This window comes from Brassica napus, chromosome A7 (assembly GCF_020379485.1).
Source record: "Brassica napus cultivar Da-Ae chromosome A7, Da-Ae, whole genome shotgun sequence".
Taxonomy (NCBI): domain Eukaryota; kingdom Viridiplantae; phylum Streptophyta; class Magnoliopsida; order Brassicales; family Brassicaceae; genus Brassica; species Brassica napus.
Window position 1 is genome coordinate 8,635,380 of NC_063440.1, and position 115,232 is coordinate 8,750,611.

The 115,232-nt window shown below is 32.1% G+C and overlaps 12 protein-coding genes, 1 long non-coding RNA gene and 1 pseudogene across 18 annotated transcripts; 8 read left to right on the plus strand and 6 right to left on the minus strand.

The window, feature by feature from the left end:
* Nucleotides 1-22,414: 22,414 nt before the first annotated feature.
* On the plus strand, nt 22,415-24,183 carry LOC106357852 (40S ribosomal protein S19, mitochondrial). Its single transcript, XM_013797561.3, has 5 exons — nt 22,415-22,583; nt 22,826-22,930; nt 23,075-23,143; nt 23,433-23,539; nt 23,649-24,183. The coding sequence occupies exons 2-5, from the start codon at nt 22,837-22,839 to the stop codon at nt 23,997-23,999; spliced, it is 621 nt and encodes a 206-aa protein (XP_013653015.1). The 5' UTR covers nt 22,415-22,583; nt 22,826-22,836; the 3' UTR covers nt 24,000-24,183.
* Nucleotides 24,184-27,082: 2,899 nt separating this feature from the next.
* Nucleotides 27,083-29,588, plus strand: LOC106355089 (adenosylhomocysteinase 2-like). Its single transcript, XM_048736555.1, has 2 exons — nt 27,083-27,866; nt 28,623-29,588. The coding sequence occupies exons 1-2, from the start codon at nt 27,156-27,158 to the stop codon at nt 29,367-29,369; spliced, it is 1,458 nt and encodes a 485-aa protein (XP_048592512.1). The 5' UTR covers nt 27,083-27,155; the 3' UTR covers nt 29,370-29,588.
* A 638-nt stretch (nt 29,589-30,226) lies between these two features.
* LOC106357853 (protein RALF-like 24) lies at nt 30,227-31,072 on the minus strand. Its single transcript, XM_022688647.2, has one exon. The coding sequence runs from the start codon at nt 30,809-30,811 to the stop codon at nt 30,458-30,460; it is 354 nt and encodes a 117-aa protein (XP_022544368.2). The 5' UTR covers nt 30,812-31,072; the 3' UTR covers nt 30,227-30,457.
* Nucleotides 31,073-34,599: 3,527 nt separating this feature from the next.
* LOC111199432 lies at nt 34,600-35,151 on the plus strand. Of its 2 annotated transcripts, none has more exons than XM_022689506.2 (2): nt 34,600-34,897; nt 34,997-35,151. In XM_022689506.2, exons 1-2 carry the CDS (start codon nt 34,683-34,685, stop codon nt 35,010-35,012), a joined length of 231 nt encoding a protein of 76 aa, XP_022545227.1. In that variant the 5' UTR covers nt 34,600-34,682; the 3' UTR covers nt 35,013-35,151. The 2 variants fall into 2 exon arrangements, with proteins under 2 accessions (XP_022545227.1, XP_022545226.1); XM_022689505.2 differs by having other exon boundaries at nt 35,001-35,151.
* Nucleotides 35,152-43,297: 8,146 nt separating this feature from the next.
* On the minus strand, nt 43,298-45,509 carry LOC106357854 (selenium-binding protein 3). The gene is made up of 7 exons (XM_013797564.3): nt 45,289-45,509; nt 44,974-45,169; nt 44,659-44,886; nt 44,311-44,542; nt 44,122-44,229; nt 43,775-44,047; nt 43,298-43,691 (listed from the first exon to the last, which is right to left on the minus strand). Exons 1-7 carry the CDS (start codon nt 45,404-45,406, stop codon nt 43,410-43,412), a joined length of 1,437 nt encoding a protein of 478 aa, XP_013653018.2. The 5' UTR covers nt 45,407-45,509; the 3' UTR covers nt 43,298-43,409.
* A 14,600-nt stretch (nt 45,510-60,109) lies between these two features.
* LOC106356233 (probable glucan endo-1,3-beta-glucosidase A6) lies at nt 60,110-62,093 on the minus strand. The gene is made up of 3 exons (XM_013796023.3): nt 61,851-62,093; nt 60,429-61,769; nt 60,110-60,315 (listed from the first exon to the last, which is right to left on the minus strand). The coding sequence occupies exons 1-3, from the start codon at nt 61,906-61,908 to the stop codon at nt 60,278-60,280; spliced, it is 1,437 nt and encodes a 478-aa protein (XP_013651477.2). The 5' UTR covers nt 61,909-62,093; the 3' UTR covers nt 60,110-60,277.
* Nucleotides 62,094-62,627: 534 nt separating this feature from the next.
* Nucleotides 62,628-64,845, plus strand: LOC106357857 (uncharacterized protein At4g14100-like). 2 transcript variants are annotated; one of them, XM_013797566.3, is made up of 4 exons: nt 62,659-63,074; nt 63,681-63,837; nt 63,977-64,075; nt 64,642-64,845. In XM_013797566.3, exons 1-4 carry the CDS (start codon nt 62,757-62,759, stop codon nt 64,662-64,664), a joined length of 597 nt encoding a protein of 198 aa, XP_013653020.1. In that variant the 5' UTR covers nt 62,659-62,756; the 3' UTR covers nt 64,665-64,845. The 2 variants fall into 2 exon arrangements, with proteins under 2 accessions (XP_022544373.1, XP_013653020.1); XM_022688652.2 differs by lacking the exon at nt 64,642-64,845 and having other exon boundaries at nt 62,628-63,074; nt 63,977-64,249.
* Nucleotides 64,846-66,012: 1,167 nt separating this feature from the next.
* On the minus strand, nt 66,013-69,141 carry LOC106357859 (annotated as a pseudogene).
* On the plus strand, nt 69,076-73,332 carry LOC106405231. Of its 3 annotated transcripts, none has more exons than XR_007314796.1 (4): nt 69,076-71,193; nt 71,279-71,429; nt 71,539-71,607; nt 71,673-73,332. It is a non-coding gene; the product is annotated as an uncharacterized LOC106405231 (long non-coding RNA). The 3 variants fall into 3 exon arrangements; XR_007314797.1 differs by having other exon boundaries at nt 69,076-70,048; nt 70,120-71,193; nt 71,539-73,332; XR_007314795.1 differs by having other exon boundaries at nt 71,539-73,332.
* Nucleotides 73,333-75,309: 1,977 nt separating this feature from the next.
* On the plus strand, nt 75,310-81,471 carry LOC125574920. Its single transcript, XM_048736556.1, has 3 exons — nt 75,310-76,951; nt 77,184-77,234; nt 77,919-81,471. Exon 3 carries the CDS (start codon nt 78,363-78,365, stop codon nt 79,674-79,676), a length of 1,314 nt encoding a protein of 437 aa, XP_048592513.1. The 5' UTR covers nt 75,310-76,951; nt 77,184-77,234; nt 77,919-78,362; the 3' UTR covers nt 79,677-81,471.
* Nucleotides 81,472-81,680: 209 nt separating this feature from the next.
* Nucleotides 81,681-84,684, plus strand: LOC106357860. 2 transcript variants are annotated; one of them, XM_013797569.3, is made up of 7 exons: nt 81,681-82,066; nt 82,394-82,554; nt 82,656-82,994; nt 83,116-83,212; nt 83,326-84,053; nt 84,222-84,320; nt 84,419-84,684. In XM_013797569.3, the coding sequence occupies exons 1-7, from the start codon at nt 81,760-81,762 to the stop codon at nt 84,497-84,499; spliced, it is 1,812 nt and encodes a 603-aa protein (XP_013653023.1). In that variant the 5' UTR covers nt 81,681-81,759; the 3' UTR covers nt 84,500-84,684. The 2 variants fall into 2 exon arrangements, with proteins under 2 accessions (XP_013653023.1, XP_013653024.1); XM_013797570.3 differs by having other exon boundaries at nt 81,682-82,066; nt 83,119-83,212.
* A 616-nt stretch (nt 84,685-85,300) lies between these two features.
* On the minus strand, nt 85,301-86,566 carry LOC106357861 (probable xyloglucan endotransglucosylase/hydrolase protein 16). Its single transcript, XM_013797571.3, has 3 exons — nt 86,169-86,566; nt 85,894-86,087; nt 85,301-85,802 (listed from the first exon to the last, which is right to left on the minus strand). The coding sequence occupies exons 1-3, from the start codon at nt 86,439-86,441 to the stop codon at nt 85,394-85,396; spliced, it is 876 nt and encodes a 291-aa protein (XP_013653025.2). The 5' UTR covers nt 86,442-86,566; the 3' UTR covers nt 85,301-85,393.
* A 5,211-nt stretch (nt 86,567-91,777) lies between these two features.
* On the plus strand, nt 91,778-92,796 carry LOC125576110. The gene is made up of 2 exons (XM_048735480.1): nt 91,778-92,720; nt 92,768-92,796. The coding sequence occupies exons 1-2, from the start codon at nt 91,778-91,780 to the stop codon at nt 92,794-92,796; spliced, it is 972 nt and encodes a 323-aa protein (XP_048591437.1).
* LOC106357862 lies at nt 92,736-96,821 on the minus strand. Its single transcript, XM_048736557.1, has 6 exons — nt 95,167-96,821; nt 94,391-95,095; nt 93,800-94,185; nt 93,640-93,721; nt 93,418-93,557; nt 92,736-93,047 (listed from the first exon to the last, which is right to left on the minus strand). Exons 1-6 carry the CDS (start codon nt 96,043-96,045, stop codon nt 92,801-92,803), a joined length of 2,439 nt encoding a protein of 812 aa, XP_048592514.1. The 5' UTR covers nt 96,046-96,821; the 3' UTR covers nt 92,736-92,800.
* Nucleotides 96,822-115,232: the final 18,411 nt, after the last annotated feature.

Genomic DNA, 115,232 nt, shown 5'->3' on the forward strand with positions numbered 1-115,232 from the left:
CCTGCTGTTATCATAAAAGTTTTTGCTCCAATTGCAGATAGCCCGCCTGCAAAGGGATAACTTTTCTTCAACATGTAGGTGAGGGAACCTTTCCCAAATATTTTTTATTAGCTGTTTTGCTTCCTTGTTATCCCTTAGCCTTCTATCAAATCTAAAAATCTTTTGACCTTTTGTTCTGGATGTCTCAAGGAAGGATAACAGGGGTCCATGGCCAGAGCCTTCAAACTTCATATATTGGCTTCTGCAAGATGGGAAGAGGTCTGACCAGTTACTGTTGTACAAAAATCGATTTAGTCGCATTGGACCACTTGTAAGTTTCTAACCCCTCTCCATGATAAGAAATTTCCGTGGTGTTTAATGTCAAACAAATCATTGTGGGACAGGAATGATCTGAATGCACAGAAAGGGCCTTCAGCTTTCACCGTTCCTCCACTTTTTTCTCTGTTGTCGATGATCTCGTTAAAATCACCAGTAAGGAACCACGCTCCATCTTCTGTTGAGTGAAGTGCTGATATCTCATTCCACACCTGGAATCTCTTTGAATGGTCGGGTTTTCCGTATACAAAGGTACCTTGGAAAGAAATTCCTTTGTGAGATATCATTGTGTCTATGAAGTTTTGTGTAGACATTGTTACAGTGACTTCAATATTTTTTTTTCAGATGAGAAGTAAACCTCTGCCACCTGGACTTTCCAAATTCAGCTATCCCAAAGTCTTCGAGATCATCTCCTAGTTGTTCTTATTCTCCATGAGAAAGTAAATCAAGGGAATTCCGTTTTTGGATTTCCCTTAGACGTTAGACTGTTGTGGGGTTCTCCAACCCGCAACAGTTCCAGCTCAATATGACTAAGGAGCCCGGTGAGGAAGAGACCAAAAATATGGTTTCTTCCTTGAGATAGCTGGGATTAACTGAATGGGTGGGTTCTTTGATTTGTGGGACGGGACAACATCCCCAGCTTCTTCTCAAGTTCTCTGTGGGTCTCTTGGTATGTTCCTGTCTGAGGATCCAGTACCCCTTGCCGGTGAGTTCTGAATATGAGACATCTTTCTCTTTTTTTAACTTGATCCTCTTCGAATGTTAGGACTGTATCGAATTTGTCTTCTTTTTGTGTTTTTGGTAGTTCTTCTACGGATTTTGTTTTGAAGTTCCATTAGTGTCTCCTCTTCCGCTGGTTGCTCCTGAGCATTTTGAGCTTCTACTATTGTGTTCTCTCATTCCGTTAGTGGACTGATTATGACCGATCTGATTCTTGCAGGTCTGTTTTTCTCAGCAACATCGCTGTAGTAAGGATCCAACCCAATGTTCTCTTCTGGTCTTACTGGAGGGGTATAGCATACTGAAGGATCAGGAAAGAGAAGAGCATTGAGAGGTAATTCTTGTCTGTGAGGAGTGATAGGGTTACTATCAACTGTTGTCATTGGGCTTAATTTACTACATGGATTTGGGATGCTGCCATGATGGCCGCTGCTGTTTCTTCCATGGGGCCATTAGCATCGCTATAGAGAATCCTCTGTCTCCGAGCAGCTGCTTCCACAGGATCGGAGCAACTCAGGTATTGTCTGGTGACTTTGTGTAATTCATCCACAAGTCAATAATCCTTGCGCCAATGAAAACCATATTTCCCAGGTTTTCGTCTCTCCTAGCAAATTTAACCTTTTAATGGTACATGTAAATTTAAATTACTTCCTGAATACACAAATCATATTTCCTAACTTCTTTCCAATCAGCTAAGCGAAAACTAATACTTTTCTTTATCCAACTATATTCTACCGCAAGATAAAATACATGTAGTACATAATCACTAGTAGAAATCTAGACTACAGATAAATTATCTCTGCAACAAAAGTTGAATAATTTGATTGTTGTGTTTTGAGTTCTATGACTGTTCTTCATAAACCTTTGACATTGGTTGATCTACAATTCTGATTTCCTGCGAATTTCTTTGAGTCTAGCATATTTTTCTATAATTTACTACCTCATTTACTTTCTATTATTTATTGCATTATAATTATTGTTTTATAGCGTAATTTAAAATTATTATGTGAATCGATTCTATGTGAACTAGATTCCTAAGTATTACTTCGCACCTCTAAAATTGTAGAATTGCTCATTAAGGTAAATTTAAGCATATCATGTAGCGCTTTTCCGGCGAGAACGTGGACATCTAAAGCGAGTTTTAGAACATGAATTATAATCATTTTATTGATTTAGAATGTCTAATTTGAAGCTTCTTTCTGTTGAATTCGAAATATTGTATAGGTCCTTCATTAATACTATTGGGTAGAATGTTAATATTCTCTTAGTTACGACAAATTATACTATGTTGAAATTTTATAAACTAATATTCTATAAATTAATAAACATGATAAATTAATAAATTTACTAGTTCCAATTTGAAAAAAATGTAAATTATGATATGATTTGATAAGATAGTAAGATAATAAAATTTTGCAAAACATTATGTAAATATATATAAACATAAATGAATAACTAATGTATATTAAATTCATACTAATAGAAACAAAATATCATATTGTTTGTATTTTATTCGCTGTGAATTCTATCTTTAATTTTTCTAAACACTTCAAAATATGTTGATGCTATTTTTTCATTTTACATCTAAAATATATCTACATTTATTATGCACCAAATAATAAATAGAACAACACAGAATTTGTATCTATAAATTTTAATTAAGTATATACTGTAAAATCAATTATTGTTACTATTTACCTAAAATATATTTCAAAATATATAATCTTTAAATAAATTGTATAATAATAATAATTTGATAAATTAATTAAATATCACAATCTCAACATTGTTAATTTATATAGTTTTTTTACTGTGCTTGAATAAATTAAATAGCAAGTCTATGTAAATAACATAATTGTAAACCGTCAAATTTAAAAAATCCGAGGAAATATGTATTATTTCTCGAGATTCTAAAGTTATTGTTTTTTTTTTTGAACATAGATTCTAAAGTTATTGTTAAGTAAGTATATTTTAATTTAAAGAGTGACTTCGATTTGCATTGGTCTCTAAAAATGAGCCCAAAACCTCGTTCGTTGCCTTCGTAGAAGATTCACACCATGTTCTTCATTTATTGCTGAAGCTCGTGCGAGGCTGGACTCGTAACAATAAAATATTTTTGTCAAACAATTTTGTTTACGTTAAAGATCGGTATGTATTTTACTACTTAATAATTAGTGGATTTAAGGGCATGTCACCGACAAAACCTTCCAGAATTGTATATTCTCCGAGATCAGCTTCCCTAAATCTAATTTCTTTTAAGCTATATGTGTTGATAGAAGCTATGTTTTTTTAGGATGTCTCACAGAACATGAAATCTAACTCTCTTGAAAATGAAATCTAAATTTCGCTTAGTTACTACTCCACTTACCAGACTATACTTATAACGAACACCGATCTAGGCATGGATGTCAAGTTGAGATGGGAGAATTAGATGTCAAGTTGAGATGGGAGAATTATTCCAAGTACCAGACTAAGGCTGGACGACTTATTACGCATTAACAAGATTTGTAGACGAACAATGAGTTCCAACTTCCAAGTTCCGAAGTCCACGTGACCAGGGGGGAATCTAGACTTAGACTTTTTAAGTACTGGGTGCACTATTGCAATTAAAAGATAAAAAATGCATTTGGCAAGCATCGAACTTAAGAAAGCTGGGGTGCATATGCGCCCTTTTACCATAGTGGCTACCCAAACTTAACTGTTTTTACATGTAAAAGTTTGGATTTTCATATAATTGCGGGTGCACTTGCACCTAGACCCTATAACATGGCTTCGTCACTGCACGTGACTGAAAGAAAATATTTCTGAGTATTTATAAATTGTGAGAAAACGGAGACCAGAAGAAAAAACTATATTGAAAATCTTAGATATACTTCGGTTCTTTTTCTAGAATTTTATGAAGATTTGTTACTAATTTTATGTCAAAAATAAAAATGGAGATAACTTTTGTTTCGAAAATGGTCAAGCCCTTTGTCAAAAAAGAAAACAAAATGGTCATAAAAAAAAGTGTCGGTGGACTCAGGCCACATTTCAAGAATTAAAATTGAAATTAATTACCAATGATTTGAAAGCGACTTGGGAAAGCCGTAGATATCTTGAAATTAATTACCGGATCGAAGTATCGAACATATCTAACCAATGTATTAAAATTTCTATCCATTTTATCATCCGCGGTTCACAGAATTATAACTTAAAGATAATATTATAAATATCTGTCATAAAAATATCATTCCGAAAATGTAATTATGCAAATACGATGGAGCTGACAAAGCAGTAAATGATAATGCTTTGTCAGGAAGAAAAGCTGCAAGGTTTTGGAAACTCAGCGTCCAATCATAGTTTCATAAAGAAGATAACGTATTCCTCCTTTTTACCAGCTGCGGGCAATAGCCAAAAAGTTAATTATCCAATTGTGTGTAATATGCTCATATGACCTTTATGCTCATCGATTATTTAAAATTTAGTAATACCATCGTAGCAAAGGTGGATTCTTCCAGGTCCACATGAGCCGCGCAGAGATATGAGAAACAAATTATCATCAGTCTGGACGAGTATAGAGAGTGAAAAAAAGAAGCTAAGTAAGGGTAATAAGTAGTTATTAGTTAATAGAAGCTGGATAATTATAAAAATGGTACTTGCGTTCACCTGAATCAAATTTACATCACTCATCTTCGAATTAATAAAAATGATATTAAATTGTTTTAAAAAATAGCTGAAAAAAAGATAACAACGCGTAATGCCGACATTAGGGTTTAGAGTTTATAGGGTTTAAAGTTTTAGGTTTAAGATTTAGAGTTTATGATTTAGTGTTTATGATTTTACTAACCGTGTTAACATCCGCATTAACATCCATTAATATTCGCATTAACATCGTTAACGTTGATGTTGTTCATTTTTTTCTACCTATTTTACTTTTTCATTTTAATTTTATTTTTTTATTAATCATACATGACACTTTGATTGATGATAAGAAGTGATGTGCATTTGACTCACCACATGGGGTCAGCTCAAGTTTTGTTCGATAATTATCGTCACTCGTTGGGTTATATATATACTCCCTCCGTTTCTTAAAAATACATATTCTAGAGAAAAAAATTGTTTCAAAAAGATTCATTTTTTTATATTTTTAATGCATGTTTTATCAACTAATTACAAACTTCAAAAAAATTAATTGCATTAGTTAAATTTTTATTGGCCTAAAATTATGGAAAAAAGATAAACACAAAAAACTATGCAAATTTAATGTGTTTTACTAAAATATGTGAAAAATCTAGAATATACTCCCTTCGTTTTTTAATATAATTCGTTTTAGAAGAAAAATTTATGTTCCAAATTATATGACGTTTTAGGTTTTTTATGTAAAATTTATAAACATTTAATGTTATATGACCAATGATAATATATCTTCTATTTTATTATTGGTTGATTTGTGGTTTGGTAATAATTAAAGATGTTTTTGTTTAGAAAATGTAAGAAATTAATGATTTTCTTAATTTGTGTACACAATTCTAAAATGACTTATAGGAGTATTAAAAAACGGAGGGAGTATAACTTTAAGGAACATAGGGAGTATTTTCTTTGGTTGATATTTGGACTGGATGGTCGCTGTTCCAGCCAGCAGCTGCGTTGATGCCTCCCTTTCTCACGCAGTAAGGTGCGGGGGCACAGCTTTACAGTGGCTAATTCGGTGGAGCTTTGGCTAAGCTCCACAACGTTGTAGTTAAGGCTATACACATTGAGCATTGAATGTGGCAATAGATTCTTCACTCGTTACTTGTATTTTCTTTTTTCCCTTGCTTACAAAATCTTAAAATCTTAGGGTTTAAGGTTTGGGATTTTAAGTTTAAAGTTTAGGGTTTAAACCTATATATATTAAAATTTATTAACTTATCTATCTTCAATTTTGTAGACTATTTATGAGATGATAAGAAGATATATAAAAAAATATAATTTTATGATTTGATCAAGTTAATTTTTTTTTAAAAATTTAAATATTCATCAATTCAAGTGTAATGCATATGTAAAAAAATTTAAAATTATTTTTTTTATAAGTTTTCATATAATAGTGTATAGTCAAATTTAGATGATAATTGGTTCTTGACGTTTTGTTATCTTTTATCTTCTCTGAGATATTCAGTATTGTATTCATGATGTTATTAAAAATATTCTTCTCTATATTCATCACATCCAGATTGTGGCGTAAAAGAAGATCCTTCCAGTAAGGCATCTTCCAAAATATACTCTTCTTATGTCAATTTTGAGTGACTCCATACCCATCATGCATGTTTCTAGAAACATGCTAGTTTCCTCCAACCTTAACAGTTTTCTAAGCTCCGTAATAATTAATTTTCGATTCGATCTGTTGGCCAGTGAAATACGAAGGAGGACTGTCTCTGACAACTTTTTTGTACCTAAACAATATATTTTTTCTTCTGTATGGATGGGAAAGAGGAAGAAATCGACGATGACAATCAAACCAACAACTCTTCCTACCATTCTTCAGTTGAAAAGCATTCGTCGATCTATGGACAAAATAACCTTCCATGTATTGTTGAGCCAGATAGCATCCCTTAGCAGGAAAGTCACTTATCGTCCACAGTAGAACTACTCGCATCGTAAAATTGTTTTTCATGGAACAATCATACGTCCTCACCCCTTCTGATCACAAGTATTTTAGCTCTTGTGTCAATGGTTGAAGAAAAACATCCAGCGACAGTTTTGGATGCTTCGGCCAATGGATTAATATGGTCAAGAATAGAAATTCTTGTTCCATGGACATTTTCGGCGGCATGTTGTACGGCGTAAGAATGACTGGCCGCAAAGAATATTGACTCCCCGACATTCCAAATAGACTAATTCATATGTGCATAACCCAAGATAGACATTCTGAATATTTCTAGCGAAATCTGGGTGTACCGTGTTGAAATGTTTTTACGCTCTTGCATCTAACGGATGAGCTATCTCGCCATCCCTTTAAACATGTTCAGCATGCCACCTCATCGCTGCAGCAGTCCTCTCAGATTGATATAATCTTTTCAATATGTCTGTAATTGGTAGGTACCACATCCTTTGGTATGATACCATATTCCTCCCACGTCCTTGTGGTTTGAATAGTGGTTTCTTGCAGAATCGACACTCTTCTAGCTTCTCATCGTCCTTCCAGTAGATCATGCAGTTGTCGATGCAAACATCTATTATCTCCGAAGGCAACCCAAGACTATAAGCCAATTACTGAATCTCATAATAAGATTCAGCTGACACGTTGTCTTCTGGCAAATAATCATTAAACAACTCCGCCATCCGTTTTAATATTCATCATCCTAGCTGATAGAGATAATTTAGAGAGTCCTTCTCTACAACCAGTGTAGATTGGTTGATTTGCAGCATCTAACATTTCATAAAACTTTTTTGCATCCAAATTAAGTTCTTTTACATTTCCAGTTCCATCAGTCATTGTTGTAGTTGTTTCTAAAAATGCATCAGTAATCATGTCGTGAACTCTATCATGATCTACCATATGCTCCTCTTGATGGTAACTATATTGATTATGTAAATGATTTGGTTCTTCATTATTACCAGCATCTTCAAAATTATTATTACTACTACTAGCTTCATTTCTACCATAACCCTCTCCATGTTGATACAAAATATAGTATTGTGGTGTAAATTATATGTTTACTAAGTGCTTTCATACAGTTTCACTACGTGCAAATTTTGAATTCTTGCATTTCTGACAAGGGTATAACATCTTACCGTTTTCCTGTGTGATCGGTGTAGAGCCCGCCTAGTACATGAATGTTTCTAGCCCGCTCAGAAATGCATCTGTCACTCTACCGGCAGAATCTTTATGCGAATACATCCAACCCTGTAACTCGTAAATATTACTGCCTTCGGTCATTTTTTCCAAGATTTTGTTTTTTTGATATTTTTTTCCAAGATATGTTTTTTATATTTTTTTTTTATCTCGTTTGTGTCTTCTTAGCATTGACAAATGACATAATGAAATCTTTTAAATTTGGTAGGTGAAGGTTGTTATACGATTTTACAAGGAAATATTTTACTAGGTTCTTACATATGATTTACAACATTTTTACAACGGATTTAGTTAGGTTAAAGCGCACTGAATACAAGTTTTTAAGTAAATAACGATAACATGATTCCTCGTAAAATATTCATAAATTTACGAGGACTTTACGACTAATCTTCTCTTTCCACGTACTTTCGTCGTAATGGTACAAAACATTATGACGAAAGTCCTTTTTAATTTTACAACAACATTACGAAATCGCTTTTACTCATACTGTCTTCGTAAGAGACTCGTAATTTTACGAGGAAATATTTTCATTGTAATCTTTCGTCGTTATGGACATGGTTTGATGGCCTTGCTGAAGGTGTTTGATCACGCGTACTCAGCTTCCCCTATGTAAATGGTTCTGCACCAAGATGGCTAATACCTACTACTGGCCTTATAGGTGCAAACTAGAGTGTTATGAATTCTTTTCGATGTCAAGAAAAGAGACTTCCATGGCTAAATATCGTTCTATGAATGCGACTGGATGTCACAAATAATGTTAATATTTAGCTATTGATTCATTACTCTAGTTTCAGACGAAGAGTAGCCAAATAAAAAGTACTTTTAAATTTTTTTTACTATGGTTACCATCAAAGTGAAGATAAAATATCTTACTTAGAAAGAAATCTGCGACACTATTTTTTTTACCTTTTCTATAAAATGCGGGTATTGATTCTTACATTTTTATACATTGATATTTATTTTCCATAATTAGTGTTATATATATTATAGATGGATCAAAATATAACTAATTGTATTCAAAAGACCTGGACCGAATCAGGTAATATGGTATTTTTGGTACAAATATCCGAATCCATTTTAGTTACATTTGTTATTTAGATATTTTTAAGTTCATATACATCAAAATCGAACTCATCCTGACCCAAAATAACCCAACTCAGAAAAAATAACGATTCCAGAAAAAATAACCCGTACCTAAATGGATAGCCAAGATTCATGCTTAACTGATTTTACAAACTAATAAAAATTATTTTTCTATGTGTTTGGCTAAATTAAGTGAAATACAAAGAGTTTTTTTTTTTTTAGTAAAATAATTATGTTGAGTGAAAAATTATGTGACAATAAATGTAATACATTTCATTTTTATTATTTTGATTTAAGTTATTATTTGATTCAAAAAAACATGTCTTTGAATTATGTTTTTGGCTATGTATTTTTCCACCGATTAAAACTAAAATTAAAAAAAAAAGGTTTTAGTAAAAAAACTAAACCGAACGTTTAACCATATGCAGAACCCAGTTATTTTACATTTTTGATTTTATAATTTCACAAAGTTAATATTTATTAACTAATAAATAAAAAAATTCACTATTATTATGATAATATAATTAATGATATGATGTATTGTTAAGGTAATATAATTAATGAAATTGTTAAACTGGGTGAAATATGGAAAGATAATTAATGTAATTGTATTATTGAAATTACTAAAATAACATTACACTTCTTTTTTTATACTGCTATCTATGTTCAAAACAATTCTCATTTATACTGTTATCCATGTTCTTAAACAGTACCAAAAGATATTTAAATTTTAATAATATAGATATTTATTTATAGTTTTTCTTCAAATTTAAACTTTAGTTACTTTCATTTACTCTAGTATTTATATTTTAAACAATTTCAACCCATGTATTTAGTTTGGTTTCCTAAATTAACATTGAATTCAAACATATCACAAATTTAAATTCATTAAGAGTTAATAAAACATATAAACTGTGTTAAAAATATCTCCTTATCTTATATATTATTTGAGGATAATTGTAACATATGAGTCTTGCTGATGTTTCATTACTAGAATAATTCTTAAAATCATTATAGAAATAACTTTAAACTATTAGAATAATTAGAATTCATGTTATTCATTATTTGGTTTAAATTTATATTTTTTCATATATGTTATGTTTGGTTTTAAAAATAATTATGAATTATTGAAACTCCTAAAACTCATACATTGAATTTTTTTGATAAAATTTTGTTATAAGAAGATATACATTGTTATAAAATGATATGAGTAAGAAGCTTTATTGAATAGAAATCTCAACTAGAAATATATATATATATATTTTAATATCGCTTAAATTAAACTATATTTCATATAAATTCATAAATATTTTAATTTCAGTATTTTAGAAATATGTATTATCCTTGCATTAATAACTTTTAATTTAATAAAATCATGAAAAGCTATTTATATATCTTTTGTTATTTATAAAAATATTAAAGAAAAAATTATTTTGAAAATAAATATTTTATAAATATCTCATTGCAGCACATATTGTATTACCTATTACTTATTTATTTTGGCACCCCAAACGAAAATTAGTAGAAAAGTAAAAGTAAGAGATTGATGTAAGTTTATAATATAAACTCTTGGGATTCGTCAAAAACTTTGTCTGGATTGGTTGATGAAAATCAAACAAGATCAATTAGCTTAATAATACAACAAGTCAAATTAAGAAAACAAATATTATTTCAATTGTTTGTGCAATTTGATAATATTTGAAAATATTACTAATAGGTTTATGAAAATTGGTGAGAAACCCTGTTCCATCTAGATTAATATAATAGACTCTCTTTATATATGAAGAGCCCATATGTTCCCTTCTTTCTACACCATGCCAATTGTAAGATTCCGAGAGAGGTTTTAATCTTGTTCAAAGATTATAAATGATTGGAGAGACTGTAAGATTATATCAATCTGAGAGGACTACTGCAGCGATAAGGTGACATGCAACAATTGTTTGTATCTATTTTCTTTTCTTAGTTCATCTTCTAATATTCTAAAATCTACAAACTCATATTTTTTGTATCTACATCAACAAGTTCGTCAAACAGAATATGAACAAGTCTGTGAGTTTGATTCTTATTCTATGTCAAGTTATTTTGCTATAGAATAACAATCATAAAATATTAAAAGAAATAACCAGAATATTGCCAAAAAGATGGAGATTTACCTTACCCAAAAGTCCGGTTCCCAATTCAGTAGCTCTGAAAGGGACAGTAGACAACTCACCACACCATTTCCTTCTTCACTTCACAAATCTCTTATCTTTATCTATTTTTTCGGCAGAAGTTTTTCTTTCTCCTTTGTTGAGAAAACACTTATATCCTCTTTTAGGTTTTTTCCCATCATCTCCTCAATTATTGTTGCATGAAATTTTTTGTAACTATCTTCATGCAAATCATATATGTGAATAGTGTGTCATATGTTTATTGGGTTTATCCGGTTGCTCGATAAGGAAGATCAAATCCCAGTTGATCGTTCCATAATGTGTTGACGGCTGAACTTATATATGTAGTTATATTTTGATCTCTTTTACATTTTCATCAAGATAATCCAACTTCATATTTCGATCTCCTTTACATTTTCAGTTAATTATCTCAGATACTATAAATAGTATGATATATGATTAATAGAATATTGATTTCAAATAATTCAAGAGATATTGCATGGACACGAAATGTGTTGACGGTCGGTCAGCCTTAAGCCTATGTAGTTATATTTTGTATAAAAGTAGAAAGGTTGGAGAGTACGCTAAACAACATTAATTCTGAGCATGAAGTAACTAACACATATTATCTATATGAATTACATCTAGATACGATGCTGGATCAATCGAAGTCTTTACAGAGCAATTTTTTTATTTTGATTTGTAAAATGCGATCGTTGTCACATGATCTCTCAGAGAAGCAAACATTATCTTCCTTTTCTTAGAATTTGGGGGGTCTTGATTAGTTTTATATCTTAAATTGTTTATATCCATGCTTCACACGGTTATATGTCGGCAACATGAATATTATGATGAGAAAATGACATGTGGACTATTCAATACTTCGTTTTATTTGTCAGATGATCAGTACTCAAAATTCTATGATAAGAAAGAAATATATAACAAAATGTACATTCATCGCGAATTTATGAGTAATTTTGATTTTGAAGAACCTTACAAGTTAATGGACGATAGATAAAAATGGATAGAGTGCTGCGTATATGGACCAACATATGCTTCTTCTGGCAGTTCTGGATGTATGATATAAATATACATGCTTTTCGTAACAAATATATATATATATATATATATATATACTTTTTTACCAATTTAATCAATTCACAGAATAATCTAGACGTACTGGTCGACAAAAAAAAAATCTAGACGTACTGATATCGTGATCCAGTTCATATGTAATATTATATTGTATAATTAAATGTATTCTCTCAGCGGCATCCAATTTTTTTTAGGATTTCTTTTTTGAGCAACTCAAATTTTTTTAGGATTTGTTTCTGAAAAAATGATAAATTAGATGGCCTGATTTGATACATTAGAGCATTTCCAACTCTACTTCACATTTTATTCTAAAATTGAAAAAAATAGAGTGAGAAATTGAGTGATGAACAAACAATAAAAACATTACTCTATTTCTAGAGTAATGTTTTTAGTTTTTGTTCATTACTCAATTTCTCACTCTATTTTCTCAATTTTAGAGTAAAATATGGAATATGATTAGAAATGTCCTTAATCGTATTTAAAGATGGACAAACTATATGAATCTTAGAGCATGATTAATGGGAGATATCATAATTAGAATCTTAGAGCATGATAAGACATGTGTCTTATAAACTATTTCTTATTTAGAATACGTTCTTTAGTTAAAAACTATTTTTTAACGCATAATTACACTAACAACCCTTTTAAAAGACTGTGTTAATCATGGTCTTAAAAACCTAACCATATATAACTTAAACATTTGTACTGAATCCAAACTGAAACTTGTTAGATATCCAAACCATTTAAACCCAAACCCAACCTGAACTAAAATATTTTGGTAATCACAATTATATTATTTAATATAGTAATTATTTTTAGATCTAATATCTGAAGAAATATCAAAATTCTTTTGCCAAAAAAACTAAAATACTCCAAATTATACTTAATTAGCTAAAACAAATATCCAAAAAATCTAAAAATATTCAAAACACCAAAAATATACTAAATACCTATCAGTTCTCTATTCAAATATCCAAACTGAACTTATTTTCTTAATTTTAAATCTTTAGCGTAGAATATTAATATATATATGTTGTCTATTGTTTTATTTTTGGATTTTAAAATTTAAAAAGTACTCTAAGATTTTGAATTTTTTTTACATAATTCAAATGGACATTTGAATTCGAATTGATTAACACACAAAGATTCGAATAAAATCCAAAATGAAATTTATAAATACATGAATTTATAAATTTTTAATCTGATAACTTAAAATTTGAATAGACCAGAACCGAACCTGAATATATACATGTTTATGAAATTATATATATGTGTGTGTGTATCTAATCTATTAATTTAGGGTCCTAAATTTTATCTACTTAAAAAGTTGTCATTTAAATTTGGACTCTTTTATTTTTGTTACTAAAGTGTACCCTTTCAAGTTGATAGATTTAATATGCTACATAGTTAATACAATGGGACAACTTAAATTAAACCAACATCCTCTATTAAATCTAAACCGATCTCATGAACCAAAATAAAATATAATCCATTACACCGATGGTTATCTACTGTTAGGTTAACAATACAAATATTCTAATTGGACCTCCTGATCATTTTTTCTTCTTTTTTAGTTCATAAATTGCAACATAACAAAATATTTTTATTTCATATCTTTACCCATCTTTCATCAACGTTAACATTCTAACAAATATATGTCCACATGAATATAAAGATTGAAATGAATGAATTAATTTTCTGTTACACTTATAGGAACCTGTCTTTATGAACACAATATTTGACAGTATATAAGCTTCAATCATATTGAGATTATGTTATATATGTCCACCATTTAAGTTTTGTTTTTTCGTTTATTATAGCCTAACTGCAACATGCCATTCCTACACGTTTATGTATACTAAATAATATTCATTTGTACATATTAAATAGATTATATGTATTTTGAATTTTAAATAATATTAATATCTAATTTTTTTACAAACCTCCGACCGTTATTATAAAGATAAGATTCTAACCATTATCAGTATATAAGCTTCAGTCATATCATATTCTCTATTTACGTTACAAAAGTTCTTTTTTTCATAGCACATTATACAATTTATACACGTATCTTTTCAATACAATTAGATATTAGATAAAATAGCTGTATTTTCTAATTTAAATTTAATAAATTAATTTTGAATCGTATATTTTATCTATTCTTGACAAGTCATATTAGAACCATTAAATTAACTACATAATATGATATATTTGATTATTTAACTTAAATCTTAATAATAAATAATGATATTAATAATAAATAAATTGTAATTAAAAATTTGATTTTGAATTTTAGTTATAAGTAAATCTGTTGAGAAAAATCTTACAGAATAGTACTACTAAAAGTTTTAATATTTATTTTTATAAAATAATACATTATAATTTCGTAATTGGTAATGTAATCTTATTATAAATTGATAACAATTAAAATTTAATCTTAAAAAAAAGGAAATAAAAATTATATACTATTTTATAAATCTTATAATTATAATCTATATTATATTAATAGACGTGCTCTAAAGCTATAGTAAAGGAGATTATATGTTGATTATTTCAGATTATAATTTATGTATCAAACTAAAAATATATATTAATTAATAATAACAATCAATAAAAAATGAAAAAAAATAAAAAATCACAATATGACAAAAACAACAAATCACTATATATTAATAATCATAAATACGAAATTTAAAAATAAGATTATAAAGTTACATAATATATAGCGCTAGACGTAAATTATACATTTAAAATTTGATGTCATTAAAGTTATATATTTATAAAATAAAAAATATCCGCACGAAAGTGCGGGTCAAAATCTAGTGTGTTTTTAAATGAGATATACTGAAAATTATATTATGGGATGTGGGTCTGCGGCTCTGCCCATGTGTCAAGGCAAAGACAATGACTCTTCATTAGTTATAAAAATTACAATATTTATCAATATAATGTTTATAAAGTCTATGAAGAATCATCAGAGCATCACATTCTTCCAACTAAAATTCCACTTTACTTTACAGAAAATCATCCTTTCTCTAGAAAAGAAAAAAGAAAAGGGAATGAATAAAATTGATTCTCAATTCAAAAGGTCAAAATCCTAACAAATAAATTTTACGTTTCTACTCAAAACGATAATGTTTAGAACATTATTAGACAGCAGTCACCGAAAGTCACTTGGTCAAAAGGAGTATGGTTTTCTTTCTGGAGCTACTCCAAAGTTTTCGTTTCTCATTTGGATTGCTATTCATAACAGATTAGCAACGGGGGACAGGATACTTCGATGGAATCCTCAAGCTATAACTACTTGTTGGCTGTGCAAATGGCTACTGAAACCAGAGATCATTTGTTCTTTGAGTGTGTTTACTCAAAAGAAGTGTGGTTGGAAACTATAAAAAACCTAGCAGGTAACCGGAGGTTATATGAGTGGTCTAGTGTGGTTAGGGTTGTGGTGAATGGCCTTCATGGAAGGACATTGGAATTTCTACTTCGCTACTGCTTCCAAGCTGTTGTATATGCACTATGGCGTGAAAGAAATGTGAGAAGAGTTGGTGATCCCTCTCAGCCGGTCTCTTGTCTAATTGCTAGATTGGATAAGTTGATCAGAAACAGGATCACTTCATTGAGAAGAAAGAAGGGTGAAAAATACGAAAAGGCAATGGAGGTTTGGTTTGATAGAAACTAATGGAGGCGCTTGTTGTGTTTTTTGTGTAGAATTCTAAAGAATTTTCCTTTGTATAGAGAGGAGGCAGTGAAAAAGCTGTAACATGTTTTTTTTTATTGGAATAAAATTTAAAATTCTTTCAAAAAAAAGATAATGTTTATTTCTCTAGTTTTTTTTTTTTTTGAAGATGTGCGATCAGGGATATTGAAAACCCATTTTTGTGTTCTTGTAACTCTTACATGGACTCTAGGTCAGAGGTGAAGGCGTGAACCCCAAGTCCCAACCAATACAAGGGCATTGTTTCTAAAGACCATAACAAAGCCTAGTTTGTTACGGCTGATGCTAATTGATTTTTTTCTAAAGTAACCTAAACTCTTATAATATTTACCTTTACTGTCTAACCTAATATTTACCAAAAATAAAACACATAGATCCACTTGTGAAGAAGAATGTAATTTAACTTTATAATATTCGTGTCACAAGTTAGGTAAAGAATTCTCTTAATGTGTGCCTTGTCAAGTGAACAAGATCGCGAGGCTTCACAAATCACAACATTGTTACTTTGACATTAAGGCTTTGAATGGTGTCAGTGTGGGACGAGATGAGCGGATTACATTTTGCGGTATGAAATCTAAGTAGCATGGAAACTTCATTAGACGTGCGCGTTCCGCTTTGGAACCGGAATCAGAAGCTTCTGGAAGCTCCCAAAATCTAGCTTACAATATGTTTCCAAAATTACCTCTTAAAACAGTTTGCAAACTTGCGACTCTGTTTATGAATCACATTTCTATTTTAAAAACAAAGTGTATAAATAAGTAAAAAATATAAAATTATGTTTTTATTTATATAACATCCAAAATTAATGGTATTAAAATAGATAGAATACACAATAAGCAAATATCAAAATTAATACTATAAAATATCTTTGCGCATAATAACTTTTTCTATAAGAGATCTTGCATATATTCAAAATATTGTGACAGATATTTGTGAACTATTAAAAATAATAATTTGATAATATTTCTTATAAGCTTAACCTACTATTATTTTATAATTAAAAAATGAAGTCAACTGAATGGAATAAAATTATTAAATATGAATAAGTGATTTTTATTTTGAATCATATATTTTTAGTCATAATTTTATAAACTCAATTTTATGTTATGTATTTATATATTTGGATATACGCTTCCAACACGTATCCGCTTCCTACTTTTTTAAATCCCGCTTCTACGCTTCCTTGCGATTCTACTTCCGCATACCCGCTTCCGTTTCCATGCAACATAGGGTATATTGCGGGATAACTACGATTTATCTAAAAATAAAGGGTTCAAAATAATATCTGAACAGTAATATATATAATAGAAAGTGCAGAACAAATGTTCGAATAGTGATATGTATCAAAAATACTATGGATATATAATACATTATTTTACAAATTTAAAATCAATGATACTAATAAAATTTAAAGTATTTGATTTAATTTATAAAAATATATGTCTGAAATTTTCTACAAATATTCATTTGTTTCCTCATTCAATACACAAAATTGGAAAATATTAGGATAGATAAATTTGAGAAAATATATGACTTTGGAAAATATATAAATGAATTTTTGATAAACTTATGTAAATTAGTATAATTTAGAAATATTATGAGTTATGCATTAAAACTGTTAGTTTGTTAATATGTATTTTTATCAATTTTATATATGTCATTGATTAAACCATAATTAAAGAAATTTTTAATAAAACTTATGTAAATTAGTATAATTGAAAATATATTTTAATATTTATAATTAAAGATAATAATAATATAAAATGTATTTGTTGTTGAACCACACCTTATATGACGCATATGTAGTGCCGGTCCAGATATATATGGTGCCTAAAGCGCAATAAAAAATGTTGCTCCAAACTATAAATAAGTTTTTATATATTAATTATGTAATATAATGATACAAATATAATTAAAATTTAGTTATTTCTCAAAGAAAAAAAACGTTAGTACATTATTCCTAAAAGATACTCCTTTTATCTTTCTTATGTGTAAGCATATCAACTTTGAATAATAAGTATTTTTACTAATTCGTACTTTATTGATATCATAAACAATCTATATAATGGTTCATGTCTAGATAAACATTTTTAAATTATAAATTAGAAACACAACAATACAATCCATATGATAAAAGAATATAAGAAGTAGACAACAATTATTATTTAATAAAATTTCAATAACATCAATCAGTTTGCAGATATTTATTGAGTTTATCTTAGAACTAGGTGTTTTGCCGCGATGCGGACTTAAACATTTTCATAACTTTTGAAAAATTCTTTGTACACTATATTCATTATACTAAAATAAATTTTAAAATAACTTAATATTATATTTTTAATTATATAATTAAAAAAAATTATTTTATTAATATTTAATTATATAACTTATGTTTAAAATTTTTACTTAAATATTTTTTCAGATAACAATACAATATATATATAGAAATTATTTTTTTTAATTATATTTTTAGATTTTGGATAATTCAATATTCTATTTTAATTATATAATTGGATAATTCAATATTTTTAGAGTCTTTGAATATCTTGCTGTCAAAAAAATATATAATTAAGAATTTTATTTGATTAATATTTAGTTATTTAGTTATATAATTCATGTTTTTAACCTTTTATATATAATTCATGTTTTTAACTTTTTACTAAAAGACTTTTTTCAGATAACAATACAATATATACATAAATTATCTCTTTTTAAAATTATATTTTCAGATTTTGGATAATTCTTACTATTATTAATTTTAATCAATTATCTAATCAAATAATTTAAAATTTCATTTTTATGTTTTAATTTAGTTATACATTTTATTCATTAAGGGTATAAACAATATTAACCACTCTAACTTTTAACGTGAAAGCTCGATTCCAAAAATTTATTTCGCAAATAATAGTATAGATCTCATATGTAAAAATAGTTTTATATTTGTTTGGTTTTTCAGGATTTACAAAAAAAAAAACAATATAAAAGCTTACGAGAGGAAAAATAAAGAAAAGAGAAGAAACTTACATGAAGATTGGAAGATTAAGAGAGACACTTATTCTAATAAAATAAGTAACAATGGAAGATGTAGTTTTTATGAGAGGAAGAAGAAAGAATGCTGAAAATTGAAAAATGAGGAGAGAACGTCAATTTCTAGGGTTGTGATAATAATTATATTGTGATTACCAAAAATAGGAAAAAAAAAAGAAAAAAAAAGTAGTGCTGAGGGCATGAGATTCAAACTTGAAATTCCCAACATATGGGAACACATACACGCTACTGAACCAAAGAGATTTCACTGTATTTGCTAACGTCGTTATAATTTTAATAAATTTTAGGTTTAAAGCTTTTGTTTTATGGGCTTTAGTCAAGGACCGGCCATGCGTATATGATTACAAGATGCTATCTAATGAATCTTATCAATTCTGAACCACTTTGGATTCAATTTAAAATTTGTAATATTAAAAAAATGTACATTTTTAAGAGTTATTTACACTCAAATGCAGTTTTGAATTATTTATAACACAATAAGACAGTTTCTACTCTTAGGACATTTTTTCTTAACATCTCTTAACTTTTTCATTCATTACTAATTAAAGTATAAGTAAAGCATAATTTGTTGGACCCACTAATTTCTAATCTTCTTTCTTAGATCTTCTTTATTAGTTCTTTGTTTTTTTTTAATCAATTGATTTCATAAAATAAAAAGATAATCTCATCTTCTTTTCTTTCATAGTTCCTCTTCGTCGTGCTTCCTGGTCCTCGTCCGTGATGAACCTCAGCCCAGTTCGATTGCGGTTCGTCTTCTCATTTGTCATGAATCACACGACCAAGCTTCCTCCTCCACGTTGTGCTCCGCAACTCATCTACCTCGTGTTGTGACAATATGCCGCGGTGGTTGTGATGGTCGGAATCTGTGACGGACGGTGAAGCTCAGGCAGCAATGGAGTTTTTTCTCACATTTTCACATATGGTCCTTTATTTGTTAGGTTATTATCAATTTGGTCCAAACTATCAAATTTTCAGATACATCCCTTTTAATTGTCTAAAAACTTTTAATTGTTCAATCAAATCTCTACAATATGTAAATATGAATTTTAAATGTAATATAACAAATATGTACACAAAATTATTAAATATCATAATTTGATAAATGTACAAATGAATTGGTGTACATGTATCATTTCGTATAATCATATACACGTGGACAGTAGAATACATGTGTACACGTTGACGATATTTGACACACAAAGTAGCTTTCAAATATCATTCAAAATGTGATTTTAGGTTTTGATATTTTTAAGCAGACAATGTGATTTGCGGTTTTAGTGGAAAAACATGATTGTACGGTACATTGCTTTAATGATATACAATGTACGCAAGTAAATATGTGCACATAAACACATATAAACATGTACACGTGTACACATATACATATATAAACATGTACAAATTTACACATGTATGCATTCCAGACCATAGTTATGCAATTATGTATGCAAATACAATTTTTATTAACAATTAAATGCTATTTAAATAATGTAAATTAATTAATTAAGATGCAATAGTAACATCTAAGTGCTCATATTGTACACATACATCTATATCATAGTGTACATATGTACACGTAAACACATGTTGTACATGAGAAGCATTGTACATGTGATAGTAAATTTACGTGTACATGTGTACATATGTACATGTGTACATATGTACACTATGATATAGATGTGTTTACGTGTACATGTGTACACTACATATGTTCTTTAGATATAAACAAACAACACCACAAATTGCATACAAACAAACGTGTACATGTGTACGATACGAGCGAGTTTTAATGTTGCTCAACGATGGTTTAATTAGGTGTACACATGTATAGCTTAAATGTAATGTATACACGACATTAATATTAAAATAGTTCTGAGAGTGATACTTGTAAGGTACTCAGTGTGTCAAATATCGTCAACGTGTACAAATATATTTTATTATCCACGTGTACAATAGTATACAAAAAAATCACATGTACACAGATTCATTTGTACATTGTTAATACTATGATATTTAATAATTTCAATGATTTTGAGTACATTTGCTAAAAAGATGCATTTCAATGATTTTGGGTTCAATCAGAATTCAAAGATGCTCCAACCCTGCGTGTACATGGGAAGAAAAGAAAAATCACATGTACATTGTGTTAACATTATCGTGAGTTCATAAAGTCGGAGATGCTTAGTTATTTAGATAGAAAACCCTACAAAAAGCCAAAATATCTACACAATCACTTTGATGTATAATACAAACTTAGGTATACACATGTACAGTTTGAAAGTAATGTACATACATATTTTTTATTTTTGATATTTTTTATTAATGATGGAAATTTAAAAATACCTTCGTCTTCTTTCTTGGTCACCATCGACCATGTACCCTAATTTACACCTCTTTCACCTGTTTTTCACGATTCTTTACCTTCTTCACTTGTCTTTTTTTATGTATTTTTTCCAGATATGATAGATTTCAATCCTAATTCATTGTTTTACATTCTTCACTTGTTTTCTGTTTCTGATTTGTTGAACATTTGTTCCAAGTCGCCACGGCTGAGTGCCACATTCTTGTTGACGCCGTCCGACTCCTGAGTATCACGACGTCCAACGATGGGACGTCACGGCGATTTGTAGAAAATGAATTGAAAAAAAAAATCAATTAAAATCTCAAAGCAATCTCTTGAATAAATTCTATAAAAATCATCAATACAAAAATTAAAAAGAAAGTTCATAATGAAAAAGATAAGAGAAAGATGATAGTGGGTCCTACTATTTAGTATATAGTCATGTTTTAACTTGAAAAAATTAAACGAAATGTGATGAAGTTAGGAAAAAGAGTGTCTGTAGAAGAAAATGTCTTATTTTGTTATAAAAAACTCAAAACTGTAAATTACAGTGTAATTCTTTCCATTTTTTATGTCTGAATGGCAATTTCCACCTGTCATGTTGTAGGTCTCGCCTTAGGGGCGGATGTGCAGCCCATACGTACATGGGTACATGATTTTAAATTTTCTTCAGTAATAGTATACAGTTTGTGAAATGCTCCCAACTAAAAAATTGACATAATGTTTGTACCCAAATAAATACCTTCCTACATCCGCCCCGTCCTGTCTTCTCCCGTGCATAACATTTATTACCTAAGACACACCGTGACAGGTGGAAATTGAACATAAAAACGTTTCTGGATCCGCCCATGACGCAAACTATACTCTCATGTCAAAAGTAATAAAAGTATTATTAACCCAACTCGAAGTTAGGTGAAAGAAGATTTACTAATAGGCATTTGGAAAAGCGATAAAAACCTAAGACTGTATACAATCTTGGTTTTATTATATTAGTTGGGCTTCAGAATTAGATAAGAGCCCGACTAGAGTAGATACGATCGAAGACGTGCTAGATTTGGATTTTAACGAAGACGACGCCGTTTCTCCGATGGAATAGTATAGCTGGGTGTTTATATACGTTAACCAGAAAGACAAGACCCGGTAAACCAATTGAAAACGGGGACACAGATGAGATCTGTTGATTGAACCGGGCTTGGTTCAAATCGCGACAAGCCCTAACGAGTGTAAAACTTGTTGTCTACCATCTGCCCCCAAAAATCGACGACGAACGTGATCTCGGGTCTCAGCTATTGATTCCAGGTTTTTTTGGTTTCTTCTTTCGATTTAGGGTTTCTTACAATTAAATCCAAAAAAGTGATATTTTTTGTTGATTCGAGCACACCTTTCACTTACCAATTCATTTGGATTTTTGGTTGATCTCAACGAGTTTCGATTGAATATAGTTTCTAAATTCTTCGGGGTCTTAGTTGAAATTGTTGTATATTGGAGTGTAAGATATCTTGAAGCTGTTTTGATTTTAATGGGGTTTTATCTGTTTCCAGACATCTCAAAAATGGCTGTCTGCACCAGATTCAGGGTTTTACAGAACAGAAATGTTGCAGCGACATCAATGCTCCGCTACATGTCCACAAAACTTTTCATTGGTGGTAAGCATAACTTCATATTCAGATAGTTTTTTTCTCATTTTATGTATCATAGTTGTGAATCTTTGTTACTGTGTATTAGCTTTTTGATCTTTTTTTTTGTTATATTTGAATGCTTTTGTGTCACTGTTAATATTTTGGTCCCAGGCCTATCACCCGGAACTGACGATAACTCCTTGAAGGATGCTTTCTCTACCTTCAACGGAGTGACTGAAGGTAAGCCCTGGATCTTTCTTTTCACTCTCCTGTAATAGAATCTGGTTTTGTTTGTGCTAGCTCATGTTTAAACCATTTCAAGGATGTTTAAGCTGTATTAGTCATCATTATACCATGAATGATTGATTGCAATATAATATAGGATTTGTGTCTTCACTGTTTTGCTTTGTTGTGTCTTCACTGTTTCGCTTTGTTGTGCTTTTTAATGACTAGTTAATATTTATTATTGTTTTTCAGTTTTTGCGTATTTAACAAAAAAAAAAAAACTTGTGCTGTTTTGCTTCTGCAGCAAGAGTCATGACAAACGAAGTGACAGGAAGGTCAAGGGGTTATGGATTTGTCAATTTCAAAATTGAGGAGTCTGCCAAATCTGCTATTTCAGCTATGGATGGACAGGTTAGAGATTATGAATGTATCATACATCTACCTATATATATGTATCATGTTAAATTATTATGCTGTATTGTTAATTTGCTCTTTTTTTGGTTCTTGGGTGATTAATTAGGAGTTGAATGGGTGTAACATCCGCGTGGATGCTGCAAAAGAATGGCCAAGCTTGCCGTTATCTTTGGGTGAGGGTACAGAAGATGAGAAGAAAGGCAATAAGATGGTGAGCCGATCTGTATGGAAAGATCCTTTCGTTGACGCCTTCTTGATGAAGAAGAAGAACGCAGCTCTGAACAGGAAAATATGGTCAAGGAGATCGACCATTCTGCCAGAGTATGTTGATTCGTCGGTGAGAATCTACAATGGCAAAACTCACGTGCGTTGTAAGATCACTGAGGGGAAAGTTGGGCATAAGTTTGGAGAGTTTGCGTTTACAAGAAAAGTGACCAAGCACCCTAGAGCAAAGTAAGTTTAAGTTCTTGAGAATGAATTGGTCAGCTTGAGAGGATTTGTTGGAGAAAAAAACACAAACGAATCAATAAAAATTTCCAAGTAGGGATATAACTCATTTGAGCTTAGAAGTGTTTTTTTGTATCAGCCCGAAGTCTTGTTTTCAATTTTTATGATGATACCAAGTATGTGACATTAGATCATTTTTGGAGTTGTCTAAGACCAGTTTCACTTTGACAATGCCAAGTAACAGGACATGATCCATTATTAATGTAGTGGAAAATAATGGTTATTTATAAATGGTAAAATTCAATGTTTGAATCAGTAAAACTATAACAAGTAGCGGAATCGAGTTACATCATAATTAATCTTTTGGTGTAATTTTGAAATATGTGATTAATAGTAAGATCACCTCAACATCATGGAAGGCTGCTACAACTGATTGATCGTGTGTTTTTGGTCTTGATCACTCGCTATGTGAGCATACACTGTTGTATATTATTGTCGCCTTTTTAAATGCAGTACATTTCGAAATATATGTTATCTTAGTTTGAAATTCTTAAAACATAGACATACAAACGTACTGCACTGAACAGCCAATTTGACATTTCAACAAGAAAAAAACCAAGAATATTAACTACAATAAATCTGAATTCTGAAATAAGTATCTAGTTGTAGTAGAGTATAAGAGCAACATTAGTGGTGGTTTCTCACCCCACTTTCTCAAGAAACAAAATAATAAAATAAACAAAAGTAAAAAAGAGTATGTGATTAAAATTAGAATCAATTGTTGGAAGAGAAATTTTAAGAGGATGTAGAGAGATGATTTCTACACTTCTTCATTTTCTAGTGGTTGATAATTACCTTTAACAACTAAATTTAACCATGCAACTAAATAATTTTAGTTTATTAATATAAAATAGCTGAGAGATTCGATTTGAAAAATTTACCACTATAAGGATGCTCTAAGAGCATCGGCATTGGGCAAGTCGCTTCCCATAACCTTTATTAGAGTATTTTTACGAACATATGTCTCCTTTCTTTTACCTCCTTCTTTTCTTTTCTTTCATCCTTTTCTTATTTTTTTCTTTATTTATTTGTTGAGAGGTTGTGTGAGAGATGTCCACTGTGGATGCTCTAATCACGTTTAAAAGAAACTTTTGAGAACTTGTTAGCTGAAACTGAGGACTATTCTCACCGAACCACGAAATGCCAAAGTTATATGGTGGAGGCTCATAATGCGTGGCGGCCCTCAGAGCATCCACAATGGAAGCTCTTAAGGGAATCCTTAGAGGGTGTGGAGCCTACTTTCTTAGAGTTTGTGCAAAAAAGAATCTTTAAAATTTTTTGATAAGGATTGATCCTTACACTGTTCACGGGTCCCATTGACTACGTGGCGGCCCGTGAATGGTCATCTTTTTTTTTTTTTTTTTTTTTTTTTAAATCCAAAATATCCAAAATTAATCTGAAATGCCCTTGTGCTAAGGACTCTAATGAGTCTCACCATTGCGGATGGTCTTATACTTCTACAAAACTAGATTAGACAATGTGGTTAGTATGCGTCTAGAACGTGTCGTTCCGTAATGTTTGGACTTTGTTTAAAAAATTATGATAATTCGATTAAAATAAAAACAAGTGAATATTTTAAATTTTAATTAAAATATAAATTCAAATAAGTTAACCCATCATAAGAATAATAAATATTAAACGTTTTTCAGTGAAATATTTAAACATTTTATATGTTGAAGATTCAAATATTTTAGATGGAAAAAAAAAGACTTTTCTCCAACATCGGTTAGCTTATACAAACTCATTAAATATCAAATCTATAGATTGAATAACCCCAAATAATTCTAACTTTTTTTTTGATAAACATAATTCTAACTTTTAAATGTTATTTCCATCATAATAAGTTACTATAGACATATACACATGTATTTTATCTTCTCCTCTCTCTCTGCAAAATATCAAAGCAACAAACCGACATCGCTTACATATAACTTCAACGTATTATATTGCTTTCTAAATATACTCCAAAATATTTATAAGGACATGCAAAATGCAAGAAACTATCCAAACTCTTTAAGATTTCTATAAGAGACATCAATTGAGACTAAAATGCATGGTAGAGTTCTACCCTTTTTTTTAAAACATGGTAAGAGTTCTACATAATCCAAAATGTGATGGAACTGAAAGAGATTAGAGAGGGTTAAGGACCTTAAGGTCTTAGAAGATCTACCCAAGTCTCGTTTTCTGTTATGTGGATTGGCACAGTGTGAACGAGAAGGCTCAACGAAATTATAGAATGGTAAGTACGTAGGTTTTGATTTGTTCCTTTCTTCTTGTTTGATGACCCATTGTGTTTGTTGGTGGTGATGTGATATGTGGTATCAAAATTACCTTTTTTTCCTTAAAGCTCTATTTGCTTCATAATACATGTCGATTAATAATTTTATACAAAATAGAAAACATAAACTTTTATGGTATTTCAAAATACAATTTGAAAAAAATTCCTTAAAATGAGATAAAATTATATATTTATGGTAACTTTTTTATTAATGATATAAACACACAAAATTATTTTAGAACCAAAAAATCTTTTAGACAATTATTGCAAAATAGAAAGAATACAAAATTTTAGTTTTTGATTGATTGAGCTTTTAGAAGAGTACTGTTTTTATCAGCCAACAAATTATTATTAATAAAGCATGTAAGAATATCAGTGTCTCCATTCCTTTTTACTTTTGTATGAAGATTTTTCTAGATCATGAATATTTAAAACATCTAAAAGTTATATGGTATCAAATTATCAAATACATATATAAATATATTAATCAATTTAATAAATACGTTAAATGTAATGTTTCTGCTACTTGATAATATTGGTTGTGACAAAAAAAACATATATGGTTGTTTTCCAAGTGACTATGCTAATAATTTATTTTCATAAGTGAAATCGAAAACAGAATAGCCACCCTTTTCGGAAAATCTAAAAAAAGATGCAAAGTCAAATTCTTTCACCAGATCCACCAAACTCTCTCCACAACCAATCTAAACCGTCCATCTCATCTCCCGCTTCCATCTATTTAACATCACTCGCCACCTTTCGTTTCTCCTCGCACACTCTGCTCCCTTCTCACATCTCTCACACATCCGAGAAGAAACTTTTCAAAAAATGGCGTTGCTTGTAGAGAAGACGTCGAGTGGCCGTGAGTACAAGGTCAAGGACATGTCTCAGGCCGACTTCGGCCGTCTCGAGATCGAGCTCGCCGAGGTCGAGATGCCTGGACTCGTCTCTTGCCGCACCGAGTTCGGACCTTCTCAGCCCCTCAAAGGCGCTAGGATCACCGGTTCTCTCCACATGACGATCCAAACCGCCGTCCTCATCGAGACCCTAACCGCCCTCGGCGCGGAGGTCAGATGGTGCTCCTGCAACATCTTCTCCACCCAGGACCACGCCGCCGCAGCGATCGCTCGTGACTCCGCCGCCGTGTTCGCGTGGAAAGGAGAGACTCTCCAGGAGTATTGGTGGTGCACGGAGAGAGCTCTTGACTGGGGTCCGGGAGGTGGTCCTGACCTGATTGTTGACGATGGTGGTGACGCTACGCTTTTGATCCACGAAGGTGTTAAGGCTGAAGAGATCTTCGCGAAGACAGGTCAGGTCCCTGATCCGACGTCTACTGATAATCCTGAGTTTCAGATCGTGTTGTCGATTATCAAAGATGGTCTTCAAGTTGATCCCAAGAAGTACCATAAGATGAAGGAGAGATTGGTTGGTGTTTCTGAGGAGACGACCACTGGTGTTAAGAGGCTTTATCAGATGCAGGAGACTGGAGCTCTTTTGTTCCCTGCCATTAACGTTAATGACTCTGTCACCAAGAGCAAGGTATCGCTCGCTTTCTTTCTCTCCTTATCAAATCTCAAGTTCAAATCTGTTACCATTTATATTAGGCCAAATATCCAAAGAACTGAACTTAAAAATCAGAACATGACTAGAACTTACAAATAACTGAAAAGTTTATGTTTTTCTATATCCTAAAAGTTAAAACAGAACTAGAACTAAACCGATAATGCAATAATTATGTACTTAAGTATAATTTATAAACCAAAAAGTTATGTTCCTAAATATCTAATATAATAAGAAATTCAATTATCTAGAATTTGTTATTTGAATTATATGAAATTAGTTCTCGGATAATTTAATCCAAAAGCAGAATTATTATGTTTTTCCGAACAACCAGAATTGTTTGATATTTTTATTTGAATTATCCAATATTAGCAGAAGAACCTGAACTGAATCAAAACTAAACTGGATTCAAATTGCATGAAACACGCTTCAAATTGCATCAATAACAAGATTTTATAATCTCTGTATTTTCATAACCCAAAAAATGAAAAACCAAAATATCATAAAAGGATATTAATCAAGAAACTAAACTAAAAAACTGAATGTTCATGCCTAATTTAGAGCTTATCCACATTCATTCGCTTTGCTAGATAAGTTTTCGTGTAAATGACATGTTTCATTTACCAAAAATGCGGTTGATTTTTTCAATGTGTTTCATATGTTTTGATCCATTTGGGTTGCATTTACTGTATTTCTCCATGTGTTATATATAACTGATGATCTACTTGCTTGCAGTTTGACAACTTGTATGGATGTCGCCACTCTCTCCCCGACGGTCTCATGAGAGCCACTGATGTCATGATCGCCGGAAAGGTCGCTGTTATCTGCGGTTATGGTGACGTCGGAAAGGGTTGTGCTGCAGCCATGAAAACCGCTGGTGCCCGTGTCATCGTCACTGAGATCGATCCAATCTGTGCCCTTCAGGCTCTCATGGAAGGCCTTCAAGTTCTAACCCTCGAGGACGTTGTCTCTGAAGCTGACATCTTTTGCACCACCACTGGAAACAAAGACATCATCATGGTCGACCACATGAGGAAGATGAAGAACAACGCCATTGTCTGCAACATTGGTCACTTTGACAACGAAATCGACATGCTCGGGCTCGAGACTTTCCCTGGTGTGAAACGTATCACCATCAAGCCGCAGACTGATAGGTGGGTGTTTCCCGACACCAAGACAGGCATCATTGTGCTAGCAGAGGGTCGTCTGATGAACTTGGGGTGTGCTACTGGACACCCAAGTTTCGTGATGTCGTGCTCGTTCACCAACCAGGTGATTGCACAGCTTGAGCTCTGGAACGAGAAGTCGAGTGGGAAGTATGAGAAGAAGGTGTATGTTCTGCCTAAGCATTTAGATGAGAAGGTAGCTGCACTTCACTTGGGCAAGCTCGGTGCTAGACTCACCAAGCTCACCAAGGACCAGTCTGACTACGTCAGCATACCCGTTGAAGGTCCTTACAAGCCTGTTCACTACAGGTACTGAGAAGAAAAAAGGACCAAGCTTTGGTTGGGAAAAACATGAGATATTGGTCTTCTTATGAGGTTGACCAAATATTGGTATGAATAAGGGGTTGTTGTTATTGGCTTTGAGAGGCTGTTTCTTTGTTTTGTTTTTCATTTTCTATTTTATATCATCTCAAGATGAATTAGTTTATGTTTTTACACTCTTGTTAGGCTTTATCTAATTGATGTTCTTTTTTTACTGGTTTTACTTTTCGAACAAGTGAGGAAACAACGTACGTAAAGCTATCTTCGGCTTCATGTTATTAGATATCTTTTGTCTGCTTTGAATTGGATACTGAGATGGTCAATCCAAACATTCAACTTTTTGAGCTTTTCCTTCTTCCACTAACTTTACACGAAACCTACACCGACTCATCTTTTTCTGAATTAGGATGTCTTTGTCTACTATGACAAGTCATTTCCCGCAACAAAGCAGAGGATTAAAGGCAGCGTACATGATCCAGAAGACGCATGGCTTAAAAATGGACTCTGTATATTGTTGCTTTTCGTCAAGAAAAAGCTCATTAATGAACCAATTCCTTCTCTGAGCCACACAAGCTAAAGCCATGCCTCAGCCGAAACTCATTGATTTCTACGGAGAACCCAAGAGTCAGGTTCTTGAACTTACAAGAACAACAAGACCAAGCTTTCTAACTTGAGAAACAAAAAGTTATTTTCAAGCTTATTGCTAGTTCTCCCCCAGTCAACAGAAGTCTAAATGCAATCTAGAAATCTAAATTTTCCCATAAAAAAACATTTCAATTACTCACAAAATCTGCCAGAAACTTCTAATTTAGTACAAAAGTACCCCCTAAACAAGCTTAAGTACTTCAACTCTTTCCTACAAAAGTCCACAATCTTCCATATATCAATCCACTCAACACTCCCAACAATACATATATCAATTATATCAATATTGATTACATATAAACTACATAAGCCTTATTCTAATGTAAACAACAACATTACAAAATGAATTAAAGATTTTACTTGCCTCATCCTTGGAGAGAGAGCATTTTAATCGCATTATCAAGATCCGCATTTAAAAGAAAACCGGATAAAAATGTTTCAGGTCTTGATGTCGCTAGTGTCTCGAGCACACCTAGTAATGATGTTGCATCCTCTGCTGTAAGAATTGGCCTGTCCTGAGCGACAAGCGTAGTAGGAAGCGCCTGGCCTCTGACAAGGAACCATGTCTCTCCTTAGCGTTGCGTAGCTTATGTACTGTTTCCGCATCATCATCACTCTCCGGCTTATATCCGACGGCATCATCTCTTCTCCTTCTTCCCCGACTACGCCTTTCCGGTCAAGCATTGCGTCTATTTCTCCGTTCACCGACGATACCGGAACCTCGACGGAGATCGAGAGATGGGTCTGAAGGAAAAGTATGGATAAGTAAACGAAAGCTAAGGATCTCAACATGTCGGTGTGGGAGATTTTTTGTAGATGTGGTGATCTCTGCTTTACAACTCCCAAGTTGCTAGTTCTTGCTGTTAAACCAGTTGGTTTAGAGATTGATAGAATTTAACTCTGAACTGTAACGTCAAGTATTTAATTACATCTTATCTATTTGAACAAACAAACAAAAAAATTACTTCATATCTATATTTTTTGTCAGTGGGACTCCTACTCCAATTCTCTGATTTATTGTGGTCCACTAACAAACACTTGGTTCCTTTTGATAATTCATAATTCTTCTTGTTCTTTCTTGCCAAATAGGATGAACATTTTTTAATATCCTAAACTTTCTTTTATTTAACTTAGGATGATAATATATAAATATAAAATAACAAAATATTCAGATGCAAAATATTTATTTTGTTCTCGTAAATAATGTACCATTGATTTGGCTACATAAATCACATTAGTTTTCCTTTCTATTGTTAACAAAAAAATTGTTTTAAAAATAGAATATAGTTTTAAAATCAACATGTTTTGTGAGACGATTAAAATAAGAGAGTTTTTCAAAATCTAAAACAACATTTTTGTCAATACTATTCACCCGTGAATTTCCCATACCCTCCTTAAATTTTTGAAATATTTATAAAATTATCATTTAATTTCTTATTTATTTAAAAAAAAAAACAAAATACATCCTAAACATTTCTTCTTATTTACAACAATGTTGTTATCATCAAATTTTTCAATCACCATGAACTACCCATTTTTGGGCTCAAAATCTCAAAAAAATTGATTTATATCTACTTTTCCCTCATTCGACACCAACAAATCTTCATTTCATTTCATTACTTTTCATTTTTATCTAAAAATTCTCATAACTTTTATTTTCATAAACTCAAACTCCATATTTTCAAGTTTCTTCAGTAAGCATAGTCAAAAATGTTTATTTTTGCTCATATTTGGAGTATGGACGGTAGAAAAGATTTAAAACAATTTTACATCAGAATAGATAACTATTTACATGGTTTTCGTAATTTTTCAGAAATGTGTCTCAATAGTAAACTGTTTTGTATGTCTATGCATATGTGAGACTTACGATGCGGTCAACTTGTCAACACTCATATTAGTTTTGCAATTGACCAAATTTTATTTTTTGCAACACAGACTTCCTTAGAAGTCAACGTTTTTGCATTTGAAAAAAAAATTAGTAAACTTACGAAGAAGTCTACGTAAAAGAGGTTAGTTTGGCATTTGACCGAAATTTTGATTTTTCATAGTAGACTTCATCGGTCTACATAATGTAGATTTCCCGGGAACTCTACACATTTGACCAAAACTTTGACATTGTTGAATATGTTAGTTTTGTGTTCGACTAAAATGTCAAAAAGTTGATCAAAAATAAATTAAAGTGTACATTTCATATGCAGTCTACTAATCTTAGAAAAAAATGCAAACTGCATATGAAGTCTATCATTTTATTTTGCTCAAACACAAAACTAACACGTCAGATTTTAGAGAAGACTTCAAATGAAGTCTACACATTCGCAGACATCATTTAAATATACTCGTAAAAATTCAAATTTGGTCAACTGCAAAATTAACATCTTTAACAATAATTTAGAAACGTAGACTACATATGAAGTCTGCTTTTGAAAGTCAAATCCTGGGTGAAGTCGGGTCAATTGCAAAAACTAATATTTTTAAACTGTAGACTGTAAAGGAAGACTACACATATAAAATCACAATTTTTTTAAATACATAAAATAACCGGTGAATTTTGAAATTGCAAAAACTAACCAAAATAGTAGACATATATGACACTGTACATACGTAAACGTCTACTATTTTGTAGACTGAATATGGAGTCTACGCAGAAAAAAATTATTAAATGTTAATTTATGTAATATATCATTAAGTTTTTTTCAAGATTTTATTGTATGATAGTGTGTGTTAATTAATCCTAATGGCCTTGAATGATTTTCAAAAGATAATATGTTATAATTATGAAATTATCAAATTTTTGGTTTGACTATATATGTTGTTAGATAATAAGTGTAGACGTATTTATAAGTTTACAAATGTAGACTGCAGTTGAAGTCTATGTCAAAAGTTCTATTAAAAGCTCATTTATGTATTATTCATCATATTTTCCATGATTTAAATGTTTTACAAAGTGTGTTCAAAAATCTTAATGGTCTTGGATGAATTTCAAAAGTTAATGTGTTATAAAAATGGAACTAAGAAATTTCTTGTATGATTAGGTTGTTGACTAACAAGTGTAGACTTACATAGAAGTATGCTTCTACATTTTTATTGTTTGAAGTATATATTCAAGACATATTGCAATGTTTTTGTGATTAGTTTTACTCTTGAAACTTAATGAAAATTTTGTATAGATTTTCTTCTTCTCACATGTGTGTTAGTTATTGTTTTACCTCATGGTGGTTTTAATTGTTTGGTTGATTAGAGTATCTTGTGAAAATGGATAGCTAACAAAAACTAATAATATCATACAAGTAAAACACAACTAAAAGCAAATACAATGTTCATAGATTATGCGTCAAATAATTATTTACAAATGAATATTTTATAATGATAAATTATTACTAAGCATTTTATTAAAAAACTTCTAGAGGGTATGTGACTATTCATAATTTTGATGCCTTAAATGAAATCTTGGAAAAAAGTACCTACAAAATAAGATAAAATTATGAGAAAACATAAGATAAAAGTTTTAAATCATATTTTAGTATATGTCTTATGAAGTATACTTAAATTTATGGTTTATTAGACTTTAGTTGAAGTCTACTTAAAGTTTATGGTTTAGTAGACTTTAGTTGAAGTCTACTAGCCTTAATTTATAAGTAGACTTTATTAGAATTGTACACTAACTAAAAATTTTAAGATCTAAAAATTTACATTTACAAAATTTGAAAATAGTTTGTTCTGAAAAATAAAATATTTTTAACCAAAAATAATAGCAAATCAAAAGCATTGAGTTTAAATCTATTAATTTAGTTCAATATAAAAACAAAAATACAGATTTAAAATGAATAGATGTAAATCTTACATTTTTGGAAAGATGATTTGAAACTTTGGAAGAGAATACTTGCAAAATAAAATAAAATTATAAAAAGTACAAGATAAAAAATTAAAATCATATTTGAGTAGAGTTCAAATGAAGTCTACTTAAAAGTTAATGCTAGTAGATATCTTTTTCGGAACAAAAAAATAAAAGAGGAAAGTTTATAATTAGAAACCTTTACTTAATTAACAGAGATATTTTCATCTAAAATTGATTTATTTATTATCAAAGATAAAATTAAAATTAAAAAAATTCAATTTTAAAAATGTTGAAAAATAAATTGAATTAAATTATATCTAAAATTTATTATTATTTATATAATTAACATAAATATTTCCATCTAAATTTGATTGTTATTTATTATTGAAGACAAAACCTCAAATTACAAAAAGTCAGTTTGAAAAATGATGAAAAAGAAATTGAATTTAATTATATGCAAAAAAAAAATATATCACAGACAACTACTTATATATATAATTACATTTGTGACAAAAAAAATATATAATTACATTAAAAGTTATTTTAAATCAGAATTAAATAGATCATATTTATTGAAATATATATATGTAAACACATCTATTTACTTCTATCAATAAATTTTAATGCTATAAATTTCAATTATAGAAAGAAATGAAAAAAAAATTAAAACCTAAAACAAGCTTTAGAAAGAAAATCTACTCAAATTTAAAAAGATACAAACAAAAGTATTATAAATAGAGTTTGATTTATTGGAATTTATATAACAATCATAATTATAAGATAAAAATAAGAGAGAAAAGGGTAGAACAAAGCTTGTTAAGATCTTGAATGGCAAAATGGAGTGCCTTAGTGTTGATAATGATGGTGGTGATTGCTGCTACGGTCACAGTAGAAGCAAAGAAGCAAAATGCTTGGATTAAATGTTTTCGCAAATGTTCTAAACCTTGTAAGCCTAAAGACGGTAATTGTTATGAACGTTGTAAAATTAAATGTGGTGGCCCAAACCCTCCTCATGGTCCAGGAGGACCCCCTCCTCCATCTAAGTACTTTCTACTCCGTTTGTCTATATTCTAATGTTATATATATTATTAGTGTTTACACGATAAATTTACCAATAAATTTTATATTTTTTATTTGCCCAGACAGAAATTTATATGAAATGGCATCTGTGGAAGTTCGCAGAAGGAAGAAATAATTTTTTTTTATAAAAAGTTTATATAGAAAGTTTGTGAGCATTTCTATAGTTTTAATTTCATGTTAAATGGAACAAAAATATTGATAATATAATTATTTCTAATTTCTGTTTCTGCAGGTTATATTAGTCCCGGAAATTAAAGAAAACTATTGAATGACAAAATAAAAAAAATATATTACAAAACAAAACTACTAACACAAAATAGATAATTCGTTCTACTACTGACTTATGAGTTTAGATACAATTGTGACATTTTTTCAAAAATTGGTTGGTCAACAAATTTTGTAATATATTTTACCATATAGTATATATATATGAGAACTTAAAAGTTCAAGATATTTTTTTCCAATATTAATAAAATTGTCTAAAAAGATTCATTTAACCCAAGTATCCAAACTGATTTAAATAAATAAAATTGGTGTTAATTTAAACTCATCCAAATAAGATAAAAATTACTTATAAGAACTACAATTGGTAAAATAAATCATGTTAAGAGAAAAAAATTTCAGTTTATAAGAAAAATAGTTTATGTTTAATTTATGTTAATGTTAAATATATACTTCACCATAAGAAAAATGCTTTTTAGGCAAAGATTATATACTATATGAATATCCTCAATTTGTCATGTGTCATCACCATAATGATTTTGTGATGACATGACATACTAACAATGGTGACATGGTTTGAAGCTAATTGTGACATAGACATTTTACATTTAATGTTGATTTATATTTTTGGTAAGTTTTCTAGAATATAGTAATAAATCATAGATCATCATTAATATAACAACAAATAATATAATAATAGATATAGAAATATAATAATATTTTAAATTTTTTGAAATATTATTTAATTGTATTTTATACTTATATAATTTTATTACTAAAACAATTCTTCCAAATTTTATGCACTTTTTTTAAAACATGTTTTCTTAATTTCAATACCATTAGTTTCTTTTTAATATCTACAAATTTTAGAATTTTATTTGTTTTACGTTTTGATAGTTATATACCTAACAAAAACATTTCTTAATTTTATAAAATTTGATTTAATATATTTTAACCCAAAGAAATAGATTAAAAATCTTTCCAGGATTATAATTATATATATATATATATATTAAATTTAAAATTAAATATTGTAAGTAAATAACAAAATATAATTTTAAATTTTAAATTTTATATTTATGCACATGGTTCCAGAAAACATATGGTATAAAACTAACGTTCATGCTACCTAAAAATCCTTCTTCATCATACTACCTAAACTTGATCAGCAACAAAAACTACAATGAGTTAGTTTGTTTCTATCAACCGTTTATCTATATTATTAAATTGAAGTACATTTTGTTACTGTTTGGAAACATGGATAGCAGTATAAATGAGAATTGTTTGGAAGCATAGATAGCTATATAAAAAAAAGAAGTATAGTTATTTTTAGTAATTTAAATTAAATAATTACATTAATTTTCCTTTCATATTTCAGTTACTTTAATAATTTCATTAATTATATTATCTTAACAATACATAACATTATTAATTATATTACAATAATAATAATAGTGCAGATGTTTATTTATTAGTTAATCAACATTAACTTTGTGCCAAATATAATAAAATAGTTGGGTTTTGCATATGGATAAACATTCGGTTCCTTTTGTTTTACTAATTTTTTGTTTTAATTTTAGTTTCAATCGGTAGAAAATTACGTGGCCAAAAACATAATTCAAATACATGTTTTTATGAATAAAATAATAACTTAAATCAAAATAATAAAAATGTATTACATTTATTGTCACTTAGTTTTTCAGTCCATATAATTATTTTACTAAATAAAAAACACATTATTTTTCATTTAATTTAGCCAAACACATAGAAATAACCTTTTTTATTAGTTTATAAAATCAGTTAGGCATGAACATTGGCTATCCATTTAAGTACGGGTTATTTTTTTGGGTATCGTTTTTTTTTTTTGAAATTATGCCCCATTTGAATATTATAAATTTATGAGTGGGTTTTGATTTGGGTTCTTCGGGGTCTAGATGAGTTCGGTTCTGATGTATAGCTAAATAACAAATTTATCTAAAATGAGTTCGGATATTTGTATCAAATATAATTATATTACGACTCATCTAAAGTATATAACATAAATTATAAAAAACAAATATCAATGTATAAAATAGCAAAAAATAATATTCGCGTGGATGTGCGGGTCAATCTCTAGTTGTTAATTAAAGAAGAAGTTTTGATATTTACCCCTTCGCTATCTGATATCTCAGGTCGGCAGCGTGAGTGGTGTTTCTGTTTTAATTTTTGGATGTGAAAGTATATACGTTAAAAACATGAGTAACTTTAGATCTAAAAAAAAATTTAAGAATATTTTATAGACTTCCTATTTCCTATGAAGTCTGTTTAAAACTTGTGGTTTATTAGACTTCATTTAAAATCTACTAACTTTAACTTATAAACAGACTTTATTATAAGTCTGCTCGATCAATTTATTTCAGATCTGAAAAAATCTTACATTTTGAAATGTGAAAAATAATTTTAAATCTGAAAAAACTTCAAAAATAGAACTTATAAAATAAAATAGTAGCAAAGTAAATGCATAGAGTTTAAATCTATAACTTTATTTGAATATAAACATAAAAATAAACATTTAAAATCAATAGATATAAAATTAGAGGGGAAAATGAAAAGCATGAATAATAGTACCAACAAAAACAAGATAATAATGTGAGAAAGACATGATAAAAGATTAACAATTTAAACAAAACTTTTCTTCACATTCAAAGAATTTACAGAGAAATGAGAGAGCTTTAGAGAGAACGGAGAGAGCTTTAGAGAGAAAGATTTTTAAAAACTTCTGCAGCCATTTTACGAAATCTTGGAATATACTTTATTGCAAGTCTACGTAGAAGACTTTTTTGGAAGGTTACTATGATAACTTTATTATTTTTGTGTATTCTTTATTGTTGTAATAATTTTAATATATGATCTTACAATTTTTGAGTATTAATTTGAAGACTATAATTTTAATTTATTCATACAGAAACTAAAATTAGTAAAAATTATTTTGATTTTTGTAAACTCAAATGGTTTTCGATTTGGTAGACTTACAACTTAGTCTACTAGAATTTTTTGCTCTTTATTGTTTTAGAAAAATTAATATATAAATTTAATTTCGTTCCTTAATCTTCTAATAATTTTAATATATGATTTCACATTATGTTAAAAAAAAATTGGTTTAAGTTTGGTTAGGTTAAAATTAAACTGGTTAATTCCAGTTGGGTTAAACTGCTACCAGTGAGTAGAGTAGACTTAGAAGTCTACAACAATTTTTCTTGTTTTCTTCTTTCTTTATTGTTTTAATTTTAATATATGATTTACTAAATTTATTTCTTTATTTTTTAATAGTTATAATATATGATTTTAAATTTTTATTTATAAAGAAGTAAATTTAAAATAAGGTTTTTTTTGGTAAACAGCAAAGTAGACTGAAAAAGACGTCTACAATGAAGTAGACTTTGTTGTATGTCTACTATACCCTAAACCACAAATCTTGAACCCAAAATGTTTGCTTGATAGTAAAAAAAATCTCTATTATTGTATCAAATATTGACATATACAAAATATAAACTACTCAACATTAATATGCAAATTTAAGTCAATAAAACAAAAGGAAAAATTAATCTAAAATCTAACCCTAAGATTCTAACCCTTAAAGACAAAACATGTTAGAACATTTTGTTGCTAAACCATAAACATTATCTAACACATGGTTACCAAAAATATATATTCTTCTAAATTGTTCAGTTATATAAATTTTAATTTATATACTTCATATTAACTTTTATATTGATGCTTAACTGAAAATTTCACAAAAACTATTTTTATACATTTTTAAAATTAAATTATTAGATTAAATTACGATGTAGACTACAAAGTAAATCTACAGAGTAGACTTCTTAGTAGGTTTACATATGTGTAGACTTCTTTTTATTACGTGTAGAATTCCGAGGAGATTCGTAAAATAACTTTCTGGTTTTTTTTTTTGTTTTTTCATAAGGTTTAAATAGTAATTTTACCACCATTTAGGTTGATTTTGCATTTGAATGAATATATAGTACACTTTTATGTTTAAAATGAATATATAAGTTGTTTTTGGTAAATTTCCCTTAAATAATCCAATAGTCCAACTGGTTTATAATTTGTATGAAATTTTAATTAGTAAATAATTTTGAGAATCATCAAAACCCATTATGATTAGTGTGGCGCTTTGGGTAAAGAGATAATTAATTACCACCAAATAAGTTTAATAACCCATCTACATCTTGCTGAGCTGTTTTCATTGATCCACTTGGCTCAGATCTTCTTCTTTTTCTTTTCCACTTGGCTCAGGTCTCTGTTTCACTTCATACCAAAGCATCAATGGTTTCACTTCATTGATTTAGAACATCTCCAATGTAAAACTCTATTTTTTCTCCAACTCTACTTCATTTTTGGAGTAATGAACAAAAAATAAATTACTCTATTTATGACGTAAATATCATTATGGAGTGAGAAATGGAGTATGGTTAGAATATTTTTTACTCTATATTCTCTTTTACTCCATTTTGGAGGAAAAAATAGAGTGGGTTTGTAGATGCCTTAAACAAAAGATCAAAGAAATGTAAATGCATAATATTGTTGAATGTAGTATCATTGTTTTCAGTTTGTCATATCTATACTATTATTTGAGAAGTAAATTTGATGATTTGTCATATTTTCCATAATTTTAGTTTATTTTGTTTATTTATCATTTTATTAGGTTTTAGCTAAATTACTGATTTATAATTGTTTTAGTTGAATCATTTATTTAAATAATATAACTATTCAAACATTTTAATTAGACATATAACTATTTTGCAAAATTTTGTAACTTTCACGATTTAGGACCAATTTTTATTACTCTGTTTTAAAATCATACTATTTGTTACTGGATATTTTTAAATCATATTTGTTATTGGATTGGATATGAAACATAATCAATCTTTTATTATAGTTTGTCATCTTCTCCATAATTTTAGTTTATTTTTCTCATTTTCATCTCCTATTAGATTTTAGCTAAATTATTGATTGTCATCTTTTCCATAATTTTAGTTTATTTTTTTTTTATCATTTTATTAGTTTTTAGCTAAATTATTGATTATAATTAGTTTTAGCTGAATCTTTAATTTACTAATTTCAATAGTATAACTATTTCAAACTTTTAAATTAGACATATAACTATTTTTCTTAATTTTGTAACCTTTACGAGTTAGGATCAATTCTTATTATTCTGTTTTAAAATAATATTTGTTACTGGATATTTTTAAATCATATTTGTTAGTGGAGTGGATATGAAACATAATTAATCTTTTGTTATAGTTTATAATTTTAAAATATTATATATAATGTCTAAGTGATATTTATTGTAGTCTTTGTCATATTATAACCCTAAAATTCGATGAGACGACAAAAAGAGAGGATTAGGATCGACTCCTATTGGCCCATCAGGCTATCAAGATGGTCTCTTCATCCAAACATGAGGTCCATAACAATAACAAAGCTCGCACAAACAATTCGTAAATAAATGAAAAGGTGTGTTTTTTGCTGAATGAGACACTTGTTACGCCTATTGAAGCATGACTTTGTGACATGACATCCTAGGTGTCCTAACCAGGATAAAAGAAACATTCTTTTATTATATAAAATATTAGTATGTAAGTGGTAAATAAAGAACTATGATATCCAATTTATCTTAGTATCCATCTTATATTATATTATAATAAGTTTCCAACTCTATGATAATATATATACATTCTCATCATATATTTGATGGGCAATATATACAAAACTTCATCTTCAATAATACAAACACTTTCAAACGATGTCTTTTTGAAAAGAAAGTCCATTTCTCTTGTTTCCTTGTTTTAACGTATGATATTTTATTCTAACATTTTGTGTTTGAAACATTATTGGTGTGTTTTAGATATTACTGGTGAATGTGTGAATGTTGGACCTCTAAAAGATCTCATTGCAAAAAAAAAAAGAAGTTAAAATTAACTATTCGTGTAGGTTTTATTCAGGATTTAATTTTATTTTATTTTATTTCATTTTTATGACATGATACTAATTTTGAATTTTTAATATTTAATGACACGCATTATCATGCACACTATAATCTAGGTATGCAATGAGATTTCTATAAATCGATCCTTAAAATTACCGGTGATATGTATTATTGAATTTTATCCAAATTATCTACATAGTTCTACGTCTCCAAGAACATGAAATTAAAGATTCTTTCCTTCGTATTTTTTATAGTGTGAGATGAGTGCGCTTGCACATGAACCACCAAAAATAAACTTTTAAGTTTTTTTTTAAAGATCTACCATCTATCTCTTATTCAGAACTCCATATAAATAAATAAAACTCTAAAAACTGCACTATCGAGCCAAAATGTTAAAATAGACAAATATTACCGCTCTTTAAAATTAAAAGAAACTGTTGAATTTAGATTCAATCAAGCAAAAAAAATAAATTTTAGATAAAAAAGTCATGTATAAACAATAAGAAAAAGAATAAGTAATTGTGATTTGGTTAACAAAACCGAAAAAAAACTCACAAAAGAATTTAACTTTTATATTTAATTAAATAAATTAGCATAAATATAAAAATCAATATTAAGGTTATATATATTAGCGTTCACAAGGTGCAGGCCCACAGTTAGTGTATTTTATTTTAATAGGGAAAATATCAAATCATGATATCATTTATTCCGATAAAACTACGAAACTTGGAGACAAAAAAAGTTATGTTTTTAATGCAAATAACAAAAGAAAATGAAGTCAAGTCTTAGTAGACTCAATTCACAATGCTTCACTGACTTATTTTTTCTCTTATCTGTTCCCAAAAGTCAAGTCTTTAACTCAAATCATGGTTGAGCTAAATCAATGATCAATCGGGTCAAATACGAACCGGACAAAGGCGACTGGCCCACTGATAAGTATATAATCCAGACACTGGTAAATTTTGTTATATGAGTGTTTTCTTTGCATTAATTTAAATAAATAGAGTAAATGTAGCCCACCTTGATTTACAAATGTCCCACACTATTTAAAAACATTTAGAATATCACCCCAAAAGAGAATCCAATACAAACACACATTATGCCAAACAAGTACTAAAAGTCCAGGGATCCAAAATTCTTCAGAAAGAACAAAAAATAAGCTGCAAGTGAGTTAGACTAGCATAATATTAGAAGCAGAAGAAAAACAAACAGATTAATTGAAGATATCAATTCTAACTGGATTTCAAGAGAAGCAATTAGAGTGAGACTGATAATTTTTCTATATATGAAGGGTTTATGATTTTATTAAGAGCATGATGTTTAGACGAATTTTAGGACTTTAAAGTAGCAATAGGCGTGTGTTCAAAAAAAAAAAAAAAGTAGCAATAGGCGTGTGTTCAAAAAAAAAAAAGTAGCAATAGGCGAATAGTTATAGCTAGCTAGTTATGACTTTCGATTATCTATGCATCATAGTTTACAGCCACTCTCACAAAAACATAGGCATCTCCCAATCTGGTTGTTGTGGAGGAACTATAAAATTTTGGTTTGTCCCCCCAAAAAGAACAACCATTGGATGAAACATTTAGATGATTCGATTTAGATACAGAGGAATGGACTGACAAGAATTTATAAAGTTCATATTTGGTTTTGGACTGACAAGCAGAGGAATGGACTGACAAGCACAGGGTGTGTCAATCCATTCGATTTTAGATACAGAGGAATGGACTGACAAGCACCTGTTAATACAAAAGTTGTACACAATCTTGTTTGTGGAATTTGAAAAGAATTTATAAAGTTCATATTTGGTAGAGTGAAGTACTAGATAGAACCGTCTAATTTATACATGCCTCAATTAGCTAACATATCAATTATAGTAAGGATAAACATAGTTTGAATTGTATATATAGTAACGTACGTCCTGTCGTATAAGTGACACCGTAATGATATCAAAGAGTGCATAATACAGATTAACATTTACTAAACAAAAAAAAAAGCATTTATAGTTTATTGCTAAACCAACATATTCAAAGATTTAGTTTTAGTTTTATCCTTTTTATTTCCAGTATTGTGGAAATCAATTAGGCAAGCTCTATAGTTTTCATTTGGACTCTTCAAGGTTTTGTTCGCTTAATTTTCATTGCGGCTTTGGGCATCATTACTCACAAGTGTGTTTTGCATATGAAGTATCAACATTTATTGTGTTCACACAAACCCATTAATAAAAGTAAAAGACAACTTCCATAGAAACCGTAAGTTTAGTGTCCAATCTAAACCCAGATATCGGAGGTGCAGTCGCCGCCAGGATACCTCATCTCATGAGCGAGAGAAGGACCATCCGGTTCGAACCCAAAGTCCACAAAGAAATTAGGGTTAATGGAGAGACCACCTTTGTCCGTATCAACATCAATCTGCAACATGTGTGAGCCTTTCTCCACAAGTTCTGGATAAAACTGTTTGTCCCAAACACTAAACAACGAGTTCGTCACGTACAGTCGATTCCCGTCTAAGCTCAGCTGAAACATCTGCGGACCTCCTCTCAGACGTTGATCCTACAAAAAAAAACAATAAAACCACTAATAATTGCAATACCGTGTAGAACAAGGACCATGAATTGACTTTTTTTGCTGCGTACCTTGATCATAGGGACATCGAACTGAAAGGTTTCGTCCTCTTCTCCCAAGGCAAAGACATGGCTTCCCTTTTGAACTAGCCCGCCTACATGTAGCTGTCCAGTCAAAACAGGATTTTTCGGGTCCTCAATGTTGTACTGACGAATATCTCCGTGAAGCCAGTTGGAAAAATAGAGGAACCGGTCGTCAAGAGATATTAGAAAGTCAGTAATAAGCCCTGGCATCTCCGGGAGAATCCAGTTTTCAACTTTCAGAGGTTTCACCGAGATGGCCACCTTGATTTTGGAGCTTGTTGTGAAGATAAATCAAAAGAAATTAAATGAACAAGATTCATCATAAGTAAACCTACCTCGTGGCTCCATGTTTCATCCTCGTTCTTGAAGAATCTCACAATAGTACTTGACAAAGCACATCCTGTAAATCCCGTAGCCTTGGTGGGGTCGTGCAAGAATCTTATCTGCACTCGGAAACAGTGTGAGGGGTTTAGTTACTTTTTTAAGGAAAAGGTGAGATTAATAATTGGGAGATTATGGTTTACCTCTAAGGGTAAAAGCCCGTTATCACCAAGGTCAAGTATCTGTTTCAGTTCGCCTTCAGGCCAACTATAGACATGTAGAAGCTTTCCATACAAGCCATCAGAGACGTCTTTCAGATCAAACCCTTTGGTAAACGCGGCCGGTGCCCCCCAAGAGGTACTGATCATCGTCTCATGCCGAGGTTGGTACCAGAAATCATACCCAAACAAAGGACTACTTCCTTCTTTCTCCCACCTATTAAAAAAAAAAAAAAAGTAAAAAATTGTTACTAACAGTTCTAATTAAGAATTAGGTTTTGCTCTTTTTGACTTGCAATCCACGAAACGGTATGAAGCTATTCTTGAAGTTACCTTCTTTTGACGTTAAACTCAGAATCAAGTAAGAGAAACCCACTGCCTCCTGCGTTTCCATCTTTGTCCCCAAGACAAGAAACAAGCAAATCTCCGGAAGCTAAGCAGTGTGGCTGATGCGGGTAAGCCAATCCCGTCTTCTCCAGAACCTCAGCAGGCTCTACAACTCGGTGCAGAGATGGTTCCTTTGGGTTCGTTTTTGTATCGACCACGTAGATGCGGCCAGACCTTTTCCAACACGTTTCAGAGGAGACCACAAATAAATTTTCAGAACCAAAAAAACAACAGAGGAAAGGATGTTGTTTAGTTTCTTACAGAAGCGAGGGCAAGATGAGATAACGTCTTTCGCAAGAAGGATCACTATGGCAAGAGCTGCAGGAGTTCCAGCCTGAGTGATGAAGTTCATCTCCAAGAAAAGGCATTGATAATCTGTGGATGACACTTGAGTATGTCGACGAACTAGGATCAACATCTACTGTCGCTAAGTAATCTGGCTTGTCTTGGCCGGTTCCTAGACAAGAAACGTTACAAAGAAGTTTGAATATTTACTGAGATTACTACTTACTAACGGTATTTGATATAAGACTCTTGATTCAAGATTTTATATTTTATAGAGTTCAAATTAGTTACCAGTGTATATGGCAGCGACATAGATGAGATTCTCGCGCAAACCAGACATCGCGAGGAGAGGCGTGGCGTAACCTGGCCCGCTCTTGCAGCAATCTCCACCGTGGTTGCTCATCGTCATTAGTTATGCAGTGATGTTCCTACTTCATTATTGGCTCGCATTTATACTTAATATATTCAGGTAGTTTTTTGTAAATTACTAATCATTTTGTTTTACGGATAATATTTCTTATCTTTTTCTTATATTAAAACCCATGTGTTCCACAATTTTTTTGATAAACCATTTGGACCGAATCTCAAGCCCAAACTTGCCAAGTAATGATAATTTAGTTCTCAAGAAAAAAACTCGGATCTATGGATCTGACTAGTGACCTTTCGAAAAATAAAAGGAACGAACAGAAAAAGAATATACGGGAATAAAATAGCAGGAATGAAAAAAAAAATGGTTATTCCTTCTCAAATTTAACAAGGAATAATTTTTTTCCTTTAATTCTCTATAAAAAAAAGGAACGAAATGGAAATGAGAAGGAATTATTATTCCTTGTGAATGGTAATTTTTTATAGGATCGTTAGGAAATGCATTATTCTACATCATTCATTAGTCACTTTTCTTTTGTCATCAATTTTACAGACTCATATTGACTCTGTGAACTACACCAAGAGATCTTGATCCATGTGAACTATAAAAGACGTTTCCTTCCTAGCACTGCGGGCTAAGCTATTCGCCTTCTTGTTCTGCGTTTTTGGTACATAGATATCTGCTTGAAAAAAACTCTCTTTTAAATTGTTTATATCTTCCAAATAACTTGTAAACGATGACCATTTTTCTGATTTTGAAATCATCTTCACCAACTGAGAACAATTCCAAAAAATTACCACATGACTACCACCACTTGATTGCGTTCCACCTTTGGTATAATCACGTAGGTTTGGACATTACTAATCATTTTACGGATAATATTTCTTCTCTTTTTCTTATACCTTAAATATACCTACTTAAGCATCATCTTCAATTTTAAAATCACGTAAGTTTTGTACATTACAAATCATTTTGTTTTGCGGATGCTATTTAGTATTTATACTCTAGGTTGTTTATATTAAAAAGAATAATTCTTGGGTTCATCCATCAGGTTCATCGTTGACATAATAACTAATGAAAATTTATCAATTTTTTTAAAGTAAAAAAAAAAGAAGAATTTTACCTGGATTTATCCCATAGGGTGAACTTGTAGATTCACCAAATAATAGTATTTTGTTATTTTATATTCACTATCTCTAAAAAAACAAAATAATAATAATTTGCTAAGTCATATTATATTTTTAAAATAAAAAGATAAAATAAATAAAAAATAATAGTACTTGTAAAAAAAAGAATTATTTTTTTAACATTGTTAGCACCTCAACAAAACACTAAACCTTTAGGTACATGCTAAATCTTTGGATAAATTCTAAACCCTAAATCATAAACACTAAACACTAAATCTTAAATCCTAAATACTAAACCCTAAATTCTTGGATAAATCTTAAGCCCTTGGATAAACCCTAAACCCTAAATCACTTAACCTTAAATCCTAAACACTAGACCCTAAACCCTAAACTTTTGAATAAATCATAACCCTAAATCATATACACTAAACACTAGGATTTATGATTTATCCAAAGGTTTAGAGTTTAAGGTTAAAGGTTAAGTGTTTAGGGTTTAGTGTTTTGCTGACGGCGTTAAAAATATTTAAATTTTTTTTTGACAATGACTACTATTTTTATTTTATTTTATCTTTTTTTTTAAAGCATAATAAACTTTCCAAATTCTTATTATTATTTTTTAAAAGATATTGATATGAAATAACAAAATACTATTGGTTGGTGAACCTATAGGTTCACCTCCAAAAAAAATGAATAAATAGTAGTAGTAATTGCCAAAAAAAACTTTTTTTAAACATTGTTAACAGTGAGTAAAACTCTAAACTTTAAATTCAAGGGTAAATTCTAAACTCTTGGGTAAACTCTAAACTTTTTGGTAAATCTTAAATCCTAAGGAACATCTGTTAGTCACCTAAGTAATAATGCATTCGCTTAGTCGTTCTAGGCGATAAGCGTTGGGTCGCTGTCTGCTTTAAGTCACTACCGCTTTCTTTAACACTGTGTATTAGAGCATCATATTTTTAAAATCACGTAGTTTTGGACATTACTGATAATTTTCACGTAGTTTTGGACATTATTGATAACTTTTCACGAATAATATTTCTTTTCTTTTTCTTATACCTTACATATAAAATATTTAAACGAATATACCTACTGGAGCATCATCTTCAATTTTAAAATCATGCAATTTTTGTACGTTACAAATCATTTTGTTTTACGGAATCTATTTCTTAGTTTCTACTATAGCTTGTTTATATACTTTTTTCAAACACGTTTCACCTTGAAGATAATAAACCAGGCAGTGGCAGCCTTGTGGTAGAAATTAGTATTTTGGGATCTTTAAGCCCTTAATAAATATTTCAATAAGAATTTTTTTTTTTTTACAATTTTAGAGGTCTTTTTAAAAAAAAATTGGGAGTTTATATCTATGTAATTTTCTTCAAAAAATTAAAAACTCTAGGCGAATGTTTCATCCGGGTTTGCCAGGATCGGCTCCGGAATTAGGTTAGGGTAAGGCATAAACTTGCTTGCTCTGGGTTCTATTCCCATAAATAAAGAGCTTGTTTTTTACCTCACCAAAAACCCGAAGCTGAACTAGTCATCAATATTGTTCAAAGATTATTATATTATGCAATGATTTCTATATAAGTGTATTATTTTAAGGTGAGAGTGGAATGTGATCTTTTTATATGGAAAAAATAAAAGAAATACTATCCTTGCAACAAATGATTAGTAATGTACAAAACCTACGTGATTTTAAATAGGAGCTTTAATCACGTTTCAGTATTGTCTGAACAACCACCACCAATTCACCCTTGACCCAACATATAAGCTTAGATATAGTTTATACTTTATACCGAAATGGTCCATGAACTGATGTGGTTTAGTCACTTCTACTATTCGTGGAGTTTTATATCAACAGTCGAGTAAGAGCTGGTCGAGATTTTTGCTAACGTTTAGAACATTTCCAATGGAAGGTTTTCATCAGGGACGGAGCCAGTGCTATGGCGGCATGTATGCACCCGTAATTTTATAAATATTAAACTTTTTGAATGTAAATATACAAAAGAAATCAGCTAGATGAGTTAGTTTATTAGAGTTGTGTACCCTCTTATGGCTCAAGTTCGATTCCCCTTAGAACATTATTAATTTTTTCACCCACAAGATATTTATTCTAGATTCACCCACGGTTCTCATTGAGAGCTTTAAGTATTTAAAACAAAAATTAAGAGAAAGCAAGAAATGGGTTCTCAAATAAGATTTTATAAGAATTTTGTAAGAATCCTATCCAACACTTGTTAATTATTTATGTATCCAATTTTTATTTCAAAATTAAACTTTAATTTTTTACTTACATTATACTTAAATATTAATAAGAACCTCAAAGAGTATCTCATGAATTAGGTTGCTCTAACCAAAGCAAATCTTTATAAAATGAGGATGCCAAAATGTCGTCTGCTCTACTTGTAATCCTACCTATCTCCCTTGTATCAATCGACCACCTTGTCCCGTGTTATTGTCAGTGTCATGAAATTATTTTCTATTTGTGTCACGGTTATATTCCACATCTTGACAATGTATTTAAATATATCATATATGTTAAAATGTATATTTCATTGCTGATGACAAGTTTCCATTCCCTAAGCGAGAAATCTTAGGGGTGATTGGTTAGAATGTAACTGTAGAAAATTTACTTTAGAATTTAGTCTGTAGAATTTTTTGATTTAGCTTTAAGGGATGTAGCTTTAAAATTTCCTACAGCTAAAAAGATAGAGCTTTAGAAAATAAGATTTTTACAACCATTTTTTATATGTTTTTGCTGTAGCTTTAGTTTTTTGGTTGTACCTTTAAAAACTAAGATAAAGCATGATTGGTACTATTTAAGATTGTAGATGAAAATTAAAGCTAAAGTCACTTCCTACAACCCAACCAATCACCCCCAAGTTACAGAGACTACTCCAGACGCAAGTATTCACCAAATTTGGTTTGAAAGTAAGATGTTGATATTTCAAACCCGGTCCAAGAACATAGTCTATTATCGCTAAATTCCGATAAAGAGACAATAAGCCCACAAAAATCGAAGGTAAAAAATATTATCCAGACCAAGGTAGTATAATCAAACCATAACGTAAAAAAAAATCAAGGCATTAAAGACAATTTTAATGGCACACTAGATCCTGATCCGCGCAACCGCGCGGGTATTTACTTTCAGTTTTAAATTTTACTTATATTAAATGTTTTTTTTTGGGGGGGGGGGGGGGGGGGGGCAAGTTATACTTAATGTTATACTTGTGTTACATAGTTATTATAATGTGTTTTGAAATCCGACACGGATTCGAGGCCGAACCGATAAATCTGGTGACCTATATGTAATCCGGTTTGGGTTTTAAAAAAACTATTACATAAAAACCCGATAAAACTTGTAAAAATCGTTAAAATCTGGAATATGACTACCTGATCAACCATTACTTGACCCAGTAGATAACTCCTAGTTATTTTCTTCTTTAGATTTTTTTAATTATATTATTAAAATATGTTTTATATTCTAAGTAAGAAGTTAGTTTTTTACCATCATCTAGAATTTGATTTCCAAAACCGCACGGATATTTATTTATATATTTAGTTTTTTTTGTTTATACTAAATGATTCATTTGTAAAATTTAATCTTCATATATTTAAAAAAAAATTCAATAAAGAAATGAAGAAAGTAGAGAACTTGTATCATGGATTAACTATTTTTTTGAGTAAAATTTAATTGTAATACTTAACGATTTTTACAAATTTTATCGGGTTCTTCTATAATAATTTGAGATTTCTAAAAATGAATGTATAAATTAAATTTAAAATAATTACAAATTAATTATGGGCTTAAGTTTGTATAAATATACATAATAATTTGGGTCATCTTAAATTAGTTGAGGCCAAAATTTTTAACTAATTATTTAATTATTCTATGAGAAAGTTAACAGTAGAAAACATAATTTGAGATGGAAAATCTCTACAAACATAATTACACACGCTAATTATTTAATTAGTTGTTTTGAATTGATTGTTATCAGAAATGGAAACCGATTGTATTGTTACCAAAGTTGGTCGAAAGAATAATTCAAAATAAAAAATCCCTATAAATATGCATTTACATGATTCAAAATAGAAATTCCTATAAATATGCATTTATTTCCGTTTTTTTAAATTAAAATTAGATTTAAAATATGCATTAATTAAACTGTAAAAGACAAGAGTTTTTAAAGGTAAGTAAATTTATTACTTCAGTGGCATATGATTGTAAATAAATTGAAAAACTGAGGGGTAATTTATATGGGTACTTCTCTTTTAATAATATAGATAATACTCACCGGAAATCATATCGCCACTATAATCCTCTCCAATCATTTATAAAATAAGAACCAAAAAGAAAGACAAGGTTTCTCAGTTCTTTCATATCAAACCGTCTAAATATTCTTGTACTCTCATTCTTTCCAATACCCCTTGGGTCACAATAGTTATATCAGCTTGAAATCTACATTATAATAGGGCATTTGCATCACCCCTGATACGACACGTCAGCAGGTAAGTGGGCCCCACTTTTAAAAAGTGTAAAAAATGTCAAGTCTGTGGTTAGAACTCGGGTTACTGTGATATAAACACCAACATTTATACCATTAGACTAAAAGATACTTTGTACATTGATGACCGAAACTAATATATATTTATGAAGATCATCTGTTTTATTTTTTAATGGGCCTATGTAAAAACACTCAATCGACCAAATTATCATTCAAGCCCACCAATATTGATAATTAGCAAATTACGGGTCGTCATCACTCTTGCCCTTCTGTCAATCATGCCGACGTTCCGTATGAACCCTAATTTAGAGCTTCATGAGTTCACCCAGCCTTTGCTAAAAAAAAAAAAGAGTTCACCCAGCCTCCGTCACATCTATCATCACTTCTAATAAAGGTATTCACTATGCTGAACTAAGCATACTTTTCCCACTTCTGCCGTTTCAGGTATCCATCGGCCCACTACTATAAATATGTGGCAAAATAACGCTATTTTCACTCACTATTTTCACTTCCCAGTTATGCCTAATGTTGATTTTCTCATCGATGTCGCGAAACTTCTTTTCCATGAGCTCGATGTGATACTGTGATGTTTTATTGGAATAATAATTTCAAGTATTACGTGGTTATGTTGATGTATCGTATCAGATGGAGAACATATTAGAATTTCTAGGCTAGAACAAATTTTAGTTGATCACAAGACTGGCCGAAAGCAATATTTTTTGAGTTTACTCCAGACCTATATATTAACTTCAGGTTAGAATTTTTGTCATACAAATTTGTATAGGTTAGCATTTTCGATTATATATTTTTCCGATTATGATTGAATCCTACTTTTGTTTTTCTTTCCTTGGTCAGGTAAATATCTTTACCAAGGCTGATGACCTTCAGAATCAGGCTCAACCTCTTGAAGATTTTGCAAGAAGGCTTAAACCGAAGGTATTTAGTAAATATTGAATCTTGTCAGAAAGATTTAGTTCTTTGATTTTGTCTTCATGTGTATATTTTTACGTGCAGCTTATGTTTATATTTGGGACCTTATATTAACTAAGATTAACTAACCGACGAAATCTGTAGGAAAAAAGTATGGTGACTGTGGTAGGAAAGACTTTTGATCAGTTGGTATCAAACTGTCCTGATAATGTTCATCTTGAGGTAAGTAAAACCAAAAGACCACTCTGCTAAACCAAAGATTTTATTAATCGAAACCGAGATAAAAACTCATGGATCGTGTGGGGGAAACTAAAGACAGGTACATAAACCATGCTGTTGAATTGTGAGGCACTGAGAAGCACATGTCGTGAAGTTGGCTAAGCATTTCAAAGGCTTTGAGAATTTTATTTGTAAGAATTTATGCATCGGAAAATGAGCAGCCTAAACTACATGTGAATTAAATCTTACCTAAAACCAAGATAGGTGATTCCCAAATCATGGCCTGATCTTTGTTAATGACAAGTTAAGGATTATCTGACGACATTTCTCTACAAATTTGGTAGAAATGAGAAGCAGAATAACCCTTTTCATAGAGCTTCACTAGTTCAAACCCTTTTCGCTTTCACTACTTTTTGGTGTATCTTAACAAGTCTGATTTGCAGTTAAAACTATTAATTAAATTGAGCTCCCAGGACATGGTTGTATTCATAAACGAAAAGTTAAAACCAAAAGGTGGTACTGTGAAGGATGAATTGTAGTCAAAGGAAATGTAGACATAGGAAGAGACAGAATTATTTTAATGTGACATTACATGATTCTAATATTCTAATTAACATTCACACACTTTTGTCCTCCGGCTCAGAGCTGTACGCAGGTACCTGCAGTTTATTCATAGGAAAAGATTAAGATAAGACTAGAAGAACATAAAGTTATACTGTACAAAACTTGACAGATAAATCATATATGTGCCATCAATATATTAAAAGGAATTACAAATACCAGAAAACGTACAAAACACAAATATAATACATGCAAATAATATGACCTTGCAAGTACATGCAAATTATAAAACAATATAAGGCGCATAGACGTAAACTGTATATAGCATGCACTTATAACTAAATGATATAGAAAACCCACTAACCCCGAGCTTGCGCGAGGTGAAAGCCACCTAGTATCAATAATATACACGTTTTTCATACAAGATCATCAGTAGACATTTTTTCATAGACAACTTCCTAAACACATTACTATAAACTCTAACCCCATTTTATGAGTGGATTTTGAGATCCTTCAATATGGAACTAAATACAGTATTAGAGCTATATTCAATATATCTGAATGGTGCTTTAAATAGGACATGTTAACCAGTGGTGGTAGTCCAGTGGCGTTTGAGGGAGATAAACCCAAAACGCTGAACCCTGGTTCTAACCCCGCTGACCACACAGATATGTGCTATTGCATTCGGCTCATTTGAATGCTCCGGAGAAGATCTATCCGTGGGTTGTACTTTCACCCGGAAGTTAGGTATGTGTCTTTAATAGACCTGGGTTTAACATTTTTAGTTACAAAAAAAATAGGACATTTTGTGGATTTTTTTTTGTCATGAGCCAAAAAATCATTTGCTTAAGTGGGCATGTTAACATGTTAGAAGTCCCGCATCAAAATAGAGCTAGACCTAAATAAGAAAATGTGTTTATTTATCATCACTTTATTTTGAATAGACACCATGAAAGTGAGAAAAGTAAACTAATTGGTCATTTCAATCTTATCTTACCTATTTGACAGCACTACAAGTGGTGGGGTTAGAGCATGTGCATCAGTGAACCCCATGAAAGGGGTTCACAAAGTATTTTTTTATTATTTTTTTTTTACTGTTTGATTTTTGTTTTTAAAAAAAAAAAAAAAAAAAAAAATATTAATCGGACCAATCGCGGGCCGCCACGTGTCGTGGGGCCCGCGCTACAGTGATGAACCAGGTTCACTGGGAAGAGCTTGGGAGAGACAGGTTCATTACTATTCATTATTATAATATTTTTTTTTTTTTGGAATCTGTGTGAACCCCCCATAAGTTCACTAATGGGGGTGCTCTTAGAATTTATAACTTTAGTGAAGTCAAAGAAATCACAGCTCCACACATGTTGCTACACAGAGCTAGTTCCAAACATAGCCAAATGAAATATTGATATTTGCTCTCAATTTATAAAGGACAATTTTTTTCAAATAGTCACTTTTAAGATTTTGTCACAAAAATAGTATTAAAAAAAGAAAATGTCTAAAAAGTTTTCATTAAAGAAGCAAAAAACCTTTCTACTCTTGGATTTATAGATATATAAATAAATAAAAAATTATATATAATTTTGAACTACATGTTTTCAAATTCAAACGTTTATATATTTTTGATTTTTTTTCAATATATATTTTTATTCTTCAAATTCTCTTTTCTTTTTGAAATTCGAAAATACTTTTTGAAACTATTTAAAAAAATAAAACTATTAATATTTAATTCTAGTTTTTAAAATTTTAAATCCTACTCCTTAACTCTAAATCCAAAATCTAGAGTTAGTTAATTCTAAGGGTATACTTGTATATTTACCCTTCAATAAACCTTCTTTCGGTCACATTTTTCTTTAGAGACTCTTTCTGTGAAAATAAATGAAAAGAGGCTATCGTAGTAAATTTCTCATTTTCAAAAGTTAATATGTATAAACAAAAACTCTCAAACTATTGTAAGAAATTAAAATTACTAATGTTTATTTGTGGTCCTTCAAAATCTCAGAACCGGTCATTTAACTTCCTAGGTTGATTTAACAAATGAATTATCTATTTATGTTACAGATCATGCAGAATATTTAGTGGATAACAGTTACAATAACATAGTACTGAATATGTATCAACATGTTAATGAAACGAAAAATAAGAAGCACTTTTTTTTACAAAAAAAACTCTTCAAAAACTGGTGATAAAAAGGCTATTCAGGATCTTCAATAGATAAACTAACAAGAGTGAGTACTTCTCATTGTAAATTAAGTCTGATTTCCCCCCCCCCCCCCCTCACCCCCCTACAAAAAAAAACTCTTCAAAAACTGGTGATAAAAATGCTATTCAGGATCTTAAATAGATAAACTAACAAGAGTGAGTACTTCTCGTTGAAAGTGAGATTATGGGTTTAGTTTTTAAATGAGATTCATCACATTATATGAAGAAAAATTTCAAATTTGCAATAATTATAGTTTTTCCATATTGTAAACTGTCGTCGTTTAACATGAGTTACGGTTCTTTTCATTATTGTCTCAGACAAGTCTGAGTTACAGAGTTGCATCGTGTGTCTGTTCGTAATCAATTTTTTCACCGGTGAACTCTTCATCTCGCCATCTGGCCTCCTCCGCTTCTGGCCTCCTCCGCTTCTGAGATTCCCTGAACTTCAAGAAAGACAGTGAGTTTATGGAAATCACGGTTCTCTTCCTTGATGAAAGATAAGTTAATCTCGATCTATCACACTTATTTAACATAATTATTTTTAATTGATTTCCTGATTCTTTGTTAAATATTATTATTTGCAGATTTTGTGATTCATGAGTTTATTCCCGCCGGACGTGCTAATCATTACATGTCATCTTTGAACTCCGGTTCCATTGTGAAAGTCGATCGTTTTGAGGTTGCTAGGTGCTCAAGCATGTACAAGATAACTGATCATCCATTCCTCATTCGTTTCATCTCATCAACCATTATTGATGAAGTCATCACGGGTGCTCTTGAGATCAATCTCCAGTCATGATTAGATTGTTTGACAATCTCCAAGTGATTGCAAACACAAACCTAGAACTCCCAGACATATTATCATATTGCATACATGTTTATCTTATGTTTTTATATCATAACTGATATTTAAACTCGCAGATCTATTTGGCAAATCTGTTATGCCCAGGGCTTTGACCTCACCAAAGAAACAACTCGAGTCATTATCCGTCTCTTCATTGATCCGTAAGAAACAATCAACACACAATTCCCTTTACACTAATGTCTATATTGTGCTAACATCAATGATCAAAAATATCTCCTACCCAAAATCTGTGGTCGTCTATTTATCTCCCTTACTTATCAAACTAATTTTACACAAACCTTTATTTTACAGCTTAAAAAAACACAACAACCCAAACAATCAAAACACCAAAAACTAGAATCCCAAAAAGACGAATCATTAATGATCACCTCTCTTTTTTTTCTAATCTTACAAATAAATTTCAAACAAATATATCAAACCAATCACCTCAACTAAAACTCAACGACACATACATCGAGTCAGCAAAACAAATACAAACTACACGGTGAGCTATTTAACAATTTACAAACTTACTTTCGCAGATGTTTACGAAGAAGACGAAGACGACAACCAAGATCAGTGAAATTACCTAAACAAAAAACAGAGTAAGTTACGAACTCTGATAAATACAACTAACAATGATTTTTGTGTACATATTACCCATCAAATAAACGAGAAACAAACACAGCCACACCATGAGATACAAGAGACAATCCCGACATACACAAAGGCGGCAACAACATCTCCACCTGCTCACTCCTCTTGTCTTATGAAAATAGCTTACATGCCCAATGTCAACATGACAATGCTATCATCTTCTTATGAGAAATACATAAATTCGTTTAAAACCCATTAAGGTCCAAATACTCAAAATTGTCACTCATTTTATAGTTATTTCTACAAGTCTTCATGTATTTGTTTTAAAGGTCCAATAAAAGCAACAATTTTAAAAATAAAAAACATATAACAAACATAATAAGGATAATAAAAATAATTACTTAATACACACAACTTACATAACTAAATTGGAGAAAAAATATCCAGAAACAAAAGATATTCTCAACAACCTTAATATAATTTATGTACTCTCAACAGTACAAGAAGCAAATTAAAAAGACAAACAAACAATCACTACAAGAAAAATGAGTATTGATAGCAGTAGAAGATAACATTTTTTCGCTTTCTGCTATGGTTGACATACCCGTTAGTTTTAGATAGCGTTTGTATTTTTGGAAACGCTATGATAGAGCGGCATAATTGGAAACGCTATGATAGCACATGGTTTTATATGTAACACTTATGTTTAATAGCAAAACACATTTAAAAACGCTATGTTTGGTATTTTAAATCCCTAAACCCTAAACAAGTTTTTAAACTCTAAACACAAACTTTTAAACTCTACTATTTTAACATCATATCTTAAATTAAACTTCAATTCTTAAATATAAACTTAAAATTAATATTTTTCAAAAATTCATCTCAAGTCTAAATCAATACCCTAAACCTTTAACCCTCGAACCATATACTCAATCTTTTATTTTAAACTCCAAACTTCAAATCTAATCTTTTCAAACTTACTACATCAAATATCTTATTTATAAATCATAACAACTATTAAATTTACTTACATATTTACTTTACACTAATTATATATAAATCTTAAATTTGTTTACATTTGTACTTTACATACCCTAAACTCTAACTAAAAATCTAATTAAAACTATAATATTTTATTATTTACTTTAAAATGTTAAATTTGAGATTTAATGAAAGTATAATTTCAAATCTTAAATCTGAACCCTAAGCACTATATTCCAAACCCTAAACTATATCCTTATATATATATATATATATATATCATGCCCTAAATTAATCACATATCCGAAACTCTAAATAAAAAATAATAAAACTAATATTTTTTATTTTATTTGAAACTTTAAAATTTTATAGCAAATATACAGTTTAGTATAAATATAACCTAATTTTGTTCCCAATTTTTAAACTTTTTAAACTGTAAACTTGAAATATAAACTACAAAATATATTTGTGGTTAAAAATATAAGTCAACTTTATTAAACATATGAAGTAAAAATAATTAAAAAAAAACCATTACAGAAAAACAAAACAAAAACAAATCTCATTGGCTAGTCATTTTCGTCTGTTTGATTGGATTCAATCCAATGGACAAGATCTGTCCCTTCTCATTTTATCAGTCTTATTTCTCATTGGATGATAAATGTTGGTGAGGATAACCAACTTTTAATATCTACCATTGATAAAATCTTATCCAATGGTGAGAATATCAAGAGCTTTTCTCTATCTATCCCATCTCTCACAATATCCGTCTCTCTCAACCTCTGTATCTCTCAATCCCAGCCGCCATGTCTCTCCATCTCTCTCAATCGCCATCCCTCGTAACCTCTGTGTCTCCAAAGTAGCCGTGTTTTCCATTCTTCAATTCCATTCGTTTAATTGCTTTCTACAGTGACGCTGAAACATGGATTCAAGTTTGGTTGAAACGTTTTTTTGTTGTTTAGGGAGAAGAAGTAGTGGATAACGAAGGAGTGGAGTCGGAGCTGTGCCGGAGTCGGAGCGGGACTAGCTATGCCGGATTCTGCAGGCGGAGGAAGACGGTGGGACGTGACATGGGAAAGAGAAGTGGTGGTGTGAGAAGATGATGAAACAGGAAAGAGAAGTGATGGAGAATGGATGAGGACAGAAGATGGTGTAGCTAACAGCGTGGTTTTAAGCGTCGATGTGAAGGAGTTCGTGATGGTGGTTGATAGATCCGGTGAAGGAGGTGGCTGGTGTAAGCAAACAGACGAGGCTGAGGCAGAGAGGTGGAGGCACGATGAGTTAGGTTTCTTTTTTAGGTTTAGCTTTTTAGGTTTACTTTTTTGGTTTACACTTAAACGAATTTTGATTTATTTTTATATGTGAACCAGTTTTAATTTATGAATAATTTGTAATTCAATTTCGTTTATAATTTAATTTTAATATATAAATCAGTTTTAATTAAAATGCAATTTCAATAATATAAAAAAATTAAATATTTTTATTGTATTTTTATTTTTTTTTATTTTTTAATCACGTAAATAATAACAAAAATTATACGCTATTAAATAATATTTAATTGCATACAAAGAAACGCTATTGTATATGACAATAAGATAGCAACGCGAAAAAGCGCTATCTAATGTGTCTAACTTACTATGACGGGCGATGATACAGCGCTTCAAAAACCGCTATCGTATCGTTAGATAGCGTTTTTCGTCCGCTAAGAAAAGCCTTTTTTCTTGTAGTGAATCTTAGTGACAACACCACAAACTATATCAATCACATTACTAACATAGTTTAGTCTTTCATAAGTGGAGAACAATGCATACACAGTTCATCATCACAACTCTAGCCCTATAACAATAAAAAAACTTAAAAAACAATGATAGACCCAAAACGCAAAATTTACAACTACAATAAACCTAACAAATATTGAGATGAAACAAGAACTCTGTCTACAACCCCGCGCTTGCGCGGAGGCAATGCCTCTAGTGATATGAACTTTTCTCTTACAATTTTTTTTTCTGACTCTTACCTTATAAACCAACATACCAACAATTACTAATTAGGATATTAAAATAAATTTAGTCTACCCATGTGATACTCAAAATTTTAGTCTAACCAAAAAAATATTGTAGTTTTTGAATTGGTTCAATTGATTATAATTTGAGAAATTGATTAAACTACCACATTCTTAGTACCACTTTTCATATATAGCTTAACCATACTTACTTTTAATTCTAAAGAGGTAATAGACACTACTAACTCTATGGTTAACTAATCTAGATTTACCGTTTAGATATGAGAGGTGGGATTTAGAACTTTAATAAATAAATATTTAAATTTTAAATAAAAATTTTAAATAGTTTTAAAAAGAATTTTTGGATTTTAAAACTAAAATTTGAAATAAAAATTATAAAAAAGTTTGAATTTGAAAATGTATAATTCTAAAATTATTAAAAAATTATTTTTATTATTTATTTAAATAATTATTTATATTTATATATTTATAAATCAATGGTAGAAGAGTCTTTGGCTTTTTAATGAAATTTCATACATTAGGTATCTGTGAAAATGTTCTTCTGAAGAAAAGAACATGAATAATGATACCAAAACTAAGGTAAAATTAGAATTTCTCCTAATAATTTCTCCATAACGTCTTATATCATTTCCTCGCTATTATATTCTTACAAAGATAAAACATAAGAAATTATACACTCTTGGTTTTAAAATACTAGTAACAAGCTTTCATTGTTTTTTTTGGTGGGCAACAAGCTTTCATTGTTTATTGGATCTTTTTCAACAATGGGAAACAAGGAGTAAGAAGTTGGAGTAAAAAGGAAATTAATAATTATCTATAATAAGATTATTATCTTCGGGTCTAAAATCTATAAGAAGATTGATCGTCTTAATACGAATGATCCAGTTTTCGATCCTTCTTCCTTGCGCCTTAGTTTTGACGCTTCAGAAAATCTCACAGGGTAACGCTAGGGAACTTGCAACGCTCATTTCCTGTAGAAATAGCCATAAACAATCATTAATTATTCCATAAATGCCCATAAGGAAACCACAATTACGAATCTACGATCAAGGGTATTTTCGTATGTTTTTAAAAGAAATCTCACCAGGGTTGGTCGTGGTTTCACGGGCCAAGCCATTGAAGTAGCACTGAGAGCTTTGGTTCCGGAACTGAGCCCAGTACGAGCTAAATGCATAGCTTGCGTGCCAAGTGACCGAAACCGGCGCGTAACACTCTCTTCCCGGCGCCAAAGCTGCACAGGTTTCATTACTTCTTCCGCAAGCAAAGTCAAGCGCTTGCCCTAACTCCTCCTCGCTAGCTCCTTCAACCACCACACACCACACATTGCCCTTGAACGGAACATTATTACTCGGTTTAGGCAACGAACCAAGACTAGAAACCGGTTTAGTCCCGCTGAAATCGATGTCGTAAATCTGTGTACCGTCAGGATTCAAAATTCCCCAATGCCTCTCTGTTCCCGAACCGGGTTTCTGGTTTTCATTGAACAACGAGAACAAAAACGTCGGTATAGGTAAACCGGGTCTGGCTGGTGTACCAAGAGGCGGGTTAGCAGTCATCTTCTTGATCAAATTCCGGTTATACGTCGCCGCATTGAGAATGTTAGCTCCGGTTTCGTCGATATCACCGGAGTTAGGCCACCCGGTTTCAGAGATTGCGAGACTGATGTTGGGGTAACCGAGCTTGGTCATCGCAAAGATAACCGAATCGAGCATCTGGTCTAGAAGATTGGTGTAAACCAAACCGGTTTGTGGGTCGGTATAAGTTGAATTGGATTCGAACAGAGCGAAACCCAAGTCGTTGTTAACCGGATCAGTGGACCAAGGGAAGTAAGGGTAAACATCAAGGAAGAAGAAAGAGTTTGTTCCGTTGAGAAACTTCAGCAACGGTAACATCACCAGAGCGGCGACTTCTTCCCGGAATGCACCACTCGACGGAGGATAACTTGATCGGAGAACATCCATGGCGAGTGGTGTCCCGACTTTGATGTTGTGTATCCCTCTTGCTCTAAGAGAGTTCACGATCTTACGCATCGCCGGGACAAGGTTGGCCCAGGTTTGCTTGTCTTGGTCGGAGTTGTAGCTGAGGATCTCGTTTCCGACAAGGACGAATCTGATTCTTGTTTGTGGGTAGTGAGGAAGGACGTTGGTGTTGACCCAATTGTCTGCGGCGGTTTGGTCGGCGCCGATTGTAATTATTTGGTTGTTAGGGACCATGATTGTGACGTAAAGATTGGTCTTAGAGAGGAGCGTTAAGGTTTCTTGATCCGCGTCGTAGAGCTTGACGTGGCCTGCTTTAAGGGTTTTGATGAGGTTTATTGATTGGTAAGGAGATGGGAGATTGTTTCCTGATCTTCCATAGCTTATCCCAATTCTACTTGCGAGTGAAGACAATGTTCTGTTGTTACCAATTGCGTAGCAACTAGAACCTGATTAAAAAGAAGACATAATTGTGGTGAGTGAAGTGTGTTTTGATACTTGAATCGCAATATAATTGCAATGAGACTTACTTGATAGGACAATGAGAGTGAAGAGGAACAGAGCAAAATAAGCCATTGGAGATGACATGCTGGATTGGTAAGTTGAATTTAGGATGAAGAAGAAGAGACTTGTTGAAGGGGTATTTAAGAGGTGATTATGGGACTTGTTTTTTTTTTTTAAGGATTAAGATATAAGCAATCACTCATGCAAGAAAAGCTTTTCATCAAACTATTAATTGTTTCTTGAACCCTTGCAGTTCTTTGGTGTTTCTTTTTTTGCTTGGTTATTTAATTTGGCTTAGTGAGTATGAGAGATTAAAGAAGACTAGTTGGTTGACTTGTCCAAAGGTGACCAAGAACCGCTTTGCCAATTAGTATTCACTCAAAGATTGTAGATGTAATGCTAATTGTTCTTTTTGTTTCTCTTATCGAGTTTTAAATTATTGCTAATCAAGAAAAGTTTTACATTATATACTTTTTGATCAAAAAAAAAATCTTTTCTTACATCAAGAGTTCTATATACCATTTATTGGACAAATTTACCATACCATTTAAACAACATTTTTTACTTGATCAAAAAGACATGTTTTGCCAGGTAAACAACAGTTTTACCTGACAAAAAAAAGAAATATGTTTTTGTGGTTAAAAAGGCTATAAATAAATAAGATAACGCAAAAAGTTTTTACAAAAAAAAAAAGTTTTCTTTTACATTACTGATCTTAATTTTAATGTAAATTTGATCATCGCGAAAAAAAAACTCTTGTAGTACATTGAAAATTATTAAAGAGAAAATTTCAGAAATATAATATTTATTTACATGGATACTATTATCTAATAAGATATCCCACCAACCGTGGAAAGATATCTCAACAGTTACGGTGGCTTTAGAGTTATCATTATCTGTGTGAACCAGAGCGTGGCCTTAGACCAATCGACATGGTTTCCACACCATTCCACTCCATCATCTTTCTCTTCCTCGCCTTTTCCGGCGGAGTCAAAATCTCTGTCGCTGATGAGCCGAAGACCGAGCCTGTTCCTGCGCCATGGCCGGAGCAGTTCCACGCGTTGATGTTCATGAATAAATCTGGTTCCATTGAGATTGTTGACCTATGGTACGACTGGATCAATGGCCGTAACTTTAACATCATTCAGAAGCAGCTTGGCAAACTAACCTACGACCTTGAATGGAACAATGGGACATCTTTTTACTATACACTCGACGCTTCCAAAACTTGCCGCACCGTTCATTTCGAGGTCAGTGTCTTTTTAACTATCCACTTTTATAAGTGTGTGACTATTGGAAAGTAATGTGGATTATTAGGTTTGATGTGTGTTTCTTGCGGTTAGTATGTTGATCTTGAGGTATCAGTGTGATCACTATGGGACTCTATGAGTTAGTTCAAACTGTAATTCACTCTTTAAAGATTTGCAGTTTTGTAGTGTTTTAGCTTTGTTGTTGAACTGAATTACCCTAAAAGAAAACTGGAGAGACTGTCTTAATTTTGTGGAGAGGTGGTGGTAACTTCATTTCATTCAATGTATCCGTTTGAGTTATCTCTTGTTTTTTTGGGTAAAATGTTAAGATTAGCGCTCTCTTGTTCTAGCCTACTCCTCCTTCTTCCTTCCTTTCTTGATTGATGAATTCCTACATTCATCTGAAATTAACAATTCACTCAAGTGATGTGATAAGTTGCAACGAGCCACAATGGGAATGCATGCATAGTGAGGAGTGTTTAGGGTCTTTTGAACTAATACAATCGAGTATAAGCAATCGAGTATAAACTTTATTGGTTTCAGAAACATAACTGCTCTAGTAAGTTGCTGAGACTAGTCTTGGAATTTTTGTTTAATCCCATCAAGGTTGGAATCTTGAGGCCAAACTGGCTGGATGGAGCAAACTATTTGGGTCAACGAAATGTGAGTGGGTTTCTCTGCAACGTATGGGAGAAGGTTGACTTCTTATGGTATTATGAAGATGTTGTCACCAAGAGACCTGTTCAATGGATCTTCTATACAGGTTAAGGAGTGATGGATAATATACTATAATAATATATTGAAAGGACCCATGTCTTACTTTTTTTTTGTCAAAGGACCTATGTCTTACTTAACGTGGTCTCTCAGTCATATTAAATCAAACTATTGAAAGATAATTGCAGGTAGAGAAGCTCATGTGATGACATTTGAGGTCGGAGCTGTCCTAGAGGACGAAAAATGGCAGGCTCCAGTCTATTGTTTCCACAATGAAAACAAAAGCAGTGAGTAATTGAAGAATTTGAGACTGCGTTTTCATTATATATAGAGTTTTCGAAATCTTTCAAGAAATCAAACATTTCATTAAGTAGTCATTTTCATCTTTTATCAAAAACCTTATCATGTAGTAGATACAGAGTTGTTTTGGTGGAGCATAAATAAAAGCCATGTTCTAAAAATCGGCCGCTTAATGCGCTACGCGTCACTCTTCCGTCCGATTAATGCCAAATTGATTAAAAAATTGGATATCCAATTTTTTTCACTTAGACCACCAAAATGACCGCCTAGGCGGTCGTCTAATCTATTTTTTTTTATTTTTTTTTAATAATATTTTTATTTATTAATTGATCTAAAATTTTATAAATATCATTTATATTCATAATTTTTATGAAAATTACATTATATTAAATTTATATATATTCTATTTGTGTGTTTTATATGGTCTTAAACATGAAAATGTATTAATGTTGTACACAATTAAAGATTAACATGTTTTATAACATAATAAGCAATTTAAAAATTATGCCCGCATAATTTTCGATTAATTTCTGGTTTTCTCTTTATGCGCTAGGTCTAACTCGACTGAGCGACTAGCGCCTGGCGCGTTCCCGAACATGGAATCAAAGTAGATGACTTCTTAATACACAGGCCTTTACTGGGCCTCACTTTTTTATGTGGATAAGTTATAAGAAGCAAGTACTTTCACATTTGGTCCCTAAACGTATCTTTACTTGTTAAAAGTTGTGGTTAATAAAATAAAGACAAATTAAATATAGCAATTAAGAGGGGGACCAAAGTAATACTCCGACCACATTCAAAAGAGAATTTATGTGATGTCATGCATTAGCTTGGATAATTTTAATCGTTGTCCCCAGACTCCCCACCTCAATTCCATGATCCTAAAGAGGATAAAGTCGAGAGACCAAGTGAGCAATGTCACATGTTAATTGGTTTCTATAGATATTAAGACAGACCAAAAATAGTTTTTTAGGTTGTTTTCTTTTTGGACATTTTTGTCTTCTTACTAAGAATTAGAAGTCCATTTCTTACGAGTTTTATTTAAAATCTTAAGACATCCATTATAACTCAACATCTTAATCTTCTCGCTGTCTTGCTATTATAATTTGTTTTGAATATAACCTTCTCTTTCAGATATATGGCAAAATATTGTAAAAAAAAATTCAGCGCACGTTGAATAAAGGCAGGACATTTTCAGATATTGGCAGCTCGTTTTTGTTTTTTCTTCATAGGAAATCCATTTTTATATAGTATGATATTGATAGAAGAAGTAAATGTTATGAATAACTTTTTAACACGTAAACAGCCTTTGTTTTGGGATTTTAAACAACAACAAAATAACTTTTTTTTTGAGCAACCAACAACAAAAGAATATAAAACCCCACTTTTATGCCTTTTAAAAAAGACTAAACCTATGGGAACATAGTAACATGCTTCTTTACAGCTTTACTTCTTTTGTGTTCTTTACAACAACAGAAGACCACATGCTTCACCTAAACTTGTAGGCTTTAGCTGTTGTTTCCAAATCAATTTTCCAACCCAATCTATTCTAACCTTTCACAATCATTATCATACTATCTTTAAACCAAAACAAAAGATGCGTGAGTCGAGCTTATCAACAGAAAAACCTCCCTAATATTATCCAAAATCTGAGTCATGATAGGTGGCAAATGGCAATGAGTCTTTGGCTTCTATAGAGCTCCACCATGAAACACAGCCTGTAAACCTCATTAAATGATTTTGACGTTTACATTTTTAAAATTCATATTTTTATTTCACGCGGCAACAAACTTACAAAAACAGATAAACAGAAACAAGACTCAAGGACAAATTGACAACTATCTGAACATTCTAGCTTCCAAGTTACACAACTTCACTCATGAATTGTTTACAGAATTTTTTTTCTTTCAGAAAACAAAGCTACTTGGTACAAATTCTCTTTAAAAGAATGAATAAATGCAAAAGCACAAGTGGTCAGAGGCAAATACATCATATATGTGCTTACAATATATAAAAATATAATCATCATATCATAAAAGGATATTAAAACACACACACACAAAAGTAACATCGATTTGAAAACACACGAGAGTTTGTTGTCACCGACCATCAGTTGAATCGAACGTGCTATGAAAACCAGAAGGCTTAGGAGGAATACTAGACTGTGTCTGAGAGTAAGAGAAGTCTCCACCGAACATTGACGTCGATGTTCCTTCGTTTTGCTGCCATCTCTGTAGAGCTTGAGGTAAACTCATGTTGTTCATATCGATCCCGAAACTCTCTTCTTGTTCCTGGCTTGTCGGTTTCCATTTCTCCACGAGTGGGCCTAACACGTTCACCGCGTGGCCCATGTCTGGTCTCTGTTGTGGTTCCCGGGCTGTGCAGTGTCCTGCTAGCTCAGCAACCCTGTGAATGCTCTCCAGTGTTTCCTCGTCTGCCTCTAAGGTTTGGTCGAGTTCCTTTGAGATGTTTTCTTTGTTGATTAGGATTCTTCTGAACCATGTGACTAGATGACATTTCTCGTCTGGTAATGAATCGTCTAATGCTTTTCTTCCCGTTAGCATTTCCATAAGAACAACTCCAAATGCATACACATCCACTTTCGTCGTTACTCTCCCAGTAGCTGCAACCATATTATAGCAAAATGTTTATAAATCATTTGCACAATAAGATAACGAACTAAGGCATCATATTGTAAACATACCGGCGTATTCTGGTGCTAGATAACCGAATGTGCCTGCTAATCTCGTCTCAACAGAGTACTTCCCGTCCGGTGCGTTCTTAACTAAACCGAAATCAGCAACCTTTGCCCTCATGTCATCACCAAGAAGGATGTTAGAAGGCTTTAAATCTCTGTGGATGAAACTCTGCTGAGCCAAGCTATGGAGATACTCCACACCTCGTGCCACATCTAGAGCAATACTCACTCTTTGTTTCCATGTTAAAGGAGAGTACCCTAGTTCTTGATACTCAAACAAATGCTGTCCCAGGTTCCCCTGAGGCATGTACTCATAGACAAGCAACCTCTCGTACCCGTTCACACAGTAACCCAACAGAGCAACCAAATGTCTATGTCTGACCTTAGTGAGCACAGCTATCTCGGCTTGAAACTCGTTCCTTCCTTTATCACCCATTGACGAAGATTCCATCCTCTTAATCGCAGTCTTGGTCCCATCGTGTAGTTCTCCGGCGTACACAACACCAAAGCCGCCTCTTCCGAGTATGTTAGCCTCACTGAAATTATTAGTAACTTGACGAAGAACCTCCATGGGAATAGTAACGTTTCCACCTTCAAGAGGGAAACGATCGCCACCACTGTCACCACTACTAGGACTCTTCAACGCATTGAAGTTGTTAGCTCCATATCCATTCTTATCATCACTAACCATAAGCTTCCCGGCCTTCTCAGGATCCGTCCTTCCAAACTTCCCATACTTATTCTTCATGACGAATTTGTAAACCACAAATCCAACAATGGCAAGGAAAACAAGAACGCCTACGATCACACCGATAATCACACCAGCCTTACTACCACCACCACCAGGACCACCACCGTTTGTAGAATCTCCGACATCAGTTCCAATCAAAATGTTTCCCGGTTTGTAACTAAACTTGACCTGAGCCGGAAAAATTGGTATTTCTCCTGTGAGATTGTTGTTCGAGACATCGATTAGCTGCAGATTAGACATAAATGTCAACACTTTAGGGACGACACCGGTTAAGTTGTTGTCGTTAAGGTAAATATTCTTGAGTGAAGTGAGATTCGCGATCGCCGGAGATATAACTCCGGCGAATCCATGTTTAGCAAGATTCAGCGTGACGACATTCTTCTTACTTGAGTCGCAAGTAACATAAGCCCAGTTGCTACAAGCATCGTTTCCTTGCCAAGACTCAGCCAATGTCGGCGGATACCCCAAACCTCCAGCCACCGCTAAGAGCGTCATCACCTGAGGATCACAGTTCTCTCCTGCTTTGGCGGTGCAGAAGTAGTTATGCTCGGCGGACACTTTCGCAACCTCAGGTGGAAACAGAGGAAGAGGACCTTGGAACTTGTTGCTGTCAAGAGTAATGTTCTTGAGGCTTCCGAGTGGTAATAGCGACGGCGATACGATTCCGGTTAACTGGTTATCTCTGAGCTGAAGATCGAAGAGATTGGTTTTCGAGAGATCCGGTATTGGTCCGGTTAACTGATTCTTCTGTAACCAAGCTTGTGTTAGTGACGTCATACCGGAAAGAACTTCGATTGTACCGGTTAAACCGGATTCCTGATTATTGATCCAGAGATTCTGAACCGGAGATTTGGCCAGCGAGGGAGGTAAAGCGCCGGTGATGTTGTTGTAGGAGAGGCGGAGACTCTGGAGAGAAGCGAAGGAGTCGAAAACGTCAGGCAAGACGCCGGAGATTGTGGTGTTGTCGAGGGAGACGCTGGTTAGAGAAGTAGAATCCACGAGCTCCGAAGGGAAGCTCCACGCGGCGATGTTGGGGTTATCGCTTATGCTCAGGATCTGGAGGCTGGTGAGTCCGGCGAAAGCTCCGGGCTCAACTCCGTCGAAGAGATTCTCGTCGAGGTAGATTTCTTGAAGAGAGGAGAGTTTCGCGAACGACGGGATTTTACCGGAGAGTTTGTTACGTTGAAGAGTGAGAGTCTTGAGCTCGGAGAGAGTGGAGATCTCTGGCGGTAGTCCGCCGGAGAGAGATGTGTCCTCGAGGCTGATCGAATTGACGCGGCCGGAGGTGCATTTTACGCCGGTCCATTTGCAGTAATCGGTGGAGGAGGTGGTAGACCAGTCTGACGGCGGAGGTCGGAATGACTTAGCTAATGCGAGCATTGCTGCTCCGTCATCGGCGGTGGATGTGGTGAGGGAAGAAGAGATGGCGAAGAGGAGGAAGAGGAGGAGGTGAGGCGTAGGAGCCTCCATGGCTTGGAGAACAGGCAGAAGGAATGAGGAGGAGGAAGAAGAAGGTTCGATTTTTTTGAAATTTTCTGATAATGATGTTGGAGGAGAGAGATGATGAATGGAGGAAGGCAAGGAAGCGTAAAGTGAGGTGTCATTCGCTATTCAACAGATCATCTTACTATTATAAACCTAACCATTATTTAACTGATTATTACTATTTTAAATGAGTTTGTTTGTTAGTTCACTCGACAGAACAAAAATACCAGAATACGCGTTATTGTATTATCTAGTAATAAATGTTTTTTGGACAAAATCTATACTATATTAAAAGGGTTATATGAGGAGTAGAGAGTGTGTCCAGGTCAGATTAAAAAATCAGCCAATTCGAGAACTTTCTGTAGCCATGTCATCATCTCCTTAAACCTACGCGACTCTGTCTTTTGAGCTTCATCTCATCTGAAAATAGAAGCAATTATTGTCTTCTCCGATCTATTACAATAAGATATACTCTTCTCCCTTCTCAGAAAAGGAAGCGACCTCTCCCCTAGATCTAGAAATCATCATATATTATTTGGATCATGTATTTGCCCTTCAAATCAGTTATTCTTCTGAGTATCATTCTCTTTTTCTCTGTAATCTCCTTCGATAAGTAGTCGGGAAGAGGGATATGATTTCTGGATTGAATTCAGTGATTACTTTGAGTGTCTCCACCAAAGAGGTATCCTACTACTTCTTTAGTCTCCTCTTTCCTGGTCTTCTTTTAATTGAAGATTGATTTCGTGGTGATTGTTAGGTTATGGTGCAAGCCACTGTTTCTGATTTAAGAAAACGCTAGACGAGACTGATGAATCATGTCTAGATCACGGTAACTCAAAATTCTGTGTTGGATGTGGCAAGGTTTGTGTCTTGACAATTCAAAATTCTCACTTTAATAGAAAACGTGGAGGAGTCGGAGAGGTCAAAGTTCACATTGTTATGTGGCTCAGATCTCTTCTCTTCCTGATCCTATACACACGAAAGATGTGATTGTTGAGACTGAGACCGAGCTATAGAAAATTTGAGGTTAGGTCTTTAGAGAAATGTGTTACACTGTCCCATATCCCATTGTCTCACTTGAAGGCAGTCCGGTGCAGGTAGGTGGTACAGATGCGACTCCTCTGTTTTTGGAGTCTAGGAATGTCAATAAAATAAAGAGGCCAGTTTATGGGGGTTGATATGCTGCTGCTTTATTCCAAGGTAATCTGACCACCGCTTTAAAAATCGAATGTTTCATAATTTCATTACCTATTTTGGACTCCTTTGTATAAAAAGAGGTCACTCTAACTTGAACTAGATAGGGACGACACATGCTCTATGCGGCGGAGCAGTTAGTGCTCGACATCTGCAACCCCGAACTCAGGGAGAATGCTCTTCACGAGTTTTCTAAGGTCGTTCATTATCTCTCTCTATGCAGTTAATTAAACTTCTCTTGCTTAGTGTTGCCTATGAATTCTGATTGTCTTGGTTTTTGTATTGACAATCAATTTTTTTTACTAGGTTTTGGTTTGTTTTGCTCTGTTTTTCTCGGTAAATCTATTGTTAATCTAGGACAAGCTTTCAGATTTGTAGGATGATATCGTTGAAACTCTAGACAATTAAAAAGTTAAATGGTTTTGATGTTCTGTAATAATATAACATGTGGTCGTGTGTTTTTAATTTACTATCATATTTTTGAGAAGAGAGATCTTTCATGATTTGACTCTCCTGTTGTGGCCCTCTGTTGGTACCATTCCTGCTCTTCCACATGTACTCTTCGTCCATTAAAGCTGAGTGGAACCTTCGCATGGTGAAATAAAGTCGAACTATCACAATTACACTTCAGCGGTTGGGAGTGGGAAGAAGGCGATGCAAGAAGTTATCTTGAACTGGTGTAATCAAATCTCAAAAATTCATAACATATACCATCCCAAGAACTGGGATTTACATCAATCTCAAAAGTTCTTAGCATCTTTTTGAACTTTTTGAGAAGGATAATTTAACTTGGACAAGGCATTGATGATTGCACATCAATGGAGGAAAGCTCAAGAATTACTGGTCAGTCACTTTTCACTTCAATATCTTAAACAGAGGAGGAATATATGCGAATGAAAACCTATGCTCTCAGTACTCATCCGCTGTATCATCCTCTCTTGATGTTGCTAACACCAGCCTTCTTACTTCCGTTAATCGTGAGATAACTAATTCCTTTAAATTTGCAGATTTGGATCAAATATTATTCGTTGTTTTGCTGAAAATTTACCCCTTTTCTCTCAGATTCGCTGAACCCAGTAATGATGCATGTTCTAAGATCAACTCCATGATTATCCCCTGCTGTGAAGACTTGATAGAACCCAAGAGTGATCACAGTCACAATATTGTAGAGATCACAAACAACACAGGGAAATATCTTCTTGATGAAAACTTAGTAAGTTTCATGATTCAATCTGCACTAAACAAACCCAGAAAAATGCTACGTACCAGACATTATAGCTGGTTTTACATGACGATAGGAATGTTGACTTTGGTGCAAACAGGTGGATAAACCTTCGTGTTCAACGCCCAGGAAAAGACCAAACGACATACCAAGCATTGAGTCCATTGAGGTACTTAGAATTCCAGTATCTGAGACTTACTGAGAGCGTTTCAAGATGGGAAACTGTTGATGCAGGCCAATGGTGATGCAAAGGAGCAGCAACACCTTATACGTGCTTTCTCTGTCTATGCAGCAGCTGTGTCGGACTCAAGATCTCCTCTCTCTGCTGTTAACTGATACCCAAAGAGGATTAGTCATAAATAAGCCAAGAAAAGAAGGTTATTAACTTATTATTGTGTCACACTCTACAGAAAGAGTATTGTTGCATACATGTCAACTTATTTTCTTCATGGAACTGGTTTGAGGATTTTTACAAAAAAAATTTCTTAGTATTCTTTATTTGTTTAGTTAAGATTTGTATTGTTTATTAGTTGGAACAAAATAATTTTTTTTTATCTTCTGAATCAGTATATTATGAGTCCTGTTAGTTTTAATTACAAGCAATTCTATTAGGTTTACGGTGTTGGATACGTCATGAGCTTGAGATTAGCGATTTCTAATGGTATAGTTCCAGTTAAAAATTGTTGCTGAGTTCAAGGTAATTTAAACGGGGCAAGATGGATTCTGAATCTGGTAATGGACCAGTATATTGGTTTCCTCTAACCGAAATCGTTTTTATGTTGGTAAGTATGCCTGTGTTGGCCGGACAAGGACCATGGAGACGGATACCACTGAGGCTAAAGGACTGCAGATTTGGCTATGGCGAAATAAATGGTTGGAAAGGTCCGGTCATGTTTTTAAGATTGATAAAGGTGAGCATTTCTAAATACTGGACTTTTGCCAGCGACAGGGAGATAATGCCAGTAAGAACGAATATGGGATTAACCGAATCTATGTGGACAGTGTGTTCGACAACTCTGTGATCACCCTTATAGCAACAAAAACGTCCCACAAGCAATAATCAGTACCTTTCTTTCAGTTACTTAAAACTACTAAAGAGTCTTGGGTTATACTATATTGGAAAGCGAAAAGACCGCCTCATCATCGGGATGCGACGCAGCAGCTCCCTTGGATTTAGATATGGACAAAAGATAGTGGCGCTAAGATGACGAGATGGAAAGAACAAGAGTTCATGGTGTTGTTGTTTTAAATATAACTAATGATGTGAACAAATATTTGACATGCGTAAAAGGAAAATACGAAGAGAGAGATGCAACAAGGTTTAATCTTTTTTTTTTCCCGTCAAAGATTGATTTTATAGATATGCAACAACTGATACAAGACCAACAAAGACCAACGAACACATTATTAATTCGTGGTTAGCTAAGCCGACGGATAAAGAAATATCCTCGGAAACGAGATCCCACGCAGGGGAAGCAAATGCCCAAACGAAACCAACATTAAAGGGCGAGTACAAACTACATACTTAAGCTAAGCAACTAGGTTTCAAGCTAGCGGTAATACTCTCCGACAAACAGGTATGGCAGGCATCAAGAGAACCTATGAGACTGTTTAGCGGGATTGCCCTCGGCCAAACCACCGCAAAATCACTTTCTCCTAGAACAACGAGGACACTCCTCAAGAACCAAGCAACACAAACTCCATAGACCGGCAAGCGAGAACCTCTTTCGATTCAATCACCAACTCCCGGAAACGGCTTAGTCGAACGCGACTGTTGAACGCCTAGGTATGAAGCCACACAACAAATCTCCACGAGATCTGAACAAACAACTAGGAGCCAAACCCACCAATCCATAAACAACACGCACAGGCCACAAATGGCAGAAGGACGGATTAGTCGGGATCCAACAAAACAACACAGATCTAGACAGAGATTCTTAGACAACAGGTTTTGTAGCTAGACCACACCGTTAATCATAAGATCCGGAGCTTTTAAATAAGAAATCTACACAGATCTGAGAGTATATGTCGATTTGGAAGAGGCACATCTCCTCACAAAACGAACCCTAAGTCGCACACCGAACTACCACAGAAGAAACTTGGAAGAAAATGAAGGTTTGGGACCGACACCGGTGCTAAACAAGCCACCACACGCCGGTCGACCGAGTTGACTCAGAAGGAAAAACGAAGGGAAGGGGGAGACGATTGGTTGTGGGATCAGAGGCTTTTTGATCTTCTGTGCAACAAGGTTTAATCAGAAGTTTAATATCCAATGAAATTCATTAAAATAAAACGAAGATAAAAAATTCTATTGTTGATGTCCATCAAAATTGTGTTATTGTTTTCATCAAAATTGTGGGTTCCATCTGTAAACAAAATGTTAGTATCACCCCTGTTATATTATCTATTAACAGGAAAAAATGATTACACAAAGTCTCCGAAATCATAAAAAAAATTGTTAAAACTTCAGTAAAATATTTATGGCCCCCATCATTTCAGGAACGCCCTTGACTACCATTAGAACATACTCCGAAATCTGATACTTTTAAATATTAGTTATTTTACCTTAGATTTTTTCAACTATATCAAATTGAAATAGAAATCGAATAGAAAATTTTTGTGTTCTCTAACAAAAACATTGTTAATGGTTTTTTCAACTCAAACCAACAAAACTTAATTAAACCTACAATATATTTTTTAAATAAAAACAGATTACGTTTATTATTTTCAGTATAAAGTAAAATTTCAAATATTTTATAAAATTAAAATATATTCTAATATAAAATAGTTTTAGTGTAAACTCATCCGCCCGTAGGGCGGACCGACCTCTAGTATCTAGTAATAAACTTTGATAACAAAGTGTGAGAATGTATTTAATCTTACATTTAAAGTGATTTGTAGTATTAAATATCATTTTTTGTTACTCAACTTTTGATTTTGAAACTTTTTAAAATTTTTTTATTGAATTTGTGGTTTTATAATGTGCATTAAAATCTATCATAGTAATATTTTTAAACATATTAAAATTCAAATATACGGTTTTTCTTCGGATTTTGAATTAAATAATTAAAAATATTAAATTTTACAGATTATCCAAAATCATCTAAAAATTCATAACAAATAAATGATTTCAATCATATCAAACATACTTTATTTAATACACCTTTTGTATGTATATTTACAGCTTGTATAGCCGTTAATATTAAAAGTTGAACAAGATTTCGTTTGTAATATTGAATTTCAATTATATGATAAAGGCAAATTAACTGAGATAATTATTGAAGCGGGTTGTTGTAATAATGGAGAAAATGGAATTCATAATGTGTGTTTGGTAGTTTGGTCGGCAATTAGCAAAATTTAAGCAGAATTTAAGGAGACGTATTATTGAGTGGAGGATATATGAAGTTGATCTTATTAGCTCATCCAAAACGTATCAGAGCATTAAAAAAAACACTCTATAACTTCAAATATGAAGTTTTTTCTATCCAAAAACTAACTTTAAAATTTGAAGTTTTGAAGAGTTAAACTCTATATTTGAAATTTTACTATTTAAAACTTCAAATTTGAAGTTTCATATTTTTATTTGCATTTTGGTCTCTATAATCACACATCACATTTATGATTCATAAATATTTTCTCGTTTATTGTTTTAATCCTTAAAAAAAATTATATCTCATAAATATTTTAAATTTTGTTTAAAGATTTTAAAATTTATACATAAAATTAAATAAAACTTTAAAATAAGATTTAAAATATTTTAAGCTAGGTTTAGACAACAATAATATACAAAAAAAACTTAACAAAAATATTTTAAAAAAATACATGAGGACATAACTGTTACACAGATTTAAATATTACAACAACACTAATAGTTAGGTAAGTTTGATCTGGAACCTTCAAATTTTTTAAATAATGTCTATTTTTTGTGTAACTGAAGATGGTTGCTGTTGTTGTTTTTGATGTATTTTTCGTACAATTCTTTCTTTTGCATATCGAATATATTCACGAGTATTAATATTATCAAAAGGAAATTAGTCTGTTAGTAATATTTTATTTTTCTCTTTTACTTTTTTGTTATGATCTAATGTATTTACAAGTATCATTATTACCCGATTTCAACAACTTTTAGCTCGTAATCTACAAAGTAAAAATGAGAAGAGCCATTTTTACTTCGAAATGCACTAATAGATCATATATGCATTACCAAAATAATTTTATGAAATAATATGGTATTTTGTTTGAAGTTTAATATTAATTAAGTTAATTTTATTTAAATTTTTATATTTTAATAAAATATTTTATTAATTTATATTGTTCTAATATGTTTATATATGTGCTAGTTATTTACAAAAGTTTTATGAATTCAAATTAGTTATGACAAATAAATATAAAGACCATATTATAAAATATAAATAGTTTTGAAGCTGAGTTTGAAGTTTTACTTTTGAAAAATAACACCTTTAAACTTCAGAAAGAATTATCCAATCAACTTTAAGTTTAAGCAGTTAATTAACTTAAGTTATCTATTTAATTGATTTTATCCTTAACCTCCCTGTCTTTAAGAATCTTGGCGGCGCGGCTGGATTTCTGAAAAAAGTCATAAATCCATGTCAATATATCCTCTTGTGAGTTGTGTGATGTACTGTTTTGTGTATGTATTTTGCATGCATATGTATAAAATGACAAAAATGCGTTATCTACTTGCGTACGCGGATGGGAGAAGATTGATAATAAGGCTTCGAATGGTGACTATCGTCCTGCCTCGTCCTGCAGTTAACAGTAACAAAAATATCTACATATACTATATATCTATACATTTTTATAACTATTAAAACCGCACCGCAGTTGAATCCCTTGTCCCGTATCGCTCAAACCGCAGTCACAAAGCCTAATTCAGCACTGCATGTGACAGTCTGTTCTTGTGTGCCCTGAACCAAATATAATTTGCTTTGTCGAGTGTTCAAAGATTGCGTTATTGATTTGATCATATGAGTGACGAATTTGGAATATTATTTTATAATATAAGAGATTATCTAACATCAGAACCACGGCTACGGTCTACTCAACTAAACCGGAAACCGAATTCAGGTCCGTGTGCCAGGGCACCAATTCGACCTAATATGTATAAGGCATTGCCAAATTCGCCACAACCTCAACCAGGATTTAGGGATTTAGCTCGAACACGTGGGCTGTATTGTAACGACCCAGATTTTTTCTGGTGGGCCAGTTTGGCCTTTATTAAAAATTAAAGTCTAATTCTCTCTTTTTACTTTGTCCCACATTGGATGTTTAGAAAACCTACCTCCCTTCCCTTCTTCTATATAAGAAACTCCATCCTTTCTCTTTATTCTCATCAAGTCAAAGTATTTCTTTGCGTGTGACGAGTTGTTGTTGAATTATTCGACGACCAGTCACTAGTGAATTTTCCGGTGGGATTTCCGGGTGAGCTTCCGGCGAGATTTCTGGACGAGCTTCCGGTGAGATTTCTAGACGAGCTTCCGGCGGGTTTTCTAGTAAGTTTGTTGCCTCCTTATTTCTAGTTATAGGAATATTTTAAGAAAGTTTCTAATTTAGGAAATAAGTTATATTAGGAAAGTTTCTATTTTAGGAAAGTTGCCATTTTAGGAAAGTTGCTATTTTAGGAAAGTTACTATTTTAGGAGAGGTTTCATTTTAGGAAAGTTTCCATTTTAGGAAACTTATTTCCAGAGAAGCTGAGCTTAAGTCGTTGATTCTCGTGTTGCAGTTGACCTCAGCTGACCGCATCTTTCGTTGTTCATTTCAGCCTGTGGCTAAGGTGAGGGCTATCCCATTAAATCCCGAGCTAGTTTAGTACTACTATTATGGAAAGTTTAGTTTCGAAACATGATCCGTCTCTGTGAATTGAGTCTGTTTGAGAGTCTTGTTTGTTTATTATTACTATTGATTGTTAAACCGGAAATAGGATATTAGAGGATTCAACGGTTGACTGAATTGAATGAATTAAGAACTGTTATTTATATATGTATATACATAAGTCTGTTATGAGATTGCGGGGCACAAAGATGTTGTGCTAACGGCGCATTGTGTGGAGATTGCGGGACACAGAGACGTTTGTGTTAGCGGCGCATTGTATGGAGATTGCGGGGCATATAGACGTCTATGCTAGCGGCGCATTGTATGAGGGATTGCGGGGTACAAAGACGTTTGTACTAGCGGCGCATAGGTGATTTCGGGGTACAAGGATGGACTCTTGTACTAGCGGCGCATAGAGTTATATATTTATATCCGTATAAGGAGAATGCAGGGTGTGTGATCTAGTTATGCACTATCAGCGCATTTGATGTTTTATGTGGTGTATTAGACACTGTGTTTGTTTCATGCTAGAGCTAGGCCTACATAGTCGTAGTGCTATGTACTGAGTCAGTGGTTTGTGGTTTAGCATCCCATACCTCACGGAGTAACTCCCCTGTTACTCACCCCTCTTTCTTCCCCCTTTCAGGTGAGACCGACGAGCAGGAGTGATTACTATCGGATTGGTGCTTTGGGAGTTTTATCTCTTTAAGTTTCAGACTTGCGGTTTTTATGATTTTATCGATATTTTCAGGTTTTATTATATTATCTGGATTTACGACTTTGGAGTTGACTTTAGAGAAGTAATAAATGGAGATTTCGGACTTTATATTTATTTATTTTATTTTGGAAAATACGGGTGTTACAATTTGGTATCAGAGCGGGTTCCGTCCCGGCTCTGACCCGGGATGGCGATTTGTTGGGACGTAGTTTCGACTCGGTTTTTAATCGGTTTTAGACATTTTTAAAATATTTATGGGAATATGGGAATTTTAAAAATAAAAGTAAATAGCACCTTTCTGTTTGGTATTGTGTCTAGAATCGTTGGTGTTCGGTTTCGGCAGAAGTTTATTGAGGTGCTTTTTCCTTTCAGATGCCGCCGCGTAAGAGAGTTGTTCGCACTCAGTCCGCTAGTGCTTCACGAGAGGGTGGAGATGAGAATGTGCCGCCACCGGCTCCACCGATTGATCAGGATGCCCTTAGGCAGATGGTGCAGGATGCTGCCAGACAGGCTGCACATGAGGCAGTTCAGCAAGCTGTCCAGGAGGCTGCTAGAGTAGCTGCACAAGAAGTTGTTAGGCAGATGGCTGCAGCTCAGCAGGTTCCGCCAGTTCAGGTTCAGGGGCATCAGCAGCCCCCTATTCAGCCGGTTCGACCAGTTCAGGTTCAGGGGCAGCAGCAGCCCCCTATTCAGCAGGTTCCTGAGGTTGATGAGACGCTTATGCAGGTGATGAAACAGATGAAAACTGTGGATTTGGAGACTTTTGGGGGAACAGTAGACCCTTTTCAGGCTTATAATTGGAAGCATAGATTAGCTACGTGTCTGCAGACTATCAATTGTCCGTTGCGCCTTTGCCTTAGTATCGCAGAGTTGTATCTGCGTGGGGATGCATTAGTATGGTGGGATGGAGTGCAATCGATGCGTGATGGCGATATGACTTATGAGGATTTCCTCATTGCGTTCGACAAGAAGTATTTTCCTAGAGAAGCATTGCACCAGAAGAAGAATGCTTTTGAGCATCTGAGGCAGGGTACTAGGAGTGTCAGAGAGTATGAGCGGGAGTTTTGCCAACTCCGCTTGTTTGCTGGTAATAATTTTGATGCGGAAGACTTGATCAGGAGATTCTTAGATGGGATGCGAGTTGATCTTCGCGGGAGGTGCAATATGGTTACTTACACGAGCTTGGAGGATCTGGTAGAGAAGGCTGCTGTGCAGGAGGCATGTATTGCAGAGGAGCAGAAGTACTTTAAGGCCCAACCTAAGACTGAAAGAACTTCAGAGTCACCGAACATGGCAGGGGATCAGTCAGGAACACCCAGTTGTGAGCGCTGCCATCGCTACCATTTTGGAGATTGCGTGATGTGTTTTGCATGTGGGCGGTTAGGCCATGTGGCCAAGTATTGTCGATTTACAAAAGTGGATGGTACTGGTACCGGACAGGTTACAGCACCAACGACACTAGCAGCGGCTTCAAAGAAGTGTTATGGCTGTGGCCAGCCTGGTCACATTTTCAGGGATTGCCCGAGGGGGGGACGGGTAGAGAATCCATCACCAGCTAAGCGCCAGGCTATCGCACCACGAGTAGCAAGAGGCAACGAGAGAGTTGAGCCGGCTGATGGTATGTATCTTTTCACTTTGGTAGTTTACGTTTGTGCATGTTGTCTTTTGCGGTTATCATTTGTTTAAAAAAAAAAAGAAGTTGTGCTTAAGATCAGTAGCGGCTGAGTATGAGAGATTTCACCTTATTTGATATGGGAGGACCACATAGTTTGGAGTGTCTACAGCGAACAAACGTCTTTATAACAAAGTTAACTCATGCTGAAGACATCTTATTCCTTTTCTCGACTCAGGATTTGAATTCGGGGACGAATTCCTTCTTAGTGGGGAAGAATTGTAACGACCCAGATTTTTTCTGGTGGGCCAGTTTGGCCTTTATTAAAAATTAAAGTCTAATTCTCTCTTTTTACTTTGTCCCACATTGGATGTTTAGAAAACCTACCTCCCTTCCCTTCTTCTATATAAGAAACTCCATCTTTTCTCTTTATTCTCATCAAGTCAAAGTATTTCTTTGCGTGTGACGAGTTGTTGTTGAATTATTCGACGACCAGTCACTAGTGAATTTTCCGATGGGATTTCCGGGTGAGCTTCCGGCGAGATTTCTGGACGAGCTTCCGGTGAGATTTCTAGACGAGATTCTGGCGGGTTTTCTAGTAAGTTTGTTGCCTCCTTATTTCTAGTTATAGGAATATTTTAAGAAAGTTTCTAATTTAGGAAATAAGTTATATTAGGAAAGTTTCTATTTTAGGAAAGTTGCCATTTTAGGAAAGTTGCTATTTTAGGAAAGTTTCTATTTTAGGAGAGGTTTCATTTTAGGAAAGTTTCCATTTTAGGAAACTTATTTCCAGAGAAGCTGAGCTTAAGTCGTTGATTCTCGTGTTGCAGTTGACCTCAGCTGACCGCATCTTTCGTTGTTCATTTCAGCCTGTGGCTAAGGTGAGGGCTATCCCATTAAATCCCGAGCTAGTTTAGTACTACTATTATGGAAAGTTTAGTTTCGAAACATGATCCGTCTCTGTGAATTGAGTCTGTTTGAGAGTCTTGTTTGTTTATTATTACTATTGATTGTTAAACCAGAAATAGGATAATAGAGGATTCAACGGTTGACTGAATTGAATGAATTAAGAACTGTTATTTATATATGTATATACATATGTCTGTTATGAGATTGCGGGGCACAAAGATGTTGTGCTAACGGCGCATTGTGTGGAGATTGCGGGACACAGAGACGTTTGTGTTAGCGGCGCATTGTATGGAGATTGCGGGGCATATAGACGTCTATGCTAGCGGCGCATTGTATGAGGGATTGCGGGGTACAAAGACGTTTGTACTAGCGGCGCATAGGTGATTGCGGGGTACAAGGATGGACTCTTGTACTAGCGGCGCATAGAGTTATATATTTATATCCGTATAAGGAGAATGCAGGGTGTGTGATCTAGTTATGCACTATCAGCGCATTTGATGTTTTATGTGGTGTATTAGACACTGTGTTTGTTTCATGCTAGAGCTAGGCCTACATAGTCGTAGTGCTATGTACTGAGTCAGTGGTTTGTGGTTTAGCATCCCATACCTCACGGAGTAACTCCCCTGTTACTCACCCCTCTTTCTTCCCCCTTTCAGGTGAGACCGACGAGCAGGAGTGATTACTATCGGATTGGTGCTTTGGGAGTTTTATCTCTTTAAGTTTCAGACTTGCGGTTTTTATGATTTTATCGATATTTTCAGGTTTTATTATATTATCTGGATTTACGACTTTGGAGTTGACTTTAGAGAAGTAATAAATGGAGATTTCGGACTTTATATTTATTTATTTTATTTTGGAAAATACGGGTGTTACATGTATGTGATACAGTTTAGCACATGAGACAATAAAATCAATCGAAGAACTAAATGTCAACGACATAGAACTGGTTCAAATGGTTTTTTAAATTGAACCGGTTGAAATAAAACTGAGAAAATGGTTTCAGTTCAGAATTGAACCCGTCCCACACATAAATTTCAGTGATTATAATAGTAGGCTTGATGGGCCTAAGATTCTCTAGGCCTTTTACACTCTTCCCCGCACAAAAGTAACTCTCTTCCCGCCAACTTGTTTCCCGCCAAAAATCCACACACAACAGATAAACCCACTTGCTTTCTTCCCTGCGTAATTGAAAAAAACAAAATAAATCTCTCTCTCACTCTCTCTCTCACTCTTCTTAAGTCGACGAAGATGACGGAATCTCTTCAGATCTCTCGGAAGAGGATGCGATTCTCGTCTTCTTCAGCTAGTGAGACCCTACTCGCAAGCAAATCACAGTATCAGAGACACCGCTCTGGCCGCATCGAACCGACCGGAGACGGACTGCGTTTCAATCAGTCGCCATCAGTCACCGGGAAAATTACCCCGAAAGTTCTTCGCACGTATCCTCGAGTCACCATCAAGGATCTGCGTCTCAGACGCGTGTTTACCCCGAGCTCGATCTGGGAATTCAAAACCAAGGAACAACAATCTGAAAATCATCTTTGTGATTCCAACGGTAAGTTTCTTAGATCTTTGATCGCTGTATCCGGTTTACATTAATCAAACCAAGTCTAATTACATGGTTTAATGAAACCGGATCATTTTATTGGGTAAGGCAAAAACAGAGCAATTTCTGTATGACCCTGTGGATTATGTGATTATGATAACATCACGGTTAGATTAATTCGAGCAAAAACATTTAATCTCTGACCCGGTTCACATTAATCAAATCAAGTCTAGTTGCATTGTTTAGTTAAACCGGTTATATTGTGTCTCAAAAACAAAAGTTAAACCGGTTATGTTATTCTCATATGGTACGATCATGTTTTTGCGGGTGAAACAGTTGGTGAAGAAGGAACCAAAGTCGATGCTGGTGGATTAGGAAATGAACATGTAAAAAATTTCCTTAAAACGACGCCGCTTGATTCCGATAGTGGACCCATCTGTGAAGAGAGCAATGGATCAGTAGTGAAGAGAAGTGGTACTACTGTCTGTCACAAACCGGTATGCATATCTTGTGGATTTGTTAATTGTAAGGTTTCTCCTCTTTTTGTGTTGATGGTTCACTGAGTAGCTTCTTGTTGGTGTGTTTTGTTCTTCTACAGATTCTTCGTCCATGTTCTCGAGCTAAGATTTTCAAGAACCCTGGATCTTTCAGCTACAAGAGACTGCTTCCGTACTTAATGCAAGCTGCAGATGGAACCCCATCAGGCCAGTGTTCAAAACCGGAGCAGAACCCTCCTAGTGTTAACGAAGAGAATGGGGAAGTTGCTGAAGTTCAGAAGGAGGAGGCAAGTGAACCGATAAAAGCCGAATGTCAACATCCTGAACCCACCAAAGCTGTTGCGCAATCAGTGGACGGAGTCATCAATAAACATTCAGCTGTAGGTGGAAACACCAGCCCTTTGAAGAAGGTTGTTGCGTCCAGTCCCAACAAAAAATCCGTAAGATTCTATCCATGGAAAAGCTTTCTTCGAGTAGCTTCATTTCAAGGGGTTGTTTCATGTTTGGGTTATAAACTTTTTGTTCCATTTGTCTAACACTGAGAATCTCTTTGATATGAAGCAGGCATGCTCTAGGCGCAAGTTGTTCAAAACACCAGGTTCCGTTAACTACAGAAGAATGCTTCCGTATCTCAAAGATATTCAAGAAGATAATCCTTGTAAGCCTATCTCTATAGTCCAATATAAACAAACTCTTAGATTCTTATAACCAATGCATCAATACAGATTACTTAGATACTGATGGTACATTGCCTTTGCTGATTTTTTCTAGGCGTGCTTGAGACAGTTAATCATCCAGATCATAATGAGGACACAGAGGGGAATACTCCATCACCGATGTTAGCGTCTGAGAACGAAGGGGCAGAGGATATGGTGACGGAAAATGTTACTAGAGAATTAGATACTGACAAAGACAAAGACAAAGATAAAGAGCTAGTCCCGTGTGAAGCTGTTTTTGAGTCCCCAGAACGTTCTGATACTGACAAGGAACAAGAAACTCAAGTTAAGCATGTCATCCCAGACACTGAGAAGAACTTGGAAACTCCTCAGAATGCTTTGGGCTCTGAGGTCCAGTTCTCATCTCCTATTGCTGGCTCAGGAGATTCAAGTGAGGTTGCATTGAACAACCCATTTGTTCAAAACTTGGCGGGTGAAGAAACTATGAAGACAGACGCTAAAAACAGAGAAGAGCAAGTAGAGGCAAATAGTTCGGATTTAACAGCTGAGCTGCTTGATCCTTCTGCTGTATCCGGAACCCCCACATCCGTCTCTCCCTCGAAAGGGATTCTGAAAAGGAGTATAAGAGGATGTAGAGGGATATGCTCTTGTTTGAACTGCTCATCCTTCCGTCTAAACGCAGAAAGAGCATTCGAGTTCTCAAGGAATCAACTCCAAGATACTGAAGTTCTGGTTTTGGATCTTCTTGGAGAAATATCTCTTCTCAAGGAGTCGTTGGAGAAACAGAGTTCAGCACATCACAATGAATCCTACAAAATTCAGGTGAGTTCATAACAAACTTCATAGCCGTTCTCTTAATGGTTTAGTCACAGTAATCGATCTCTTTATTGGTTTAGTATCTTCACTAAAGTACACAAGTGCTTATTACTCTGTTAAATGGTCTTATACTATGCTTTGCTTAGCTGAATCTGAATATTGTTATTTTAACAGGCTGGAGAAGCTGCAAAGAGAGCTAATGAGGCTGCAGATCTTGCAAAAAGCCGCCTCTATCAAATGAACGATGACCTTCAAGTTCACTGCCGAATCCCCGTGAGTTAAAAAAATTCATTCTGCTTTATGTGAAAGACAACGTCTAGTTGAAACTATTTTGAAACACGTGATTCTCACTCTCCATGTTTTGTCTCCAGAACGAACAACGAGCAAAAGTGAAATTCGCTCACTACGTCCACGAGAAGACCATCCTACAAGCATCCCAACTTGACCCCTAAACCACTATTTAGCAACTAGCTTCCTTTTCAACTGTCTTAAGGATTATCCAGTTTTCATGTTCTTTTTTTATTTTGAAAAGTGAAAGGTATTACCTGTCACTTTCATTTGTCACTCTTCAGCAAAAAGAGAGAAACTATAGATCATAGATCAAGTTGCCGTTATGCATATAGTCCTTGTGATCATATTTATTACCCTTTTTTAGTTTTTATTTTTTTACCTTTTCAAAAATAACCTCTTCTTCAATGTACATACACAAGCCTACAAAAGCAAATTTCGTGTGATCTCGTACCAAGTTGCAGATAACAACAACATTGGGAGTTGCTTAATCAGTTAACCCACATGTTTGCTTGTGAGCTTTTATACCTTTTGTCTTTTGATTTGGATTGTTATTGATGGAATTCATATTTGTATATAGGCTTGGGTCACTGGTTTGGTTATTTTGGATATTACATATATATAAATTAGTCAGATATACATTTAGAATGGTTTGCCTCGGTTTTTTTTTTTTTTTTTGGTTTTTTCAGTTTCAGATAATATAGCTAGGAACTAGCTAATAGCTCACAAAAACTATATTCAATTAGGTTCTGGTTGGGTCTTTCTGATTTTGGTTTGGTTTGTTTTTTTCGGTTAAAAACAAGACTTATGTGTATAAGTAGTTTTCATAGTTGATTATTGTTTGTTTTGGCGTCAACCAAGAATCTGAATTTTATTTTAATTTGTTTAGGACACTGTCCTGAGTCCCGTGACATATTTATTGACTCGTAAGAATGAATACGCATTGAAACAATAACCAAATCCAATGAGGAAAAATCAATTTACTAAAAAAAAAAGAGAGCCAACAACAAAGAGAATTTGCACTAAACAACAAGAGAGATAGGAATCATTGTTTCTTATTAGACTCTAGACCTCCTGCACTCTGGTGGGAACCCTTGAGGAAACCTTTTAAGATCAGAGCAATAATCATAAATCATGAAATACTTTTGAACCCATCTCAACCTCCTTCTTCCATAAGCATTAAGCTCGTTAGGCACCTGAGATTCACCATCAGCGAATGTGCTCCTGAACTTAGGATCACAGAAAGATGACCCTGAAGAAACGGTACAAGCAGCAGCGTTGAAGCCTCTGTAGTAAGCTGTGAAAGGAGCTTTAGACCAATCAGTCTTAACCAAACCACCTCTCGTGGCCCAGTCATCAGCATTCCATAGGCTCGAGTAGATCCTCATTGGTTGCTTCTTGGGAAACGGAACACCAAGTTGCTCTGCGTTGTTAAATACTCTGATCGGGACATTATCCACCATAAATCTGTAACAGAACATAAACATACGTTAGAGACAAGATATAGAGATTAAAAATAAATGTTTGAGTTTTTAAATGCTTTTTTTAGTTTATTTACATGATGTGTTGAGGTCTCCAGACAAGGGAGTAAGTGTGGAAGTTCTTGGTTGGGTCGAACCAGAGGTAAAACTGTTGCTCTCTGTTTCCCTTCCCTTGCGCAAAGACATTAGTGTGAAGAACATAAGGCTTCCCTGTCTCGTTACCAAGAAACTCGAAGTCTATCTCGTCGTGGGTTGGTCCTTCCGACGATAACTGCAACATTTTTCATTATTTTTTTTATTAAAATCATAAAAATGTGTCTCTGATTTTTTTAAGAGTGTTAATAAAGCTCACGTAGTAAGCAGTGACGGTTCCGGCGGAGTTTCCGGCGACGAGCTTGAGCTGCATGTCGATTCTTCCGAATAAGTACTCTTTCTTGGATTTGAAACCCGACCCGGAAACCCGGTCTAGTGACAGTGAGAGCATTTTCCCTCCGCTGAAGATTTTGCCTCTGTGTTCACCCCATGTCAAGTCGAACTCTTCGTTGAAGCTACCGGAGTAAGCAGTTCCGACCGTTGTTAGAACAAGAACGGTCACCAACACGGTGAGTTTCAAGAACTGACCCATTTTAGTGGGGCTAGATGATAGAATTGAAAGTTAAGGGGTTTATTTTTAAAAATTGTAGAAGAAGAGAGTTTTTGTATGTATTGTTTGTTCTGAGGGATATTGTGATGTGTGAGATGGGTTTTCAAAGGGGATAGGGTATTTATAGGAGCAGGTGAAGCAGTCTTGGGAAGCCAACTATACAGTTGTTTTTCCAGTTTTATTTTTTTGTTTAATTTCTTCTGTTATTCAATAAAAAGATAGAGATTTACTTTGTTCAAAAAAAAAAAGAAGAAGATAGAGATTTACAAATTTATAATTTTAAACTACAACACACAAAAAAGAAGAAGAATAAAACAGGAATTTTCTTTCGGAGTTTGATGAATACTTTGCCTTAAATAATCTCATCATAGAAGAAGGTAAAGTGTGCTGAAACTCCATCTAAAATACAGTCATTAAAGATGTATTGATTTGAGATAAGGATCTCAAAACAAAGCACAATTCTCAGATGAAAAAGTAACTTTATCTGAGACTAAATGAAATAAGAGAATTGATAATGAAACAATTATCGGACAATGTCATTTTCTATTTAACGATTATGGGACACATTGCTATTAAGAGAAGTAAGAGGCATGGTATAGTTGTGGGTTTTAATCAAATGTGTTGTGGATAAACAGATAACTAGTTGCGTTTTACTTTCTTTCTTTTTCCCTACATTTATTATTTACATAAAACGTTTTATCTACTTATATGACTTCAATACGATTCAAATTTCGAAAAAGAGATTGAAGATGGATAAAAATGAAAGCTGTCGAAAAGAAAGAAACAAAAGAAAAGAGAGAGAGAGAGAAGAGTGCGGGACAGAGGAGAGTGATCTATCAGTGCATAGCTGTTGCCAGCTCTGTTTCTTCTCCCATCAAACCTGGAGCCTCCCCTTTTTAATTGTTTTTTCTTCTGATTTGATTAAAGTTCAAATGTCTGTAGAATTTAAATAAAAAACTTTTACTTTTATTAACCAACAACAAAGAAGAATATGCTTTATGGTTTTGTATGGTGTAAGTTAAACAAACAAGGTCGAAGAATATTAAGTGTGACTTCAAACTTCCAAATATGAACGATTGATTTGTTAGTTTCCATGTCCAATGCAATATATGAATGCACTTGTAACCTCTCACAGCTGCTTCACGTCACGTGTCTCTCACCATTAGTTCTCACCTCTTAATATGCGTGCTGAGATTCGAATTCTAAACGCATCTCTTCTTAAGGTCGTGACTATAATACGTAGACTAGAAAGTTTTTGAATCGATATTGCCTTTGCGTTCAGAGTCAGCCGTATTTGAATACGAAAAATTTCCTTTGTATATGGTATGTACGCAGATAGAGCCCTGATTAAAATAGGTTTTGGAGAGAGACTTGTATAACAAGTTATTACTCTCTTTAGCTTTCTATATAAGCTTACGTGTTGACGCAAAAAGTAGTATGTCGATGATTAAAGCAGTTTTTAGTATGTTAACGTAGCTCGTGCTGGACACTAATGTTATCATTTAATAACATAGAAGACATCACAATTTCAGTAATTTTGGATCTTGTTCTACTTCGTTGGCGTCATAAGAACAATGAGTATCAATAAATCAAATCTCAGCAATTGTGATATTGTTAAAAGAAGTAAATATTCCATTTGTTTCAAAATAATTCATGTTTTAGGATTTTCATACTTTTTAATAAAACATATTAAAACTTAGTTATAAATACATAGCTTTTTGTAATTTTATATTTTTTATACTTTAAAACTAATAAAACTTAAAAAAAAACTGTAATTATTGCTTGAACTTCACAATTTCGCATTATTAGTTGACAAAAACTCAGTGTTTTGAAAACCGGATCGGACCGGCCGGTCGAACCGGTCCAACCGTGACTCATTGAAGAAGTTGAGTCCGGTTCGGTTTAACCCCTAGATTTGAGAAAAACCAATGAAACCGGTTAAAAACCGGTAAAACCGGTGACCCGGTTCAACTTCAAAACCCGATTCTAAAGAAAGCAACACATAATTAGTGTCTTTTCAACTATTATTAAAATTTAATATTTCATAATCAATGTGTAACTTTTACTATTTAATTGGTTTTCTTTTATCTCTATTTTTCAAAGAAAAGTGTTAAATTTTTTTTTTATTCTCATATTCTATTCTTATTTTACCATATTCATAAAATTTAAGAATTTTAGTTGTAAAGATAAACAAATATGTAATTAAAACGGTCAATCATTTGTTTTTTAATCAATTTCAGTTGATATAATATTCACTTGTTAACTATATATATAACAAAACTTATGGTTACTGTATATTTTTTAATTAATAAAAGAGAACATAGAACGTATTATATGTAAAACTACATTCCATATAGTGTAAATACATGATTATATATATTTATTTATTTTAAATAGAAAACTCGGTTTGACCGGTTGAACCGGTCCGACCACTCAACCAATAGCTATATCCAGTCGGTATCTGGTCTGGTTTAAAAAATTGAAAAATGCATTGAAAATATAAAATATGTATTTTTTGAAACAAATTTTATTTTAGAATATTCGTCTTTTTGAAACGGAGGGAGTACTAATTACTCGAGACAAACATCCTCTATATATTAATAGAGAAACATTTAAAAAGTTATAACGTGTAGTTTGTACTAATTAAAAAAGTGTCATGCTGAGTTGTCACATAATTAGAATGCCAATTTTGCTTACGTGACGGTTTGAGAATCAATTGAGAATTTTGTTAGTCCAAAATTAAATTGTTAGGAAATGTTATATTATATAGTATTTCCATTATAGACCATTCATTTATCAAATTGAAATTATTATATATTCTTTCCTTAAATAAAACCTACGGAATTACCTAATATGATTAAGATATATATGACAACTAATGATTTAAAATAATAAAGATTTGCTAACAATCTGTATACTTTATATTATTTTTGTTTAATTATTTATTATTAAAATAAATTACACAATTACATAATCATATAATAAAATTTTAAATTTTTTTTTGTATATGATGTATTTTGAATTTTTCAAAACGGGTATAAATTATTAAAACTGTTAAAAGTCTCATATAAACTTTTGTGATCAACGTTTAAATTGTTTTCTATAATAAGATACAATGATTATAATATCATATGAATAAATAACTTTTTTAATAGATGTTTATGAAAAATATATATATATATATATATATATATATATATATATATATATTTCATATCGTTTAAATTAAACTATACATCATATAAAAATACATATATATATATATCATATTGTTTAAATTAAACTATACATAATATGAAAATACATACTTATATTTTGATATTTGCATTGAACATATATTGAAAAGTTAATATTTTAATTTTGAAATCTTTATTTGTTTTTAAATGATTATAAATGATTGAAACCACTAAAAATTTCACATTAAAAAAATAGTTGGTGTAAACTTTTGTTACACAAATATGAAAATATTCATAAATTCATATGAGTAGAAACTTCATTTAATAAATATTCTTATTAAAAGTATACTATATATCTATGTGAATATCATTTAAATTTAATTATATATCATATACGATATATAAAATTGATTGTTTTCATTTATCTACCCTAAAATGATTGCGAATAAACCAGAGCGGTTGTTTGATTTATATACACACGCCAATTCATTACATAAAAGTAACTAATTTCTTAGTTATTTAATATATAATTAGTATTTTATTATTTCATATTATGCAAAAAAACATAAAATGAGTAATAAATATAAAATATTTATTGTGCACATGGCGCAGATCTTAACCTAAGTATGTATCTCTTTAATAATTTTAAATCTTAAACATTTTCTAAATCTTATGCCAAAACAAAATAACGAAATGAGAATAAACTCAAAAATCAATATTTATATCGAGCATTAACCAAAATGAAAAAATGACACAAAAATGAGAAAAATATTGAAGATATATAGGATTTGCACATGAACGTAAACTTCTCATAACCATAATTTACTTGGGAAAACTGTTTTTTTAGAGCAAAAAAATAGTAACTATGTCCCTTTAGACTAATCTATATTTTGTGTCATATTTTCCTATAATACCCTTTAATATTTATGAAAATAATTTTAATAAATAGTTTTACAAACAAAAAAAATTTGGAAAAATAGTAACATTTGTTAAAATACATATATGAACTTAATGGTATATTTTCCAGTTATAAAAAAGTTATAATTATAAATTTCAGATTATGTTCTAAAAAAAGTAGAAATGACATTCTACGAAGTAGAAAACGAAATCTACTTTTTTCATTGAATCTACAATATTTAGAATACGTGATCTACGTAAATAGGAGTATTCTACAAATATGTAGAATACACATTCCGCGCTTAACCTAGCATTCTACAATTCTTAGAAATCAAAATCTACACATTAATCTAATTCTAAAACATGTAGAAACCGACTTCTACAGATTTACTATAAATCTAAAACATGTAGAAATCAAATTCTAAACATTACTATAATTCTAAAAAACTGTAGAAATTGATTTCTACATATTAGTTGTATTCTACGGATAAGAAATCAGTTCCTAAAAATATGGAAACAAAATATTTGAGAATATTCACTTTTATTTTTTAAAAAAAAATCGATTTTTAAAAAAAAAAAAAAAAAAAACGAAAAAGAACAAAAAAAAAACGACAAAAAATACCTTGGCAACCTTCTTAGCCGTCTTCTATATTCCATTGATTGTTCACAAAATTTTCACAAAATTTTCACATTATTTCTACCATGATTCATGTCTATGCTTCATGTGGTGTTTGGGAATTGGTTGTATCTTCAGGTTGGAGTTTTAATGTTGATAAAAAGAAAGGGGGAAGGTTACTTGCTTTGGAATTGAAGTCTTCTCTGGAAGAGTTACAGAAAATTGTTATAGAGGATTTTGGTTTTGAAGAAACAGATGCTGATTTGGAGTTGAGTTACCTTCCTATTGGATTGATCAATTCATCAAATTGTCCACCAGTGATCATTGGAAACTCAAGGCAAGTTCAAAATTTTCTAGGGTTTTGTAAGAAGCATCAGTCAACTCAATTGTGTGTCAGCTATAAAGCAAAGCAAGGAAATCCAAATAAGATCGACATTGATCTTAATAAGATGCCAACTGATGCAAGCACTAGTGAAGAGAACAAGCGAAATCCTTGTGACATTGGGACCGCTTCAAATACTGTTAAGGGGGCTAAGCATAACGAGAAGAAGAAAGGGAAGATGAAGCAAAGTGAAGTTGATGGAGATGATTATGATGCTGACAAGCATAACGAGAAGAAGAAAGGAAAAATGAAGCAAGACGAGGTTGAAAGAGATGATGATGATGCTGAGAAGATCAATGCTGAAAAAGAAAACAGAGAAAAATTGGCAAAGAGTCAGGTGGTCGAATTGGTTAAGACGGGAGATCTTTTCCTCAACAAAACAGTTTTGAAAGCGAGGTTTGAGTTATGTGCAATGAAGCATAACTTTCACTACACAGTTACCAACTCCAATAAATCAGTTTGGTGTATTAGATGCGCTGATAAGGTGTGCTTTTGGGGTGCTCGAGCTGAGTGTTTGAAGGGCTCCACATATTTTATTATTAAGAAGTATGTCGGTGTACATTCCTGCGCACCTTCAAACAAAACCAGTGCCGGAAGGACAGCTTCAGCGAAAACGATAGGCAATCTGATAATGCATAAATATGAAGGTATCAAGGAAGGGCCTAAAGCGAAAGATATTGTTCAGATTATGCGCAATGATTATGGATGTGAGATCTCTGAATCTTTAGCATGGGATTCCCGTGAATATGCAGTCAACGCTGTTAGAGGTATTCCAGAGGAAAGTTATGGGAAAATACCAAAATATTTGCACATGCTGCGAGAGGCCAATCCGGGTACACATTCCTCTTACAAGACTGACGTCGATGGTAGATTTCGATATCTGTTTATAGCGTTTGGTCAATCGACCAGAGGCTTTAACACAGTCATGAGGCGTGTCATTGTTGTCGATGGAACATTCTTGAAGAGTAAATTCAAAGGGGTGCTACTGGTTGCAACTGCTATAGATGGAAATTCAAATTTATATCCTATTGCATTTGGGATAGTAGACTCTGAGAATGAGCAGTCTTGGGAATGGTTTATGAGAGAATTAAAAGTTGTTGTTGCTGATGATAATGGTTTGGCTTTTATTTCGGATAGACAAGTGTCAATAGCGAAGGCAGTGGAGAAAGTGTATCCCCTAGCGAGACACGGTATCTGTATTCATCATTTGTTGAATAATGTGATATCATATTTCAAGGGGAAGGGATTAGCTGGGTTGATTTCTAAGGCTTCAAAGGCTTATAGAGTGGTTGATTTCAAGAAGACGTTTGCTCATGTTTGCAATATCAGTCCAGCAATTGGAACGTATCTTATGGAAGCAGATGTCAGAAAGTGGGCTAGATGTCAATTTCATGGATACAGGTATGACATTAGGACAAACAATCCTGCAGAGTCGATAAATTCTGCGTTGCGTTCGCCGAGAGAGTTTCCCGTAATTCCTTTGTTGGACAGTATTAGAGAAATGCTGACACGTTGGTTTTTTAAGCGTAAGAAGTTGATTTCAAAGCACACCCACCGTTTGACCATAGATGTGGAGGAAAAGATTGATAGGAGAATTGGAAAGGGGAAAACTTTCGCAGTTTACCCTGTAACCGATAGCCAGCTGCTTGTTAAAGGCGATACAATTGACTGCTTTGTTGATTTGGACAAACGGACTTGTTCTTGTGGGAAGTACGACCTCTCGAAAATCCCTTGTAGACACGCAATAAAAGCTGGTTTCTTTGTTGGTAGAGAACCATATACATTGACTGATTTTTTGTATACCACGGGAGCTTGGAGAGAAGCTTATCAAGAAAGCATAAATCCCATTTCAGTTCCTGAAGATGGTTGGTCTGTCCCATAGTGTATTTTTTAATTCCCTTACAGAAATTCTGGTAATCCTTAGCAATGAGGTCGCTGAAGACGCATGTCATGAAAGCAACACGATCTACGTTCCATCGTTTCAATGTTGTTCTTTCCCGGAAAACATACATTATAGCATCAATTTCCTGCAAAAACGAAGACAAATCTGTAATGTATACAGTAATATAATAGGTAACATTTTATAGAAATAACCAGTCGAATGCTTACGTAGTTTTTAAGCCAACTGCTGGCAGACATAATACGTCCGGCTAGATCACCGTCTAACATAGAAGGACCAATCTGTATAGCTCTGTAAACAAAATACAATGGTAGAGATGTCAATTATTAAGAAAATCAACCGAATGATATATACAAAGGAATAACATACGTTCGTGTATCTTGCCAGTCCTGCATCTTCTTAAAATCTGTAGGATGCACAAACACCAAGCAGCGATCAGGGAAATTTTCGCCGTCTAGCTCTATATCTCGGTCATCTAATCGGACCGCTGGCTTCTTCAATGATTTTTGAAGTTCCAATGAATCTGTTGGCTTCTTCAATGATTTAGGAAGTTCCAACCAATCCAATGAATCTTCGACTTTAGCTTGAGAAGGATTCAAACCTTTCACAAATGTGTCTAATGGAAGGTTCTTCATGCAACTTTCCAAAAACTCTTGTGTACCCATACGAAGATCACTAGCTGATGATTGAGTAACTTTTGCACGAGGTAAATTGACACACGAATCAGCAGTCTTTAACTCTTGGTTTTTTACAGCCTGTTGACAAACACGTACAATTACAAATTACACATACAAGTTTCATGTTCAAAATAGAGAATAGACATAAACGCCAAGTTCGAAATCCATAATAAACATACAAACTTCCAAATACATATTACATCAAACCTAGCTTCAAAGACCTACATTCCATCGCCTAGTTCCAAGCTTTCAACATCTTTTAACTCTTTCTCTTAGTAGTTACCTTTTTCTTTGTTGGAGCAGTTCCTTTTTTGCTGGTGCTAGGACCACTGTTGATTTTGGTCAAGCTAGGACCGCTTGCTTGATCACTCTTTCCCACCAATTCAGTCACCACTAAACTTGTCCTGAGCTGTGTAACCTCAGCCTCAATTTTCCCCAATCTGTCGGTTACAACGGTCTCAAATTGCTCAGTTCTCTCTGAAGCTGTCCTGAGTTGTGTAACCTCAGTCTCAATCTTACCCAACCTGTCCGAGAACTGCTGACAGAATTTCTCCCCAAAAGCAGTAAAAGAAGCTTGTACCAGATCCTCCAAGAAATTTTTCATATCTGTGTCAATATTTCCTTTTGATGAAGCAGCTAGGTGGCACAAAACATTCTTTTTCCTTGACTCTGCTCCTCGGTCTGCATGCTTTCTCTTGTTTCTTCCCGAAACATCAGCTGTGCCATCAACATTCCCTGCAACATGACTATTTTCACCTCTCTCAGTATCAGCTGTTTGATCCTCTCCTTTCTCTTCGCCAGATTCCTCAAATTCAGAGTTCGTACCTTCTTTTACTCCCCAAACATGATTGTTCCAATCATGTTTACTATTGATCATATCTAAAATACGATCTACTCTTTCATCTTTCTTCTCATCCTTCTGTACAAAATCAGTTGCCAAAAGGACCACTCCATCTATGTGGGATTCCATGAATGAATGCAAAATTCCCTACATCAATCAAATCATTAGTAAAGTGAACAAAACAATAAATATTTTAATTTGAAAATAAATTTGCATACGTTTTCTGGGAATAAGTTCTCAACGCCAATGATATCTTCATAAGAACATTTTGCACATCCTCTCCAATTACCACACAGTGGACCTGTAAAATCTTTACTGACTTTTGTGCCACAAATCTCTCCTAAAGCAGGAACAGCTTCCATTATCCAAATTTGGAAACCAAACAAGAATCCTTCCATCAGATACCCCTCTTTCTGCTCTAATTTATGCCTTGTTTTATCAATTTGCTTCAGAAGGAAATCAAACGAATACAGACCCCATGGATAATTCCGAAGCTTCTCCAAATCCATCGCCAACTTCATGTACAGATGCGGGATATTCACCTTCTCATCCTTTCCCATCACCACACCCATAATAACGCAAAGATATATCAGTCTCACCCTATCAACCCAAGTCCAGGTATTGCTCTCTTCCAAATGCTTCTTTTTTATGATCTGCAAATTTATTTTTCCATTTGTCTTTATCTGCTTGCTCCAAAAACCATTATCGTCTTTCCATGTCACTAGCCCACTGTTATTCTCTCGCTTCACTTTCAGACCAGTGACAGCATGATACTCTTGCAATCCAAAACGCAGAGGTCTCCTAGCGAAAGTGAACCACTTCTCATGTCTCTTGCTTGTCATCAACTCCTTACACAAAAAAGAGTGTACCAACCTCGCCGAAAACTTCAGATCATTCTTCTGGATAACCATAATCTGTGAAAAAATGGGATCTTTCATAACTTCATCGAATTCTGGTTCCATTTTTTCTTTTAGCAACTCGAGAAGTTTTAGTCGGCAGCTGTTATTAATCTTCTTAACCTGAGGTTCCAATCCCTCACCGTATAAACGATTAGGCAACTCCAACTCCATACCTGAAATTTGAAAACAATACAACATATATCTATTAATAACAAAAACCTAAAATCCCTAAATCTATCCCGAAAATATGATTTAAACCATGATTGTGTACAAAATCTTCTCTAATCATCACCTTAACACATGATTGAAGTCTAAATATCTTAACTAACTCAAAAATCTACCTTTTACCTTTCTAATTTCAAACTCTAAAAAGAAGTGGAGATAGAGTTTCATACCTTTGCAGAACGAACTAAAGAGTGATAGATTCGTAAAAAGCTCACGAAATTGTATGAGTTAGGCCAAATAATCGTCCAAATCAGAGAATTGAGTGAGTTAGGGTTAATGAACTTTGGGTGAGAATTTGATTTTCTCTCCCTTTGTTCGTGAATGGGAAATTAAGGGTTTTGTCCCAGAGAAATCGAGCTTAAAAAGTTGAAATCATGCTTGGTCGGTTCAAATCAAGTGGGAATCAACCCGGATATAATCATACAAAACCAAAAAAATCGATTTGGGATTCTTTCCTGGGCACGGGATCGATCGATCTATTCTTAGTGGATCGGTCGATCTGTAAGGAATCGACCTTCGCCGATCGAGTGAAATGGACCAGGTCGATCAGTATATATTTCGCGTTTTTTTTTTGTTCTGAATAATTATCGGGATCGAGCGATCCACTGTAACTTGTAAATCTGGATCGATCGATCCCGCTTGTCGAACTCATTATTTATCTTTTTCAAAAAATTACAATTTTAAGGGCATTACTGCCATTTTCGAAAAAATTAGTCTAATAGGACATAAAGTAGTACAGATTAGTCTAAAGGGACATAGTTACCTTTTTTTTGCTCTAAAAAAACAGATTTCCCAATTTACTTTTAAATTGCTAAATCATGATATAAAACATAACTGACATGGTTTCATTGTAACCAAATTGTTTTCGGCCTAAACGTTAGGTTCTTATGCGATAAGTGATTTTTTGACTTAAAATACTTTTAAAAATAGGATCAGCTCATCAGTTAGAAATTATGTAATTAACAATAAAGTTTTCTAAAAATTGTTGAAGGGCCAAAAATATTAATTCGATCAATAATATAAATTTTATTTTTAATACGATTTTTCTTAAATAATTTTCATATATATTCACCCTGCGCAAACAGGTCTTAGTAAGTTCTTATTATCCTATGTAGAGGGAACTGTGGAAGACAGTGCTTAATCATTCTTAATCAGCCAAATACAAATGAGATGCTGTTATTATACTAATCCATCGAAAGAAGATTACAATTCCATTCACCTTTAAGAGAATATTCTCATTTAACTTTCCAGTAATTATTCCTCTTTATACAAAATTAAACTAGGTTAAGACCCGCGCCTTGCGCGGAATTAACGTTATATATATAAATTATTTTATATATTATATGTTTCTAACCTATTATGAAATAAATAATATATATTGAATAATTAAAAAGTCAGTAACTATTACCTATATAATTAAGTTGGTGCAAACATATAAATAAATTTTATTAATCCAAAAGAATATTTTTTTCTATTTGATATAGTATATAATTAAATTTAAATGATAGTAACATATATATAGCATATTTTAATATTAATATTTTTTTGTCGACAACATTACATACTCATTTAATATTAATATTTATTAAATGATGCTTTTTGCTCATATTTTTTAATCATTTGTATCTGTTACAACAAAAAATTTAAATTACTGATAACAAAATTTTTATTGTGAGATTAATAGTTTAAGTAATTTATTATATTTTTAAAAATTAATTTGTCAATATTTTCTCAAAATTTTTATCAAAATAAAATTGTTCAAAGTAAATTTCAAAATTAAGATATTTATTTATTTTCTTATATGACATATAATTTAATTTAAAATGATATATAGATATATATATTTATATATTTTAAAATTTTAATACTTATTAAATGAGGCTTTCAACTTATATGATTTTTTAATTATTTGTATCATGTCATAACAAAGTTTTTAAACCATAAATCACAAAATTTGAATGTGAAACTTTTAATGTTTTAGTAATTTATACTCGTTTTTAAAAATTCAAAATATAACATATAAATAATTTTTTTAACTTTTATTAAATGGCTACTATGGTTGTTTAATTTATTTTAATAGTTTAGAATTAAACAAATATAATATAAGATACACTTATTTTTATCAAATCTTTATTATTCAAAGTCATTAATTATCATATATATATTTTAGCCATATTAGGTAATTCCGTAATTTTATTTATGGAAATAATGAAACACATTAATAATGTATTTATGGTTAGTTTAATAAAAAATTTATTATATATTTAGATGAACCAACATATTTCTCTAAGGATTGTAAGAATTATTCTATTGATGACACGTGGCTACAAAAAATGTTGTAATGCTTCTCAAATAATATATAAGGGATACAAGTGGGTACCTAAGATTAAAGCTCACAAATCATAATAATGAACTAAAGCTGTAATCAACCTGAACATTATTACTTTTTATCTCATTTATTATTTTTAAGAGTCATAATTACATTTGCATTTTATTATGCGCACATGATGAAAAATAAAAACACTGATAAGTTTGTCAGAAAGTAAGTATACTCGATTAATGTATATTATATTGTTACTCCACTGAAATTTCCTTTTTTATGTGCACATGATGAAATATATAATATAAACCACTGGGATTTTAAAAAAAATTGTCAAACATATACAAAAGTTAAACCTAACTAACATTAAAACTAGGCTTGTTATGTTTAAGGTATCGATCAATCGATAATTTGTAAAAATCAGTTGTCAATTGTTTGCCTAGAATTTACTAAGTGACAATATTTTTGGCAATCCATTATTTGCCAAGAATTACTATTAAAGGTAAAAAATGACAATATTTTGGCAATCCATTTCTTAGATAATCATAATTTTCTTTCATATTAAGAAGACAGGGAAAGTGAAGTTAATTTCGTGAGATATATGAAACGTTAACCTTGATTTGATTGAGCAAACACTGCTAACTCATACTCACGTCCAAGTAGAAAAAAGTAGTATTGCAACGAAACCAAATACAACAGAAAATATGAACGAAACAAATTAAGAGTTAATGATTCTAGTGCAGTGGAAAATAATTCGATGAAAATAATTCTTTATATCAATGTTAATCTATTTGAATAATTAAAATAAAAAAAACTGACACAAACTAGTACATAAACACGTGAAACTGAGAAAATAGTTCAGCATATTATACATCCGACATTAGTCACTATAAATCTTGGGTTTCACTACTTTATATTGTTTATTAATTCTTGTACACACCTCAAAGTTCTATACAGATCTTATCTGCACTAACTATTTGCGATCTAGCGAGAGAGAAGACACATCAAAGAAGATAATTAAAAGTTTAAAAAACCGTAAGAAGTAATGTCATCATTCAATATGGTAATATGTTAAACAGAATTATTTGTAATGCATATATATATATATATATTGAAATGAAGATAAACTACCAAATATATTTGATTTTTGGGTCAGGAGAATATAGTTGGATGTTATTAGTAAAAGACGTAAAATTTCAAAATTAACCAAACTAACACAAAAATAAGTTTATTCACGACTTTTTGTACCATTTTTTCCTGATAACAAATTCTGAGTTAACTTGGAAAAACCCCATTGTTGGACGAGCATTCTCGGATGATAGAATAGTATTGGGACTATGAATCTGTCATTCTCCAACTTCATTTTGAAATGCATTATCTTGCCAATGAGATAAACAATTATGTTATAAGAATATCAGTATAATTATAGTGGAAAAGTGTGTGTGTGTGTGTGTGTGTTTTAGTATCATTTTTAAAATAAATACCATGTAACCTCTTGAAACCAATGAACTTATACGTTGAAATATTGTTTGGCTTGAAAGTTTACAAATATTAAAAAAAATTGTTTGGCTTGGCTCCAAAAATGTTAAATAAGGAATGGTTATGTGTTGTGGTCCAAGTATTCATTTTCGAAAATATTTAAAAATTTGACTATATGGTTTATGGATAAGGCAAAATATCACGAGTTGAATGCCACTCTTTTAATAGTTAGAGAAGCATGAGATTCATGGAACTTGGTTCGACACATCATCGTTGGTCTTCAACCAATGGTGATGCTTAATTAGGCTACTTGTCGCACACCCATATTAATATGTAAATATATTTTTAACTAGTGTTTTGAATTTATGAAGTTGTTTTAGTGATTCCTAGCCCTATATCATAATGTATTAAAGTAAAAACAACATAAGTGAAGCATTTTATTTATTGTTGTAATGATTCCAAGCCCTAATCATAGTCAAAATTGTAATAAAAAACGAATACATAATATCGTTGTAATGATTCCTAGCCCTATATCATAATGTATTAAGGTAAAAATAACATCAGTAAAGCATCTTGTTAAATAAAATAATAGGGTGTGTAACAAAGCACCACAATATATATATGCACCAGCGGCGATGGGTCCGCAGCTTCTCCAGCTCCTATACAGACTTCAAACTTGGAGTTGCTTTCATTATCTTTTTTTTTTGAAAAAAAGTTGCTTTCATTATCTTTCTTCATGATCTATATTAAAATAGAATAACTTGAACTTTTAAGATGAATAAGAAAAATGAAAAGTTTCAAAAAAAGAGAGGTCATATTTGCATTTGCATTTGCATTTGACTTGAAGCTTTGAGTCCTATATAAAAACCCCATTATATTTTGTTTGAATGGTAACTTTTATTGGGGTTTTTGCCAAAACTAACCCACAACTTGATTTTAATTCCAAACCTATACCCAAACTTGAATCAAATACAAAACTAACCTAAAAGCCTAGTGAAATTACAGCTCAGCCCCTTGTGACCAAACAAAAAAACAGAAGCCATTTTTACGAATATAGCCCCAGTAAATCGTCTGAGTCGTCTGAGATGTTGGAAGTCGTCTGGATGACTGAAGTGTAAGTCGTCTGGTACCAGTTTATTTTAAAAATAATTTATAAATCTTGTAAAAAATATTTTGATGCGTAAAAAATAAAAATCAATTAATTATAAATAGTTTTAACTGATATAAATTAAGATATGATAAAATTGATTTGTTTTGAAGATATATGAGTGGAAGTAGTGAATCATGAAATACTTTGGTTTAAGAGTTTGGCAAACATATGTTGTAGTATTGTATGTATTGTTAGGGTTAGATTTTGGAAAACTAAAATGTTTTTTTCAAAAATTAGTTTTCACCTATATGTGTTTATTTCTGTGTATAGTAAACACTTTTCAAGTTTGATTTGGTTTTATGAAGTGTTTAATTAGATAATTAAGTTTAGGGGTTATGTTTAGGGTGTGGACGACTTATATTTCAGTCGTCTGTTGAATAATTTACCCGGACGACGTATATTTCAGTCGTCCAGACGACTTACTTGTAAGTCGTCTGGAAAGTCTTCTATTTTAGTTTCCCACTAAAAATATTTAATTTCCCGCTAAAAATATTAAACTCTTCTGGACGACTTACATGTAAGTCGTCTGTTTTAATTTCTTCACCAGACGACTGAAATGTAAGTCGTCCAGGAAGTCGTCTGAGTCAAAAATATTTAATCTAATTGGATTTTTTGTCTCCCTATATAAAGAAAAATTTACACATTCTCTCTCCTCCTCTCAAATGGCTGCAACAAAAATGTAATGTTCATCATTCTAAAACTCTCCAACCTCTCTCTAATCTCTTTGACTTGAAAACACCAAACTTTATATGAATTTTTCAGTTTTGTCTCATGTATTTCTTACTAATCTATCTCTTTTGCAGGTTTTTAATCAAATGGTACTCATCTTCCACTAATTTAGAGGTAGATCTATTAATTTTAGATATGTATTTTTGTGTGTTCTATAAATGTAGATTTATCTAATCTTCCACTCATTTTCTCTATTTTTAAGTCATTTAAACGTTTTTGAATATGCAGGTTTTTCAGATCTGGATTTGATGTGCAGGTTTTTTAGATCTGGAAGACTTCTGGGACGACTTACCTGTTAGTCGTCTGGAAGTCGTCTGGACTTCTTGGAAGTCTTCTGACAAAGTCGTCTTGACTTCCAGGAAGTCGTCTGGACTTCCAGGAAGTCGTCTGAATTTTTCTGAGCGTTTTGGTAAGTTCTTATGTCTGATTTTTCTTCATTTGGTAACTTCTTGTTGTATAAAGTTCTTACTTTTTTCCCAAACTAAAACTCTCCAAACCCACTTTAATCTCTTTGACTTGAAAACACCAAACTTTATATGAATTTTTCAATTTTGTCTCATGTCTTTGTTACTAATCTATTTTTTTTTTGCAGGTTTTTAATTATTTGGTACTCATCTTCCACTAATTTAAAGGTAGATATATTATTTATAGATATGTATTTTTGTGTATTCTGTAAAGGTAGATTTATCTAATCTTCCACTCATTTTTTCTGTTTTTAAGCCATTTGAACGTTTTTGAATATGCAGGTTTTTCAGATCTGGATTTAATATGCAGGTTTTTCAGATCTGGAAGACTTCTGGGACGACTTACTTGTTAGTCGTCTGGAAGTCATCTGGAAGTCGTCTGGAAGTCGTCTGGACTTCCTAAAAGTCGTCTGGACTTCCTGTAAAGTCGTCTGGAAGTCGTCTGAACTTCCTAAAAGTTTTCTGGCAAAGTCGTCTGAACTTCCTGGAAGTCGTCTGGACTTCTTAGAAGTCGTCTGGACTTCTTAAAAGTTGTCTGGTCTTGTCTACTCAAGTGGAATCCAAGCTTGTCTTTGTAGATGAATGATCTATAATAGTTTTGTTTGTGGTCTGTTTTATGAATTGCATGTATACTCTTTTAGTTGTGAATTTTTTGTAAAATCAGTAATAATGTTTTCCAAGATGTATTAAATGTGCTAACAATGTGTTTACACATTTACAAATCAATGAAATAATAGACTTCAGTAGCCTTTTTCTTATCTTTGGATCTCTCATATGCAATAATAAACTCCAATGGCCTTTTTCTCATCTTAATAAACAAGAATGTTGGTAAGAGATGAAAACAAACAATAGTAACTAGTCAAAGCATATCATATTTTTTATAAGTTTGCATTGAAAAACTTAGTCAAATTTAGTAAAACTAAGGGAGAGAACATATTTTGTAAATATGAGTTTTACATATCTTGAAGTTACTTATCACTATTAAAAATACAAGTTATTCAAAAACTAACGTAGAAGACTTAAAAACTAGTGGAGAAGACGCGGACGACTTCAATCTAAGTTGTCTAGACGACTAAACTATATGTCGTCTGGTCAACGCAGAGGTTATTTTTGCAATTGACTTTGAAATCTGTTATTTCGGACGACTGAAAGTTAAGTCGTTTACTATTGTTTGGTTAAAATAAACTCCAAAAAAGCTAGACGACTTACATTTCAGTCGTCAGAGGTTAGTTTTGCATTTGACTGGATTATTTCAGAAGTTTGACTTTTTGGACGACTTATATTTCAGTCGTCTAGTGAAAATTAAAATAATAATATTTTTTTAAAATTAGACGACTTACAGTTAAGTCAATTGAAAAAAAAAAACTTCAAGATTTAATTATATACAGACGACTTATAATTCAGTCGTCCACGAGACGACTGAAATGTAAGTCGTCCAGGATTTACGAGGTTTGACCAGAATCTCGGAAAAAAATCCTGGACGACTTACAATTAAGTCGTCTGGTGGACGACTGAATTATAAGTCGTCTGTGTATAATTAAATCTTGAAGTTTTTTTTTTCAATTGCAAAACTAACCTATGACTACTTAATTGTAAGTCGTTTACTTTAAAAAAAAATATTATTATTTTAATTTTTGCCAGACGACTGAAATGTAAGTCGTCTGGGGAAGTCAAACTTCTGAAATTATCCAGTCAAATACAAAACTAACCTATGACGACTGAAATGTAAGTCGTCTAGGTTCTTTGGAATTTTTTTTGAAACCAAACAATAGTAGACGACTTAACTTTCAGTCGTCTCAGGTTACAGATTTCAAAGTCAATTGCAAAAATAACCTCTGCGTTGACCAGACGACTTCCAGGTAAGTCGTCTACAGCCAGACGACTGAAAGGTAAGTCGTCTACAGCCAGACGACTTCCCAAGTAAGTCGTCTGACGAACAGATCTGGAAAAAAACTCGATGTCATACTTTAAATTGGTGAGATAAGTTCCTTAGCATACATAAGGCTTCTCCAAGCACACAGAATCACAAACGGAAGTCACCCACCCATAATCGTTAGCTTCTATGACTCTATGAACCATAAAAATTTTAGAATCAAAATCTTGGGTTTTTTTAGCTCATTGTGGAGAGAAAGTGAGAGATATGTTGTGTTTAGTTCACAAGAATGGAAAAAGAAGAAGGGTAAATCGATTTTAGGAGCATTAAGAGCTTCAAATTGGTTGTTCATGGTGGTTGTGGTATTGATGACAATGGCACTCTTGTAATTACTTGAAGATGATGAGGGTGAGAGAGTAAAAATGTCATTTTCGAAAAAAAAAAAAAAAAATTGATGGCATTTTCGTAAATTATATGAACTTGTGGGGTGAATAGGGCAAAACCAATTTTCAAAAAAAAAGAGGTTAGTTTTGTGTTTGACTTTAAGTTGTAGGTCAATTTTGCAAAAATCCCACTTTTATTCTTCTTTTTTTTGAACAACAGATAACTTTTATTCAATTCCACCAATAATATGATAAAACCATTTGCACCAAAAAAAAATATAATAAAACCATACAGCATGAGTGTCTCTAATCACAACCTTACTCGAGTCACCACGATTATGAGGTAAATAAGGTCCTAATTAATATTTTTATTGATGTTTATAAAAATACTAGATTAAGACATTGTATATATAATTATTTTATGTATTATATGTTATTCTATATATTATAATTATAAAATAATATATATATATATATATATATTGGATAATTAAGAGTCAGTAACGATTAGTATATAATTAACTGTGAGGATTCGTAAATAAATTTTGTTAATCCAAACAATCATTTTTTTTATTTATATTATATATATAATTACATTTAAATGATATATACATAGATATATAATATATTTTAACATTGATATATGTTAAATAATGAGTTCTATTCATATGGTTTTTTGATGATTTGCATCTTTTTATAACAAAAATTTTAAATCACTGATAATAAAATTTTCATTGTGAGATTTTAGTTTTTAGTAATTTTTAATTTTTAAAAACATTCAATGCAAATTGTAAGTATTTCTTCAAAGATGTTATCAAAACAAATTGTTCAAAACTTCAAAATTAAAATATTTATGTATTTTCTATGGCATATAGTTTAATTTAAAAGATATTAATATATACATATATATATATATATATATATATATATATATTAATATTAATATTTATTAAATGGTCTTCCTACTTATATGATTTTATAATCATTTGTATTTTGTCATAAAAAATTAAATCATGGTTCATAAACGTTTCAATGTGAGACTTTAAAAAATTATATGTATAACATATACGGAAAATTTAAAATTTTATTATATGGTTGGAGAATTTTCATGTTTACCACTTTCTTGTTACCATTATTTGTATTTACCACTAGAGACATTTTCAAAAATACATTTTTCATTAAGTGACAAAGACTCTTATACCTTTGTTATATATATATATATACATAATAAATAATTATTTAAAAAAGTAATAAAAAAATAAAAGAGGATAATTATTTTATGCTTTTGAATTATACTTTTCAAATTCAAACTTTTTATAATTTTTATTTTATTTTTTCGAATTTGTTTTTCAAAATTTGTTTTTGAAAATCGAAATTTATTTTTTAACTATTTTTAAATTTTTTTTAAGTATTTATTTATATATTTAAGTATTATTGTTAGTTTAATAAAAAAATTATTATATATGTAGATGAACTAACATCTATATATATATATATATAAAATTGCTTTTTTCCTTCTTTTGACAAGTGGCAGGGGGCTTTTGCGACACGTGTCATCCATGTATTTTTTAAAGTCCTTCTTTTAGATTATTGCAATTTGGCCAAATACTTTCTAATTCTAAACTATCTAATCTTTTTCGCACTAACTCTTATCGTATGAAGTTTGATAATCTATTTTATTGTTCACTAAAATTCAAGATGAATAAAGAAAAAAAATAAAAATAACAAAAATATATTTTACATATTTAATTTATTCACAACTAAAAATAACATAAAGTTTTGTTATTCTATTATTTAACTTATAAATTATATATTGATTTAACTATTAAAAATATAAAATGATCAAACTAATAAGAAGAAATTAGAGTGCAATACATAATCTAAACATAAAACTTCCACAATCCGAGAGAAAAAATAAAATACCATAGTAACACTAAGGGTTTGACTGGTAACCATCATAGGAACAATAGGAACGGACAGAAAAAGAATGAGTAGGAATAAAATTTTAGGAATGATGAGGAATGATGGTTCCTTATCAATATTAATAAGGTATATATTTGTTTTATAATTCTATACAAACAAAGGAATGAAGAGGAATGAATGGTAAAAAAAATAATAAGAAATGCTAGGGAATTAGGATTATGAATAAATGTTACAATTAAGAATTCACTAAATTGGTCGTTTTGTAAAGTTGATATTATTAGATTTAAATCATATTTAAATGATATTGATTTTTTAAAATGAGTCAAATGTAAATATAAAGCAAACCGAAGAATGAATGGCTAATAATATAATATGATATATCCATATGGGTTTTTAGTATTTGTTTCGTCCAAAACCTAGCAATTATTGGTTACAATATCACAATACCTATGTTTTCTATTTTATGTCAATAAGTTTAATAAGTAAATTCACTCTAGAATAAAATAAATATATAATTTGTAAATAAAATAATAGAAAATAATTAAAATAATAAAATAATAAAAATTTATGTTATCATTAGTTCTGAATACATTAAATATTTAAAATATATTTCTACTATTTTATTTTTCTTCTTTATTCATCTTGAAATTTAGTGAACAATAAAATAGATTATCAAACTTCATATAATAATTGTTAGTGCGAAAAAGATTAAATAGTCCACAATTATTTTATTTTATTGTTATTAAGAGTATGACTTTTTGGATAATGTAATTTTGTCGTCGTTTATATTTGTTAAGATCATTATTTAGTATTTTTAGTGTGTTATGTGGTAGTAGGTGATATGTTAATATATTTTGTGTTTTTTTTCCCAGTAATGTGTTAATCGTGTGTATAGTACTTGTTAGTAGTGAATTGAGCATATAATGTAAAAGCATATTGAATTTCAATAACTTTTCATTTAGACATTTGTCGATTCTAAGATTAAGGGTTTCAACGTCAAAATTGTATCTTATTTTTTTTTTATATTTTTGAACATTAAACTTTTAAGATGTTTTTCTCTCCCCATATTTTGACCTTGAGCCGTCATCATCTCAGTTTTTCGTTTGCCTTTCTAGTGTGCGGTGTTGTGCTTCTCACCATCACGGGAAAAAACTCACTTCCTGCTCTTGTTCTTCCTCGCCTTCTTCGTCGGTGAGATTATACATAATTTGTTGTAAATCAACTTTATGAGTTACCAGTTCTGTGGTTGTTTCTCACAACGTTATAGGCTTTTCCAGTCAATATTGGTTTCATTTATTTCACTATTAATATCATAAGATCATCAAACTAAGAATAAGAAAGTAGAGCACCAACGCAAATAACCAAGAAAATAAGCTAGAGGGAGAATAATAACCGAAAGGTCAAAGCCACCAAGAAGCAGAAAGATATATGCCTAAAGCACCGGAATCACAACCAGTAGCTAAAAGGTAAGAAACAACTCACAAACTAAACAAGAACATACAAGACAACCATATAAGTGAAAAACCACAAAGCTCTGGATAAAAGGGACCAAAGCTCCAAGAGTTTAACTTCACACACCTATACCAAGGGAAACATGGAAAGAAAAGAAACAACTTGAGGGAGAGAGAATGAAACAACTTGAGGGAGAGAGAATGAAAGACAACCACCGAGAAATCATAGACTAAACTTGAGATCAGAAATAACCTTCCAAACCCACATATCATACACGAACGAAAACATTATCAAAACCTCGAGTGGCAAACATGGTGAAAGGGAGAGCCACCAGAGATACGATGAAAGCTGCAAAGAGATGCGAGAATAATGAGGGAAAGGGAGACGAAACGAAATCAGCACACTATGGAGCCGTCCTTGAGTTATGAAAGAGAGCATAGAAGTCAGAACACTAAAAACTAAATCTTGAAAACCAAGATGACCAGAGACTATTGACGGTAAGCCAACGACGAAGAATACAATATTTAAGACGAGTAAACTCTGACCCAACCAAGGAGATGCAGTTCCTAACATCAGCTGAAATTTAAGGAAGAAGAGGAGCCATGACTGGAACAGCCTACAATGCCGTGAGAATCGACCGAATAACTGAAAACTCATAAACCCGATCTACAACAAATACCATATAATCTCATAGGTGAAGAAGGCAAGGAAAAACAAGAGAAAGAGGTGAGTCTTTTTCCAATGATGGTTAGAAGCACTACACACCATAAAGGTAACGAAATACATAGACGGTGACGGCTCAAGGTCAAAATATAGAGAGAGCAAAAAACATCTTAAATTATAATTTTCAAAAATATGAAAAATATAATATATTTTTGACGCTTAAACCGTTAATCTTAGAATCAACAAATGCGTAGATGCAAAGTTATTGAAATTCAATATTCTTATACATTAGAGGCACACTTCACTAATAACAAGTATTATACACACAACAACACATTATTCAAAAAACAAATACAAAATATATTAATCTATCACCTACTACTATATAGTACACTAAAGCACCAAATAATGCTCTTAACAAATAAAAAATACAACATAATTACATTATCCAAAATATCATGCTCTTAGCCAGGCCCGGCCCTGAGCTCGTAAAGCATGGGCTTTGGGCGCCAGAGAACATACTTATAGTAGGGGCGCCAAATTTTCTTAAAGTCTGTTGTAGTCTGGTGGTTTCTGTTCTTAACCGTCTGTCTTTAAAGAACCTGGTTCAAATGTCCATCCCTTTATCTTCTTTTTTTTATAACAATTTTCCCTTTCTAATTATAAATATGATTCTCCTTCACAGAGGAGTTTGGTAACATCATTTATGAGCCATTTGTTTTTTCTAATTCTCTTTTCACAAAGGTTGACAAAAAAAACTCTCTTTTCTATTCTATATGCCCCATATTTGGTAAAAAAAATGATGTTACCAAAATCCCCCTATACATTAAAAGAGAAGTCACTTTAGTGATTTTTGCTGAGGTGGCACTCATATAGAGCTTCTCAGGAAAAACGTTATAATTCTATTGGCTGGTTTTTTTTGAATTTTTCTTTTTCATTTATTTTAATCAATCGCTTATGTAGACAAGCCCAAAACTATTGTCGATTTCGTTAAGCCCATATATAGCTAGGGGATAATAATTATCGATTTAGTTTAGCCTTGGGTACCCGTTCGGGTTCGGATCGGGTATTTCGGATTTTCGGGTATTTCGTTATAGAGGTGTAGAACCCGTTCGGGTATTTCTGTACTTCGGGACGGGTTCAGGTATTTTTAGTTCGGATTCGGTTATTTCGGATCTGGTTCGGATATTTAGATTTTTAAAAAAAATTTAAAATTTTCATTTCTCAAGTTTCTTATATTTAAAAATATAACTTTCAGTTAACTAATTTTTTATTTTTAATAGATTGAATAGTTAATAGATTTGGACATAACATTTTAAAACTAAAAAGGTATTAATTTAGTTATTTTTTTTAAATTTCGGATGTAACTTTTTGTTAATTTTTTAAATAAAAAACTTGACATGCATTTTAAATGAGTAGCAAATCATTTTTTCGTAATTGTATGTATATCATATAAACTTAAAGTATGTGTAGTATCAATATAAATATTTTATATAAAATGAGAGATGTAAACTAAAAATATAAGGTTAATTATACATATGTTCGGTTATCTTCGGATATCCATTCGGGTTCGGGTATTATCCGTTCGGGTTCCGGTATCCAATCTCTCCTTATTCAATACCCGTTCGGGTATTTTGTTACTTCGGTTCGGATTTCAGTTCGAGTTTTTCGGATCGGGTTCGGGTGCCACTTCAGATATCGGGAAAAGTGTCCACCCCTACTAATTAGTTTGTTTGTTTTTAATAACTTACCTTTCTAATATGGATTACTTGCGCAAGTTGAAATCATTAAATATGCAAATAAGTTATTGACAAAATTTGTTTTTAATAACTTACCTTTCTAATATAGATTACTTGCGCAAGTTGAAATCATTAAATATGCAAATCACTTATTCAAAATATGGATTACTTGCACAAGTTGAAATCATTAAATTTTATCGATTTAGTTTACCATTGGGCAAGATTTAGAATTAAGACAAATATTAAAAACTTTCTTATTATTCAAACGGTAAACTTGCGCATGTTGATATCATATTTATTATATTGCTTACAAAATATTTTAATGTTTCTAATTAGGTTGTTTGTTTTTAATAACTTACCTTTCTAATATGGATTATTTGCGCAAGTTAAAATCATATCATATGCAAATCATTTTTTGACAATACACATTTAATATCGAGTAAGTTGAAATCATTAAATATGCAAATAACTTATTGACAAAATTTGTTTTTAATAACTTACCTTTCTAATATAGATTACTTGCGCAAGTTGAAATCATTAAATATGCAAATCACTTATTCACAATATGGATTACTTGCACAAGTTGAAATCATTAAATTTTATCGATTTAGTTTACCATTGGACAAGATTTAGAATTAAGACAAATATTAAAAACTTTCCTTATTATTCAAACGGTAAACTTGCGCATGTTGATATCATATTTATTATACTACTTACAAAATATTTTAATATTTTTAATTAGGTTGTTTGTTTTTAATAACTTACCTTTCTAATATGAATTACTTGCGCAAGTTAAAATCATATCATATGCAAATCATTTTTTGACAATACACATTTAATATCGATTAAATTGAAATCATTAAATATGCAAATAACTTATTGACAAAATTTGTTTTTAATACCTTACCTTTCTAATATAGATTACTTGCGCAAGTTGAAATCATTAAATATGCAAATCACTTATTCACAATATGGATTTCTTGCGCAAGTTGAAATCATTAAATTTTATCGATTTAGTTTACCCTTGGACAAGATTTAGAATTAAGACAAATATTAAAAACTTTCCTTATTATTCAAACGGTAAACTTGCGCATGTTGATATCATATTTATTATATTGCTTACAAAATATTTTAATGTTTCTAATTAGGTTGTTTGTTTTTAATAACTTATCTTTCTAATATGGATTACTTGCGCAAGTTAAAATCATATCATATGCAAATCATTTTTTGACAATACACATTTAATATCTTTCTTTAAACGATTTTATTATTTATTGTGCAAAATATTAAAATCATTAATATGAGAATAAATCGACTGTATATATATAGGAGACACCCAAGGTCTTAAAATACAAACATTCTCTTTTCATTCTTTAAAGTATATTCACAAATCTCTCCTCTCATACTATTAAGGTATTACGACAATGCTGCTTGTGTGCTAAGAAAAATGTGTTTAGACGCAAAGGCTCCTCATCTTTAGAACCCTGAACTCAACTCTTTGTGTCTTGTCTCCAAAAAGCATGTCTGGTCTATCTTTTTCATGTGTTGAATACTGGTAACGACAATATGGTCTTCCTTTTTTTATATGTAGACCAGGTCGTGAGAGTGATAGTGATCCCAGAAACCTTGATTGAACATGCTAAGAAGCTTCGCCAAGTTAAACCAGTTCTTGAAGAGGTTCTTTAGTACTTTCTCTTTCTTTGTTGAATATTGTCCGGGAAACATATTATCATTTAGTATTACTATCTTATATCATTTTTTTTTGTTGAATATACTATCTTATAAGTAAGCTAGCATTATGCATTTTTTATTTAATTCATGAAGTCATTTTCTCACAGCAGAGAACTTTTTGGAATGGCGCAGGGAGGAAATTTCTCAGGGATATACATGAAGGTTCAACTGAAGCCGCTGAAGTGGGATGATGGAGACGAAGAATAAAGACCTGTAGAGGCCCTTATGATTCTTAAATACAGCGGTGTTCTAACTCACGCTGGTAGAAAACAGGTGTTTACATACTCTACCATTTAATTTGTCATTGTAATATATATATATATATATATATATATTTTTTCAAATATGGAAGAATTGTTTAACTTATTGACGTTTAACATCACTTGCCATATAATCTAACGAATATTACAAATAAAAATTTATGTAAACTATTCTCGAAATTATTGAAAGACTAATAATGTTTTATTTATTACTTTTAATATTTATAACCTATAAAATAAAATGAACGAAATTTTATATAAGATAATTATAATAGTTTTATCATCTACTTGATGAACTGTGTTCAAATATAATTATATAATAACTATTTTAAATATTACAAAATCCAAAAATGTTTATTAATATTATTTTTAAATTATTTATCGTTGTTTAAAGAATAAATTTATCATAATTTTAAAATAATTTATAAAATGCTTACAAAATGCAACGCAAAGTTGCACTTTCAAGAGTTAAGTCGAGATCTAGATTAAAATTCCTAATAACTGGTAAACAAGGGAAGCCGAAGACAAAAACATTGAATGTTGTCTACAAACAAATTTTTCAGAATATTCCGTAGTCACGGTACGTAATTTTAATCTACTTTTTTTCAAATACAAAATTTAAAATATATAAACTGTTACAATTATTTATTTTTTGTATTTGCCAGAAGGGTTGTGATGAGTTAGGAGACCGATGACGGTATGTCAATTTAATATTATTTCATGTTCAATAAAATTTAGAAATTAATAAATTTATCAAATAATGTTAACCCGTCAAATTGCTTACAAAGTTTATTTAATTTTTTTCACGTTTCTAATTGAATTTGCTTTCTTTATCGAGAAATGTACTTCATAATTTATATTATTTATGGATAATATTTTGATTTTTATTATATTTTCTTTTAATATGTCTACATAAATGTTTGTTTATTATTTGTGGAAAAATAATATTATTCACCTAAAATAAAGAATTACGAAACATATACAATACAATTCTAATTAATGATAATATAAAATTTGTTACTTCTAAAACTATACACTATTTATTCCATTTTTTGAATAAAAGTATCTTCGTAAACACACAAAATATTTTTGTGACGTTGCAATTATACATACACACAATATCTGCTTCTTCATACTGACGTTACTGTGTTCCCTCTCGTGAGGTACGGACCGAGAAAGAACACAGAGTGCAGACCGATCATGTTCTTATGCCCGCACAGGGTGCGGGCCGGTCACCTAGTTAACTATAATCCCTCAGCCAAAACAATTTTTCTTTTAATCTCTTTTTTTGGTAATTTCTTGTCATATTATATAAACTTTTGAAATTCAAAAAACTAAAAAGGTGAAATTGATATATACATGATTTTGCATATGTTTTTTCTACTATATAGTTAATAACTTTTGGATTTGTAAAAAAAAATACTACTGAAATTAGGAAATTATTTTCTAGAAAAAACTAGAATTATTTTTTTCAAAAATCTTATTTTGGTGTTTTTATTTTATTTATTTGAAAATAATATAATTTCAATATTATTTTTAATAATTTAACTATATAAATTTGTTTTTATAATTTGGGGCATCATTTTTTTGGTACGCTTTAGGCGCCACATTAGTCCGGACCGGCACTGCTCTTAGCAACAATAAAACAACATTTAGGCGAAGCGCGGACACCCCCTTAGTATTATAATAAAACTAGAAAAGTTTCAGGTTCAAGGTTAGTCCAAATATGGGTCCAATTCAAAAACAAATCTAAGAGAGGTCCTAAAGTTTAAGAAAAACAAAGAACAAGCTTCACTTGCTGTCATGTGTGTGTTTTGAGACTATTGTAAGTGAAGGTTGTGGTAAATCTCATGAACACTGATAACAAGCTTCACTTTCTATCATTTGAACATAATCCCTGAGCAAAAAAAAATCCAGTGTCTTGAGCTCTTAGTAAAAATAAAAACTATTGTCTTGAACTTTTACCCCTTAAGGTAAAAGACTAAAAAGAAGTATATGTTATAGAATTAAAAAGCCAGAGCAGGCAGGCAGTTGTAACTAGCAACATTGTCATCTTCGTTTAACCCTTCACAACGAACTTTCGCCCCTTGCAACATAACCTTATTATGCAGCAAAATCTAATCACTAAAATTGTGAACATGATCAAATACATGCTTCTAAGTGTGTTGTTCTCATATACTATGTGCTTATGATCCAAATACCGGAATCGCAAATGCGTAAGAATTTTTCGCCCAGAGAAACGATTCTTGGCTGTGTCTACTTTCTCTCGAGAAAATATTATCTTTCTTTCCAACTTCTCATAGATCTACAAAGAAACTTTCATTAATCGAATAAATAAAAGAAAAAACATTAATTGATGATGAAAATGAACTCTCTCTCTACCTCGTGGGCGTCTTCATATTTCCTTCTTTGCTAAGACGTTCCACCTAGCATCTGAGAACAGACGGAGTGATGGGGACACCCTTCTCTTTTTCCTCCCTTATGATACGATCCAACTTCTCACCGGTTGGAGATGCATTCTCTCGATGGTATTCGCCTTCTCAGAAGTCGAAAACGTAACCGCTCTAGCAAACAGAGGCGTTCTAGAGACCCCCTTCCACAGGGCCGGCTTACAAGGGGGGGACAAGCGGTGCAACCGCTCCGGTCCGAGCCCGTGTCCCCCCGTGTAATGATAAATAAGGGGCCCAATTTTTTATAAATTTATATTTTTATATATAAAAAAATTAAAAATACAATAAATGTATATAGTTTTATTTTCATTACAAAATATATAAAATATTATTGATTAAATTTTAAAAATATTTTAAACATTATCTCTATATAAATTTTAGAGAGTAAAATTTTTTTTTTGCCCTAGGACCCCTATCAGTGTTGAGCCGGCGTTCTAGAGAACCTGCTGCAATGATGCTTCTTAACCCTAACTTATGTCACAGTACTACTTTTCTTATATATTATTAACTAGTATGATCGATCATCCCGTGCTAAGCAAGGGTC

Coding starts and splice junctions, on each gene's coding strand:
- LOC106357852 (XM_013797561.3), top strand. CDS start 22,837: ATGGCTGTCTGCACCAGATTCAGGGTTTTACAGAACAGAAATGTTGCA. Junction 22,931..23,074: donor CACAAAACTTTTCATTGGTG/GTAAGCATAACT, acceptor TTTTGGTCCCAG/GCCTATCACCCGGAACTGAC. Junction 23,144..23,432: donor CTTCAACGGAGTGACTGAAG/GTAAGCCCTGGA, acceptor TTGCTTCTGCAG/CAAGAGTCATGACAAACGAA.
- LOC106355089 (XM_048736555.1), top strand. CDS start 27,156: ATGGCGTTGCTTGTAGAGAAGACGTCGAGTGGCCGTGAGTACAAGGTC. Junction 27,867..28,622: donor ACTCTGTCACCAAGAGCAAG/GTATCGCTCGCT, acceptor ACTTGCTTGCAG/TTTGACAACTTGTATGGATG.
- LOC106357853 (XM_022688647.2), bottom strand. CDS start 30,811: ATGTTGAGATCCTTAGCTTTCGTTTACTTATCCATACTTTTCCTTCAG.
- LOC111199432 (XM_022689505.2), top strand. CDS start 34,683: ATGGCAAAATGGAGTGCCTTAGTGTTGATAATGATGGTGGTGATTGCT. Junction 34,898..35,000: donor GGACCCCCTCCTCCATCTAA/GTACTTTCTACT, acceptor TTGCCCAGACAG/AAATTTATATGAAATGGCAT.
- LOC106357854 (XM_013797564.3), bottom strand. CDS start 45,406: ATGACGATGAGCAACCACGGTGGAGATTGCTGCAAGAGCGGGCCAGGT. Junction 44,887..44,973: donor CTCATCTTGCCCTCGCTTCT/GTAAGAAACTAA, acceptor GTGTTGGAAAAG/GTCTGGCCGCATCTACGTGG. Junction 44,543..44,658: donor GAGTTTAACGTCAAAAGAAG/GTAACTTCAAGA, acceptor TTTTTTTAATAG/GTGGGAGAAAGAAGGAAGTA.
- LOC106356233 (XM_013796023.3), bottom strand. CDS start 61,908: ATGTCATCTCCAATGGCTTATTTTGCTCTGTTCCTCTTCACTCTCATT. Junction 61,770..61,850: donor CACTCTCATTGTCCTATCAA/GTAAGTCTCATT, acceptor CTTTTTAATCAG/GTTCTAGTTGCTACGCAATT. Junction 60,316..60,428: donor TGAAACCACGACCAACCCTG/GTGAGATTTCTT, acceptor CTATTTCTACAG/GAAATGAGCGTTGCAAGTTC.
- LOC106357857 (XM_013797566.3), top strand. CDS start 62,757: ATGGTTTCCACACCATTCCACTCCATCATCTTTCTCTTCCTCGCCTTT. Junction 63,838..63,976: donor TCAATGGATCTTCTATACAG/GTTAAGGAGTGA, acceptor AGATAATTGCAG/GTAGAGAAGCTCATGTGATG. Junction 64,076..64,641: donor CCACAATGAAAACAAAAGCA/GTGAGTAATTGA, acceptor TTTATGCGCTAG/GTCTAACTCGACTGAGCGAC.
- LOC125574920 (XM_048736556.1), top strand. CDS start 78,363: ATGCCGCCGCGTAAGAGAGTTGTTCGCACTCAGTCCGCTAGTGCTTCA.
- LOC106357860 (XM_013797569.3), top strand. CDS start 81,760: ATGACGGAATCTCTTCAGATCTCTCGGAAGAGGATGCGATTCTCGTCT. Junction 82,555..82,655: donor CTACTGTCTGTCACAAACCG/GTATGCATATCT, acceptor GTTCTTCTACAG/ATTCTTCGTCCATGTTCTCG. Junction 82,995..83,115: donor CCAGTCCCAACAAAAAATCC/GTAAGATTCTAT, acceptor TTTGATATGAAG/CAGGCATGCTCTAGGCGCAA.
- LOC106357861 (XM_013797571.3), bottom strand. CDS start 86,441: ATGGGTCAGTTCTTGAAACTCACCGTGTTGGTGACCGTTCTTGTTCTA. Junction 86,088..86,168: donor GAACCGTCACTGCTTACTAC/GTGAGCTTTATT, acceptor AAAATGTTGCAG/TTATCGTCGGAAGGACCAAC. Junction 85,803..85,893: donor TGGAGACCTCAACACATCAT/GTAAATAAACTA, acceptor GTTCTGTTACAG/ATTTATGGTGGATAATGTCC.
- LOC125576110 (XM_048735480.1), top strand. CDS start 91,778: ATGAAGCAAGACGAGGTTGAAAGAGATGATGATGATGCTGAGAAGATC. Junction 92,721..92,767: donor GTATCCCCTAGCGAGACACG/GTATCTGTATTC, acceptor TCATATTTCAAG/GGGAAGGGATTAGCTGGGTT.
- LOC106357862 (XM_048736557.1), bottom strand. CDS start 96,045: ATGTTGTATTGTTTTCAAATTTCAGGTATGGAGTTGGAGTTGCCTAAT. Junction 93,722..93,799: donor GACTGGCAAGATACACGAAC/GTATGTTATTCC, acceptor TTTTGTTTACAG/AGCTATACAGATTGGTCCTT. Junction 93,558..93,639: donor GCAGTTGGCTTAAAAACTAC/GTAAGCATTCGA, acceptor TCGTTTTTGCAG/GAAATTGATGCTATAATGTA.